General features: G+C 39.8%; 9 protein-coding genes across 12 annotated transcripts; 5 read left to right on the top strand and 4 right to left on the bottom strand.

Moving 5' to 3' along the window:
* The first annotated feature begins 376 nt into the window (after nt 1–376).
* On the top strand, nt 377–6,276 carry gnl3 (G protein nucleolar 3). Its single transcript, XM_083939223.1, has 15 exons — nt 377–404; nt 600–658; nt 1,198–1,338; nt 1,478–1,594; nt 1,683–1,763; nt 1,862–1,997; nt 2,270–2,373; nt 2,906–3,059; nt 3,252–3,339; nt 3,540–3,717; nt 3,834–3,976; nt 4,201–4,337; nt 5,218–5,363; nt 5,585–5,651; nt 5,738–6,276. The coding sequence occupies exons 1-15, from the start codon at nt 392–394 to the stop codon at nt 5,836–5,838; spliced, it is 1,665 nt and encodes a 554-aa protein (XP_083795349.1). The 5' UTR covers nt 377–391; the 3' UTR covers nt 5,839–6,276.
* A 335-nt stretch (nt 6,277–6,611) lies between these two features.
* glt8d1 (glycosyltransferase 8 domain containing 1) lies at nt 6,612–13,280 on the bottom strand. Its single transcript, XM_083938405.1, has 9 exons — nt 12,957–13,280; nt 10,096–10,194; nt 9,744–9,954; nt 9,338–9,455; nt 9,160–9,244; nt 8,908–9,020; nt 8,628–8,794; nt 8,372–8,484; nt 6,612–7,709 (listed from the first exon to the last, which is right to left on the bottom strand). The coding sequence occupies exons 1-9, from the start codon at nt 12,970–12,972 to the stop codon at nt 7,525–7,527; spliced, it is 1,107 nt and encodes a 368-aa protein (XP_083794531.1). The 5' UTR covers nt 12,973–13,280; the 3' UTR covers nt 6,612–7,524.
* A 1,701-nt stretch (nt 13,281–14,981) lies between these two features.
* spcs1 (signal peptidase complex subunit 1) lies at nt 14,982–16,718 on the top strand. Its single transcript, XM_083939028.1, has 4 exons — nt 14,982–15,089; nt 15,919–15,978; nt 16,090–16,176; nt 16,433–16,718. Exons 1-4 carry the CDS (start codon nt 15,054–15,056, stop codon nt 16,556–16,558), a joined length of 309 nt encoding a protein of 102 aa, XP_083795154.1. The 5' UTR covers nt 14,982–15,053; the 3' UTR covers nt 16,559–16,718.
* Nucleotides 16,719–16,896: 178 nt separating this feature from the next.
* Nucleotides 16,897–25,034, bottom strand: nek4 (NIMA-related kinase 4). The gene is made up of 16 exons (XM_083938948.1): nt 24,935–25,034; nt 23,698–23,964; nt 23,400–23,597; nt 23,203–23,310; nt 22,955–23,109; nt 22,578–22,713; nt 21,025–21,711; nt 20,883–20,933; nt 20,618–20,755; nt 20,124–20,288; nt 19,810–19,876; nt 19,429–19,541; nt 19,232–19,320; nt 18,283–18,500; nt 18,052–18,185; nt 16,897–17,542 (listed from the first exon to the last, which is right to left on the bottom strand). The coding sequence occupies exons 1-16, from the start codon at nt 25,019–25,021 to the stop codon at nt 17,444–17,446; spliced, it is 2,712 nt and encodes a 903-aa protein (XP_083795074.1). The 5' UTR covers nt 25,022–25,034; the 3' UTR covers nt 16,897–17,443.
* Nucleotides 25,035–30,344: 5,310 nt separating this feature from the next.
* On the top strand, nt 30,345–69,169 carry camk1b (calcium/calmodulin-dependent protein kinase Ib). 2 transcript variants are annotated; one of them, XM_083938849.1, is made up of 13 exons: nt 30,363–30,432; nt 32,332–32,344; nt 36,346–36,459; nt 54,650–54,781; nt 61,319–61,393; nt 62,636–62,774; nt 62,919–63,045; nt 63,197–63,272; nt 63,405–63,517; nt 64,894–64,972; nt 65,175–65,262; nt 65,811–65,925; nt 66,138–69,169. In XM_083938849.1, exons 2-13 carry the CDS (start codon nt 32,334–32,336, stop codon nt 66,233–66,235), a joined length of 1,167 nt encoding a protein of 388 aa, XP_083794975.1. In that variant the 5' UTR covers nt 30,363–30,432; nt 32,332–32,333; the 3' UTR covers nt 66,236–69,169. The 2 variants fall into 2 exon arrangements, with proteins under 2 accessions (XP_083794976.1, XP_083794975.1); XM_083938850.1 differs by lacking the exon at nt 32,332–32,344 and having other exon boundaries at nt 30,345–30,432.
* A 10,135-nt stretch (nt 69,170–79,304) lies between these two features.
* Nucleotides 79,305–91,199, bottom strand: ccdc3b (coiled-coil domain containing 3b). The gene is made up of 3 exons (XM_083939116.1): nt 90,569–91,199; nt 86,766–86,940; nt 79,305–80,809 (listed from the first exon to the last, which is right to left on the bottom strand). Exons 1-3 carry the CDS (start codon nt 90,919–90,921, stop codon nt 80,513–80,515), a joined length of 825 nt encoding a protein of 274 aa, XP_083795242.1. The 5' UTR covers nt 90,922–91,199; the 3' UTR covers nt 79,305–80,512.
* Nucleotides 91,200–93,447: 2,248 nt separating this feature from the next.
* LOC310966051 (intraflagellar transport protein 52 homolog) lies at nt 93,448–97,421 on the bottom strand. 2 transcript variants are annotated; one of them, XM_083939848.1, is made up of 13 exons: nt 97,035–97,421; nt 96,829–96,916; nt 96,094–96,223; nt 95,903–95,978; nt 95,683–95,754; nt 95,467–95,593; nt 95,279–95,362; nt 95,078–95,146; nt 94,837–94,991; nt 94,660–94,747; nt 93,889–93,997; nt 93,648–93,793; nt 93,448–93,568 (listed from the first exon to the last, which is right to left on the bottom strand). In XM_083939848.1, the coding sequence occupies exons 1-13, from the start codon at nt 97,151–97,153 to the stop codon at nt 93,527–93,529; spliced, it is 1,305 nt and encodes a 434-aa protein (XP_083795974.1). In that variant the 5' UTR covers nt 97,154–97,421; the 3' UTR covers nt 93,448–93,526. The 2 variants fall into 2 exon arrangements, with proteins under 2 accessions (XP_083795974.1, XP_083795975.1); XM_083939849.1 differs by lacking the exons at nt 96,829–96,916; nt 97,035–97,421 and having other exon boundaries at nt 96,104–96,220.
* Nucleotides 97,422–106,969: 9,548 nt separating this feature from the next.
* Nucleotides 106,970–124,623, top strand: vamp3 (vesicle-associated membrane protein 3 (cellubrevin)). The gene is made up of 5 exons (XM_083939117.1): nt 106,970–107,067; nt 119,176–119,254; nt 120,503–120,661; nt 120,856–120,907; nt 122,061–124,623. Coding segments are annotated over exons 1-5 (309 nt in total). The 5' UTR covers nt 106,970–107,065; the 3' UTR covers nt 122,078–124,623.
* A 2,353-nt stretch (nt 124,624–126,976) lies between these two features.
* per3 (period circadian clock 3) lies at nt 126,977–142,933 on the top strand. 2 transcript variants are annotated; one of them, XM_083938629.1, is made up of 22 exons: nt 126,977–127,115; nt 130,992–131,422; nt 132,236–132,393; nt 132,489–132,607; nt 133,392–133,590; nt 134,072–134,123; nt 134,574–134,722; nt 134,927–135,005; nt 135,092–135,198; nt 135,377–135,533; nt 135,756–135,864; nt 136,117–136,245; nt 136,330–136,438; nt 136,541–136,652; nt 136,758–136,897; nt 136,993–137,154; nt 137,523–137,774; nt 137,857–138,731; nt 139,568–139,754; nt 139,985–140,171; nt 141,242–141,392; nt 141,477–142,933. In XM_083938629.1, the coding sequence occupies exons 2-22, from the start codon at nt 131,136–131,138 to the stop codon at nt 141,597–141,599; spliced, it is 3,843 nt and encodes a 1,280-aa protein (XP_083794755.1). In that variant the 5' UTR covers nt 126,977–127,115; nt 130,992–131,135; the 3' UTR covers nt 141,600–142,933. The 2 variants fall into 2 exon arrangements, with proteins under 2 accessions (XP_083794755.1, XP_083794754.1); XM_083938628.1 differs by having other exon boundaries at nt 132,233–132,393.
* The last annotated feature ends 430 nt before the right edge of the window (nt 142,934–143,363 follow it).

The raw sequence follows: 143,363 nt of genomic DNA, 5'->3' as shown, positions 1-143,363 counted from the left end.
ATGTAGTCTTTCTCCTTCCGCTTTTTCCAGAGCCTTTCACTTTTCTTTACATGGAAAAGTATCATTTAATTCCACAAACATCATATGTGTAATCCAAGACGTATAATGACTAGGACCAGAAAACAATTGCTCCATTTCCATAGACATCAATGTATTTTTTTTCGGAGTTGAAGTCCCATGTGCTCTGCTGGAAGGGGCGGGACTTAGTACATACTATAGTACTCTTTTTTTCCTTTTCAGTCTACACTACCTTTTACTATAGTACTCCAGCTCGACAGGCGGCGAAACGTGCGCTGACAAAAGCGGAAATGACGGAACATCCAACCTCTCCAACACTTCTCCACCACGTGCAGGAGCAGCGCAGTCACATTGGCAGCTCCGCAGCTCCACGATGAAGCGACCAAGTAAGTGTGCGCAGTTTGCGATGTAACATTTATATGTCAACTCTGAAAAACGACTTTTAAGGCTTTATTGTTCGGGTACATAATAAACTAACTGTATTCTTCATCTTTAACTGCCACAGATGGTTAGTCTGCTTTAGTTTCGTGTTTAACGAACACACGAGGTTAAACTGTGTTACTGTTATCTTCTGTCTTCAGAGCTTAAGAAAGCCAGCAAGCGAGTGTCGTGCTCCAAACGCTATAAAATACAGAAAAAGGTAAGTGTCTGACTTCATCACCCATTACTTTAAAGATGCAACCAAAGAGGTTATGATCAAAGTCTACGGCTTTTCTGATGAGGCCTGTGTCTGTGACGAGGCTGCTAACGTTACAGCGACTTTAGACCTTTTTTTCATTGAAAAGGAATTAATTTACTATAACGTGGCATAGAAAACATGCCAACACCTCAATAAACATACACGGCACAATGGATAAAAAGGATGATTTAAATTGTATGACAAATAAATAATAATAATTATTATAGTGAAATTAAATTATGTTGTGTTGCTACACCTTCATCTGCTATTTTAGACTTATTCAATGAATGTAGATATTAGAAATATAGTTACATTTTTGTATTGTGTGTGTAGGTCCGGGAGCAAATTTAATTGTATGAAATAAAATAAATAATTATTATAGTGCATTTAAATTATTTTGTGTTGCTAGGGGCCCTCAAACACCTTCATCTGCTATTTTAGACTTAGTAAATGATTGTAGTTATTAGAAATATAGTTACATTTTGGTTTTGTGTGTGCAGGTCCGGGAGCATGGCAGAAAGCTAAAAAAAGAGGCAAAGAAGAAAGGAGTGAGCAAACGAGTGAAAAAAGATCTCGGCGTGCCCAGCAGTGCTCCCTTCAAAGAGGAGGTCCTCAGAGAGGCCGAGCAGAGAAGGCTAAAGGTTGGCTACATCAACAACTACCGTCAATAAATATTGTAGTATTTTTCAGATGGACTGAGATCATCGTCTTAAGATGTATTTAGTTGGAAACTGGGTTGGTCTGCTGTTAAACTCATTGAACATTTTTTTTTCGTCTTAGATTGAAGAAGAAAAGGAGAGAAAAAGACAAGCTAAAATACAGGAGCGAGCCCAGAAGCGGAAAAAGGAGAGTGCTGAAAGTAAAGAAAAAGAGCCCAAGGCCAAGAAAGCTCGGCAGGTAAAAGGAAAACATTAGAATAATCAATCAATTCAGAATTTTATCACCCTACTGTTGGCTTAGTTTTATTGTTTCTTTGTTTCCATAGGAGGAGGTTCGAATACAGCCAGAGAGACAGTCTGCCACAGACAAGAACTCAAAACAGTACCTTTGCTCTGAATTAAATAAGGTAAAACTTCCTGATCAGTCAGTGTTTTACTGTAATAATGTAAAATAAATGGCGTTCACTTGATAAACTGCAGCCTGATATCCCTTTTATTTACCCAGGTAATCGATGCCTCTGATGTAGTAATAGAAGTCCTTGATGCTCGTGATCCACTGGGGTGCAGGTGTCCACAGCTGGAGCAGGCAGTGCTGCAGAGGGAAGGCAACAAGAAACTACTCTTTGTTTTAAGCAAAATAGGTAAATCGGCATGAGATGCTGCCATGTTAATTCATAGTCAAATATACACACCTTTAGTCAAACAATACAGCTGTTTCAAGTCTGGTCTCCTGGAAATGAGGACAAAAATTCAAGTCTTGATCTGATTATGAAGACTTCTAATCCAACTCTGATCCTACTGGCTGGACCTTTTCTCACTGAAATAACTGTATCATTAGGGTTGTTATGAGGAACAGGTTTGTGTGAAAAGTGGCCTGTGTGGACTCTAATTGTTGTGATATTCTGTGTTGTAGATTTGGTACCGAAGGAAAATGTGGAGAAGTGGATACAGTGCTTACAACGGGAGTTTCCTGTTGTGGCGTTCAAAGCATCGACGCAGATCAAGGACAAAACAGTGGTAGGAGGTGCATTTTACAGGCATGTTTAGACTTGCAGTGTATGTTTCATATGAACACTTGGACTCAGATTTCTTTTGGACTCTCTTTTTGGAAATTTGTCAGCTTTTGGATACATTTACCAACCTTTGTGCCAACGACAAGCCTTTGAGTTAAGGGCCTGTATTCTATTTTGACTAATGTTCAGCCCCATTCGGCTAGGTTAAAGGTACAGTCTCACAACTTCAACTTGGAGCAGGAAGTGAGTGGGTCTATTACTAAGAACAAGCTGCTGCTAATTTTCTGCTTATACAATGTTATGTGGAGGACTGAGAAGGTTGAGCAGCTTGTGCAGTGCTGTTATAACTGGTTATAACCTCCAAGAGTAACACGCAAACCATTCAGTTAAGTGGCTCTGTCATAAGCAGATCTGATGTGTAATGTGTTTGTGAACAAAACTAATTATTTTTTCTTTTTTAAATCCAATGCATTAACGCTGTGTTTATTTGTGGAAGATACCTAAAAGTAACTTTACTCCTCCGCTTGTGTATTCAGCAACAAGCAAGGAAGAGCAGGATAGTGGCCTCCAATGAAGTCCTGGACAGATCCCGAGCAGCGGCCTGCTTTGGAAACAGTTCTCTCACCGAGCTCCTAGCACGCTTTGCTGCTGACACAAAGGATGAAGCTACACTCAGAGTGGGCATAGTTGGTATGTACAGAGTCTTCCCTACATTAAAATTGGATTTTATTTGACATTGCATTACGTCAGTTGTGAATTTAGTTCAAGGTTTGGTGTTCTACAAGGATTTCAACTTTACAGTCTTCGTTCATTTCTTTGAGTTTGCTTTAAGTACATCATTTGAATACTTAGCTTTGGTGCAATCTCCTTTTTTACCCTCAGGTTTTCCTAATGTGGGGAAAAGCAGTCTTATCAACAGCATAAAGGGAGTGCTTGCATGTAATACCGGCATCAAAAGAGGCATCACAAAGTGAGTGACGAATGAGCACAAACTGTGATTCAACCCAATTATAACATTTTCTGTGGAATCTGTGCATATTAACAAAGTGGATTCATTGTGCGCATTGCTTTGGGATTGTGTTCAAATTGTAATTAACATGACATATTTCATAGACCCCCTTTTTTATATAGCATATCCTAATAGTCATATGTTTTATGTTACCACATTAGATCCATGCAGGAGGTTCACATCTTAAAGAATGTAAAGTTAATAGACAGCCCAGGAGTCATGGCATCCCCGTCCAACCCACCTGCCTCCATGGCTCTGAGGAGCCTGCAGGTGGAGGAGGGCCAGGAGAGTGTGCTGGAGGCTGTCAGGACTTTGCTCAAACAGTGTGACCACAGCCAGGTAGGACGAGTTCTCATCACAGGAGAGATGTTGAGTAACGTCTGGTTAGATGGATTCAGGTGTTTGTTCTTCTAAGTCAGTTAATAATTTCAGGTCATGTGTTCTCATGGTTTCAGATCATGCTTCAGTATAACATCCCCGACTTCAGGAACTCTCTGGAGTTTTTAACCTTGTTCGCCAAAAAGCGTGGATATCTGCAGAAGGCTGGAGTCCCTAACACAGAGCAGGCAGCCACAGCTTTCCTTGCTGACTGGACAGGGTGAGTGTTTCTGCTAAAGGGCTGGGAATGGTGGGCAGCTGTAGTGCATCAGTGTGGAAATGAGGACAAAATGCAAGTCTGGATTTCAATATGAAGACTTCTAATCCAACTCTGATCCCAAAACTGTGCCAGGATGACTGCTGATATGTAAATTCAATAAGTAGAGAAGGAAGTGCTGTGTCTTACTGGATCTCACAGAAGTGTCTGGTTTGGTCTTTCCTCAGAGCCAAGTTGAGCTACCACTCCAAGGCACCGGAGAACCACAGCCTCCCTCCCTATATGTCCGATGCTGTTGTTGCTGAGATGCAAAATGTCTGGGACCTAAACTCTATAAAACTGGGCAATGAGGAAACTCTGAAAGGTACTTCTGTTTCAATTTGATTATTTGAACAGCAATTTGGTGTCATGTTTGCAGCTTGAGTTTTGCAAGTGTTGGGGAGAGTGCACAGCTCCAAAACACAATAGCAATGAAGGTCAGATAAGATATTCCTTTATTAGTCCTACAGAGGGAAATTTCTTGCTCACAGCAGCAAAGGGGTTAGCACACATATAGGAAGCATCAATACGTTATTTTGTTTTCCCCGCATTGATCTAACTCATCCATCTTATTGGGGAGAGATCGCACATTCCCCATGAGTATGGACAGGAGGACAGGTCTGTATCTCCTCCTCCTGGTGCGAAACAAAAGCCCCGGCACAGCGGCTCTTCGGTTCACGGGGTACATTGACTATCTCGTGGGGCAGCCCGCTGTGTTGCGGAGCGTCAACAGCTGAGCCCTACTGTAAACAATAGGGCCATGGCTGTGGCCACAGTCCCCAGACACGGACGTGAAAATGCAGAAAACAAGAGAGGCCAAAGTAAATACGGCGACTTTCGTATCCATGATGCACCGGCAAACTCAACGCCTAAAAAAAATAAATATATATATATATATATATATATATATATATATATATATATATATATATATATATATATATATTAAAAGTAGGGGAAAAGACAGAAGTAGAAGGGAAAGAGCTAAACTGTGAGCATGGGCTGCTGTAACAGGCTGCCACTAGTGTGGAGCCATTTTCTAGGTGAGTTACAGTTCACTGTATCATCTGATTTACTTTAGAGGATGTAAAGAGCCACATGGCCTCTAATTGGCTTTAAGACTAGATTTGTCAATGGACTGTAGCTACTAAAAGAATATCATCACTTTTGTCTGTGTTGCTGAAAACAACTTTTGTTTTTTTTAGGCATTAAATTCCCAAGCCAGTCCAGCAGTATAGGCTTCGTCTCTAAAGGTCCGACTGCTGGCCTGCTGAGTGTCAGCGACATCCCTGAAGAGGAAACAGTTGCTGTCGTTGCAGAGAGAGAGGCAGAGCAAAATGAGAATAATGAGGTAACTATTGATCGATCTATTGTCAGACAATACAGCTGCTTCAAATAATGCTAGAAGTCTGGTCTCTTGGAAATGAGGACAAAAATTCAAGTCTTGATTTGTTTATGAAGACTTCTAATCCAACTCTGATCCTGCTGGCTGGACCTATTCTCTTTGAAATCACTCTGTGTATCATGAGGATTGTTGGACTTTAAATAGTTGAAACATTGATTTTCTTTTAGCCTGAAAAAACTGCTGAGGCAAATAAAACAGAAGCACCAGAGAAACAACATGAGGAAGCAGTCAAAAGTAAGTTCTGTTTCTTAAATGTCCTTTATTTTCTTTATTCCTATAATCTCCACGATTTTAATTTTAAATGTGGCCTTGTTTTCCAGAACAACCAGGACACGTGACGTTCCAGTCTGTCCCTGTTGACATCAGCCTCTCTGCAGCTCCAACAGACGACGCCTATGACTTCAACACAGATTTCAAATGATCATGTGTTGGGGACATGCACAAACGTGCTGATGTAAAGAATCGCTGTGAAAGTGCCTTTGACAACCTCATGACAGGCAAAGGTGATTCAGAATCAATTTGAAAGGCACTGTCTAGTTGAATGGATTCAGGCTAGTTGTGGAGTTGGTGTCCTTCCCTAAAACTTTGAATCTGAAGGACATGGGGCAAGTTTCCAGACACGGATTGACCTTTATCCTAGACACCATTTTTCAGTCTGTAACTGAATTATATTGTATTTGTCTAGGACTAAAACTCTGCTCAGAAAATGGATTTCATTTATCAAGTGATCATGTGTATATATCCACTGCCTTCTCCCAAATGTCAGTGAAACATGGCCCATTTTAAATGTCCAGAGGTCATTTGTAATATTTTGTCCGTGCAGGAGAATACTGTACATAGTCTATGTAATAAACCTTTTACAAAACCTACATCTGTTCTTACTGTATTTTTACAAAACCATCAAGTTACAATACAATTTTACAGTTAATGCTGTAGCAAACTTTTTAACTGCATTTTCTTTGCTTGTTTTACACCACTTTCAGGATGTAATAGAGCTGGACACAATCTGGGAAATGTCAAATCTTCAATCTGGTTCATACAGATAATTGGAAAGTAAAATGACATTAAACTGATAAAAATGTTTTATTTCATGTACTATACAAATGACAAATATTTACATCAGCAAGGCAAATGTTTCTCAAAGAGTATAAAAATCCTGACGGAAGAGATATAAAGCATGAGAATATTGTGCAAATGTTCTTGAGATGTGCAGTTTGCTTAGTGGTCTGCATATAAAGTCATTTAAAAAGACACACTTAACAGTTCAGCATGAAATTAAAGTTCATTTATAGAACAATTATGATAGGTGGGACAAAGCAAAACAGCAGCACACCATTGACTAGTCGTACTGAATTAACAATTATTTGTAAAAAGTATAGCCAGAATAATGGAATTACAGAGTAATAATGTTAAAACTGTTTTTTTCTTTTTGTGATGGAAATGCACTAGGCATAGATCACTGTTAAAAGGATCTGCTAATTAAGTAGGTGCAATCTAGTATAAAACTCACTTTTCCACAGGAAGTATTGAATTGAGGTAATAACATGAGGCATCTGCATGGCTAATATCACAATTTAGTGTTTGTACCGGTTAAACTGTGGGACTGCTATACCAATATAGCTGAGGTAACTATAAAGTCCTCTAGTATGCAAATAAAATAAATAAGTCGGTATTAAGCTGCATGTAAACACATGTACATTGTACATGGTTGTCTTGGCACGTTGTCACAAGGTATCTCATTGCTGCTGACAGGGACTGATGCACACATGTCATGAAACACTGCTCTTATCATCGGTAGGAAAATGGCCTGTTCCTCTCCTTAAAATCCTCTCTTCTTAAAATCTGCTAGCAACTGTATATTAGAACATTTTGAAAAATGGGTCAAAGCAATCTCAATGTGATAGATTTGTGAGCTCTAAGCAAAAATAATGCACTGGGTAAAAAAAAAGAAAAGTACACAGGTCTACATGTTCGGTTGATGACAGAACTCAAGTACAGGGCTGGCAAAAAAAAGGCCTTACTTAGTTCCTGAGATACTGCAAGGCGTGGTTCTGCTGGGACAGGGAGAGTGTGGCTGCTCGATAAGTTCCTGAAACCAATTTTCAGTCTAGTTTTCCCCAGTGTGTTTTCGCACGGGAATGAATTTTCCTGTGGGATCTGGAATGAACCATTTTTCCCACATATCAGAAAAGGAGGATGTTCTCCCCCAGGGCTTGTAGTGTCCATTCCAGTGGAGGAGTTTGGCAGCTTTCACAAATTGTGGGGAGTAGCGGTTTCCAGCACCTGTAGTGCCTGAAAAAGAAGGTTATGTCATTGTATGACTAGGTGATAATGCCATACTGTCCATTGTATTATGTTTCAAAAACCTTAAGATGACTAATAACTTAGCATGAAAACTTGAGTCCTTCAATAAGAGCAGAGCTTCAGGAGAATTAGGCATGAAGGCGGAAGATGGAATTTGCATTTTCAAAACTTCAACTTTATTCTCGTCATTTCGACTTAAATCTCAACATTTGGAACAAATAATCAACATTTTGACTTTTCAAAATCTTCCTCGTCTAATTTTTTTTTAACCTTGTGCCCGGCCCTAATAGTCTTCTGTTACGTATGACTTCTAGTGTATTTAAATTGACTAGATGCTTTTACAACAGAAAACTGTTGTGAGCACTAACACTTGATCGAAACCTCTGCCCTATGTATTCAAAAGCTGAACCATTTTCTAAAAATTTTATAAAGGTTTCCAAAATAATGACGGAGCACTTTCTTTAGCGCAGTTTCCCTATTTACTCGTAAGCCCAGGATTGTGGATACAGACATATGTGGAAATATCACACAACCTTCCCAGGGAAACAATAATTGTGGTTGTCCGTATGTAAAATCAGTTTGATCTGCAACAAATGATTCATTGAGAAAACCTCTTAATGTATTCCAATCAGCAACTAACCAGAACTTACCAAGGTGCCTGACATGCCACATTGGGTCCATCGTGGAGTGACGTTTGTAGAAAACAATGAGGAGAGGGGGGGTGGTGATGCTCTCTGCCAATGTCTTACTGTACAGATCCTCCCTGAGGAAACCAAGAAATTTGGTTTATCGCAAACAGAAATAGGACACTAGATTTTAATTTTGTTCAATGAATGGAAAATAGGGGGATCCAGATGTTTGTCTTCAGTTTATGTTTAGTAACAGTAATAAGTGTGAGTAACCTACTGTGAGTTAAGTTCCATCCAGTGCTCCAGCTGCTGGGTGATGTTCTGGTTCCTCCACTCAGTCAGGTTGGCGATGATGACCCCAGGGTTGAAGGAGCATGTGTTGGCCCTCATCCCCAGCTTCTTGATAGCATCCTTCTTGAAGTCCAGGAAACCTATATAGTTATTCTACAGGAGAACATTCATTACTTAATCAAAATTCACCATAAATCACGGAGCAATATTCCACATTATGATACTTATTTACATCTCTGAAATCACTCAGGCAAGAGATGGCTCACCTGATTTCCAGCCCCTCGAATGAAGCCCTTAGCAGATGCTGAATCACAGTCATCAGAAAAGGCAGCTGCGTGACCTGGTTTGAGGTGGGTTTCATAAAGCTCCTGAATGTCCCCTGAGATCCAACAGAACAGGCAAAATACATTAATTTATCCCCTCTATGAGAACATTTTCTCTTATACTTAAAACACTTGTAGTTTTGATATTTTTTAAGTGCATTAGGTGCATAAAAAACTAAACTGGTGGTGTCTTACCTTGTACAATGACATCGTCATCCAAATAGATAGCTTTCTCTGCCTCTGGTATGTATAGAGGTAGATAAAATCTGGCAAAAGTCAACTGAAAAATGGTAATTAAAACAAAGTTCACAAGAGACAAACATTTGTAAACAGTAACGTGAATATTTAGTTACAAAACATTCAGTTGTCTCACTGGTTTGGCAGCTTCCAGCGTCTGAGCATCTTTAGATATCTTCCCAGTGACGAGCTCAGGCTTGAAAATAACGATCTTATATTTGACATTTTTTAGGCGTGTCTCACTAAGCCACACCCTGTTAGTAAAACAAGGAGAAGAGGTAATGTCAGACAATCAGCATTTCACAAATCCCACTTAGCTGCATAAACTATGCTAATTTGAAAATCACACAGACACGCTCTCATTGTTATGTTGAGGCCTTTTCATTTTTGTTTCGGTTAATGCACCTTTTTTTTTTTCTAATTTTGAAAGCCGTTTGGATTTACAGTTAGCTCAACACGTCTCTGCCACCGTAAAAATGGCATGCATTCAACATGTATATATATATATATATATCAAAGACAGACACGCTCCATTGTCTTACTTTAGGTGATCCACCGTGTCGTTCAGGGTCACAATGGTGAAGACGACATTGGCTTTACTGTTCTGGTAGACACTGTTCATGGCAGTCACCACAGCTCCGAGTCTTTCCTCAGCAGCAGTGATGAAGACAGGGATCTCCTCTCCTGTCCTCTCCGACTCCAGTCTGAGCTCTGGAGACAACTCGGACTCAAAGGGAAGAACCATCCCTGCATCTGGACAAAGAAATTTGCCAAATTGCTTCTATAGTTTTATTTTAATTCACCGAATGTGTCTGATGAGATGTTCACAGCAACATTTATATTCAGAGGCGTACCCCACATGTACACTACCCAAGAACCAAGGTAGACAAATACCTGGGTTTTCCTTGCGTAAAATGTCACTGAGGTTGAGGAGATTTCGTTGAACTATGATCAGGAAGGCCACAGCCAGCAGCAAAAGGATGACAACGTTTACTGAAAGACAATGATATAGCTGAGATTCACAAGCCAACAGTGTCAGTGTGTGAACTGTGAAAGACACAAATCTGTTTGGAAGAAATGTTTAATGTAAATGGAAGTCAGTTTTCCTCCGTCTACTAGTTTATCAGAATTAGAATCAGAAAACCTTTATTGTCCCCTGCAACAAGCAGTGGATTTTTTTCTTGGATGTGTGCAATAAAAGAAACATAAGTTAAGAAAAACACAATTTAACAGAACTAAAACAAACAACAGATAGATATAGAATCTCATCATCTCATCTCATCTTCAACCGCTTATCCAGGGTCGGGTCGCGGGGGCAGCAGCTTTGGCAGGGGACCCCAAACTTCCCTTTCCCGGGCCACATTAACCAGCTCTAACTGGGGGATCCCGAGGTATTCCCATGCCAGTGTGGAGATATAATCTCTCCACCTAGTCCTGGGTCTTTCCCGAGGCCTCCTCCCAGCTGGACGTGCCTGGAACACCCCCCTAGGAAGGCACCCAGGGGACATCCTTACCAGATGCCCGAACCACTTCAACTGGCTCCTTTCAACGCAAAGGAGCAGCGGCTCTACTCCAAGTTGCTCACGGATGGCTGAACTTCTCACCCTATCTCTAAGGGAGACTCCAGCCACACTCCTGAGAAAACCCATTTCGGCCACTTGTACCCGCAACCTCGTTTTTTCGGTCATGACCCAGCTTTCATGACCATAGGTGAGGGTAGGAAAGAAGATTGACTAGTAGATTGAGAGCTTTGCCTTCAGGCTCCTTTCTTGAACTCCTTCACTTGGGGGAAGGACTCATTCCCTACCTGGAGAAGGCAATCCACAGGTTTCCTGCACAGAGCCATGGCCTCAGATTTAGAGGTGCTGATCCTCATCCCAGTTGTTTCACACTCGGCTGCGAACCGATCCAGTGAGTGCTGAAGGTCATAGACCGACGATGCCATCAGGACCACATCATCTACAAATAGCAGAGACGAGATCCTCAGCCCACCGAAACTGCAACCCCTCCCCACCATGACTACGCCTCGATATCCTGTCCATGAAAATCACAAACAGGATTGGTGACAAAGTGCACCCCTGGTGGAGGCCAGCCCCCACTGGGAATGAATCCGACTTACTGCTGAGGATCCGGACACAGCTCTCGCTTTGGGTGTACAGAAATTGGATGACCCACAGAAGTGACCCCCTCACCCCATACTCCTACAGCACCTCTCACAGTATCTCCCGAGGGACCCGGTCATATGCCTTCACCAGATCCACAAAGCACATGTAGAGGATGGGCATACTCCCAGGCCCCCTCCAGGATCCTTGCGAGAGTGAAGAGCTGGTCCGTTGTTCCACGTCCAGGACGGAATCCTCATTGTTCCTCTTCAATCTGAGGTTCGACTACAGGACGAATGCTCCTTTCCAGCACCTTTGAGTAGACTTTACCAGGGAGTCTGAGTAGTGTGATACCCCTGTAATTGGCACACACCCTCTGGTCCCCCTTTTTAAATAGGGGAACCACCACCCCGGTCTGCCACTCCCTTGGCACTGTCCCAGACTTCCACGCAATGTTGAAAAGACGTGTCAACTAAGACAGCCCCTCCAAACCCAAAGCTTTCAGCATTTCTGGACGAATCTCATCAATCCCTGGGGCTTTGCCACTGTGGAGTTCCACCGCCCGATTACCTTATCGGCTGAGGTCACCAGCGTCCCGTCCTTACTGTAAACAGCTTGGACGTTTTCCCGTTTCCCCCTCCTGAGATGTCAAATGGTTTTCCAGAAGCACCTTGGTGCCGCCCGAAAGTCCTTCTCCATGGCTTCTCCGAACTCCTCCCACACCCGCTGCTTGGCCTCTGACACAGCAGAGGCTACAGCCCTTCCGGCCTGTCGGTACCTTGCAACTGCTTCCGGAGTCTTCTGGTATACCATATCCCAGAAGGCGTCCTTCTTCAGTCGGACAGCTTCCCTGACCACCGGTGTCCACCACGGTGTTCGAGGGTTAACGCCCCTTGAGGCACCTAAGACCTTGAGGCCACGGCTAGCCGCTGCAGCGTCAGCAATGGAGGCTTTGAACATTGCCCACTCCGGTTCAATGCCCCCAACCTCCACAGGGATGCCAGAGAAGCTCCGTTGGGGGTGTGAGTAGAAAACCTCTCGGATAGGGGCCGGCTCCAGACGTTCCCAGTCGACCCGCACTACTCGTTTGGGCTTACCTGGTCTGTCCAGAATCTTCCCCCATTCTCTGACCCAACTCATCAGTGTTCAAAAAATACGGCCTCAGATCAGATGATGCGATACAAAATCGATGAATAATTATTTCACAAAGTTTGTCCTGGCTAAAAAGAATTGTGGAGTGGGTGTGAGAGGTTGTGCAAGATGGTGGTGGCTTTACATCTGTGTAAAGGTCTGAGAGGGAGGACTGTGTGGTGCCTGTTATTTTACCTGCATATTTGATGATAAGTGACAATTTGGTTTTGTTCTTGACAGAAAGAAAAGTGTACCAGGATGAGATGTTGTAAGTTAGGACTGACTCAATAAATGATCTTTAAACAACTGTTAAAATGTCTTTTCTCACATTAAAACCTATCCTCAAATAATAATAAAATAATAATTATACTTATATTTTTCATTCCAGCTGTACTATCTACTATCTAACTTTTTTCTATCCACTTTGCTGCTGCAACAATGTACATTTGTACTTGTTGTGAGACAATAAAGGGCTATAATCGTATCTAGACCTGATGACATGCTTCCTCCAGGTTCACTCACCTCTCCTCAGTGTCATGACATCGGCCTCATCCGTTCTTCCAACACTGATAAAAAATAAAATAAAAACAGGTAAAAAAAATAATCTCAGTGCAGACCAGCTACTGTAGATGAGGACTGAGGTGAACGCGAACTGCTGCTGCACCGCTGCGTGGCAACCGCATAAACACACAGTGAGACCGTGAGCAAACTAGTGGCTTTTAACTGTGTGTTAATGTGCTTAAATTTAATTAATGCATATATAAAAAAACGCTCTGAAGTTTGCTCATAAAAGAAATCAGATATAACAGCAAGGGCTAAAGCCAAACTGCCAACTCAACATCCACTAGTTTTTCCGCTATCACAAATGCACGTAGTAATAAATGCCCATGCGTTTGCCCGATTAGAAATGGTATTAGTTGCCTGTTTCCACCAATTAAAAAATAATTATGCGTTTAAGTTTGTATACATACATCATGAAATGACTGGAGATACAAAGTGAAAGTTAATGCTTTGATTGTAATAGTTAAAAGTCGGCAGACATATTGACGGGCAGTGATTTAGGCAGGCAATGCTTTTCATTAATACCAAACCAAATTCGTCAACAACGTCGGCACTTTACCCAGTCCCTATGGTTTATAGATCTGTGAGCCTGCGCACCCTCTATGAATAACACTTTATTAATCACAAATAAAGTTAAGGAGGTTTCTTACAAAATCATACACAAATATTATCCAGCTAATCATTATATTCACAGAATTAAAAAGGAAATTAATATGAAATGCTTTTTCTGTAATTTACATCCAGAAACAGTTGTTCATTTGTTCTGGCTATGCTCTTACACCAAAAAACTATGGGCAGACTGTAGTAAATGTATTATTGACTCTTTCACTATAGATTTTATTTTACTTTGGGAAAATGTTGTTTTTGGTTTCCATAATTACCCTAGGAAAGAAGGCAAATGTTATTTTATTAAACATTCTTTATTTAAAGTTATGCATATGAAAAACACAACAAGACAATACATTTATGACAAAAGAGAACTACAACAAAAAAACACAGAACAACTCGTCTCTCTGAAAACATACAAACCCTAGTCAAGAACGACTACCCAAAGCCCACAAAACGAAACCCAGAATAAACTACATTGAACGGGTGTACCCCACAAAATGACAAGAATAGCTTCTCACAACCCGCTCTTACCAGTTCATCTGTCTAGCCATCCAAAGTGGGAGGTGACAGGGGCCCACAAAACCAAAAACAAGTCCATTTTCACATGAAGTTTTGCAGTTATCTTCTCCATTACATACACTTTCTTTAGTCTCTCCTGCCATTGTTGGAGGGTGGGAGGTAGAGACTTGAGCCAGGACAGGGTTATCATTTTCCTTGCCCCAAGTAGGGGAATCTGTAATATCTGGGTTTTCCTTTTCCCTATGTCTTCCTCTGGGGTTATACCCAATATATAATGTAAAGGGTTCAACGGTTATTTAATTTTCAAATGTTTTGAATTTCTGCCAAAATGGAATCAGTATCGGGCAATCGCAGAACATGTGGGTGTTTACATTTCCTCCAGCATAAATTAGTATTACTCTTGTTATATTTTGCTGTAACAAAAGGTGTTTTGGAAGTATCTCATTTTAAATGTCCACTTTAATTCCTTCCACACTGGACTATGAGGGACTTTATGGCCCAGCTCACACGCCACCTCCCACTCTTCCTCTTCAAAATGTTACTTTTTAATACATCTGTTTTTATTTCTTGCAAAATTTCTTATTCATTAAAGTACAATTTAAAAAAAAAACATGTTTTTCAAAAGGAAATGGAACTTTACTTTAATCTAATCACCAAATCAGCAAATGAAAAGGCTGTTAAAACCACAGACTTTTGTAATTTTATAACCTTGTTGTATAATGAACTGCCCCTGTATAGTATTTATACTTTTTGTATCTGTATCAACTCATTTTAAATAAAGCTGTTAAAAAAAAAAAAACACTCAGGAGCAGCCGGGTGGGTCCTTCACAACACGACGTATCTTTTTTGAAACCGGAACTCAAACGGCGTCGTTTTGTTTCACCCGTTTGTAGCAAACCCCGTCTGTGCTCGTTCACCTCGGGAGTAAAGATGCTGTCTATATTCAAGTCCATTCCGTCGCACATGGTAAGAGATGATTATTGTTGTTGTTATTTGGCGTGGAGCTGCGCAGTCATGCTAGCTGTTCATTCATGCTTTTCTACCAACTGACGGTTATTCCGAGCTAACAGCTGCTAGCTAACGTTATGAGCCGTTAGAGCTGCGCGTTCACCAACCACCCAGTGTTTCCGACCAGTGCAGCTTTTCAAAGAGTTACGAATCAAACACAAAGTTATCAAGTTGTCTGCTGATATTTTGGCACGTCTGTGTCTGAAGTCCAGTCTAAAGTTCAGTACCGTTAGCTCGTTGTAACCTTAGTAAATTAATTTGCATTACTCGAGCGTTATTGGACCTGTTCCTAGGGTTACTTTTCTTTTATAATCAATCTTTATTTAAATTTGTAATCAGTGAGGACGTGTTGGGAAAAATACAGGCTACAGAACTTGTTTTAATTGAAAGGTTCAATCTAAACATTACTTTCTGTTCCAGGGTTATACACAATACCAAAAATGTCTTTCTGAATATAGAAATAATAAGATGAATTAAAATGTACAAAGACAGTAAAACATAGAAAAGGGAATGAAGAATAACACAAACAAAAACCTATGTCATCTGCTAAACTAAGGGAGTCAATTTGAAATGCCAAAAATAATCTAATAGTTGGATTAAATGTTATTATTTTTTTAGTTTTAAGTTTTCCGTAGTAGCTTTTCAAATAGGTCTTAAAATTTGAATCTTTCAAAATCAAATTGCACAAGTTATTAATTTTGCACGCACAGGTGGACCCATCACCCTCCTAGACTCTCTGTTCTGAGTTTAATTATGTTGCCTAATGTCACCCCGTTCCTTGTTACAGGATTATAAAGGCCAGAAACTGGCTGAGCAGATCTTCCAAGGAATCATACTCATCTCAGCGGTAACTATCCCATGACACATGCAAACAAACCATATAAAACCTCCCACTAGAACACCATTGAGTCTTTACCTGCTGTCAGGTCACAGATATCATGTTATTGTTTTTTTCCAGGTGATTGGATTTGTGTATGGTCTGATCATTGAACAGTTCGGGTGGACAGTGTACATCGTCTTGGCTGGTTTTGCTGTGTCGTGTGTGGTAAGTTGTTTTTTTTTTTTTTTTGTGGGCAAGGAACAACATATTGATCTATATTTGTCCTGATGCATGGCATAAGTCTTGTTAAAAATGTTTTAGTTTTTTTTCTGTTTACACAAGACAACGCCATAGATGAAGTCAATTAGACAAAATTATTGCACAGTGTCTGCTGTCTGCTGGTTGTTTTCCATGTAAATACTTTCTTCTTTCTGGTGAGGCGTTAAACACATTTTTTTCTCTTTCTTTTCCTTGACTGTAGTTGACACTGCCTCCATGGCCTATGTACAGAAAGAGTCCTCTGCCCTGGCAGCCAGTTATACCAGAGACCAGCGGAGAGTCCAGCCAAAAACCTCAGGAAACTCTCAAGAAGAAGAAGCACAAATAACTGAAGACTGTCCCTGCCCAGCATACTTCCTCTATATTGGGAGCTATTTTGATTTTTGTCTTACAGTTCACATTTGAAGCATTTAAGAAAAAAAACATTGTTGCAGTGTTTGTCAGTCAATAACGAAATACTTGTCCACATAATAAAAACCTGATACTCTGTTTTATAAATGGGATGTTAAGTTTGTATTTAGAGTTGGGGCTTTTCCGCAGGACTTATTGAATAGTTCTTGTGCATAGAGATGCATTTCTCATTCTCGTGTCGCTTTCAATGAAACCTCTGTTTTATTGTCGTTCTCAACACTGTAGAAAATCGATGCAAACAAAAAATGCATTTAGGATTTATTAGGAAAAAAAATCAAATGTTAATATCTACAATGCATCTACATTACATTATTTTGTGTTTAAGAAAATACAATACAGCAGCAGTGAGATCTAGTGTTGCAGCATAGGTAAAACAAGTACTGAAATTCTAGCTTGTATTATAAATAAACAAGTATCCACTACAGATACAGTCGAGTGCTTTAACATGACTCAAAATCTTTGCATAGACATCCTGAAAATTACAGGAATAATTACAGATTCTGTATGAAGAATGAGGTCATTTACATAAGACTTCTCGCAGAAGAGCAGCTACATTGCGACAATTCCATAACAAAACCTGCAAGCATCAATGATTTGCATACAAGCAGGGGGGTACGGGCAAACTAATTTTCGTGAACAATATTGACTGATTGTCACCTTATAAAAGACTCTACCTGAAAGCTAAAACATTTATCCCACAGAAAGTTTCCTGTAAGAGATCTCTCAATGATGCTTGCCTCATCTCAAAAGTTGAGTCATGGAAATGCAAATGTGTATGCTCCCTTTATGTACAGCATTTTCTCTAAACCTTGATGGCCATATCTTCAAAGAATTTCAGCTGCCTCACCATCACAGCATAAGCTTGGTACTTCTCATCCCCCATCTGGTCACGAAGGCACAGCTGCAGTGAGAAAAAGGATGCCAACTGTGATCATTTTAGAAACAAAAGAGAGCTGAAGTAACTGCTCGAGTTCTATACAAACTGGGTTTTGCACTTTGATACGGACAACATATACAATTTGATCATATCATTTTGAACTGAAGTCAGTCTTATTGAACTTGTAGTCCCCTTTAGTTATGGATGACACAACTTCACATAAAGAAAGCAATCAATGCATTAGAAAAGCATTAAGATGTTTCTGTATGCAACTTCACCGGGCTTACATCTTTATGACTCCTGTTACCCTTCCTGGCATAGAAGTGCACAATGTATTTCACTTGAGGAAACTATAATAACTGAGCATTTGCAAAGCATTGTGCACAAATGGACAAACCAACAAAGACATTATCCAGGCTCCTACCAAGGTGCTCCTTCTTAACAGTTAACATTACTGAACATTTATCAGTTAAACAATAGGTAAATATATATACAGTATATATCGAGTGTGATGCACTTCTTTAAAATCATACTTCTCGTTTGGTGTCATCCTCCACCTCCATAATTTCCAGGACCCTGTCCAGCAGCTTGACCCCCAGGCCTTTCACTACATCTGTCCTCAGGTGTTGTATGGCTCTCCTTATCTTAGCTGGTCCAGAAGTGGAGCCTTTTTGTGGAGAGAAGCTGGTTAAACAACTAACTAACTAAGGAGGCTCCAGAATGGCCGACTGATGACAATTAAGAGTTCCATTAAAGTCTAATACCTATTGGTATTTCACCGAGTGACAGGTTCTCCGCTTCCTCTTGAGCCTTCCCATGAAGCACCAGGGTGTCTCTGTACTTTCTGTTCAGTTTAAATTCCGGCAACGCAGTAGAGCCAAATCTGCTTTTGTCCACCTCACTCATACCATCTCCAATATCCATTCTCAAAGTTTGGGTCATCATGTGGACTAAATCCTGCATGTCGTTGGATTCAGTCTTCCTGCAGATGACCCATGAATCATGGATTAAACAACAAATTTACTTAAGTGAGAGCAAATATGTTAAAGGTATAGTTCCGACTTTTTGAAGTGTGGTTGTATGAGGTCAGTGTTTTACCTACATGTAGATAGTGGTCAGCACGCCCCCCAGTTCGGAGAAACCGGCATGGAAGCTAAGTAATGTACTTTTTTGGACGGCAGCAGTAGCTAAATGTATTTAGCCACCTAAAAATATTCCATGTCTGTATAAGTGTATGCTATCTTTAGAATATTTTCAAAGCTTTACCTTGTCATTAGATATTTACACATGGGCAACTGAAGCCATTTTAACAGCTGCTTTTATTGGTTAGTTTGTGTTTATTATTTTTAGTGTTGTCACGACTTAGGATGTGGGACCACATCGGACGTTTAAACAGTATCGGTTTACCATGCAACACTAATTATTTTGTGACTTTGGTGAGTCTGAAAGAGTCTGAACATCAGCACAAACTCGAAGATCGAGGCAGCAGTAGCCCAGCAACTCCTGTGTTCTACATTTTATCTGCTGCCACCATCTACTGTGGGAATTACACTGACTGTGGATAAGGACCTCATACAACCCCACCCAAAATCAGAACTTTCCCTTTCACACAGATTTCCAGAGATGATAATATTATTGCAAAGAATTATAGAGACTACATCTGAGTAAAGGTGAGCTGGACTTTTCATTTCCTCCTGTTATGTATGCTCTTACCTTTCCCTGCAGTCTCCCTCTGAACGTTCTGTGGAACTTGTGGATGAGCTGCACTCGTTTTCATCTGACATTTGCTCCGGCAACTTATCCTGCAGTAATGAAACATATCCTACTGTTGTGACAGACATTTCACTGTAAAATGATCAAATTGGACTCTCTCATTCCTTTTGTATGAAGTACAATTGGGGTGATGGTACCTTACAGTTGGTCTCAATGATAGAGACTGAAGCAGATCTGGTATCTGGAGCATTGTAGTGCTCGTCCTTGGTGGGAGTGACATCATACGATGCTCGTCTTACAACACTAACACCTGTGGAAAGAGCTGGGAAAGTAATCAAGAAAAAAAAAAACTACCAAAGGTTATTTTTTTATTTATAGAGCTGTTATAATGCACAAAATATTTAACCTAAAATGTACAAATGCTTCCCAATGTGTGTACCTAAGTGAGTTTATTTTCTAGGATTTGTTTTTTAATTGCTTTATTCAAACCTACTCTAATTTTTCTTTTACTTTTTTTGTGCTGTGAATCCAACTGTAAAGTCCTGGGTTCAGATAGGAATAAACGTAGGAGTAAGCACCTGGTTGGCTGGCACTCTCCTGGGACTGCCTCAGTCTTCTTCTCTCTCTGGCAGACAGAGGACGATCCTGAAAATAAAATTGACCCACATTTTCTATTATTGAAAGCTATTTTTAATATAGTTTTGTAGTATATTCAACCTTCAATATAACATTTCCAAACTATGGCCTCAAAGGAAGACTACATATATGTTGATACAGTTTATTATTTTACCTACATATAAAATGTGTCTTTGGCAGAATGGATATTCAGAAATATACATGCCTTTGCAGTAATGTGGCTGTATGCAGTGCTCAAATTGAGGAGCGCTCTCACCTGTAGCAGTGGTAAGAATCCGTCCTTGGAGGAATTAACTGATGTGGAGGTTGCAGCTACATCGGCTTTCTGGCTCTCTATGCTCCTCCTTTTCCTCTTCCTTACCTCCACAGCTATGCTCTCAACAGGAGGTGGAGGTAAAGGTCTAGGAGCAGCCACCTTGGACTAACAGGAGGCAAAACATTTGGTTGGACAGAAATGCTAAAAATGTATTTATTAAAAAAGATATTTCCAACAACGACATTTTGATATGAATGCATAAATTGTGAGAGACCATTCACAAATGCAATGTGATGGTCAGCTTGAGAAGAACAGCTGACTTGACAGCAGTTAAGTAAAAAGCAGGGGGTAAAACTTTCTCTGGTGTTTCTGTGTCCCATGATGCACTTATCTTTAGGATAAATTGAATGCTAGAACTAAACTGCTTTAAGATTTTTTACATTTTAGATCCTATGTCTCAAAAGCTTTACATCAGCTCCTGTATATATCCTTACCTTGTTCTGATCCCCATGTGTCCGCCTTATGTCTCTCCCTCTATGCCGCTGTGATATAGACGGTTCTGATGAGATATACAGGGGAGTCGTCAGACCCGGCTCACTGGCTGGTAAGGGAGATTCCTCCTGAACAGGCTCCTAAACAGACACAATTACAATTTAAACAATAAAAGAAAAAAACTTTCTGCACTTTGTGCCATTGGATATAAGCAGTGTTACACAGTCAGCTTATGGGCTTTATTCTGGCAAGAATTTTAATACTCACCAGTGTTGGAGGTAAGGGCTCTAACAGCTTTTCAGTAGATTCTAGGCTTTCCTACAAAGACAAGTGAACACATTAATATTAGACACAAGAATACTTAATTAGAAAACAACAGAAACACTGCTCCATTACTAGGACATCTTACTTGGATATCTGAGGTATGATGTTGTGTCAGAGCTCCCTTGAGAAGGGTAACGGTGTCACTTTTATCGTCCATGTTCACTTCCACAACCACTCCAATACTTTCTATATTGGATTTGTGTGCAGATTTCCTCTCACCGATAGAAAAAGTACCCTCTCTCTCCAACTCCAGCTTTCGGTTCTGCATGTCCGCCTCTTTAAGTAACTCCGTGGTATCATCCTTATCATCCACATCTGACATCTGTTTCTCCCCACAGACAGAAAAGGTATCCCCAGGGTGTGGCGTGGCGTGTGGATGAATGTCTGACAATCCACTGGATGCCCTCCCCTCGTCTGCTCCCTGACTGCCAACACCTGATACAGACTTCAGAGAGGGCTTAACAGGGGAAGGAGGGGGAGATGGATCTGGTTTCCCTCTCCCCTTGCTGTCTTTGAACACACTGTGAGTCACAGGTTCATTACCTGCATTGTGGTGTGCCACAACTAACTGGGGCCCCTGCACCTGCCTCTCCGTCAGGGCCTCGTCCTCCTGCAGTGAGACATCAATATTAATTCTGCTGATGGTTGCTAGGGATGCAATGTCGGCTTTGAGAGCCTCAGGTGAGGAGGGTCTGGGCGGCCGAGGTGTTTGGATGGGAGTGCAGTCTAGAATGCCGTTGCAAACTTTAGGTTGTTGCGATTTCTCTTCTTTCTGAGGATGAAGAGAAAAGACAAAAACTGTAGTAAACAGGCTCAATGGTATAGTAATTGGAGCAATCCATGGGACTTTTTTTGGCATCACCCTACTTTGATGATCAAATTTACACACACACACACACACACACACACACACACACACACACACACACACACACACACACACACACACACACACACACACACACACACACACACACACACACACACACACACACACACACACACACACACACACACACACACACACACACACACACACACACACACACACACACACACACACACACACAGATAATAAATAAACAACTAAACTAATTCAGGACTGAATTGGTTGATTTTGGAAAACCTTGATGCAATGTCATATATGTTATAAACCTAAAGATAATGCAATTACATTTCCTATTGCTTTTGTATAAATGTCCCAATCAGATTCATTCAGCTTACAAATATAAAAATACCAGTTGTCCTTATTGCTGGCTATTTGCCAAGCACAGCAGCCCACTGTTAGCATTAATTATAACCGACATTGTTCAAGTTAGGCCAATGCATTACCCTCCATGACTGCCATATTCAAATGTCTCGGACATGATGAAAGGTCATTATTCAAATCAAAAAATGTTCCTCCTCATACTGAAGCGTCTTTGTTGAGCATAACAAAAAAGACCTGCATGTTAGTAAGTCTTTTGTAAGATATACAAAATATAAGAAAATCATGGGATGTATTTGACATATGTTACACAGTACATACACAGTATCTCAATACTGGGAAACTGAAAACTGGCAATTTTCTAAAATATTATAGCAATATTATAGAGTTGACTGTGTTAAAAGCAGCCTTTCTATTCTCCAGTCTCTCACCTGTTTGACTCTGGCTAGAGGTTCAGGCTGGGGACTTCTCTCAGGTTTTGGCTGAGGTGACACCGCAGACAGTCTACTGTTGGCCTTACAGTCACCACTGCCACCCACAGCTCTCTTTCTTGACTTGGCAGTTTTTCTGGTAAGAACCAAAACAAACATAAACAGGTGAGAAAGGATTTATCATTCTACTTAATGCTAGCAGCTCACTGTTGCAGAGGAACAACAAAAGAGGAGGGATAGAAATAAATATCTGACTATAGAAAATTATTCCAATTGAAGCATAAAGAGACAATCGAAAAGGAACCAAGCAGGGTTTTTGCTTAAAACAAATAAGTTTAGAAATAACAGCAAGGCAGTCTGCTGTAAGTGCCACCTACTCTTTAGTGGCCTCCAAGAACATCGCAATTTGTCGTTTGATGTAGGGCTGCCTGAGGATAAGCTTGACATCAGGCCTGTCTTCAGGTCTCTTACACAGCAGGCTCTTGATCAGTTCTCCCAGCTGGGGATCATACCTACTGGGCATCTGTGGAAGCTGATGAGATAACCAAATATTTTTTATCAATCAATGTGAAACTCTGTGACCTGAACAGAAATACCAAAATATATGTAAACATTTGAAACCCACCTTTCCTTCTACAATGCGGTAAACCAGTGAGTTCATGTCCTTGGCATTGAAGGCATGTTTCAGTGTGGACATTTCATACACACAGCAGCCCAGGGCCCACACATCTGACTAGAAAAAAAAGAACATCCATTTGTAAAGCGGTTTCTTTAATTATTCACAAATAAACGACAAAGAAAAAGAGCAGACAACTATATTACCTTGTGATTATAGGGTTTATTAGAGAAGAGCTCTGGACTCATATAATAAGGGGTCCCTATGAGTGTGCTGGCCATATCATTCTGGTTCTCCAGTACTCGTGCGATGCCAAGGTCCCCAACTTTGATGATGTTGGTCTTGGTTAGAAAGATGTTCTGTGTTTTAAGGTCCCGGTGAAGAATGTTCCTCTCATGCAGGTACTGCAAAGCAAAATCACAACATCAATTGCATATGTCCTGTGCTCACATAAAGAAAATAAATTAAGTCTGACCTTGCATTGCCTTCACTTTCATTCAATACCTGGAGTGCCATGGCTATCTGGACAAACCACTCCACCACCTGCCTCTCAGGTAAGAGTTCGCCCTTTTGCTGTTTGAGACGATGATAAAGGTCACCGCCTTCACAGAAACCCATCACAATGTACAGCTGGCGATCATCACCTTCCCAAGACTCCCTGTATGTCACAATGTTAGGATGTCGCAGCTCGGACAGAAGCTGTGCCTCCTGCTCTGCGGCACGCCGTTCTCGCTTGGTGGAGGTGGTTAAATTCAGCTTCTTAATAACATACTGGGGGAAAAAAGAAAAATGCACAATCACATTTCAAGTAAAGTAAAACACAGAGCTTGTCATTCTATGCTTTTTGAACATGAAATAATTCAGGAAATAAATCATGCCATGTCACTATAAGATGGAGAAACTGAAGCATTTGCAACCAGATTCCAATGAACTGAACTAGTTCACATTTACATAATTGTTTTAGCAAAAGTTAGTCACTGACCAGGTATTCACAAACCCTGTCAATGCAGATATAAAGTCTCATATGAAACTGACACAGGAGCTCTGCACCTAAAGTATTTTTTGTTGTTTTTTGTTCAAAATGGGGTTAATTATCCAGCTTCACTTGAATGGGTTCAAATAATTGTCCCTATTGTCTCAAACCCTTAAGGGACCACTGCAGATTAGCTGTCAAACTGAGTGTAAATAACAACAACATGCTTGAGGCTATCTTTACTTACATTTGATTTTTTTAATTTTGCATTATTTAGCACAACATGTTGAAGATTACAGTTAAGATATTTAGTAGAAAAAAGAACATGCAAAGGAAACCCAGAAAACCCACAAGAGGCTTGGCATGTTCCCTATATTTATCTATTTAAGATGGAAGAATATACATATACAGTATACAATACATATATATAAAAATATACAGACACACATACATAAAAAATAAAAGAAATCAGAACATAATGAATGAAAATAAGAATAAAAACTTGATTACATTAAAATAAATAAATAAAATAAGAATCAGAACATGAATCTATATGGCTATATAACAACAACAACACAGTGGGATTTATAAAGAGTAACACAGTAGTGCAAATGGTATTAACTCTATTGTATTTAAAGTATTAGTTAGTAGAAGCTTAGCAGGGTCTTTTGTAGCATCAAGTCTGGTGATTATAACATTACAATAGTTAAAGCTACGTTGCTCCGTTGAGGGCTGTATTGAATTGCATAAATACTTTTTGTTTCTCACCTGTTTTCGATCTGTTTTGTGTCTCACCAAGTTCACCTCCCCGTAGCTCCCTTTCCCGACGACCCTGATGAAGATGTAATTATTCATCGTTCCTCAAAACGCTTCAGAATAACACTACCTGAAACGCTGAAAAAACGTTACGCGACATTCACTGAACGATAAACGGTTTTATTTAGCCCCATAGCCCAGCTGCAGCGACGAGATAAACATGTGAAACCCGTCTGGGAAAACTTCGCACTGTTAGCTTCACAGTGCCAGCGATGAGATTTTGAAAACGCAGGAAATCAGTAGTCCATAGTTTTTCGTCACTAGGCAACTGGAGGTTCACTACCGACGACGGCGAGAGAGAGGGTCCACCCGGGGCAGAAACGGCTCTGTGTGCACCACAGCGCCCCCCAGCGGCTGCATGCCGACCACCAGAAAGGCCCTGCGTTGATTTACCTGCTTACAGAAAACATTTACTGTAGCTTTCTGGGATTGTGGATTGTAGGCTGCAATGCCAAATTGTTGTATGTTAACAAAGGAGGGAAGGCACGGAAGCCCTAAATGATCATACATTACATTTCCTCTGTTTTTCCGTGAAAACAAGATAATTCATTTGTGATCTGGATAAAACAAAACGATAGTTTTGTCTATTAAATCACTGCAGGAAACATCATTCAGTGTATCAATGTCAGAGGCGCAGGAGAATATCGATCAACATCACATATCTCGTCAATCAAGGCCTGACACAGGCAGAGGTGGATTAATGCACATGCTGGCATAGGCTAGGCCTCAGGTGTGCAGGGGCCCCGGATTGGCCAGAGTATTTTTATTTACCTCAAACATGTCTTCTATTGGGGCCCTTAGAAACATTTATTTTAAATTAAGTCACTGATGGGATAGATATGGGAAAGAAATAGAAATTTAAGGGAAAGGATAGAAATTTACCCAATCAGCTGCCATCATGTGGCTGAGTTCGGTCAGTTATGTAGTCAAATGTCACTCACTGTCACTAAACAGTACAGCAGTGAAATATCAGAAAGTAAATGAAATAGTGGAGCACGAAAAAGAAAAGCACAAGGACTGAAAGAACAACAGGACCAAGATCTACTAAAGAAAATTCCTAAATTGACAGGACTTTCAAGCTTACGGACTCTTCTTCTGTTCTAGTGTTTTTTTTCTGATAAAGCTGAATAATAATGTGGGGGGCCAAACAAACAGTAGCCTAGAGGCCCATGACCGGCTTAATTCACCACTGGACACAGACTGAAACAGCTTTATGCCTTTTTATTACAGATAATGTTCATATTCGTGTGTGTCATCTAAGAAGACGGTAAGCAAGGCTTCAGCTTAATTAAGCTTAAATAAAGTTATCATTATTATCGGAGGCGTGAGTGAGCCTGATGTCCTCATTAACTACATAGTGTTTTTTTTTTTGTTTTTTTTACAAACTTATTGTCAACAATATTTTATTACAACAACATAAATACCATTACAGGGAGTTTTACAATGTGAACATACATTTACAGATATATATATATACAGACAGTTTAATTTCAGTGTCAGTGTTGTCTATAATGTTTCATGTCAGGTGATAGAAATCTCAGGTCTATCACGTTTCATTCATTATCTATCAAATTAAATATCTTGTTATCTCGGGAAAACAGAGGAAATAAAATGTATGTAATGTACGACCCTTTAGTGCTTCCAGAGGGGTGTTACTGTAATTGTTTAAAGTAGACCGGGGTTACAGTGTATCTCCCTCTTGCAAATATAACTTTTGACAAAAGAAAGAAAGATAAATAAATACATTAATAGTAATAATAATAATACAAAAAAAGTACGAATATAATAATAATAATAATAATAATAATAATAATAATGATAATACGACCTGACCCCGGATAAGCGGTTGAAGATGAGATGAGATGAATAATAACAATTATAATAATAATAATAATAAAATATAATTATAATAATAACATTAATAATAATAATATAACAATAATAATAAAATAAAAATAATAATAATAATAATAATAATAGTAATAATACAAAATATAATAATAATAATAATAATAATAATAATAATAGTAATAATAATAATAGTAATAATAATAATAATAATAATAATAATATCCAAAGGAACCAAACAAAACATTTTCATTTGATCTCTTGATTTTGTTATAATTTATTTTAGGCTTTAAAGCCTCATGATGGTATTTGTCATGTCATGGTTGTGTGATCATATGTTAAGCCTTTTTGTTATTTATTGTGACTTAGGCCTGTTGGTATGTTTCTGTCTTAATGTTATGTTGTTGTTTTTGTTTTTCTTTGTCTAAAAAAGGGTGGCGTAACAAATTATCAGAATCATGCTCCGTTATATATAGCCAGCACAGCAAGGCAAGTTTAATGATATAGGCTTAGCACATGTAACAAGTGCTTCAAAGTGCTTTACATAAAATATTAAAGAGCAATTGAAGTAATTAAAAACATGACTGAAATAGAATAGAACATTTAAAAACAATCTGAATAGAATAAGGGAAGTTACAGTGCAGTGTAATCATTTAGTTCAACCTTACGGAGAAAGTATTCAGCCTCAATAGAGTTGCAGTGAACCCACAGTTTTCTGAAAGTTTGTTCCACAAAAACGAAACGCTGCTTCTCCATTTAGTTTAGTTCTGACTCTGGGGAAAGATGCAGATGTGGCGCTGAGATTTTTAGGCATAAATGAGATGCAACTTTCATTAAATTAAAGTTATATAAATCCCTTCTATTTTAAAATGCTTTAAGTTAATAACACAAAACCAATTTTTTTTTTCCAATAAAAATGACCAAAACTTGACTTTATCTCTCCTGTTTGGAGCCATGCAATGCTCTAGATGGAGCACTAGACCACCACGTGAAGCATGCTATGATAAAAACACGAAAATTAAACGAATGGTTGCACCAAAGCACTTTATGGAAGACTAAACGTGACTTAAGTCTCAACAAACAAATAAATAAATAAATCATAAACAAATAAATGTATGAATAAATAAATGCATTAATAAATTATTACACAAATACATGCATACATAAATGTATACATAAATAAAAGAATAATTAATTAATGTATAAATAAATAAATACATCCGTTACATTTAATTCTATATATTTATTCACCTACATTTATTTATTTATGTATTTCTGTGTCCATATGTTAATGAGGTAGGAGGTCCCGTTTATTCATGCGTTTATTTGCTTGTTCAAATATTTTAGCATTTATTTATTCATTTGTTTATTTATTGAGACTTAAAGTGAAATTCCAGCGTAAAATCATCCCAGGGTCTTTTTCAGCAAATAAACTAATCTAATAAGCCAGCGAGACACTTTTTCATGCAGCAACTATTTATGGAGAAATCAGGTTGATTCGCAAACACGGATCAGAGCACGGTGAAGGCATTAAAACGGCTTTTTTAACCACTAATACTGCTCAAAATAACAACAAACCTCTGCAGTAGCATGAGAAGAGTCCTTACACATTGACTGAAGCATCAATGGGCTGCTTCCTTTTGGATTGCGTTTGGTAATCAACTTAAATGGATTTTACTACGAGAGGAGCTGGTACCGGGGCCAGTTGGTATGTTTTTCAAACACTTTTTTGATTTGATTTATTAGTCCCGCAAGGGGAAAATCACTTTTCACTCTTTTTTTTGTTGTTGTTTTTAAACTAATACACACAGGCCTCAAATATGCACACATGCACAAACAGGTCTTATACACATGCATTAATGGAGAGATGTCAGATTGAGAGGGCTGCCCCATGACAAGCTCCCAGAGCAGTTTTGGGGTTCAGTGCTTTGCTCAAGGGCACCTCGGCAGTGCCTCCCTCCACTCTTGTTCCATATGGGTACTTGAACAGGTGACCCTTCGGTTTCCAAGCCAACTGAGCAGTGAACTCCGGGTTCACTAACTATTGTTGGTGCTTCGGTTCACGTGTCAGGACTCTTCTCATGCTACTGCAGAGGTTTGGTGTTATTTTAAGCAGTATTAGTGGTTAAAAAAGACATTTTGATGCCTTTACTACTGTCCCGAGCTAATCAGTGCTAGCCGCAGTACATTACATTAATTACTGTTAGTGATTGTTAGCGACTGTTTGGGATTTCTCTGTTAATAGTTGTTACACAGAAAAAAAACGTGTATGAGTGTATTTGCCGTAAAAAAAAAATGGGATGACTTTAAGCCGGAATTTCAGTTTAAGTCATGTTTACTCCTCCATACTACTTGCTGACCACTGCATCATGAAGGGTTAAGCAGCAAGTTATCACCACCTCCAGAGGCGGATTAATGCACAGGCTGGCCTAGGCTGCAGGCTAGGTGCCCAAGGATTTGCCAGACTATTAAAAATTGTTTTAATTTACCTCACTGGGAAATAAAACGTGCCTCCTATTGGGGCCCTTAGAAAAAAATAAGTCACTGATTGGACAGATATGGGACACATTTACCCAATCAAATGCCATCATGTGGATGGGTTCATAAGGTCAGTTTTGTTGTCAAATGATACTCACTCACTGTCACTAAACAGTACTGAACTTCTGAACTCAACTTACTGGCAGTAAATTTGTAAAAAAAAAAAAAGGATAGCGGAGCATGAAAAAGAAAAGCACAATGACTGAAAGAACAACAGGACCAAGGTCTACTAAAGAAAATTCCTAAATTGACAGGATTTTTCAAGGCTGCAGACTGTTCTTCTGTTCTGTTCCTTTTCTTCCTCCCCAACCAGTGCAGACAGATGTCCGTCCTCCACAGAGCTGGGTCTGTCCCACGTTCCTGCCTGTTATAGGGAAGGTGTTCGTTGCCACCGTACTCTACGGGGAATTGTTGGGTCTATGTAAATCTTAAATAAGTCATAGAGTGTGTGTTACCTACTCTGTAAAGTGTCCTGAGATAACTTTTGTTATGATTTGGCACTATAAGTAAAATTGAATTGAATTGAATTCTAGCAGGGTTTTTTTCAGATGATTAATAATGTGGGGGGCCCAAACTAACACTAGCCTAGAGGCCCATGACCACTTTAATCCACCACTGACCATGCAGTCTGCATGCCATTACTACTACAATCACAACTAATTTCTGCATCAGCTAATTTGCATCACCACCATGTAGCGTGAGTGTATTAGTTTTCAGCAGAGGTCAATTGTTATAACCATTACCGAGGCTGCTGCTCACCGACACCAATTCACCTCCAAGTCTTTTTAATCAGAAGTTAAGTACGGGTGTCATGCAAGGTGTCACGGGGGGGATGGAGAGAGCTGACCAATAGTATCGCAGAAGTGTTTACCTGTGCGCCACAGCTCGAACGGTGATTGGTCACATGGCCCCGCCCCGCCTGAGATGACGTCAGGATGAGCGCTGCTGGTGAAGGTTTCCAAGTCCAGACACCGAGTGAGAGCAGCAGAGCGCTCCCGAGTTGTAGAGACGAACGGGCGGACACTGGGCACTGCTGTTGGACATTACTGACCGCTACATTTCAGGTAAGAGCGACCGCTGCTACGCCGTCACAACACAAACTTTAATTCTGACTCCTTTCTCAAAGACTGTAGCGTTACTACGGGGGTGAGGCTGCTGGAGTTAACCGCCAGTCTCGTTATGCAGATGCACGTTACTGTCATTTAACACGAAGATGACCTGTAAATGTAACTGAAGCTGCAGATACTGACATGGAATATGCAAAGGACTGAAGTGATGGCTTGCTTTTCTTCCTCCATACAAACCAGTAAAACTAACACTGTTCTCTGAATTAACGTGATATAATAAAGTCAAGTTATGACTATGGTCTGACCAAATTTTAAATAACTCAAGGCTATGACTTGAGAGAGCATTTGTGGTGTTATTATTTAAATTTACAGCAGAAATGGCGTTTCGTTTTTTCTTTTAGTAAACATGGGATGACGGTTATTTTTAGTTTGTACCCCTTCCCTCATCTCTCATATTTTCCTTCCCTTTTTCTGTTTCTCTTTCCCTTTCCCTCTCAACTCTCTCCCTCTTACACACACACACACACACACACACACACACACACACACACACACACACACGCACACACACAAACACACACTTCCTCCCCTCTGCTGTCAATGGGATATTGTGAGGAGAAGTCTACATGTGAATTAATAAGCTCTTTTTGAAAGGATATTTGTTGTGCGTCACTGACACCAGCTGCCCAATCAGACTGCTGTCAGTAAATCTTTCTGTTTTGCCAGTCAGCCAGTGGGATGGAGGGGTGGATGGAGTGAGGGACATTAGCAGTGTTGGATGTAGACAACATGGCAAGCCCCTCTGGTGAGGGAGTGATGATGGTGTAGATTAGTTGAATAGTTTCCTCTATTCCAGTGATTGTTAATGTTGATAGACTTCACAAGTTATTCAACTTCAAGGGAATCACAAACTGCCTCTTCACTGCTCTCACTGTGCTCAGGCTTTTAAACATGTTGGTCTTGGCTCACAGGGAAAAAAACAAAAAACTCACGCCTACCACCGCAGAAACATAGGATCTTTGTCAGTTCAACCGTTTGACCCAATGATTCATTTTGTTTGTTTGTACTAAATGTTTCAATGGAGTTTTGTTGTGCTGGCTTTAGCCTCTGTGAGCTGCTGCATGAATTTCACTGTGGTTGATGTGTTTATCGCTGATACTCCAGATTTACAGTGATACAATAAAGCCATTAAGGTAAAAAAAAAAAAAACAAGTTTGGGGTGTCCAAAATGCATTATACTGTATAAAATGTGATCCCATATCTGGGCAGCTGGATGTGTAAAAGACTGCTCAGCTTTAGTCCTCCAAATTTTACGCTGATTACGAGGGTCCCATCTTTTGAAGCTCTGAAATCTCTAAAAGATCTTAGATGCATTCATGTGCACGACCTGAAAAGACAGTAAATTTCTATTATATTGAATTTGCTTTAACACGAATGCACATAAGTTGAGTCTTTGTTTCGTAACATGCCAGCAGATGCCTCACAGGTTTGAGCCGTGCAGTAGATTACCTGCTGAGCTGTGAAATAAAAGTAATTAAAGCGGACCAAAATCTACATTTGACCATGTTAAAGACAAAAGAGAACCAACGTGTGTGTCAGATTGTTATCTGCACCTTTGTAGAGACATGAGCCATCCAGTTAAGAGATAAGAAGTGGAATTCACTCGATGTGCGTTCAACAGCTCAATTTTAATTTAACTTTTTTGACTTATTAGCTCCATAAGTTTGTCTGTTTGTATGTTTGATTCTGTTTGTGTGTATGCAACTGTTTCCGAAAGGTTTAACACCATGCAAACAAAATTTCACGCTCTAACACCTTAAACACATGTTGGTTCGTCACATTTAACTGTGGTCATGTGTATGTGTGTGTGTTTCTTCTGTCCACTGCACATCACAGGAATGGGAAACCAGTGAGTACAGCGACTCTCTTTTGTGTTAACCTTAAACGAGGATGAATGCTGCATGTCCCATACCAGTCAGGGAATGTGGTTATGGTAATCGTGCATCTCCCTACCTCCAGCCTCCTCGATCCTTTTGCTTCATGGGTTTTGATCAGCTTATCGTCACCTGTTTTACAAAAATTCATAATATCAGTGGACAAGGAGGGGCTGTTTTTGGCCTTCTACATATGATACCTGCATGTGTCTCTCTCCTCCACTCTCCTATATGTTTAAACTGGCCCCTATCTGCCCCTTGTGTCTTAAACTTTAACCCTTATTCTGCTGTTTATAGCATTTGCTGTTTGAATGATATATAATATATATAACATATATAATGTATAATAGACAAATATATAAATTGCTTGAAATGTGATTTTTGAAATGTCATATGAAGTGGTCTAATGTAAAACACATCCAGATGTTTGTGGCATCGAAGTGAAATCTAAGAGTTATGAAGGAGATTAAGGAGCATGTTGGTATTTCCTGTAGATTTTAAAAAATGAACGCAACCAGTGACAAGCAAGGGTTGATGCATCCATAGATTTAAAATTACTTTGATGTTCACTATCACTCATTCTCAGTGCATGAATTAACATGAATCTCCATGAATCTCCATAAAAGCGAGGTGAGATGCTACAAACAAGCTGTGTGTGTGAGTGTTTCACAGTTTCTCTGGCTTCAGTATTTTCCTCCAAATAGTCTTGTGCCGTTGCAGTTATTTTTAGCCTGAAGGTTGCTACTCTGTAAACAGGTGTGCTGTGATGCCCTGTCTAAAAAATGATGGTCAGGATAAGGTCAGCTGCAACTATCATTTTCATTTCCAATTAATTCTTCTTCCAAAGCCTTTAGTGGGCTAATGTCTTTAAATAGGGGCGGGGATAATCAAAAAGTGCTGGTGACATCAATTTTTAAATAGAGAAAAGCAAGCAAATTCTACATTTCACAAGAGGCTGTAATGCAAATGAGTGATATTTGTACATAATGAAATATTATTTATTACTATTTGCATAATTATCACAATATAGTTTTTCGTTGACCAGCCTGGAAGTCTGGATGATATGACGATGTTGTCAAAACTGTATCAAAATGTATATTTTTATATATCGTTTCAATCACGATGTAGAAAAAGCAGCGGCCGAACTGTGTTACAGCATTATTTACGTCATTCGGACTATGCTTTACTTTCTGATATTTGCGCGTTATGTTTATTTTGCGCTAAAGTTCTTAAGAAAACGAGAAAATACGAGAAAAAGTATCTTATTCACACAGGAGTGTACAAAAATATTTGTATATTTTATTTTTATTGAATGACCTAAAACATGCTGTATCGAGATATAAGTTCTATATATGCGATAGAAGATGTTGACCATATCGCCCAGCCCTATAACCAGCCATTGATCATTTTTCAATGAAAGCATTGGGAAAAAAAATCTCGCTCAGTAGTGGATCCTCAATTCTTAGAGAGAGAGGCCGGTGTCGAATTAAAGATGCACTGAGGAATAGAGTTACAGTACACTTTGCATTGTTGGTTTGTCCCCAACAGTAGACTGCATGAACATCGGACCATATGGCAGATTTACCGACACAGCTTTCACACATCAGAGTGGACTTCCTCTAACTGCTTCCCCTATACACACATTACTTTGCATGCTGCTTCATCATGCCAAGTTTAGAAATGTGGTGCTTCCTGTTACTTCAGTTGCTTTAAATGACCTGCAAAATGTAGAGGAGGAGATTATGAATCATAACAATTTAAATGTTAAACTATATGTTTTGTTCCTAGTACTTTTGGTAACATTGTTCAGTGTATTTATATCAGATGCGGTATGTACTGCTTCTTGTGTGTAATTTATAATTCTCTAATCCGTATCCAATAACCAAACACCAGGTCCTTCTTGAGTTTTTTATTAAAACTTATAAACACACTACAGCCAGCCATTGAAGTGACCAGAATGATTTCCACCTTAAAGTCGACTCTCAGATACCATAGCAGCTTCTCTGGGTTTCCATGACAACCTGCATGAAGCCGACTCCTGACATTAGTGAAGGTGGCGAGGTGACCACTGTGTGTGTGTGTGTGTGTGTGTGTGTGTGTGTGTGTGTGTGTGTGTGTGTGTGTGTGTGTGTGTGTGTGTGTGTGTGTGTGTGTGTGTGTGTGTGTGTGTGTGTGTGTGTGTGTGTGTGTGTGTGTGTGTGTGTGTGTGCGTCTGCGTGTGTGCGTGTGTGTGTTAGTGTGTGTGTGTGTGTATGTATGTGTGTGCAGCACTCAGTAACTGCACCTCACTGCAGCTAGAAGAGGCCTATGAACATATATTTTGAGATAACCGAAGTGCTGAGCTCCCCACTCTCTATCCCTTAATGCCTCTCATACACACCATTCAGCATTTAAATGAGTTGACTTGAACTAATAATAGGAAATTTCTAAGTCTTTGAAAAAACGACTCTTGTACAATCCAACAATATGTTACATCATCTCCTATAGACAGACTGTGAAGTTGCCAGGCAGGCAGCAGGAGCAGAGGAGAAGTGAGGCATGCTGATATGAACACGGCTATTTTAGTCTTCCAGGTCTTGTGTTATAGGCACTTTCTGAGTTTAGAAGGTGATAGCTGTGACAGCAGTGTCCTTTGTGATCACTCCTGCTCTTAAAAGTGTGGTGACGACAAAGAGTATTAACTTCTTCTGACAAATACATTGTTTGTGTGTATTTTCTACCTTAAAGCTAGGAGGGTTTTTCATACTTTACAGTTCAGGAAGCTAATTTGTATCACCTCACTTAAGCTTCACTATTACACAAGCTCAGTAAAGTCACACAGTCATTACAGATAAGCTGACATATAGACAGATAAGCTTCTTTTGGAGTTTTGGCTCTTTAACCGTGTGACTCTTGAGGCAGAGGCTCATCTTCCAGTCACACCATTGTTAGTTTGACAATAGAATTGTTACACGAAAATAAACACCAGGGTTTTATGCAGCTCTTACACGGCTGTGCCATAAAAACACAAACGGCTGTATACTTGAACTCATTCTAATATGGCAAGTCGGGTTACTAGAGTGAAACTAGGTTATAGTTTACTTATTAGTAGATACAGAACACGACTTTTAGTCCTCTCTACCATAAATCCCGCTCTTGTAGATTATAAAGATACTTGAACACGACTGCAGGACTTAACCCTTCATAACATGCCAGAATAAAGAAAATAAATCTCATAGATTAAGACCAGATCCTCTGCACTATCTGCCAACCTAAAGTTGCAGGACTCACATAAACAACTTTTACCCTGTGTTAACCTGTGATAAGCATTTCATTATGATGGATGAAATGCAGCCTGACGCCTGTGTTCAATATCCTGTTTCCTACGATGTGTTTTGTGCCTGAAAATTGTTTAAAAGAGGAAGCAGGATTTGCTGCATTCTTAAGTCACCTGAGACACATGCAATTGTCTGTGTAACAGACAGACCACATTTTGCAACGGTTTGTTTGTCAAGCTGCTTGTAATAATGTAACTGTTAAGTGTAGGCCAGTTCCTTGCCTGAACCTGTAAAGTAGAAGTTATCCTTTTGGCATCATAACATTTGATGGTGTTTACCAATTAATCATTTGCTTCATTTCACTGTGTGTGATTTTTAGCTGCGGGAAATTCTCTTCTCCAACCCACAAACACTCGGGGCTAATGCAAATTACAGCCGTCAACCCCCAAAAATGTAATATTTGCTACACAACAACATAGCTCAAACAGAAGCACTGGGACCTGCCTCTAATTCTGGGTTTTTGCTAACATGGTTAATATAAAGTACTTTGAATTGCCTCTGTGTTTGTAAGATCACAGATCACATGTCTGTTTCTCCCTACATAACATCATGTATTGCATACTACGGGTGTCGTTAGTGAGCCGCACTGCAGGTGGTGGATGAAAGCAGTTGTACTGTATTAATGAGTTTCCCTTCTTTGTCCTCTTTTTCTTCGATAGTATTGTTTCTGACCGTAACAACAAGAAGATGCCGCTTGGTGACGATTGCCATGCCTGGAAAAAGAAGACCACAGATGTGAAGGATCAGTATGACTTCAAAGAGATCCTGGGAACGTAAGTGTGTCAGCGCCAGTGGCAAAAAACCCTTGTGTTTCAGCTTTGTCTAATGGCTTTTTCACACTCTAGGAAACATTGCCACGCTTTGGAATAAAGCAGGGTGCGTGGTTTTACATCTTTACTGATGCATTTTATTTGTACGTGTTAACTGTTCTCTCAGACAGCCTGACGCATTTGTGTGGCTTGGATTTTATAAATTATCATTCAACTATTCGGGCAAGTAATTGTTGTTGTGTAATTAATAGATAGACCATATTAGGTAAGGATTGACTGTACATGAATTTATTACAGTGCAATGAGCATCCTGACAAGGTTTTGCTGTATTTTGTTAATGTGTCAAGTGTATTTGGGCTGGGTTGCCCCTGTTAGTGTCCTCAGATAAACAGCTTAATGCTTAATCGGATACACAGTAACAGGCTCTAATGGGAACCTGATGTGGTGCAAGCAGCACACATGTAACTGTGTCAAAGCCAGCGGTAGTAACAACACTGTTTTTCTCCGGCCATGTTTTGCACCTTTTACCAGTTTGGTAATTCCATGGCTCCTGACTAATTTGCTTACACCAAAGTAGGTGGTATGGCACAGATGAGTCTCTATTAAAGCATATAAGGTGGTGCAGTGCAATTTGGTACTGTTTTGGCATGAAATTGCACCTACATTTTCATCTGCTCAGATCATCGTTTGCACAATGTTATCACAAACAGCTATTTTTGTGCTTTTTATTGAAACATTCAAAGACTTAAAAATCTTGTAAACCTCTTACACATTTTAAATCACATTAAAACACAATATTCAGAGCACCATTACAGATCTTGTGACATCTTCCGCAGAGTAAACAGGATTATTTGGGTGTGATCAGTGTATGCGGTCTAATGCAAATTAATACAGTAATCCTGCTGTGGATTTTCAGCAGTAGAACAGCTGCGATAGGTCTTTGCGAAGCTTCTAATGTTTACTTTTGTTTACACTGTGTCATCAGATGAACCCTGTTGATAAACCTCTCCGATACAGTGTCATCAAACCGGCGGCCACAAAACATTTCATTGAGAGGCTGATATTCTGCTCCCTGCATGTAAATTACTGTAGACAGAACATTAGAAACACCTCTTAAGGAGAGGCAGTTCACACTGAAACAGCACCTCTAGATATAAAACCTCATAAATTACCATGGAGTTGAGTCAACATGTCTGACACAGTGTCAACAAAAACTAAACTTGATACAATTTACAAACATAGGAGTTATTGGGTTGCTGCTGTATTAGATGACATTTGATTGTACAGGTGTGCTTAATAAAGTGCCAACTCTCGAGGATCCGTCAACGGACGTTACAAAGACACAATAAAGCTGGTAGCTAGAGTGGCCAACACAATGCAAAGTAAACACATATAAAATATATCGACAATAACTTACAGTAATGAGTTTTACTTAGATTTTAGCTTCTCTGGCTTTTCACCATGAGTTTATGTCCGCGTCTGAGACATTTGGGGAGGGGAAGGACTGATTTTTTTTTTTTTTTTACCGTGAAGCATGAGTTTAATTTTTATTTTGAGGCAAGCTTTTTTTGCTGTGACAATCTCAATGCTCACCTGTACATTACATTAAGATTACAGTCCCAAGTGTCAGCTGGGATCAATCCTGCTGCAGGCCCCACTTTATTCTACCTTAAAGATACAAACAATGTCTTTATGTAGGTGAATGTTGGTTTTTGGAATTGAACAGGCATAATTACATTTTTATGTTCTGGAAGTTATTGAATAATCAGATTGAAAAAAAAAGTTAAGTGTAACTTACTACTACTTTCTGTTTTAAGATCCTTAATCATGGGTGCTGAGTGTCATAAGACAGGATGTTGATCCAAGGTGTTTCACTCGATGCACCTTTTACATACACCCACATCCTTGTTAGTCAAGGATTAAGTTGTGTGAACACAGACTGAATCTAAGATGAAACCTAAGCATGTTCTTTGTGTTCATAAAGTCTTACTTAGCTTCATAAGTCACTGATGCACAGAGCATAGAGAAAATGTTGCAAGCACCTAATGAAAATGACCATAGATAGATATATATGTACATGTGTACGTTCATACATACATGCTTAACCCCAAATACTTGGGGACATTTATGTCATACAAACATAAAGAAAGAGATAAAAATATGTCAATAAAAAGTACAAAGAGAAAAAATGTGCCATGAAGATTAAGTATCTTTCAGAGTAACAAATGTTGCAACAAAAGTCTGTCATAGCTCCACCGTCTTACCTAAAGCCCAAATCCCACTCAACAGAAAACACTACAAAGGCCAAATAATCAGCCATCATTGGTAATTAAATAATAATAATTTAATATATATGGAAATCAGACTCATTTATAACGACATAACACAGACACACTGCATTAGAAAGTGTAACAGTGGACTCAAGTTCAAAGAACTTAGAAATGGATGACTGAAATGTAGACTGACAACGGCTCAATAGTACTCAACCTAATGTAATTCTGTCAGTTTCTTCCAACCTAAAGCCGGATTCATGAAAGGCTTAGATTATTTTGCTATGTACATAGACAAAGTTGGATATTGTATACAGGTAAATATAGCAAATCAAGTCAACTTGAAGCCGTACAAGTATGTATTGATGAGTGCATACATAAAAAGGTTTTTCCATTCCCTCAACCCTCTCATTGTCATCCCTCCAGTCCTCCACCTGTTTGGTGCTAAGCTTGTTTATGGAGAGATCACCGGCTCAGCTGTGAGCCACATTCATTTGCCATTGCTGGATTGTTGTCATGGTAACAACAGGAGACACTTTCAATAATGGACTCAAACAGTCACTATGGAAACAAAGTTTTTGATTTGCTATTAATAATCCTCCAACGGGTGCATATATGTGCATTGTGCATAAGAGATGAACTCGCTCTCTCTTTTAACAGGAAAACACAGAAAAAACAACTCTCTCACACACACACACACACACACACACACACATACACACACACACACACACACACACACACATACACACACACACACACACACACACACACACACACACACACACACACACACACACACACACACACACACACACACACACACACACACACACACACACACACACACACACATAGACATTTCTCTATACCAGTGTTCCTATCTCTGGAGCCTTCTATACTGATACTTTACTGACCAAGTAGGAGATATACTGTAGGTGTTACAAATCACCACATGGCTGAAACAAAAACAAATAGTTGTTACAAATGATTACTTTAACATGTCGGTCTTTAGTGATGCAAAGAGTAATGATACAGCAACATGCTCGAGTTTGTACTGTGAATCCCCAGCTGTTGCCACGTGTTTTTGTAATCAAAACAGATGGGAATTAATAATGCACACACAGGCAACAGCACTGTCACCGCAATCAACTCAAATCCTCTTTTGCCTTCCTTCTTTTCTCATTTCGGTTACTTATGTTAATCTAGTCTGTCTCTGTCTGTCTCTGTCTGTCTTTCTGTCACTCTCTCTCTCTTTCTCTGTCTTTCTGTTTGTGTCTTTCTCTATTCAACTCCGCGCAAAACCCCATCCCTGCTGTGACAAATCTAGCTCCATTTTGGCTCCCCATCCCTGTCACCTGCTCCCTGTTTCCTGGTTTTCACACTGTGTTCGCCGTGGAACAGGGATCCCAGTGTGTCTTGTCACCCTTTGATTTTGAGCTGAAATAAAAGCTTTCACTACTGAGCTCACCAGTGACCGCCTGGTTTTCATCACATCCAGTTCCATAAGTGAATTTCCCATGCATTCACTCACAGAAAATAGAATAGAAATACTTTATCCATCCCAAGCTGGGAAATTGCAGTAATCCTTATTTAGAGATTTTAAATGATATACAAGATGAATCATGACCATAAATATCGAAAGAAGCAAAGGTAAAAGACTGTGTACGTAACGATATTAGAGTTCAGTGGTAGCTGAAACTCACTAGCCCTTAACGACTGCGGTACAAATTTCCATGGTAACAGCGAGCTTCACCAATCAGAAATGTTGCTGTTACACTTTAGGATTGTGAGCAGTGTAGAACTTCTCCATGACATGTGAATAAAATATGTTTTTTTTTCTTAAAACAAAGGTTGATATAGGAATTTGTGGCTAAACCCTCATTTCACAATCTCATAGCTCATGTTAAATCTCTGTTGGGTGGTTACAACATCATGGCTAGTAATAAAAGTCACTGTTGAGCTCTGTAAGTGAATCAGGACACATAACTAAGAATAAGGCTGAACTTTTGATCCACTTCAGAGTTATTGTCAATAAGACATAGTATACAGCCAAATCACGATCTTCTCTTACAGTTAAAATGTTGGGAACATACATCCCTATATGTCACAATTATCTGCTTGCTTTTGCTCACAAAAAAAATAAATAAATAAATAAAACCCCTTTTATACCATGTCATACATACACACACATGCCCAACCATCCAACCTCCCTGCTTGGAGAGTTTGGATTCCCTTGGCTTCCCCCCTTGTCTTTATTTCAAATATTAACTTACCCTGCACTCTCCAGCATGCAATACGTTGTTCAGTATGTCACTGTTCAAACGTGTCTGCCTATACATTCACAGGTCACGTATTTGGAAAATGTTTATTGATATTCTCTGTATTTTACTGTAACTCTAAATGACAGCAGAAACTATTTTTTAGCAGTGCACTGATTCTACTTTCTTTTCCATCTCGAACAACTATACCAGCTCACAGGTCTAAGACAGATGCATGAATCTGTAATATACTGTAGAATAAATTTTTATAAAGAGTCTTAAATTTAATTTTTGCAAATAGTGACTCTGTGTTTTGTTTTTATTTCAATGTTCCCACACTCGACTGCCGGCGGTGAGGTTTCTCTACTGATGACAAACTGCACAAAAGGGCCATGTTGCCTTTTCTGACAGTTGAATGAATGCCAAGAGCAGAGAGGGGAAATTCTCTGCATTTTCAGCCCAGAATACATTGCAAAACACAGAGGGGATGGACGGATGGAGTATGGGAGGAAGTGGAGGGTAAGGGAGCGTGGTGTAATCATCTAAAATCGTTAGGGCTGATGGATTGGTCCCTGTCACTCATGTCAGACAGTGACCTAGTAGTCCCTGCCCGTATGATCAGCTTATTGACCACAATCGATTTATGAAGCAGTGTGTGTGTGTGTGTGTGTGTGTGTGTGTGTGTGTGTGTGTGTGTGTGTGTGTGTGTGTGTGTGTGTGTGTGTGTGTGTGTGTGTGTGTGTGTGTGTGTGTGTGTGTGTGTGTGTGTGTGTGTGTGTGTGTGTGTGTGTGTGTGTGTGTGTGTGTGTGTGTGTGTGTGTGTGTGTGTGTGTGTGTGTGTGTGTGTGTGTGTGTGTGTGTGTGTGAGAGTGAGAGAAAGAGAGAGGGAAGGCAATAGTTGTTTTGCTTATAGTTTATAGCTTCTTCTGCACTGTTGTATACGTCCACCACCGCATATGTTTGTAATAAATTTTTCATAGTTGTTCTGTTTGTCTTTCCTGTCTGGGTTTTCTTCTTGATGAACTTTGCCTTCAGTGTTCCCAACTCCCCCTCTCCACCCATCACAAATTTCTCTTTTTACAAAGCAGGGAGCCAGCCCGCCCACAGGCTTTTATTTTTTATTTGACAGACTTAAGATCTCTCAAAATCTTTCTCAAGCATTTTTTGTGCATTACGTCAGAGTGAGCTTATCTTCCTCATTGACCACACAGATGAAATACACACTGTTTGAGTGCTGGATATTTTCTAAGGCTGCCCCTGACTAAAACATTTTCCTGGTTGACCGGCAGTCGTCATTCAGGTACATTAGTCGACAAATTGTTCCATGTAAGGCCTACATTTTTATTTCCAAGTGCACGTCACACGCTGAGCAAGACGTATGTTACCAACGCTGTCATCATTCCATCACCGGCACAGCCCTATTGAGTATCTATTATTAGTGTAGGCTGCTATATATGAAAAATACACTCTCAAATAATCAATAAATAGATAAATAAATGTATCCAAAAAATTCAAAACCGACCGGTAGTAGCACATTTCCCGGGAATCCCGGGTCCCGCTGAGTAATGAATGTGTCAAACAACCAGCAAGGGAAAGAAATAACATTTTGTTGATTTTCAAAACAATATAATGGCATCTTATTAACTTGTAATACCAACACAATAACTTTAAATCAGCGTTCATGCTTAACACACACACACGAAGCATGTCGCCTTAAGAACACAGCAAAACTTAACTTGCTTAATGTGTAACACTAACACAATAATAAACATGATAAATAAAAGAGCAGCCTGTAAAACTGAGTTAAAAAATATTTTCCTTTTGTTTAAAATGAATGAATAAGTTGGCACACAGCAAACTTAATCAGATATCAGAAAATATTTTAGTGCAAAAGCAAAATGAACAGACCAACGTATGCGCGGCCGCTGCCTAGCCGTATTTTCTTAAAATAAACTAAGAACTGTTTCTGTGGTCAGAAGTCCGAAGCAAATGGAAATAGCGTACATGTTTATCAACAACTAACAGTAGCCTACTGGACTCTACTGTCCCCCCCCCCCCCTCTGTTCTGAGAATTCTCATTATTAGAAAGAGACACAAGTTTGTCCACGTTGTCGGGGAGAAGTGAGCTCCTTGTCTCGCTCACAATGAAGCCCGCTTCTGAAAAGATGCGTTCCAATTGCATGGACGTGGAAAGGGATGGAGTGCACACATTTAGCTGCTCTTGCAATATTTTGGATAGTGTTCCTCATTTTTTTGCCACCATGCCGATGGACCAATCTTTGTTCGGTTGTCCAAGTACTGTATGTCGTGCATATAGCCTATTGGCTACGAGACAACGGCAGGAGGGCTACAAGTAAACTAACGTGGACTGCTGCTGAGTGTGCCCAGCCACTTTGTCTGTCTGTCCTTTCAAATTGAATACCCCCATGGTCTAACTGTAGAGGTTTTTTATTTATTTTAAAAAGGCGCATTTCCTAATAAATCTTTTTGTTTTGTTTTTGACCAAGCGACGGATGAAATCTGGTCCGACCAATGATGTTTCTGGTAGACTAACGTTTGGTCGACTATAAGGGGGCCGCCCTAATATTTTCATTAGATAAGTATGCTAAAGATATAATACTTTCTTGTTGATGCTTTAAATGTTTTGAATCTTATACCCAGAATCCACACAGATTGTTGTTGTTTCGTGATTCGCAAACTCTAATCTGAGCTGGGACACAATCTGTTAGTCAAAAGAGGAACCTTTTGCTCCAGTTTTGCCCTCACACTCTCTCGCTCTCAGCTACATTACACAGGTTTTAAAGCTGATTTACCACTCAGGCTGAGGGCTCTCTGCTCGAGTGGAAAGGTTCAATAACTCGACTCTCGTTGTGGTGTTTGTGTGTGTGCACTTGTGCTTGCAGAGGCTTTTGTGAAAGACCATAAATTGTGAGATAAGAGGGGAGGATTTGACTCTGGCCTAATGTCAAATGCACTTGAATTAAAATATGACATGAGAAAAATAATGCAGATTCTGTACGTAATTACCAAAGGTTGATTTTCCTCCCAGAATGTTCTTTATGTTGGAACTATTCAACAAACAAAATAGCTCTTTAACACGGATAGGTCTGAGTATTCATCTCTATGAAGCGTTTGTGCTCAAGATTCCTGAAATACCTAACAAACGGCCATGTGACAGATGTTACCAATTATTATTAGTGTCTTGGAGCTTCCAAGATGTCAGTCTCCAAATGTAAGTTAGATATTTAAAGTGGAGATGTAATATATTACTACTATACTATACTAGTATTTCTGACTTTTCTCATTTAACTTTATTTACTGTATTAATCCCTGTGCACTGCAGGTCATAAGAACAAGTTACAGTGACACTTCAAGTCAGATTAAATTTAAACTTAATTTGCTTCGTTGCTGTGAGGTCTATCTTCCTGATGTCAATTTGTGAGTAGGCTAGGCAGCCTGCGACCACCCATCCATCTGTCTACGTCATTTTAGTTAAGGTGCAGACACTATGAGGAGCCCAGAAATTATGTTTGAGTGAATTTTAGCCCAGGCTGACTTGTGTACTATTTTTGTTGCTCTTTCATTATTCAGTGTTTGTGTGCTGAGTCAGAATCAAATGAATTCAAAATGACGACTAACAAAGTGGATCCAACAAAAGGAAACAGCCACCTTTATAGAGCAGATGAGTCTCCCAGCATGAGAGCTGTCCCACTTCATCTATTTTTCATCTCTGTCTCTCTCCGTGCTTCTCTTTTTATGTCTCAGTCTTTTTCATACTCTCACCATAATTTATATGTATATATCAGAATTAGAGAACAAAGTATTCATTCTTGATTTATTCTGAAATACTGTAATTTTTTATTGTTCAGATTTTGATAGAATGTCCACTTTGGCCATACTACTAGCTGTACTAGCATGTTTCAGTGATCAGACCTCAATTGTGCTCAAAAAGTGTGCAGGTACCCTCCCGGTCATCTTTAAGCCAAGTTGTCAACCAGAGTAAGATACATTACAGGAATATAAAATCATACATAAATACAAAAGTCAGCTACTGATTAATTCTGGAACAATTCCAAACCCAATCCTGAAGATCCATCCCTGCTTATGGCGCCCTCAGCCCTTTAGCCCATCCCTGACCTAATTCCAACAGAAGCCTGTGTCTCAGCACAGCACAGCTCAGCTTGGCATAGCATGCAGTTCCTGGAATACACACACGCACACGCACGCAAACACAAACACACACACACACACACACACACACACACACACACACATATGCCTACTGCTTGGCCCACTTATGCATCTCCATCTGCTCACAGCAATATATCCCCCCTAACAATTTTAAATACACTTGCAGGCTTGTCATGTACATCTTCCCACAGTCTTTTGCAATTATTATAATCCTTTTTGCCCATATTCTCTACATTACAAGCTGCTCACATATCAGCAAACTGGCTTGAGAAGACTTTCCTTGTGCCTTTTATCTCTTGTCCTAGAAATCCTTAGGGAGGCAAGTTCTTTGCTCTTCAGCTTAATTGCAATCAACTATACCATTTGGATAGAGATATTGTTTTTTCATGTGTGTCTCAAAGCAATTCCTTTGACTAAGCGACTTGAAATGGGAAAGTTGGATCTATTCTTCTCTTACATGGAGAATAAATCACTTAAAGTGGTATTAATTGAGCCACTAAATGGCTAATGGGTTAGCATACAATTGCCTGTATCCACCAAAGAGCAACATTATCCTTCCATCTGGGTCATATTTCTGGCCGCCTGACATTTTTAAATCTGATATTTGCTCTGAGCAAATTATCTGTATTTAGCTTGCTAGATGTTCAACATTCTTTAGCAGATACTGGCTAAGTTAGTCTGTCTTTGGCTGTTTAACAAAGGGGTTATCAGAGCTTTTGGCTGAAACGAGTGGCCTATACTGTAAACTTTGTTGGGAGCATTTTTTAGATTGAACTAGTAAATGCACAAATCATGAAACCAAAAACAAAGAGCTAAATGTGGCGAAGAGTCTGTGTAGAGATGCAGAGTGGATTATAATTATCTGTGTACTAGAAAGAATACTGAATGACCAGGGCACTTCAAACATAGTTTTGCAATGTTCAACATCCTGTAACACAACCACAATGAACATCACAAACTGGCTATTAGCAAAGTCAAAATATTGTTATGTATACCTAGATTTACGGTTGTTAGCATTTTGTTAAGCACTATCTGAAAATGTGAAAATGTGTGTTTTCAATGGTTCATGGTATCAGAACACCAGATTTCGACACCAGATGTTCAAATGTTGTCATCAGCATAATCCCTACTGGAACTGATATCAATACATAATATTTATGTTTTATATTTCTTAATGTGGTTCTGACATTGACTCTCTGTGAGCTCGGTGTCGAGTGCGCTGAGGTCTTCGGCCAAAGGACGAAGTTACTGGCAGTGAGTCAATCATACCAGCACCATGGCAATACTCATATTAGGGGATTATTAAAATGAGACTGAGCAATACATGATGGTACCAGCAGATTTCTTATCAGTTCAAAGGTGACCAAATATACCCCTTTTGTTATAATTGCGATATTTGGGATGTATTCATCCAGAATTAACCAAAGCAATAATCAACAACATAGGAATGTTGTTTATTATTGTCAAGTGTGACTTTGCTCAGAGGAAAACTCATGATTTGTACATAAGAATTATGGCCCACTCGGCACTGTTAAGTGTTATATTTTTTTTAAATAGAATAGAATAGAATAGACTTTATTGATCCCACAGCGGGGAAATTCACGTGAGCAGTAGCTTACAACATAGACACAGACAACACAGACCCTTAGTTTATCTAAGGTAAACAAAGATAATTAAAAATAAAATAGAAGATAAAAATAAAAAATAAGAATAGAAAATATACTATATACAATATACAACAATAACAAATAAATTATTGTTTCTTATTACTGTCATTTTTATTACATGATTGTTATAAAAATATTGATTGAAGCAGCTTTAAGGATTCTCCTTTTCACTAAGGCATCCAAACTGAATTATTATGCTCTTAAAATCTCCCTTCAATATTTTAGAGAGATGTAGAATTCAAATTTCTCATTTCCCCAATGTTGCATTGGAGCATAATATCGTTGCTCAAAATGCTTGTTTGCATCATGTTGTTTTACATTGTGTTAATTCTCAGATACGGAGGTTTGGTTTTGCAGACCTTGTGTTTGGAGGGCCCACAGAGCAAAGATGGTCTTTTTTGTTTCAGGGCCAGGATCACAGTTGGGTATCTCTCAGCTCTGATTGGACCAGATGGTCGATCCCTATGTCTCTCTGAACTTTCCACAGTTACCATTTTGTCATCTGCTTACATACCTTCTTGACCAACTTCTCAGCAGGACAGATGGCACACTTGTTTGGAGTTTGAAAAATGTGGGATTTATAGAGAAAAAAAGATGTGGCAGATAGTCAAGGAAGCTCTGTATTCTCAAAACAACAAAGCATACAAGAAAAGCGTGTGTGTGTGTGTGTGTGTGTGTGTGTGTGTGTGTGTGCGTGTGCGTGTGCGTGTGTGTGTGTGTGTTAGCACAGAGACCTAACATAGCCGATTGCTACAAAGGACAAAAATTGTTTTCTTAAAGAGATATCTTGCTGATTTGAATCCAGCTCTTTGTAATGACAGTGAGCGTGTGTGCAGATCAGCAGCATTTGGCTTCTCTCTGTGGTGGAAAACCCCATGAAGCAGAGCAGCAGAGGTCTGCCAACATCAGCTGGATGACAGGAAATGGATTGCTGGCAAAGTATCCGTTTAAAAAGAAAAGAGACTGAGACTGAACGGCTAAATCCAAGAACAAGATACAGCTGTCATGACAAAAAATGGCAGTGACGCACCTTGCTTGGCTCTGCAAAAAGACAATGCAAATTATTTTGTATTGTGATGATTGCATTCAAAAGTATGTGCCATTGATGGTTTGCAATATTTTGACCATCTTTTTTTGTTGTCATTGGAAATCATCAGAGCCCGGCTCGTTTTATCTATAACTACTCACAGCTTCTTATAATGGTCTGCTAGTACATAGTTGCATATATGTTATCTGTTAATCTTTGTTGTATGTGAGTGAGCACAAGTGCATGCAGGCTGGCATGTGTGATCCTAATCCCTTGGTTTTAAATTACTTTCATGCACTGAGAGAGATCTTGTTGGATAAACAAATGAAAAAGTTGCTTCTAGCGACCAAATCTAAGCAATGCCAAGTCTGTATTAAACTATTAACTTATTCAGAGGCAAATAAAGAGTGATGTTATAAAGAGATTACTGACCTATGCTAATATTTGAACTTTTTGAACAGTGAAAGTAAAAAGAATGCTTCTTGCTCAATGTTTGTGTAGGACACGGAATTTGTACACAATAGCTCAATGTCCATATGTTGTTAAATTGGCATGTAAACATTTACTCGGTTTGAGGCTTCAGGCATTTACATTTTGTTGCTGTGTGTCTATATTTAAACTCTTGTGTAATGTATTTGCACAGTGAATGTCTGCGAACACGCCCTACTGTTTAGATAGTGACAGTAAGTGTGTCCTTATTGAGGTTTTGTGGCTAATAGCTGTGCAGTGGTACTGTGTGTGTGTGTGTGTGTGTGTGTGTGTGTGTGTGTGTGTGTGTGTGTGTGTGTGTGTGTGTGTGTGTGTGTGTGTGTGTGTGTGTGTGTGTGTGTGTGTGTGTGTGTGTGTGTGTGTGTGTGTGTGTGTGTGTGTGTGTGTGTGTTTGTGTGTGTGTGCATCCTCTTCCTGGACACAGGACCCATGAGTGTGATATGAATGTCCTGTTAGGAACAGGAACAGCTCAGCAAACACATTTGTTCACTTTATAATCCAGTTGAAACCTTCGCTAGGATTAAGCTTTCAGCAAACTTACCACACTACTCAGCACCCATCAAAAATTCATCACAATTTTGCTCTTCATATTTTCCGGTCCGACACTGTTTCAATGGCATGGTAAAAATGTACTTGTGTTTGGGTTTAGAAGGTATTTTTTGCCCCAATCAGGTTAGTGCAACATCTTTCCCACAGCTGGACACGGGCATCTTTTACCTTTACACCCTTATAGTGTAAATATTGTGGCTCTCCAATGTAGGCTGTAGAAAGACACTTGAATGAGTGAGCCAATGAGAGGCGGGACAGGGCTTCAGTGTTCATTTTCTCCCCACCTACATTTTTCAACAGTGCCTTTGTTGTAAAATGTCAGCATTTTTTAACAAACATAAAATGTGAACATGATTCAAAGTCTCCTCCTGCTAATCTCCTCTCCTCACCAGTGGTAATGAAAACTCTTAATATCTCTAATCTCAGCATTTATCATTTGGAGGATACAACAGTGAGTTGTTATTGTAAGAAAGTGGCACTGGACAGAACTATGTAGACCACTGCCAGCCAATAGCTTAATATAAGTCTTGCTATCATGCCACACTATGCAGTATCCACCTGTTTTAAATAGTGTTGTTTTAGACCTACATGGACACAGGTTTTTTTTTTTTAAACAAAGTGTTTTCTGTACGTTTTGGTCTTTCATTCACACGCAACCTGTGTTTAGGTCACTGAACACAGATATTTTTGAATGGAATTGCAGATTTTTAAAACCCCATTTTCCTGGTTCTAACCTTGTCAACAGGACTTTTTTTAACATGTTTACACATAAATGTACTGCTACTCTTCAAACTTATTGAGGAACAGAGGCTTCAGAATGCGCTAAGGAGCGATCAATGCACTATTGCATCCAGGGAGCCTTCTGGTAATCTGCTTGTTGGTTTGGCATGTGCTTGACAGCCCTACAGACTGTGTTTTTTTCATTTTCATTGGGACAGATGTTTTTAAAACAGTGCTTGTATGGATGGCATTTGTTTTGGAGAATGAAGGAGGGAAAACCCCATTAATAAAAATGCCTGTGTACATGTGACGAGGCTTTAATGATCCTTGCCCAACACAATGAAAATGCTAAGCTGCAGTTCACTTACATTCAGAAAGAAGGAAGTATTTTGCATTTTACATGAAAACAATGCTCAGCACCATTTGGGGACAGGAAGTCAGAGGTAAAAGACATCTGTTTCTGACAAAGAGGCTTTGTCTGCAGTCCAACTAAAATAGAGTTTTTGTTTCTCTTAATTAGGGGATTAATTGAAAAAGGGGAAACATGCTGCAGTGTGTCATTACTTCACAAAACAACTATGTGTCACTAGAAGCGGGTTATCTTGCAAACAACCAGGCAATGTTGGGACTATCCATGGACACATTAGTGTTCTCAGATCTTCCCAATGTTTGTGTGAAACACTGTTTGACACTTCCCCAGAGCCCCTCAGTGGGAGCATGGAGATTGTCAACTAAATCCTCCAGATGCTACAGAGGAATTTGCAGCACTGACAGCCTCCTCCACACAGCTGGATTTCTGCCAAAGCTAATGGGCCTTCCGTGACAGTTTTACTTTTGTGACCACAAGGCCTCACTCCCAGGATGATTGTTACTTTCATCAGGAAATGGGTTCCCTCAGTGTTCTGTTAGCGTTTAGCTTTTAAGGTAAATAACATCAGAGAAGTTGTATGTAGATCACTCTGGATAAAGTATGTTAAGGAATCAGAGATTTGAATACTGTAAGTAAGATGCACTTAACTATTAATTAATTAATTACATGCTAGATGACTACTATTACTACTCGTTTAAGTGTACTTTTTTCCTATATTCATTGTAGCCTGGGTATACGCATGCTGGGTTGCTCGGTAGCCTTGATTTCATGGTTCCGATTTTTGACTCAGGGAGGTAACCACGGAACAGGGAGGGACGACAAGAGATGACGACATCTATTCGACACACCAAAGCTTGTAGTTTGTTTACATCTACGGATTGCATCTCTGTGTTTTTTTTTCCGATAAAAAAACATGTCTGTAGAGTGTCCTTATATAGCGCTTCCCGCATGTTTGTCTTGCACAGTTGGCAATAGTCCCTCAACGCCATCGTGCACACATATATCTCTGACCCATCGTATTCTTCCTCATCAAATTTCTGTTGCTCTACATTCGACATCTGGTATAATTGATAAGATTGGCTGAGCTACGCACAGACGCATTTGATTGACATTCGAGGCACCCAATAACAACTGTGCAATTGTAAACCAGGCCTCAAATATGAGAAAATGGGTGGTTCACAGACAAAATCTTCTTGAGATTTGGTTGCGTTTGGCAGGCTATACTCATTGGTGTTTGTTCTTTATTGTTGTTGCTCTTCCAAATGAAATAAAGAATTCTGAAGTACCAGAAGACTTTGAGAATCCCACAATGTGGAGCAAAAATGTACAAAATTAAAATGCAGCTGTATGCACTTTGTAAATCTCCAAATCCACCTCAGTTGTTTGGGTTAGACAATGTAAATACAGCAGCACCATTTGCAATTATTGCAAGTCAGAAAGTGCATGTTGTGTGCTTGATGCACTTTCAGAAAGTGCACACTTATTTTCCTATTAAAGCACCCATCAATAATGTTGCAGTATACAGTTTCACATATTATATGAAGCACCTTTTAGGTTGAGTTATGAGGGGAAAAAAACATCCACTGCAATATTTCTTCAACATTTTTGACTAAGAGAAGGTTCTTTTTAGTTAATTTAGAAAATGTCATTTTAAGCATGATTTTAGTTGCTCTACACTTAAGAAGGCGTTGTTGTCATAGAGGAGTTGTGTTCTGTAGGTCATGCACTTTCCTTTCCTGTCACAGTGCCATAGAACCATGGAGTCCTTCCTTGTTTGTAGAGCTGATAAAGTATCTGCAAACCTAGTGACTGGATGATTATGGTTCCTCTCTGGCTACACATACAGCTATATGTGGCTGACGAGATATTGTAAGACAGCTGACATTCACCCGGCACAAACACACAGTTTGCAAAAGTGCACCAGCAGGTATTTTCAGGACATCTTAACGACTTTTCACTTTCCTTCAATCTTCCTGCAACATTTGAGGAGACAGAGACGTGTTTGAAGACGCTGATGCTGCCAACATTTATTGGCAGCACTGTTAGTGTACGGATTAGATAGGGCTGTAGCAGTGTGTGTATTCGTGTCACTAAAACTAAAGGTCAGTACAACAAGCAGATTGGCGTGCAAGTCAGTTGCACGGTTGCAAGTGCAAATTAAATGCTGGAGCTGGGTAACCGGTCAGCTACAAAAGCAATATAGAGAGAGGGAGGTGTGTATAAATCGAACTAAAACATTCCCCAACTTTACTTTTGAAGTAATACCCCCAAGCAGAGACTTTTGGGGGATCAAATAAAGTCCCCAGAAATGAATTTAGTCAATGGTCCTCAATAAGATCCTCAAAAGGTTCCTAATTCCTGGGGAAAGTTCTTAGGAAAGAGGCATTAAGACAAGGACATGGTTGGCGTTGCTCCAGCGTTGTAGGGTGCGTGAATTGAAACACATCCAGCATGCAAACACACATTCAATGGTATTTGTTTGTTTTTTCCACTGTACTGAACTTAACAGTGACACCTAAACCAGGATGTGAACCAAACCCTAACTTCTGTGTACTGTTGATGCCCCAATGATTAGATAATAGCCTGTTCCAAAACAAACACATTTATTCACCATGAGTTGATGTAGCGTGAATGGTAGCGAAACATAAGAGGAAGAATGAGAACTATCTGATGTGCAAACTTCCTTATAAAACTGCCTCCACTCTCATGCAGAGATGTTGCTCTCCTCAGATGAGGTTTAAATGGTCTTTGTTACCACGTGACACTCCTGCCATCTTCTAAGCAGTTAAATAGAGACAAAGAGTGTTTACCTCCTGCAGTTACTGTAAGTGCATTTCATGACAGCCAGGAATGTAACAACACCTCAGTTCTATAAATGTATTTATACAATGCAGCACATTCACATCACATGGTTTATCGTAAGTAATAAACTCAGAAAGATTTGGCCAAACTCTGCAATCACAAAATTGTCTTGAGTAGTGTAGTGAAGTGACATTTGCAAGTCGTAAAGATGAGAATCTTTTCGTCTCTACAGTTCTTCCCATAAGCCATGAATGTAACTTAAGAGCATAAGGTTGTGTTTGTAGGATAAACAGATGTTTTACATCAGGGCTAATTACTGGAATGCCTATATACACGTGTGTTTTTTCATTCTCTGTTTTCCCCATCTGAAATAGGTCTATGGCAAGTGTATGTAATACAATAGAGTACACAGATAATAGTGTGTGAAAGCTCTTTCTCTCATTAATGTAGCAAGATTTAAATATATTGCCAAATGTACAATAGTATAATGGTCATACAAATCAAAATGTTATCGTGTCATGGTAAAGCCTACAGTTTAGTCCTTAAGAGCATGATATTAAGAATCATGAATGCACTATATGCACATTAATAATTGACACCAATGTGATCAAAACAAAATCGACATTTTCAACTCGTTTAGTAATTGCGATAAAGTTTAAATTAAAAGTTATCACAAGGCATGGCAATTTAAAGCGACTGTGTGTTATTTCAACCATTATACTGTGTATATAATGTATACATTATACACTATATTACCTGATCCTCCAGAGACTTCACACATGTAATACATCTAAGAGTTTGTTTACCATTAAATCAACTGCATGGAGAAATATGTCTGCCACACAAAAACACAATATAGAACTTACAGTGGCGTGGAGTAATGTGCGTACTACTAATTGTATTGGTGGGATGTTCGGTTGAAACCTGTAATTGTGGGGTATTCCACAGTTATTGTCATGCACTTATTGTACAGCTTTGGATCTGAGTCAAAGAAAACAATCTCTGGACCCCAGCCAAAACGCCAGAGGTTTTTTAGAAATGTCTGAATCTGCTGTTAAATGGGTCGTGGGAAAATGCAAAAAAAGACACTTGTTTTAGCCTTATTGCTTTTAGTTGGCAGGGAGACACGTGTAGAAAAAAGAGAAAGAAATGTAGTTGTTTATTGGTGTTGGGGCACAGCACAGTTAGTTTAGCTGTGCATACTTCAGCGTGTCTTAACTGTAAAGCATTAGACACAAAATACATACAACATTATATAGTTGTATATGGTTAAAAATACCTGGTAAGTCATAATGTTACTACTAGTCCACCTCTATCCTGAAACTCAATAATGCATGGAATTATCTGCTCGGTTATGTTAATATACATACGTATACACATATACCATCATATAAAGTACTGAACTAAGATGATATTTTTTCTGTATTATTATTTTTTTTTATCAGAGAATAGTGTTTTCCATCCATTTGGTTGATGAGTGAAGTTTTAAACACTTTTGGGCAAGTATCAAAAATTGTCACCAAGATAAACTAAGCATTTGATATCGGTGCTTCCAATTTATCCCACCAAGTTGTCCACTCTCCAAAACGTGACTCAGCAGCAACCCAAAGACTTAAGGAGGAGGCTGAAGTTAAAAATAAACACAATCTGGCATCAGCAGCCTAGAATTTATACCAGTACTTTGATGTAAGTAAGTCAGGTTATCACGAAAGTTTGCCTGAGTAACATCAAAGCTGGAGTTTCTTTTTTTCCCACATTGTCAAAGATGCGTGTGAAGGGCTCAGCCTAAACACCAGAAGATAAATGTGCTGAGGTCTGACAAGCTGACCTGCATGTTTGTGTTTCAGGGGAGCTTTCTCTGAGGTGGTCCTGGCTGAGGAGAAGAGGACCCAGAAATTGGTGGCTATCAAGTGTATCCCCAAGAAGGCCTTAGAGGGCAAGGAAAACAGCATTGAGAATGAGATAGCAGTCCTGCACAAGTAAGTACAATTCTATGATTTGAGAAATTAGAAGAATGGACACACTTTTGCTGAACGAAGGCTCTAATGTATCAGAGATTGATAAAACTGTAAAGAAATAAATGGAGATGGGCTTGGATGTCTGAAACCGGGGAGGATGACAAACCATCAATAATGTACCCAATAATTAATCAATATAACACAAGCTATCATCAGCTGTTTAATGATATATAAAGTAAGGTTTCTTGATACAGTCAGTGTTGTACCATAAACCTTTGGGATGCTTGGTGATGTGCAGCATTAGCCTGCATTTGAAATACTAGCTACAAGGTTCAAGATGGTAAATTTTTCATCACTGTATCTCCATTACTGCATTAAGTGAGTTCTATCACATTACTAGATATCATATATGTTGTATATCACATATGTGATATCTCTAACTGACATATATATATCGTAGTAATGTTATAAGCTTGTAATCCTTGGATCCATATCCAAGTACAGAAAGGGCCAGTACTCAAATTACTGAAAAAAACCCAACTCTAACCTATATTGGTATTTAGCCATTTAGGTAGAAAATTCAACACCAGCTCATACTCCAGCAAACAATGTCCTGGTTAATCTGGAAAAGCCACAGACCACACCGTGAAGTGGTTTCTGTGGAACTAGTTTCTTCTTAAGAAACTTTTCCTGTGAAACCTGTTGACCGCAAGTCATGTGGATTAACCAGCAACTTCTGGGGAAAAAAAATAATGCAGTGTGTGCAGTGTTTTTTTATACATGTAAATGATCAAATAATTCAATTGAGAATTAATTCTCATTTACAGTGACAATCTGGCCGAGAGGCAGCAACATCAGGCAAGCTGATACAAGACACTGAATATAGTTACAGCTAGTGCAGTAAAACAGAATTAAAACATCACAGTATATTCAAATTCAAAAAAGCAGCACTACAGTACAATGCTGTCACTATAGTTATGCTAAAGACAATAGTAATTACCCTCATTGAATTGACGTAATAAATTATTGTTATTTTGATGTAATTTAGGTGAAACGACCCTGTAACTTAAGAGCACACAACAATAAAAGCAAGAAAAAAAATATATATATATATTTACTGATCTATATATCAACTGATTTAGCATAATCAGGTTGAAGATCACAGTGGTGTGCAATTGTTCTTTGATCTGCCCTAAACACTTAAAAATACTTTAACCTTTGTTCATAGACTCATCATGTCGCAAATATAAGTTGTTTTGCTTGCTATGCAAAGTCATGTGCCCAGGTGCGTCACAGCTACGAAAACTACCTCAAATGATTCCTCTTCACCCAGCTCATGCACATGTTTTCTCTCTACCTCTGCAAGAGTTATACTGTTTTATTAAACAAAGACAAACGCATGTGACAATAATAACACTCAGATGTGAGAAATTACAGGCCATGTTGAAAATGGCTGATCTACATTGGGTCCCAAGTTATTTTTAGAGCTCTTGTTGCCTGGGTTACAGGAGACACAACTCAGCCAATATACAGCTACAGTATGATCCGTCCTGAGGTGAGGCTGGTGGAATGAGAGTGGTGGGGCTTAGTTGGCAGGTACAAATTTTGACAAATGTAGTGAACTGAGTTCAACTTGGCCTGAGAATCATGGTTCGCTTGCTTCGTCTGGAGTTTGTTTAGACTCGCACAAAGGTTTTATTACTCATTTTAACACGTCATCCCCAACTCCCCCTCGGTACACAGAGCATCGGGACGAGGTCTGACTGAGGATATTTCATTAATTGCATTAATCAACATTTTATCATATACATGTTATCAATGGGTCAAATGACTAAGTGTAGTTATTGCCTGATGTTGCAGTCACCCTCAGCTCTGTTTATCAGATCATTGTTTTGGTTTAACAGTGTGCAACGTTACTGTTTAGATTCACCGCTCTTATCTGTCTCATCTCCAGCAGCATTTAGGAGTTGAGAACCAGATACTTTCTGATGCTTTAAATAGGTGTAATTTCAAACATAGATAGTGTTGTATCTTAATATTTCCTTTGGTAAGCAAGGTCATGAAATCATTAGATTGAAAATATTATTATAAAATTATTCAGTCCAGTTGAAGGTATAATCACAGCCAATTGTTTAAACACAGCAGCCAAACACAACCAACGCTCTGTCTGAAGTGATAACACTAAATTAATAATGTACATGTGTAATTGTTTTACAGAAAATCTCTCTTGTGACAATCTACTACTTATCCCATCTAACTAAAATGGAAGGAGTCTGTCTGTCTGTCCTTCAATTTTCTCGACAAACACAGATCGATTTGCTTCACATTTGTCATGTGTGAGCTCTTGAAATCTATGAGACATATTTATTAGTAGTGTATTATATACACACTGTAGTGTATTGAGAGGGTACCCTGGTTAACTTTTACACCACCGAATGGTATGCTGAGTACAGCTTACTACAATGCATCCCAAAATCAGATGAGGAAAGAGAGACTGGAGCAGCTTTTGTTCCCAAATAGCTAGCTGTTAGCAATAGACACGGATACTTCATCACTGGGGGACACAACTATGTCAGCGGCAGGTTTATTGTTCAGGATCCAAGGAAGCGCAGTGTCGAGTGTGAAGTTGTTTGGATGTGCAGGCACTGCACTAATCTAATGAAACTTACTGTCTACTTTTTTTTCTATCCCTCCCCACAAGACTCAAGCTCACTGTTAAGTAAAGCTGCTTTCTTGTTTTTGGCACATAAAATTGTTATTCTGTGATAAACATGCTGAGACTGAAGGGTGGCAGGACATTTTACGGCCCACGCTTCCTCCTTTTCTCGTTCCTGTGACGAGCCAAACCTGTCATCTTGATATTCTTTTATAATTCTTGTCATGTCTCCCTCTGCAATTTATTGGTGTTTATTTATTGTTTCCAAACTGCATAATAGGAAAGAAGTAAATATATTATCAATTTAGCGTCTAATGGCCCAGTGTGTGTTGGAGCAGATATAGAACCAAATGATCCTCTTTTGAAATGTCAAGTGGGTCGATGCTCCAACTCCAAATATTTGTGTTTCTAAATAAATAAATAAAAACTGTGTCACAGCTGTGAGAAAACCAAATAAAATAAAAAAGCAAATGTGCAAAAAAACTACAGGAAGAATAAGTTTAATGCCCGAGGACCTGAAACTGGGTATGTTAAAAAGTTAGAGTTTTAGCAAAAGTTCCCAACAGTATAATTTTTTGTTTGAAGTATTAACGGAGAAATCCAGCAGACTCGCTTACAGCCGGAAGTGGCTAACAGTGATTAGCTCGGGGCATCACAGTGAAGGCATTAAAACGGCTTTTTTAACCACTAATATTGCTCAAAATAACACCAAACCTCTGCAGTAGCATGAGAAGAGTCACTGACACATAAAACGAAGCTTTAATGGGCTCCTTCCTTTTGGATTGCATTTGGTAATCGACTTGAATGGACTTTACTACGAGAGCAGGTACCGGGGCCAGTAAGTTAGTCTTTCAAACACTGTTTTTATAAACTCCGGGTCCGCTAACTAAGTTTTACGTGTAGGGTCTCTTATCATGCTACTGTAATCAGTGTTAACCACATCTGGCTGTTAGATTTCTCCGTTAATAGTTCATACACGAAAGAAACTGTCTCAATGGCTTATTCGAAAAAGACCATGGGATGATTTTGTGTCGGAATTACACTTTAAGTAAATCAATAACTTTCGGAATTACTTGAGAAACTCAACAGAATATGGATTAAGAATCAGTGGATCTGCCAATTTCACCCAGGGGTCAGTTGTAGTTTGAGCTAGCAACTCTTTACTCTAATTTGCTGACTTCTATGTATGTTCAGATGAATCATCAGCACTCAGTAGGCATTTCAGCTGACAATCACCATGACCAGTGTCCACCATAACCTAATTGCAATCACACAACCACAGGAACTCAAATTAAATGCACCTTTACTGCATGTGTTTGACCTACTGTAATTGTATGTGAAAGTGCATGTTGGATTTCACACACTTCGCGTGTCTGCCCAGTCTTAATCCATCATTCTTCCTTCACTGGATGTATCTCTCCTTCCACACTGAGCTAAGCAGATGAATGAAGGTGTCCATGTATTGTTACAATCTGGATAAGAGTTATTGCTGTAATCCAGTAAGAGCTCACGCTGACTCATACACAGTTAGCTCCGGTACAGCTCAGACAAGTGTTGTCTTTGTTCTCCTACCCTCAAGCACAGATTCAAAGTCCGGATACTAAATTAAATGAATGGGTTACACGTAAATAAATATTATAACAACATGTTCTAAAAATCGGCTTTGCAAAGGCTTCATGAGAAAGGAAATACATCCAACATGTTTGCTACACCTCAAGGCTGCACATAATGTGCTTTTGTGGTGAGACACGGAATGTAAACATAACCTTTCTTTGTTTACAAAAAAAGTCCACGCATCACTTAACTGAGAGTATTAAAGTTGTCACAAGGTGGTAATGAGATGATAACACACACAGGTAAGCATGTATTTAGGCATCAAAATTGATTTGATACTTAGTTATGGTACAATATAAAAACAATACTTTTTTTAACTGTACCTTACTTTTAGAACCAAAACATGTTTTTAACTAAATAAGCCACACTTCTTAACACAAGCAGCAACCTAATACATTATCTAAATAAATAATAATAAAATTGACAAGAACCAGATGGAACATTACATAAAAAACATTATAACCATATGAGCATTTTTTGGTCAATACCAAAAGAATAGTGAGTTTTAAAGCACAACTGAAAAGTAAACAACCGCTAAATAACTATATTGTTAAAAACAAAAAACAGACGTTACGTCCTCAAATATCCTAAAATTGTCCTGATGTAAAAAGAGACACTTGGGTCATCGTAGTTAACAATAAACAATGCCCCCCAAATGCTTCCAGCAAAATGCAAACAAGCTGCTCATTATGCCCCAAAGGGCCTCTAAAGAACAGTTAAAGGCAAATAAACAAAAATGTTTGCATTGTTGTTCAATATTGAATGTTATACCAAAATCTTTGCAAATAGTCTATTCTGATTGGCTGGAGTACATTCCATAGGTGTGCATTTACCCTTGTTATATGGACACTTAGATGAAACTCCAAGTAAACATTTGAAGCTGTCTGCACAGGTGAAAAAAAAAGAATGCAATCTAATAGTAGACACTTATTTCTATCTACTTTAACAGATATAAAAAGGAAAAATAAGAGAAAAAGACCTTCACATGGTAAGCTTTTTGCGCTGGGCTCACCTTGAGGTTGGGCGCAGAGTCCCAGTAAACAGCTAAACCATTGTTAGTATTATAACAACCGTTAGCTCGTAAACTGCCTATTCACAAACCTGGTGTGATGCTTATAAACCTCCAAGCATTACGTTTTCTTCCAAGATATGACATTAATCCAGGAAACTCAGGCACACAATACGTTTTTCCTCCATCTTTCTACCCGGCTTGATGTCGCTCTCTGATTGCCTAGGAAGCGTAAACGTCACACTCAAAGCTTCTATCTCATTGGTTGCGCTTTTGAAAGGTCAGCGGCAACAAGGTCAAGCGTTTTTACTGCGTATCATGTGTAAGTGTCGCATTACTTTTTGTGCCAGTAGATTAGTTGATGCGAAGGGAAACAAGTTATTGAACATTCTAATTTTAGCGCAAAAAGGCACGAAGATATAAAAAGGCCTAATTATTATATTATTTCTTAACTAACTATGGTGTAAGCGGGAATCCGGTATTAATGGACTGTGCGCTTCGCCTCCACGTCGTCCATTAATACCTGATAATTGGACACCTCGAAGGGCATTAACCCTTACTTAATATTATGTGACCCTTGACCAAGTTTGTTATACATACTTTATTACACAGCTTTGTTAAATAGCCCATTCTTCATTTTGAAACAACATATAATAGTTTATTGCTCTAAAAATGGTCCTCCGATGCATCCAGAGCAGCCATCTTATTACAAAATAACAGAACGCTGCTCTGGATACAGATCTGATCGTAGACTCTGGAGGACCATTTTTAGATCGATAAAATAGTTTTCAAATCAGTATTTTGTGTGGTTTAATTTGCAATAATGACCACATGCTCTATATTATACCTTACGTATAAAAACAGGTAATATTTGACCTTTTTATTATGCTGTTCTTTACCTTTAGTAAAAGTAGAATTTATGGAACAAACGTTGTATTTAATTGCACAAGACTGTACTGGTGTACCTTATAAAATTGCCAGTGAGTTTAATTCAGGTATGGTACACACTGTTACCATACGCATCATGATTGGGTGAGTCATCTTTTCACCCCTGTCACCGCACCCATGGATCTCAACGAGCAGCAGAGCACGGAGTTCAGCCAATTAGGGAGCTGAATGGCAGCACACAGTGTAGCCTCCTCTCTGTTACAGTCGGATTGAGCTCTGCGGTGGATACATACACTGATTGTCTGAACCCTACCTACGAGATCTAAATGGTTAAAAGTCATTATTATCATAGAAATGTCTTGTCTTATTTGTCTTCTCTTCCTCTTCACAGGATTAAACACACCAACATTGTTTCTCTGGAAGAGATATTTGAAAGTAAATCACACCTCTACCTTGTCATGCAACTGTGAGTATTCACATGTGTGTGGGTTTGTGTGATGCATGCTTCAAACTCTCTCCCACACACCGCACGTCACATGCCATTAATTGCACACAAACACACACACACACACACACACACACACACCGGCACACTGTACTACAGTATGCCTACTCATGAACACCAGTGGGGAGTTTGCCCTCACACCTGTCAGCCTCTCACCCACCTCAACTACTGAAATGTCAGAGAGAGAGAGAGATCAGGATCTGAAGCGCTGTTTACTGTGAGGCTCCAGAAAATATAAATGATTTATGCATTGATCACAGTCATCGTCAAATCAGAAACATAGAAGTCAGGCGTTCTCGAGAATAATAGTATGTGTGTCCTTGCAATATATTATGTGTTCCCTCTGATTCATAGTTGCAGACTTTTTCATGTAACACTCGGTGCTTCACCACAGTAATGGATCTACTTATTCAATTCATTTTGTCACCTTGGCCTTACAATGTCAAAAACATGCAGAATGCTCCAGACCAGACTCCCACAGCTCTGACCTTCTTTTAAAATCTCTAATCTTATTTAAAAATCCTCCTCCTTTAATTCTTACGTTTCGATCTTGCCTTCTCAAGGTGTGTGTGTGTGTGTGTGTGTGTGTGTGTGTGTGTGTGTGTGTGTGTGTGTGTGTGTGTGTGTGTGTGTGTGTGTGTGTGTGTGTGTGTGTGTGTGTGTGTGTGTGTGTGTGTGTGTGTGTGTGTGTGTGTGTGTGTGTGTGTGTGTTTAATATTATCTGTAGATAGAGTGAAGTCTCCATCTTGTGGCTTCTAAGTCTAATATCAAGCAGACATCATCAACCTGTCTGCGGTTTCATCCACAACAATGGACCTTTTTGACTCCCACAATAAAATACTTTTATAGATAAATAAAATACTGTCCTTCTGTCTTCATGCATTTGTTTATTAGATACATATTACTGTAGTACATTTCATAAGGAATATTGTAGCAGTTATTTCCAACTTTTTTGTTCAGATTAGTAGGAGCTTTATTTAAGTCCTTTTTTTATATTTTCACTCATGCCCATTCTCTGGTAGTTTGTCTTGTTCAAATGTACACATATTTTCAAAATAATAGGATTACATCAAGCTTTTTCATATTGTCAGACTTTATATCTTGCAACCATCAACAAGTAAAATACTTTGCTGTCTCTGTCCCCAATCAGTGGGCTCCGTCCGTTATTTCCAGTCCAGTCTGATTATCTCTCTCCTTGTTCAGGGTGTCTGGCGGAGAACTCTTCGATCGCATCATAGAGAAGGGCTTCTACACGGAGAAAGATGCCAGTAAGCTCATTAAGCAGATTCTGGATGCCGTCAAATACCTCCATGACATGGGCATTGTACATCGTGATCTCAAGGTTAGTGAGAGGATATGAATGTCGCTTAAATCTTCTAACCCCAGTCAAAAATGTATGTGCGTTTGTGTGTTCAGGAAAAACGTTGAACAATTTGTGTGATGGATCAACATTTGTGGTTTTTCGTTTTGTGACCTCTCTACGCAGCCGGAGAATCTGCTGTACTACAGCATGGACGAAGACTCCAAGATCATGATCAGTGACTTTGGTTTGTCTAAGATTGAGGGCTCTGGCAGTGTGATGTCGACAGCATGTGGAACACCTGGATATGTCGGTAAAGAACGGAAAAATCTTTCAGTAAAAGCCATCTACAGCTCATTCAAGTTCATGTATCGTTTTAGCCACGTAAAAGATCCCAAGCTAATTTGTAAGTTACTTTTGCAACCACAGTCCCACTCAACTGTTACCTTGTTTTGTTCTTTCAGCCCCTGAAGTGTTGGCTCAGAAACCCTACAGTAAAGCAGTGGACTGCTGGTCTATTGGTGTCATAGCCTACATTCTGTGAGTACACTTTGTAAGATGTGGACCTTTGCTTTTGCATCCTGCTTTTATAACTTCAGCGATTTTAATTTTTACCTGTTGAGATGCTCCTTGTAGAAACCCATGACACGTGTGCTCTCCTGTGTGTCTCAGGCTGTGTGGTTACCCTCCGTTCTACGACGAGAATGATGCCAAACTGTTTGAACAGATCCTGAAGGCAGAATATGAGTTTGATTCTCCTTACTGGGATGATATCTCAGATTCAGGTAGGAGTACTGAATCATCCGTCCTCTCTCGTTTTTTTGCTGTGAAACCAAATTACATCTGTTGCTTTCCCGCTCACTCTCATTAGAAACAGTTACAAAAACCTTACTAGGTCAGGTTTATGGGATGAATTGTATTCTTTTCTATCTTTTTTTTAATATATACAATATTGTAGTTTAGATTGAGAATAAAAGAAACAGCAATAACAGCAAATCATCAGCCTCATATACATCTGCAATACTGGACATGAATCATTTAACATAAATATACAAATGTGCTGCTCTTGTTTATCCACATATACATACTAGGACATTAATCAGCTGCCAAACAAAGGTCTTCTTTTCCCCTCCAGTCTTTAAAAAATCCCCCTTCACTCTTTGCCCACCAGATGGCACAGCCCTAAAACAACAAAATTGAAAAATAGGAAAGTAAAATATATTTATAAATACTGGTTTATAAAGTAAGAAAGGCTACTGTAATAAAATAAAATACATATTTAATACTACTTATAATTAATAAATAAAACACAATTTAAATATAATTTTGGTTGCCTTACTTTACATCCCACATGTTTTGGAAAAAGTCAACAACCTTGGATTCTTTATTGTCGCTTCCAGTCATGAAAACATCCCTGACAGTGACATTGAATATCAAAGTACATTAACTTTAGCTGAGATTACATCCTCGTTCAGGGATGAGGTTGAGCTAAAATATACAATTACCGTTGCCAAAGTTATTTCAGTAGACAATATTGCCTTGATATATACTGGAATAAGATGAAATTATTCACAGTAAAAACCATTAATCTAAATCATTTTTAAACAACGTCCTCTCCAACACCTTCGCCATTTACAAGTCTAAATACTCTGAACAGCTGAACACACAGACCCTCTCATCAAGCAATAAAAGGAAGTAGGCAGCCAGGACGTGTTAATTTCCACTCACCCACCTGACACTTCTCACCTCCTCAAGTCCAAGTACAAGACAGAGACCACCTCTTATCCAAGTGTGTGTTTCCAGAGCCAATCAAGCTCTTTCCCATACAAAAGAGTGATGTCTTAAGTTTTTCTAAGATATTAAATATGTTATCCCACCCCTACCTTTCACCTCACAGGTGGTGAGCCCACAAGCCAAGGCAATGATCCCATGTTGATTTTTCCCCCTAGTCCTGGTTCTTGGACTTGAACCCTGTTTCCCTGCTCCCGGCGAAGATCTGTCCAATATTTAGAACAAATATACGATTGATGCAGCGGCCGCTTCTCTGGCATATGGAGTTTACCTCAAGATTATTTTTTGTAAAGTAATGAAATGTTATAACACACATGCAACTGGTGACTTTTGTAATATTTACTTTTTTTAACCTTTCTTTTTATTATAGCTAAAGACTTTATAGTCCACCTGATGGAGAAAGACCCCAACGTACGTTACACCTGTGATCAGGCTCTGCAGCACCCCTGGTACTGGCCTTATACTTCTCTATCATAATGCACTAATTCTATCATCTGATTAAAACCTAAATATTCAATTTAAGTGATTTACTTGGTAGCTAATCCAGGTTGAGAGTATTATGCTATCTGATCATGACTGTGGCTGTCCATGCGACTTCTAACCATGTCGCGCACACAGCACAGACACACTCTTACACACTCTGTTTGTCAGGATTGCTGGGGACACTGCTCTGGAAAAGAACATCCATGAGTCTGTCAGTGCTCAGATCAAGAAGAATTTCGCTAAGAGCAAATGGAAAGTAAGTAAGACTTCCAGTTTATCTTGGATCCATTGTGAATTTCTTATATGCATGATTTATGCTGTGTGATTTTTCGGCTTTTCACGATAAAAAAAAGTCTGGTCTTGGTTTGAACTTCAGGGAACAACTTTTTTTTTTGCTTTACCTTTTGGGAATGGATTGTGTTTGAATTGCTAGAAATGTTAAATAGGCACTGCACACTTACAGTAAATGTGTTATTTAGAGCTGTAAACTAAATGATATGACTGTTCTGTGATGAACACTTCAATGCTGGTTTTAAATCAGCCCTAACCTTGTCCAATGCTGAGGTAAAGTCGACCTGTTGGACTTCTCTTTGATGACTTTTGTCGTCCAAATGTAAAACTGTTTACGCCCTCTTATATGAGGTGGGCAGCCCCACTCCCCTTGCCCCCTTTTTGCTCGGTTTGTAATATTGTGACAAATATATTGATTGATCTCATGTCTCAGTTGGTTAACTTTCATTTTCAGATTAAGGAAATTCTATACATTTTTTTGTTTATATTGCATTTGTGTCTTTTCATCCATAGCAAGCATTCAATGCCACAGCAGTGGTCCGCCACATGAGGCGCCTCCAGCTGGGCACCAGTCACGAGGGACCCAACCCCAACCTGCCCAGTCATCTGCTACCAGAGGAAGATGCAGGTACCAGCAGTGCTTTAGCTTCTAGTGTCGCTAGAGTTTTGTTTATCTCACACACACACACACACACACACACACACACACACACACACACACACACACACACACACACACACACACACACACAGACTGTAAATACAGCAGTAAATAAGCACCTGCAGCTTAATGTTTAGCTTTAATGTCGATACTGACAGTATGTCCTCTTTTTCTGTAAGAGGCTTGTTGCGAGGGAGGGTGCTCCCAGAACGTCGACGGCGGAGCTGACCCCCTGTCCAACTGCACCTACCGATGCCACCCAACCAGCAGGGTGTGATCCCTGCGCCTGCTCCACTTACTTGCCTAATCAATCCCAGTGACTTTCCAATTTTAACCCCCTCGGTGGAACCGGAGGCACCATCTCCCCCCTTATCTGGTTAGGAATACAGCGTCATTCCAACCTCTCGCCTGCAGGGGGAGCAAGCCTGTCCAGCCTGAGAAGGAAGACCTTAAATGGGATGAAAGGAGGAGTAGGGAGACTTGATAATGATGATGATGTATGGAGGATTATTTTTTACAGACTGGGCTGGTAGTTTGGGATGAGTTGAAATAGGGGAGTGGATACAAAGGAAGGAGGGGAAGATAACCTCCTCCACCAGCATGTCAGGGGGGGGGGGTGTTTTTGCAGAAGCAGGACAGAGCTTGTTGGACACTGTTTTTACTCATGATTTTTGGTTCAACCTGTCTCTTTGTTTGTTTTATTGTTTTATATATTTTTGTGTTGTCTTCTCAACCTCCTGCTATGGAGTGTAAATCCAGAGACAATATCTGCATGAACAGGAGAGAGTTTCCCCCATGCTGCATGTTTTATCTTTGAAATTTACCCTGTTGAGGAAATGCAGTATCACAGTACGATGCAAGTGATGGAGTGTTGTTAAAGGTGGAAAGGCATAGAGCATTTTGATATGTTGCAGAATTTGAAATTTGAGTAACATCTTGGAAACTTACAGATCTGCATTCTTTGTCTTTAAGTCATGCTTTTAGACAATCAGTAACAGAATAGTTTATGCAATGAAAACTCCACCTCTCTACTATGTAGCCTTTCGTGTGGCAATATAGTGTTTCCATTAAGCGGTTAGGCTTTTTGAGAGGAAAAGGCGTCTCCATCCTCTTTTTTTTCAACCCCAAACCTCTTTAACCACTCGAGAACAGGGATATAACTTTGTCTAAGGTGCCTTTAGGATATACAGTGTGATGACTTTATTTTTGGGTAGCTTCTGAAATGTTTTTTCTGTTTCTTGCAGCAAGGACTCTTTCAGTAACTCCATATTTTTTATGTATCACGTTTTAAGCTTTAAAATGCAGGTTTATGCTATTTGTCTCAGAGTTAAATGCTGTAATCTAAGAAGGGAGGCCTGCGTACATATTGCACACTGCCATTATAGTCAAATACATTACAAATAATGATATTAGTAAAACCTTTCTAGAGAGCTTCACCAGGAGCCTCATTTGTTTTTCAAAAACCCTTTAAATAAATCTTAAATGTAATTATTAGTATTTTGCCGGCTCCTTCAATGACGCATATTAAAGGAGTGTGTTCTTGTATTTCAATAAAAAATCCTACGGTACATGTTGTGCAAAAAAAACAGCATTTGCAAATCTAAAAAAAAAAACATTGATTAGGGTGCTTAACCATACTCCAGACCAGGCTTGGTAGGATTAAGTAGGTTGTGTGAATGCCAAAAAAAAAAAAACTGCCAACAAAATTTGATATGCATCTGTCACCATGTGTGTAATCGTACCGTCATTACAATTCTTCTGACATTTTTTTTACAGGCACATTCCCTCCACATGCAGCCTGTTTAAATAGGAAACCTGGATTAATGAATATAAATATGCATCAGACTGACTCACTGCATCTTTACTGTACATCCATCAGTGCTTTTTATGTTTGTGTGTGCATGAATAGCACATACTCTGTATTCATTTTTCATTAATCCAACTCTCTTTTAAAACATGCATAGACAAACTCATAGCAGTGTTGGCGCTTTTACAGTGTACTTTTTTCAGAGGAGAATGATGTTGAGTATCAGATGTAGAGGAGCTTGAATGCATATTTTTTTAATCCTCTGTTCTTCATTTTGGTTATAGTCAGGAAGGGAGGGCTCAGTTCTCCACGAAGGCAGTGAAAGTGATGCTGAGATCTTAGCTTCAATCATCCTCGATCGCTCCGTCCTGTTCTTGATGGGATGACAGTTTCTTTTTAACAGTTTCATTCTCTCTCTGATACAACAGTATAGACATATGGTACTGTTGTGATTTGCATGATGTGGCTTGAAATGTGTAATTCCCATGATCAGCAGTGACTAGTGTGTGCACTACTTGTGATGTAACAGTTGAAAATTATTTTCGAAAGTTTACCATGCAGATAAATAAAGAGAGCAAGAAAAGCTGTTTTTAACGTTTCAACAGGTCAAAGCAAGTTCAATGTGCTGCTTCAAGATTTTAAGCTTTAATCTGCATTCCTATTGGATAGGCGTTGTAGTGTATTAGGACGGTAATGTAACTGGTGACTCCTTGTAAAATGTAGTTTAAAGAATGATTTATGTTTCTGGGATTTTCTGTGTGAATTATTCGTACTTCATGAATTACTGTGACAGAGGAAGACCCAAACAAGCACAGGAAAGCTGAGGCATGGAGGCAGCTGTTGTCTGCAGTCTTATGAATGTTGGCAGTCTGGCAACAGTATCACTATTAATCTCCTGATGATTGAAAAAACAACATTGCTGATTTGACATATAGCCACAGACACTGTCATTAATCTCTTGCAGCTCCTGTAATTTCCCTGCTGATGATGATTCATTTCATTGTATTAACTCCCACTCACTCCAGCATTTGGTTCAGCACACTCAATCCCAAAAGTGCTCAAATTAAGAGGTTTTCCACAAACCCTAAATGAAAAAATATTTCAAGGAAAAATCTAGATATATATTGTAAGAAAATAGTTATAATTGGTTGTGAATTTTCTGTGAAGTTTTCTCCTTTAATCGCTCATTGACTGCTTGTAGAGAATGACCAAAGTGTGATAAGATTTGTTGTATAAAAATGAGTATTTGTGGTACCATAAATATGTTGCCTTTTAAGAAATGCTGTTCTGGGCTACAGTATCTACTGTAGACACAGATGTAATGCATCATTGGTTGTTGAAAAGTGATTATTCTGCTCAGTGTGAAAGCCAGTGACTTTTGCTTGAAACGGATTTGTAAGTGAAACCTACATTAAAATCCCTGTCTATGCATTAGGAATCTGTCTGAGTCCATTATTTGTGAAAGAAAAAAATACATTTTCTAAGCTTACATTTCATGTCACATACATGTTTAACAATATAGTCTATGTCAATACATGTAGGGTATTGGTTTCTAGCAATCAAATCTAATGATTGAACAATTAATACATGTGTAATTTAAAACATTATTTATTTAAAAGTAGTTTAAACACACTTAATTGTGAATTAAATTGGAGTCAAAAGCTGAGATAGTAACTTTACTGCTGCTCTGCTAAGAAAGACTAGCCACAATCAGTGCCGAATTCCCCGGCAAACAGGCTTATGCAGACCCTAACCCTACCCCCTAACGCTGACCCTAACCCAGCAAAGGCATAGGCTTATGCGACCGGGAAATAGAGGACCCTGGGAACATAGGGATGACCCCCATTATTTTGCTAAGCTGTGCTGACTTGTAACTGAATATTTAACATGCTTTTTTTCTTTGAAATTATAAATTCATATCGCATGAAAACATATGATAACATAAATGTCCACATCATAAAGTTAGCCATCTTCATCCTGCCAGAAAAGTTTGGATATTAGGAGTGATACTTTTCTCAATGGTGTAATTCTGCAATGTTGATCTCACGAAATAGTTTTGTGGCTTGAGAGGTTTGTCATGAATGTTAATTTTACATTCTACATGAGGCCTCTCTCTTGCTCTCCAAGGAATGCTGGGTAATTGAGGCTTGTGGTTTGGCTCTCTGGAGCGTTTGCGCCAGAGGAGACAAGAGAGCGGAGCGGGAGTCTGGTGGTCGACCTCATTCAGGAGACAGTAGACGGAGTGAAAATGATGTGGTCAAACCAGGAACAAGGGACTGATTCAAAATAATGGGAGAGAAATTGCATGGATCACAAGGTGGAGAGTGCTGAAAGATGCAGGCGGTGTAGATGTGGAAGTGGAAAAAATGAAGTGAAACATGGCCAAGGGGTGAAACTTGGTACCATGTAGAGGCTATTTTTAAAGCTAAGACAAAACCTTATGCCTGCCTTTAATTTCCTCTATAAGAGCAGCAGCACACTGATGTAAATTGTGCTTACTCCACATCTTCCTCCCATCATGAATCTGGAGCGCTGTTGCCCATGCTTGCATGGAATGTGAAATAGAGACTTGATACAGAAACAAGCCAAAAGTGAACAACACTGGTATGACTGACTCACAATTTCATTTGCATAGTTGATTTATTTAAGCAGTTTCAGTAATTCAAACCTTCTTCTAATGAGCATTGTAAGCAAATTCCTAGTATGACAAGAATCATGAGTTGGCGGCTATCAGATGAACGGGACAACACCATCCTGGTTGGGCGTGTTAGCATTCTAGCATTTTTAAATGCTAGAATAATAAAATAAAGTATTTCTTCTTCTTCTTGATAAGCTCTGTCTTTCTCTGTGTCTGTCTTTGTCTCTCTCTGTCCTTCTGTTCATCTTTTCTCTCTTCCTCTCTTCTTTTCTTCCTCTTCCTCTTCCTTTAATTGAATTTCTACCAAAAACAATGGCAATCTATCCAACAGTTATCGAAACATTTTACGTAAACCATAATGTCACCTTCATGGTGGAGCTTGTGGAAAAATCAGACGCAGTAGCATTTCCAGGCTTTTTTGACTGACCACTTCAAAACACCAAAATTCATGGTTTTTACCCCAAACTGCATAAGATAGCTTTATATGATATCATATCATATAATGAATATCTTCATCAGAGGGCGCAGAGGGCATGGTCTCTGTGCATACAGACCACAGGTAGTATATAAAATGCATGTAGCCTCTACGTCAATGTCAATTATTTCAAAGTTGATCCAATCATGCCTATGGGAGTCACCATCTTGTCAGATTTTGACTCTGCCTCATTTCCTCTTACCAAAAAAGGGCATTGATGTGGCGCTGTGAGGAGGGAGATACGCCCATCTAGCTGACGTACCCTCTCATCCACTCAATAGGGAGTGTGAACTTCTTCCCTCTGGTAGACGATACAAAGTGCCTAGGGCAAATCGTAATATTTTTTAAATTCCTTCATCCCTAATGCCATTGGAGCACTGTACACAATGTCCCGTTAATGCGCTATTAGTGTAACTGCCACTGCTGTCCTGATTTTTGCCCTGAAGATGTTTGCGTGTAAGTGTTGCTGTTGTTGTTGCTGTCCTGCTTGTTGCGTTTATGAGACCAAAGACAAATTTCCACATTGTGGGCAATAAATGAAACCAAACCAATTAGAAACATCAGCACAACTGCCTGGAGCTATGGGAGCGAGGCAATGTTGAGATTTTTTAATTTCGGCAGGGAACAGGAGTAATTTTTTTATTTTGCAACGGGAACAGTCTGGAGCAGGAATGTTTTTTTTGGGAGCGGGACAGGACGGAAGTGAAAATCCACTCCTGTGTCAGTCTCTAGAAGAGAATACATTGGCGAGTCAAGTGTAGACAGCCATCATTTATGATCTATGATTTAAACAGATATTCAACACAGTACTATTCCCATATACTGTAAAACACCGACCCTTACGGCCCGAATCCTGAGCGGGGAACAAAAGTCCTGGTGCAAGTGCGGCTATTTAATAAGATGGCAAAACAGAGCTAACAAGTTGTGCCACTTGCGACACCAACACCTTTTAATTTGTTCAATAATATACAGTTTACGGTTGTAACATACAAATTAGTTGTAAATACAGGAAACTTATAGTAACACCACCACACGGATGACAGCAGTCAAGGTCAAGATGACGGAGTTACCAGCTAATCCTGACAACTAGCATCTAAGGAGAAGTGAGGGCCAGTGGCTAGCTAAATACAAATCACCCAGTACAGTTGTCATGAAATGTGAAATTAGCTACAACATAACTAAAACAGAACTGTTTTTTGTAGCAGGCTGTAAACCTTTTTATTTCTGCTGTAAATTTGGGGTCTATGGGAGAATACTCTGTTTTCGAGCCAGCCTCAAGGGGCCACTTGATGAGCTGCAATTTTTGGCACTTCTGCGTTGGCTTCATTTATGAGACCCAGAGGTTGGTTGTTGTTGGCCCCTGTGGTGGCCAATCAGAGCTGTCTAACAAGTCCACAAACTTGAGTTACTCCCATCCAAGGTGACCTACTCTACCTGGCATAATACGCCATTAATTATGAAGATAAATGATAAGATACTGTTGGTCATTTGAGTTTAATGGCATCTTTTGGGAAATAAGTACCTCTCAAATCAAACATATCTTTCTAACCCTTCAAGGTTACCTGTTTGCCCTTATGTCAAAGTGTTGAGTTAGGGTTTGAAATGTGTTGTGTTCACAGTGAAAGAGCGAACACACGCTCTGCCCTCCTGTCTGTCAGCAGGAACATATTGTGCTTCAGTCTGTCAGTTCTCTCAGAGGGTTTATGTGCATATATCCATGTTGTCCTTCAACATGTGTGCTGCCGTAAGTATGAATAGATTTCACAAGTTGTTTGTGCTTTTCACTCTTTTCCCAATCTATTCAGCCTGCCCTTCTCTAGGAGTCCTTTTGGGGAATTTTTTTTGATCGAATAGAAGACTCCATTCAAACAATTGTTTTACATATTTATTCATGAAGCATCAAAATCAAAACAATTATTCTTCAGCCTATGAGTGAACTCAATGCAAACTTCATCAACCTCAGAGTAGAAAGAGACAAACAAATGAAAACCTCCCTGGTGGAAGGAACAACAAATTCAATGACATGCCACGTCTTGTTTGATATGCTGTTTTTTTTTATTATGACTCAGTTTGATCTCATCGTACACACAAACGGACACACACACACACACACACACACACACACACACACACACACACACACACACACTGCAGCATGCAGCCAGAGAGCTTAACTAACAAACAGTTGTGTGGATGGATGTAACATGTGTTTATGAATAAAATACCAAATAACTACTCATACACTTATATTTCCTCTACACCTAATCACAGAGATTGTTTCCTTATATCTCAGTTGTGCATATATTTTGATGCAGTGTCAGATGTCTCAAGGCATCTTGGCTAAATATTTTCCCTGGACCAAAACATGGAAAAACAGACAAAAGTCATTAATGTAAAAAAGATTTTCCAGTTCCATTTCTCCTTGGCCCTTTGGCCTCACATTGTTTTGGGAGGTTGTTTGAGTTTGAGCAAGTCAAAAGTCCCTGAAGTGCTGGAGAGAGACTTAACTACACAGTGAAATCACCCTCCTCTCCGTGCCCTGGAGATGAGTGACGTGCAGTTTGTGAGCAATTCACTCGGTCTGAATGACTCAGTTTATCTGAATAGGAAAGACGATGTGAAAGTGCTTTTGCTTTTTCGTTTAGGTTAACGTTTCAAAGGCTGGTTCTTCAAAGGTTGACTGCAGCAGCTCCTGATGCCAAAGCACCGCAGTTTATGAAAAGTTGCAGACCCTCAAAGTCCTGCATGACTGTGCAGACCACAGTTGGTAATAATAAACAGGATGAAGAGCAGAGTATCTGGCAGTATGAGGAGAGCCACTAATTTTCCACTTTTGGGAAAATTCAGTCTGCAATTAGGGTCAAACATCACCAGAAACTTGACATCCATGTTACTTGCATTAGCAATACATCTGATGTTGGTCTGTGCTGGGAGTTTACCCCGACTCTATACATCATACGACGCAGTCCCCAACTGGGGCGGATGAAAAGCAAACACTGTCAGAAAAACATCAAAAGAGCAGGATAGATGGAGAGGAAAATCATGAAAGACTGTTGTTTCCACACCTTTGCACATCTAGAATGGGATCTGACTGATGGAGACAATGGGTCAAAGCAGACATCAGACAGGATGCAGAGTGGAATTCTGGGTTGTCTCAGGTCACATTCGGGGGGAAAAGTCGCTTGGGATGCTGACGATGAAATTTGGGAAATGTGTATATCCACGTTAATGACTTCCTGATAACTCAGTTTCATTAATTTGTTAACCCTGATCACCAGCCCAACACAACAGCTACTTTCAGCAGTACTGGTTTAGTTTTGTTTATACAGTTTCAGCCACTAAACCCTTTATTCACACTGGGATATAGAAAAAACAGCTATTCTTTCAATTTGACCACTGAACTTATTCTGCTCCAGGTTTGTCCTTCAAATTCTCAAGAAGAACATTTTTGATTTACTGAAGGACAATCCACCAATCTTGTACATGCAGAAACACACATCATACACTGTGCGCGTGCAGACTGCAGGGCTGTGCTTTTTGAAACCTTTTCTCAGGCAGTAATTTATGTCCAAATGATATGCTCATGGCTTATTTTACAGGATCAGTTTGTGCAAAGAGTGCTGTTGATCAACAGAGCTGCAAGTGAAATCTGCTGTAACATGCCCAATGACTCATGCTCAAATGGATTCAATTAATATCCAAATACCATTTGATAATAGCAACAACAATAACGTTAGTTAAATAATTTCCTCTGGCTGCTCTAGTTTTCTTGCACAGTCCAAAGACGTGCAGGTGAGGTTAATTAATGACTCTACATTGACCATTTTTTGTGTGTTATCAAGATCTGTTAGATTTACATTTGAGAGATATTCTGCAACCCTTTTACTCTATAAGTCCACCACCACGTCACACACAGACATTCTCTCTTTCCATCTGATGCTCAAACTCTTCTCGTTGCCCAATCAGCTTCATCACCATCAGCTTTGACTCAGCTAATGATACTAATGATCAGATATGCACTGACCAATTCATGCATCATATCTGAGAGGCATCACCCCAGTGTTTATCAAATTTACAAGATCATTCATCAGTATACATACAGCTGGTGGATTCACAAGGAACAACATCTGAAAACTAAGCAAATTCTTCAAAAGCAGTCTAGAATTTAACACAAAAAGCCTCAAATCCTGAACAATCATTTAGAAATGCTGTAAACATTTAGGGTGGAAAATACAGCTAACCATCAGATATAAAAACAGCTTGGCAGCGCTAACAACAAACACATGAAGTCAAATTCCTCCTCTGCTTGTGGACTTCGTCAGTAACACAGACGAAAAAAGGAGAAATTATAAGTGAAGGATGGAGGGGGGAAGACAGGGGGAGGGGAAGAGGAAGAGGAAAGGGGAAAGAAGTGGGTTGTTTTTTTTAAGGTAAAAACAGCAGAATTCCTTTATGACCAAAGAACTCTTGAAATTAAGTTTGTGTCTTTCGTCAGGATCTGTGGACACGACAGTTGTTTCCCAGACTGATAAAAACAACAGTGAAATCCAAGTACTCAAGTGTGAACCATGGCCCTTTTGCATGCCATACGGCTGGGGAAATGAATATGGTCCTCTGGAGTCTCAAGATTGAGCTTACAGTACGAGGTTGAGGCTAAAAAGCACAGTATTGTGATTTTAGTTTGACTGCAACAGCCGAGGTCTCTGAGGGAAACACACACGCACATCAGTCATCTTTATTGAAACAGACGTGGACAGGCAACAATGAAAATCCCCTCCCCCTTTTGCCAGAGTACGGCTGCTCAAGTGTGAAGACATGATGAGGAAGCATTTCCACTCAAATCAAAGCCATGCTTATGGTGGTGCTGCTTAATGTTCACTTTGTGAAGCAGAAGGTTGAATAACTGAAGTTGTGAGTGAAAAGTTGTCGTTGACTTGCAATTGGGTGCAACAGAATATTATAATGTTTGAAGTGGATTGCTGATTCTGGTGTTATTACATGCTTGCTCCCTTGTTATGTCCATCACTTTGGTCTAGAGTAAAATAAGCATTACATGGCTTTAAAATCTGTACAAACATTTATGATCCCCAGAGGATGAATCCTCACCATCACCAGGTTGACATTTGTGTTAGCGAAACTGTCTGATATATCACCATGAAAGAATCTAGCATGATCTTGGGTTATTACGACAATTCAGCTGCTGTGCAAGGAGGCATGTCACCATCAAGTCAAAGTATCTTTTTCATTACCAGTTGCAACAGTGACGCTGGTATTGTTTTCACCTTGTGAATCTGTGTTTGTGTGTGTCATCATGGCAAAATGTGCTCCTGGAGACAGCGTAGCGGCAACAGACATAGAGGCAGTTTTGAGTATTTTTGCAGATGTTATATTATTATATATATTATATGTCTGTCTGTGGACAGATTTTGACACCGTAATAGCGTTACAACCGTACAAGATACAGTCATGAAACTTTACAGGCATGTAGTTGAAATCAAAATGAAGGCCAAGTTCAAAGATGTGTGTGGTCCGGGGGCGGCCGGTGGCTGAGTGGTTAGAGCAGTCGCCACATGTGAAGAGGCTGAAGGTCCTCGAGGCAGCAGCCATGGATTCGACTCCGGCCTGCGGCCCTCTCTCGCTCACCCCATTTCCTGTCTATCCTATATAATAAAAGGCTTAGAAACTGCCACAAATTTAAAAAAAGATGTGTGTGGTCCAGGCAAGGGTGGCTGAAATAGGGGAGTAGAAGGTAGGGAAGGGGGCATTTTCTCATCACTTTATGCCCCAGGCCTGATGTTTGCATTGTCATTGGAGTGGAGCAGTGGTACACAGTAGACACAGGTAAGCTTGAGAAGCCAAAATACTAATACTAAACAAAAATACTTAAAATAAAAAAAGGAATAATTTCCCTAACTGCTGGCTAGCAAGTTACACCGTAAAGATTTCTAATGAAGCTTCTGGTTAGCAGTCCCCAATATGTTGGTGTGCTTAACAAGTACTAATAAACAGCATAATAAAAGAATTTGGCAACTGAAAGCCCTCTTTTAACAAATAATATACATAAACCACATTTCAACCCAAAACTGTCACTGAAGAATTAACAGAGCATATTACAGGGACGACATGCAGCAGACAGTAAATCAGCGTTCAGCACACATAACAAACATCAAACCAATTCCAGTGGGAAAATTCCCATTATCAGAATCAGATTTATTCACCATGTATGTGCAAACATACAAGGAATTCAACTCCGGATTTTTTTCTCTCCTCTGTGTACGCAATACACAAAAATACAAAAAACACAGAAAAATACAAAATAAAAATAAAGTATTTACCAAAGATGATAAGATGAAAAATAGAAATATATATATATATATATATATATATATATATATATATATATATATATATATATGTACATGTTTAGTGCAAATGGGCATGCAATAGCAGGGGGATTATGGGGAGATCAGGGAACTGTTTTTGTGTCTAGTTTCTTCTTTCTTCTTTATATTATAAACAAGATGAACAACAATACAATTGTATAATAGTAAAATATCAGAGTGACATAAAACATTATTGGATGAAAGAAACGAAGCAGAATAATTAACTCTACGCTACGTTATATTAGCATTTAGCTCAAAGCACCACTGTGCAGCCTCATAGAGCCACTTGCATGGCAGTCTTTGTTTTATTCAACAGGGGTGACTAATTGAAAACACAAAGGTAAGTCACAAAATCTGGCCTTTTTTTCTTAAAAGGAAACACCGGCTCTCCAAATGCAGACCCAAGTAATTAGCTACAGAAATAATGGAGCCCATGGCAGGTTAGAGAGCTTAAAGTTAGAAACCTCTGCGGTGGATTTCTTTGTACGGAGCGATAAATGACAGACAGATTGAAAGACTTTATTGGAGCTGCTTCAAAAAACATGGACAGAAAGGGGGGGTTAAAAAAAGGAAAAAGATATACTGTATCAACCAATCAGATGCTCTGTGATTATTATTATTATTAAGAATACAAAAAAAATGAAATCGGACTAGCCAGTGAAAGAAACATCATTTGAAAACATTAAACAAGGCAAGATAAATAAACCATGTCCACAGATAGCCAGGTCCTCTGGAAGGGACCACCACTGTGTCGTCGTGTTGCCTAACATCTGTTTTGCAGCTTGGCTGTGCACGGTGGTTTATGTTGAGAAAGCAGTCTGTGTATATCATCTTTGGCCCGGGTCCACAGGATTTTGACATTTGGCTGCAGGCAAGGTTCACTAATGCAAAGGTTTCATGCGGAGTAGAAAGGGCTAACAAGAAGACAAGATGAGAAGCTGCTCGGCGCAACACTTCGCTCAACAGGTCAAACGATGCGCAAGAGGAAAGCTTGTAAATTTTCGCTTCATATCGACCTTTGCAGAACAATGCTGCGAGAGAGTTCCTGACATAAAACCTGTTTGAAATGTGTCCATTTTTTCAGTTTCTCTTCTTGCCATGCCTCTCTTTCCCTTCGGTTTTATGCGACACCACCATATGGAAGAAATTTGGTTCTGCTCTCCTGGAAATTGTGTTGAAAATTTCATCTGCCAAGATGATTTTGCGTCTCAAATGGTCCTGTGTTCTCTCTGAAAGTGCGCCGGACGTAAAACTGGACAAAGCTTGAGATGAGGTCAAAGTAGGGCCAATTCATCTTTAGGATTTATGTTTCTTTTGAATATGCAACAGTTCTTTGAAAACCTTTGATGTATTCGCACTGAATCACTCAAAACATGTTGTGCATGCCAAAAAGCATTCATCATTTCTAACTTGAATGCTGAAAGCCGGAAACATTACAAGCGAGGTTAAAAACTTTCACTTGGATTCATTACTTTGTTCTGGTGTTTGGGTAGATACATTTTTGTTTTAAATATGTTGCAGATGAGAGAAAATAATGCTGCACCTAAACCAGGAAACTGGTTCAAATTGTTACATGAAACTGTCGCTGATTGGACAGGTCTGGAAAAGTCAAAAAGGCAAAAGTTACAAGCATAAAACCAGAAGTCTCTAAGACACCCAGACTACAATCTGCCTTTCTAGATTGCAATTTCAGAGGAGTTTCCCTTTCCCCACTGTAGTGACTGTGTTTGTGCACAACTTTGTGTACAACTTTAAGGGATTTATAGGTTGAACGCTTTGTATATTCACATGAGGCTATAATTTGTGGATGCATTGTTTTTTATGTTCACATAGTTGAATTCTTTTAAATTTCATCCAAAAAGTAACATACAGTAGCCTACATATGCATTTTATGAAAACGACATGGACTGTGAAAACTAAAAACAAGATAATAAGAAGTTAGGTAAAAGTTCATTTATTTATATATATATATATATATATATATATATATATGTATATATATACATATATATATACATATATATATATACTACAATACCTGTTACACAAATAGCCTAAGTATGCTATTGGCAAAGCAAACCATGTGTTTATTGTTTAGAGAGAGCATAGTAATAAGCAAATACAGAAAGTATAATAAATGCAAAACTTTCATTTCTGACACAGAAAAGGCCAATCCTGTACCACGCCAGGCTCACTGGCTGGACTTAATGAGTGCGCAGCACTCTGTTTTCAAATACAAACACTTTCATTCAGTTTGGAGACTTGCATAAAGGAAGAGCTTGGGGGGAAAGCCACTCTTGGGGAACAATTCACTGAATTTAAAAAAGCACACACTTTGGGATACTTTCTTGGGTATAAATACATACAAGTAAATGAAAAGCAGGCAAAGTAGAACGAAGTGACATAATGTTAAAAGACTTTGGCACAGCTGCTCCGCTGTAACTATTCACTTAAACACACAGTCAGAGCATTATGAGAAAGACATGTTCATAACACCTTGTCTAAGAGTGGACCCTCAAAAGGCAAGGGATTGATTTTCGAGCATTTTGATGGCCATATTTCTGAAGTAAGAAACTAATTCTAATATCTATACAATGCATAATGTGTCCAGCACAGAAAGAAAAAAAAAATTACATTTTCAATGCTTTAACGTCGAGCACACATGTTCAGCAGTGTGTTTGCCAGCTGAGAGCTCTGTCCAATATTTGGAAAATGTTTGTGCTGCCACTGAATTCAACAAATAAAAAGGACAGTGGGTTAAAAGCAACAGTTATTTAGACAGAGCATTATATTGAACTAATGGGGAGAAATAAGAGTCGAGAAGATTTAGATGTAGATCTCTTACTCCTGTGAAACTATTTAAATCCTTTATCTCAGAGACAGTTAATCCTTCACTTTAGTTCATCTGGGGACACAAAAAAGGTCAAGTCAAGGCCTGCCCCCTCCCCCCCAACACACACACATACACGCACGCACACACACACACACACACACACACACACACACACACACACACACACATGGTATACGGCTAAGGATAAGGATGTAGGCATGAATCGCTCTTTGTAGGTGACTCAATAGCAAAGGAAGTGTTGGACCAACAAATGGACAAATTCGTTTGTGAAGGTGAAGTTTGTTGAATTTTCATATGTTCTTTTTGAAATAAGCATATTAATTAGGTTGGAGACATGGAGAATGTAATGAAATTATAATAAAAGTCCATTGTGGGACTCTAAATTCAATCATCCAAGTCAATTGTTCTTTAGTGTCCTGGAGAGGACCTTTTTCAGTGGCTGGTTCCTCTGGTCCTGGGTGGTGTCCTGATCCGGGTGAGTTTGGGGCGTCTTTGACTCGTAGAGCTGTTTGAGGCTGAGGTTCTGCTGCTCCTTGGTTATTTCTCGTTGGGCCTGGCGTAGCAGACGTTTCATGGTCTTCACCTTTTCCCTCAGGTGGTCGTTGGCTTTCTCCAAGGAGCGCACCTTCTGAGAGAGAGTCAAGACCCTCTCCTCCTCCTCAAACAGAGCCTTCTGCACTGCGGAGCACAACAACTGTGAAGAGAAGGGACAAGGCCTGTTTATTACAATGTTAACAGTAAATACGTTGGAAATATTAGGAGCATGGGGAGCATTTGTTTACGGGCACTGCAAGCAAACTAACTGTGACCCATTTGAACGCTGAACTGTCAAATTACTGATCAGTTACTTTCAGGTTATTGCACAAAGAAGGCCATTATCAGTACACACTGTGAGATTTAAGACAGATTTTCCTCTTGCTCTGCCTTTTGGATGAAATCATATACCATAACTGCTCATACTAAATACTATTGTCAGATTTAGTATGTTTTTGAAACATTTATGACGTAGCACCTGTTTTTGATGCAGAATTTTCTGTTGGATAAGTCATACGAGAGAACAATTCTGGCATGCTCTTTGGGATGACAACAAGTGCCAACAGCTCGTAAGTCTTTCAGCATATTCCACTATTTGTGTATGAGTGAATCAAAGAAAGTCAAAGACAGGTCTTTGGCTGCGTGTAGCTTTAAAATAAAGAAAAGGGAAGGGGGAAAAGTCAAGGAATTGATTGTTATGTATGTTTGAGATTGTACCTTTTTTTAATGTGGGATAATTCATGGAATCATGTCTCAACACTTTATAGGTTTCATATTATATTTTTTTTAATTATTAAGCAGGGTGAGGTGCTATATAAATAATGTGAAAGTATCAAAACTCTCAATACAAGGAGAAATGCACACACCACAAATTCAGAAACTGTGTCTTTAAACGAGCCGTCAGGACTTCTGTACAGCTGTGATATCACAACTTTACTATATATAGGTAAACAGTGCTGCTACAGTGACGTTATAGTCAGTTTGCTTGCAAAAACCCATTTTAATAGATTTGCCGCTGTTGTCTTTCTCTCATTTTACCATTTGATTTACTTGTTTAAAAAAATGTATTGCTTTTATTCATATTTTACTCACTGATATTTATTCGTCATGCTTATCTTTTTTTTTTTTATTGCTTTTAATTGTCCTCTCTCTACTGCGTTTGCATCTTTTATATTCCTGTTTTTATTTACCCCAATGTTGTGTTGCTTTTGTCTGGCTCTACTGTATAACTCTTTGTTATATTGACCTCTGGATACCCTGCTTTTGCTTTACTTTGTGTGTCAAGCAAGCCCCACCACAGTGACTTCCTGGTTGATCCAATAAGGAAGTGCAAAAAATCGTGTCCAGTAGGAGCAGTTTGCACAATAGAATAGTTTCTCATTGACCCCCATGTTAAACAGGCCGTTTTCACACGATAAATAAACCTATTTCAGGTACAAAAAAACATTCTGGTCTGTATGTTTAGGTCATATCTCCATGACAACACTGAGGGGGGGGGGGGGATTTTTTTTGTACCAGGCTAGTTTTTATTTTATTGGAGGTTAAAGTTCATTAATATTTGGTTGCGCTGCCTCTTGAGTGACAGCTAGCCACTGGCCCTCACTTCTATTCAGATGATTCCTAACGTCTCATCGATGCCCTTTTCTGGTAAGAGGAAATAAGGCGAGTCAAAGTCTGACAAGATGGTGACTCCTGTAGGCGAGTACGATTGGATCAAGTTGAGAGAACGGACTTCGACGGAGATGCTACATCCATTTTTAATATAGTCTATGGTGTCAAAGCACTTTGTAAACCCCACACTATATAAATAACAGTTATTATTATTACTCCACCAGCTGCAATGAGAGCACAGACCCAGAAAGAGACAGCCGCTAAGCTGGAGTGACAGACTGAATGAGAAAAATAATGTGTTTTTTAACATTAAAGCATGTTAACATATCCTAGGAGAAACCTAAACTAGTACAATTATGAACCTGTACATTCTCATAATATGGGACCTTAGGAGTTACAGTATAAGCCAAATAAAACTCACATTGTTGCTCCAGGTAGGGACCAAGATAACTCTGAGATAAAACAGTTACATAACATACTCCCTCTGTACCAGCGAGACACTACCACAAGATCAAACCCAACATGTCTGCAAACCTGCAACAGACAATCCAAAGGCCCAGACCTTTTCAGGTGAAAAAATTAGCTCCAGCTGCTTATGACTGCATGCCTATCTGCCTGAGTGTGGATTTCCTCCACAGATCCTAATGCTTCCACATGGGGCCGGCGTGAAACACTGATGTATACTCCCTGCCATCAGATAACAACCGCTGAGGGTTTTGAGGAAATGTTAAAAATGTGCTGCTGGCTGCTGGCCCACATCACTGGTTAATGCATTACTGGCTGTAATATTAGCTGTGGATTTTCCCCATGTGCTCTTACTTGTGTCCCAGGAGGGATCTGAAAGGGGTATGAAACTTTATAATGCAAAGGATGAAGTTCAGGAGCAGAACACTCAAGATATGTAAAGCAGTGGACGTAAACTGGAACATCACTGCTGAGCTACGATTTTTTACGATTTGAGGCTACGCTGTAGTGTGGACAAAGGGTAATTTCCCTTGAAAAACTCTGGATTCAAGATTGAGACATAGATGTACAATATAAACCTGCCCCTGGGTGGAAGACATATTTTGCTCATGATTAGCCTTTGTGTTTTATCAATGTGTCCTGAAAGGCCAGAAAGGTACAGTTGTATTATACTGCTATATATATATATATATATATATATATATATGTGTGTGTGTGTGTGTGTGTGTGTTTGTGTGTATGTATATATATGTGTGTGTATGTATATATATGAACAGGACAGAACAAAAGATACATATATATATATATATGTGTGTGTGTGTGTGTGTGTGTGTATATATGTGTGTGTATGTATATATATATAAACAGGACAGAACAAAAGATATATATATATATATATATATATATATATATATATATGACTGCTCTAACAGGAAAAGCAGTCTTACCTACATTAGTTCTGATATATTGTTTCATAAGCATGAATCAATCATCGGGGCAGGTTGAGTCTGGGCCAAAGTTCCACAGCAGCAAAGATGAGATATGACATGGCGATTTTCCAACAAGGGTTTTGTAGATGAATACAGAGCAGTGGTTATTATATCTCTCAATCAGGGAAGGCACATTGATCTCATTTATCATATAAAATGCAGCAGTGAGTCTTTGAATTACCTCCAGTGAGAGTTTTAAAAGAGTTTAAGGGCTGTTTAATGGACACAGTGGCATATCCATGAATCATATCTCGATTACAAGTCCAACAATTCTTCCACTCCATGACACAATGGTCGTTTGTTCCAACCCTCTAATATGACATATTTTGTCGTCATCGTGGCCCTCATACCTAAATGTAATGGTTGCATTTTCTAAATGTGTGGTTACTGTTGTGAATCAGTTTCAGTTTTGTTTGGTTTAGGCAACATAACTACTTGGTTAGCCTTAGGAAAATATCAAAGTTTGGGTTAAAATGAATATGTTTGTTACATAACTTTACCACCTTACGTTAGTATGTGACAACGTTACGTATGTCACAAAGTATGGCAAGTGATGCAGAATGTGAGGTAACTACATTACGTACATAACTTTACTTACAAGTAAACTTAAGTACACAGATTAAAACAAGTTAATGTTGACTTTTTTCAATATGGATAAGAACAGCAGCCTCCTGGGCAGGGGTGTAGCCCCAAATTCTGATCCCTGTACATAAGCAGACTCTGTTGTTTTGTTTTGTTTTTCTTCTCTTTTCTCTTCTGGGACTCAGACTTTATTTTCTTGAGGGAAGACATTAAGAAGTCACTGGTCAGTAGATAAGCTGACAGATTCTCATGCTTTGTGATGGGCGGACCTTTTGTAAGGGGTGAGAGGGCTATTTTTTTTAAATATAGTTCAGTCTCTCAACCGATGTATTCAGCCAATGTAATTACCAAAAAGCATACATCTTGTTTTATTTGCAGTTCTAACCCAAAATCATTGAGGGCAGTATGTAAATAGAGAATTGTTATTTCCTAATAGCTGATTGGACAAAATCACAAATCAAGTATATTATAAAAGCGTACCATTGGAAGATGATGGATGAATTTAAAACACAGGCGAGTATGGTTCAAGCGGCCATAACGCTGATTTCTCACATTGCACCTTTGTTATATAGTGTCATCAGACCTTCCCCTCCTGGTAAATGCCAACATCTTTCAAACTCAAGATCCCCAAAATGGATCCATGTGGCACACCCTGGGTGCATAGCAGGAGTTCATCCAGTCTGATGTCATCCAAACTAACATGGACAAAACAAAACAGACCAAGCCTTCTCTAAGTGACTTTTGACTAGTAGTGAATAGCAGTTAATCTTGTGAGCAGGTATCAGTTTTGCCTTTGTATCGAACATTAAGTCAGGACCGTGTTAAACCCTTTAGAGCTAATAATTCTGCATGTGCTGAGTGTTGGGACCATACAACTGTGGGAACATGCTTAAAATAATGTTTTTATTGCTGATACTGCTTGATGTTAAATCTCAAAATGACTATGTCATCTGATGGATTATGTGATGCGTTTGGCATGATCTGTTCTGATGTGAGTTTAGGTCAGTTCTCCAAACAATGGTTGCGCAGTACCAGTAAAAACAAAGTCTGTTTTTTATTTTGCTAGGAGGAAATGTAATCATGAGAATGATGTAAGAAAGCAGAATTGATATTCAAATGTTGCTCTGTAATTATAATCACAGGCCTGACCCAAAAGCTTGCTGTTAATGGAAATACAAACTATGTTTTCATTCTCTTTACCCATGGCGGGGTTTGGCTTTTATGAGTAGTCAGCAAATGATTGGAAACAGACAGAAGAAGACTGACCTAATCAGGGGGATTAGGTTAAAGGTTTAGATTCATTAAAGGGGATAAAGAGTGATTGTATATACTGACACATTGACTCTGGGATGGGATGCAGGAAACTTACAGTGTCAAGGAGCACCATGTGTTAGTGTACGCCATGGGTAGTTAGGTAAGAGTGAGCTTTCGTCAATTAAACAGTGGAGCTGAAGCTTATTGATTCAAGTCATTCTGCATAAGCATTAATAGAAGTGGCCTTTAGATACTTCCAAACTATCATCAAGGAGCTATTTTGTGACATATTTACTTTTACATTACATTACATTTTATTTCATTTAGTTGGCTCTTTTGTTCAAAGCGACTTCCAATAAGTGCATTCAACAATTAGGGTACAAACCAGAAGAGCAAGTTATTAAGAAAGTGTGGTAGCTTCACTATAGAGTGCTACATATAAGTGCTTTTAAAAAAAAATCATCTTCTTAGCCAAGGTGCAGTCGAAAGAGATGATTTTCTTTTATGATGTATCCACTTTCCCTGGTTTTACTTTAGGTAGTGATTTTCTGTTTCCATAAATTCTTTTCAATCTCCCCCATATGACGGACATTAAACTGTTGCACTTGTTATTTAAAAAGCCGGATGGTTCTTTTTTCCAGTCCAAAATATTCAATATTCGTCATATCTTGTGGCTATACGTGTGTTCGAGTCTACAAATGTTTCTGTTTTCCAGCACTTGGTATATGATTCTGAGGGACTGACCCCCAAACCTGACTGTAGTGTCTTGTGAGCTAATCAAAGACCATTGTAGTTGCACTGGGCATGCGTCGACATGAGGCCACTTACTTCTACATTAGAGCTGTCGTCTTTGGGCATGAGAAAACACAACAAAATGGTTTGCCAAAGAGCTTGCAAAAACAATGTTGTTTAGAGTAGATTTTTCCTTTAAACATAGTGAGTTCTTTGTGTAGCCAAACCTCAGGAAATGTGTGTTTGGTTTCGCATGCGTTAACTTTCCAGCTTCTTTATAGTATTCTTTTGAAAACAACAGGATGTAATATTGATTTTTTTTTTTATGTGTGCACCACAGTACTTTGGGCTATTGTGGCTCACTCCACTCTTTTTCCCAAACCATTTGTGTACCCACCATAAATATGCAACAGCTGAATCAAAATAGATTCTTTATCACTAACTGGGTGTGAGAAAGGTACTTCAAAAGAGGCATCGACATACCCGGCTGTCCTCCTGAGCCTCCCACTCCGGGGTGTAGGTGTGGACCTGAGTTCCAGACGTGCAGTTGGCAAACTGGAAAAGGCTGGCGAACATGCGATGGTTATCTGCAGTGTCGGGGAAGATGGGGTCCTGGAAGTTCACTCCATGAGGGATAATGTTGTAGTTCTCATCCATCCTGCATGGCAGAAAAAAGAAAAAGATTGCACTTATAGATATAGTTTTGAACAAAGGTAGAAATAAACGTATAGTAAAAAGTTGTGCAAACAGAAGCAGATGACGATGCACACAAACAGAAGTTGTAAGCGGCAAATGTGTAATAACCATCATGTCAGCAAGATTCCAAATTGAAGCGAATAGAGTGTTCAGTCTATTCATCCTATAAAACTTGACAGACAATAGTAAAAAACATTTAACAGAATTGTCTGCAGACCCTGATCTATTGTCTATGCAAATTCAAGCATTATGTGGATAAGTCAAGCCAGAAAACTACAAGCCAAAAAGATTTACTGAGCATGTTTTATATCTTCTCCTACAATGTGTACAAAGTTAGAAAGAGAGAAAGAGAGGAAGTCTTGAAGAAACGTGTTTCCATACATCTGGATTCCATCTCTTATCCCTTGAGGGACATCAAAAGTTTAGTTGTCCCTATCAGAGACCGTGTGTGTTAGTGTGTGTGTGTGTGTGTGTGTGTGTGTGTGTGTGTGTGTGTGTGTGTGTGTGTGTGTGTGTGTGTGTGTGTGTGTGTGTGTGTGTGTGTGTGTGTGTGTGTGTGTGTGTGTGTGTGTGTGTGTGTGTGTGTGTGTGTGTGTGTGTGTGTGCATGTTGAAAGAGCACAAAGAAAGCTCATGTTTTGCTTCAACCATAGAGCTCAAAGGTCAGGTGTAAGCTCAGTGACCGGGATGTCAGAAGCATCCAGAAGAACTTGTCTGAACTCTATAATGATGGAAACACAACTAAACAGAACAAAAAAAATAAACTAAGCACAACAATGGTGACTTTCTTCCATGTATGATAAAAAATGTAATACATTTTTGGTTCATGTTACACAACACACAGATGCAGCACATACACACACCTCAACATATTACACAACTTGTAGTAGAAGAACTGAGTTATAGGTGTAACTTTCTACAGTCAGTCTGTCTCATTTGAAGGTCCTGAGGGACATCTCCAGTTCTCCCTACTAGATTGGTCCTGTCCTGGGAGCTTACTTGTGATTGATTGGAAAGACTATTTTGGTCTGAGATAAGTGTTGTTGGCTTTTATAACAGGAAATAGATGTCCACTGGAGACTGCCATGAGAACTTCTCAGATTTGGCTCGCTCATGCAGTTTCTGGGACTCAGTGTTGTGGAGCTGCCACAACAACACTCCTTTAGAAACTCTACACTGATCTGTTTTGGGTTTATGACGGGGGTGTCTCACATTAGCCAGAAAATCACAGAACCGGACATGTGAAGACTATTTGTTTAGCCATATCTCATTTCTTTCAGTCTCATGAAAGTTGATATTTAATCTGAATAGTGATACATCTTTACGCGGCTTAATACCAGTAGCTCAATGAAAGATTAAAGGAAAAGTTCCTACATTTTGGGAAATACTTACCTTCTCAGATCTTCTCCCATATTTGTGTGCACGGTAAATATAAAGCTAAAACCAGCAGACAGTTAGCTTAGCTTTGCATAAAGACTGGAAACAGGGGAAACAGCTAACCTGGTTCTTTTCGAAAGTAACAAATTCCACCTGCCAGAACTTTTAAAGCTCACTAATTAGCATATTATAGCGTGTCTGTTTTATCTGTAGAAAAACTGAAATGTCAAAAGTTTGATAAAAACATTATTTTACACCCATCTGAACCATGTTTTTTTGCCGTAGGTCTTCATGCTTTGTGGGCTTAAGTCTTTAGCAGAGAAAAATGTACATGAGCATTTTTGGGAAGTTGTTCTCTATCCATTGTATCCCTGGTACACACTGGCAAAAAGATAACTGCTTTGGTTTACTGGAGCAATCATTGCTTCTTAATCATCATCAGGTCTGCACTTAAATGCACCTCTGTTCTGACATTAGCTTCAGGAAGTTTCCCATGGTGGGTGCCTGTCTAATTACAGGGATAACGTCCGGATGTTTTCACCGTCGCAACAGGGGGCAGCAAAGTAATGAACTTAAACCAGTGAAATCATCTTAAAAGTCTTTAGCTGTCATCAGACACAGCAATACACAATAGCACAGTGTGATTGTGTGCATATGATGTGTAACGTGTGCTATAAAGAGTGCTATTGTAGTTGGCCCCTGCTGCAGACCCTCATGTGGGACAGCCAAACAATAAACTCCAGGAATGCCTTTCAATGCCCCCCTCTGAAAATCTAACTTTTCATCTGTTTGAGAGAAAAAAGCAGAGTATGAGAGAAATATCGGTAAGGCCTGTCAGCACACGTCCGATTCTCCATACAGCGGCAAACTGGTGTGTTTCAGCGGGACAAAAGGTGGTCCTATACCGACTGGGTTTACCTTCAAGCTGTTGGGAAATGTCTGGCTCTGTAATTACACTGGCTGGAATGCAATAGACGTTTCCTGAGTAACGGTGTTGTTTCTGTCCAACACACATTTAAGCATTAACCTGCCACATACTTTTATTGAAATCTGAGTGAAACGTCTGGCAGGTTATTAAATATATTATTAACCTGAAATCAATATGGTATCAAACGGACTGATGCTGATTAAAAGAGAATAAGTGAGGATGGTGCCAATTCTCTGCTTTTGACTGCTGAATATTTCCTTACTGATTGATTGAATCCTTAGAGAGTCCTGACTTCCTTTTGTGACAGATCTCTGAACAGGTCTGAAGAGTTGCTGGCTTTCATTGGAAGCCAGGAGGAGGTGAGGTTCAATCCATGGATTTCCTATCATGCTCATAGAAAATGTATTACTGAGGTGTCCCGGTGAATTAGCGGTTAAGACACATAGGATAAAATATACTGTTATGGTTCAATTCAGTGTCATTCACCTTCTCTCTCTCCCGATTTCCTGTCTCCTTTAAATCGTTCACTATTAAAAAGCAGCAACAATGCCCTAAAAATATCTTGTGCTATAATTTCTAAAAAGACATTATGAATATGATTGAATGCATAAATTGAATGAGCAATGCTCACTGGACATATCAAATGTGCCAGAGGGACATTTCTATGTGAACTCATCATTTAGTTTTGCCAGCGACAACTTAACGCCAAGATTACGTTCCTCGTGTTTCCCACGTATATAGAGATCGAAATAGTTGGTTATTATCGAATATACATTGCCCAAAAAATGGTGGCAGTCCTCTCATCTTTATAAGATGTCTTCACAAAACTTAACAAAGCTGATGCCTGATTCTCAAGCACCCAGAGACATTTGTGCAACATTTTCTAAGTTTTATCTTTTTTCTTAAACAGAACATCTGGAAAATAAGGGGGGAAGTTGGTCATCCGTGGCACGTCTCTGGGCAACAGTCAAAGACAAACTTGTATTTGTTTTTTCTTTGTTAATTTAAAAAAAAAATCTTGTACAGGTTTAAACCTATAACAGTGACAGTATATTCAAATTCTTGAAACCTTACCCTGACAAGGTAAACATCTATAACAGGGCATAAATCTATGGGACAATGTGCAACTCAGTCTAAGTGGGCTGTTTCTTTTGTTGGAAATTAATCTTAAATGTTTATAGTCTGAAAAAGTATGTCCGCTCATTCTAAAATAAACGTAATGCATCTGTGAGAAGAAATCATTTACATGATTGATTAGATCAATAAGGAAAACTCGGGTTTCTCACCTTAGAAAGAAGTAGTAGTTGTTGTTTTTGGTAACACTGTATGAGAAGCAGGGGAAGTACCCCAGGCCGGTGACATTGAACCTGGAGCCGGAGGGGACCTCCAGCATGCTGCCCCATGCCTGGTCGCACAGCAGCTCAATCTCGGCAGAGAAAAGCAGCTCGGTGTCAGACGGCAGGTAGTTATACACATTGTAAGACTCCTTGTGCAGTGCCAACACCTTGGCAAAGACAATGATCTCCGCCAGCTCGGCACGGCACGCTTCTGTCTGAGGTCTCCAGTCACGGGGCAACTGACACCCCCAGCTCCCATCAGGACCAGCCGCCGCCAGAATAAACGCCAAAATAATCCACATGTTCCGACACAGATGAGACGTCTGTGGCTCAGTGAGGCGCACCGATCAAATCACGAAAAACAAAACAAAAACAAAACTGCAGGACTTTCACTCCATGCACATATTTCCAGCAATGCTGACTCAACTGGTTGTCACAGTAAGTCAATTCAAACAAAGGTTATACACAACAAAATAGTCCCGGACAGTTGGTAACTTTTCTGCTCTCTGCTCCCTCCTCCAGCCACAATACCTGCGATCAGTGGATCAGCCCATTCACACCAGCATCCCCTGCAAAAGATTCGCTTACGGCCTTTAAAATGAATCAGGAGGAGCAAATGAAGAGTGGGCATTCATTCTGCAACGGACATTTCCAAAGTGAAACTTTCTGAAAATGTATGCTACAACATATTGTCCAGGGTTGTGAGATTAGGGGGCATTAAATGCAATAAAGAACTGTATTAAAAGTCTTTGGAGCAAACAATATATCACTGGCGCCCTCTAGTGAAAATATGGACATGGGGTCGGTTGTGAAGATTTTTCTTGGATATTTCACTAGGCTATTTAAATGTTTTCAGGTGGCACATTCCAGGCTCTGTAAGGAAATGTGTGGGTTTTTTTTTTTAAATATATAAAAGAGTGCTGTCCAATTATGTGCAGCTGGTGCTCGGGCAGTAGAAACCAGACATGCAAGAAGAGAAAAACTAACAGGCACCTTAGAGAAATGTGATAAGGAAGACCAGCTCTGTGCTGGGATGCCCCCCTGACTCTGTGGAGGTGGTGGGAGAGAGGAGGCGGATGACAAAGCTGTCATCCATGACGGAGAATGACTCTTACTCCCTGCAGGAAACTCTGACAACACTAGAGAGCTCCTTTCGTGACAGGCTGCTTCACCCGAAGTGTCTGAAGGAGCGTTATCGCAGGTTTCCTCTCTGCAGCTGTCAGCATGGCGCCACCAGGGGTTGGCCATGGCCACCCCTATAAATTTGCTGGCCACCCCACTGGGTATGGAATTTTACAATATATAGCTTTACAGGTGTTTTTCTTTCAAACTGTGTTTTTTCTCTGACATAAATCTGTACTTTAGTAGCACTTACACTCACCAAACTTTCCAGTTTCATTCATATCCATATTCATACACCATGCATAGCCTGACTTATAGAACATTTTATTCCTGAAACATGGCAATAATTTATTTTTTAAAGACTGTATTTTCAGATTTATGGAGTGAATGAAAGGTATCCAAAATCTCCTCTGTAAAAACCTTTGACTCAAATATGTCAACAAGATGAAAGAAGAATTTTTAATCTGTTTTTATCCGATGTTCAGATCTGTCCTGGAAATGTATGCAAATATATTTAAGTATAAAATTAAATTATTCTTATCTGAAGCCGAAATAGGGCTGTATTTGTATGTATTTGTCCACAAGAAAGTGCTCAGGAACTAAAATGAAAAGTTTTGTAAATTAACGTGTTTCTGCTTTAGAACAAACCACACAATACAAAATCAAAATAAACAAAAGTGATCATAACTAAAAAAGGGTATACACCTCTATAAGGCTGATTACCTTACCTGCTGCTCAGTAGGCACTCACAGGCCGAAGAAACAATGGAGAAAGCTTTTCTCAGCAAAGGTAAGAAAACTGGTTTTAGTCTGAATGTAATTATGTTCATTTATGCCAGATCAGGTGATGTGATTCTAAGTGGGATCTAACATTTTGCCTCCTAGATATGGAAAGCTTTGAGTGTTCATCTCCATCGGAGCTTGACAGGAACACTTTGGGGGAAGAGAGTTTGCTGTCTGCTTAGTCGCTGGAACTGCCCTCATCAAGAATCAAGAGTGACACAATGGATGATGGATTTGAAAACAGGCTGTCCTTTGCTTCTCTTTGCCTGGCATTAGACCCTATTTCTCCCTCTAAGGCTTTTTCAATGAACACTCAACAGACTGACAAGTGTCACCTGGCTGTGCCTTTTCAAGTAATAGCCTCCACTTCACTAATGTTCCTTAAACGAAACAAGGCAGCTGGTTTTGACCAGTCAAACATTGATCTCGCTACCACTCAAATGGCATGGGATGTTTACATGATTAAATCAGAAAACAGTCCCCAACCCTGCATCGAAGCCAGTACTCTGGGGGCAACGTGGAGTCCAAAAAACCCCAGTCTGCACAAGATTCACTAGCTGTATTTTCTCCGTGATGTGGCTGTGTTGAAGTCTTAAAACGATTGATGTGAAGGATTATTTCCTCATTTGTTTAAAAAATCCTCACCGTATGCGCTGGCAAAAACTACAAAAATGTTCTAGCTCTCCAATCTTTGGACATCTATATGTTTTTGTTTGTTTGTTTGTTTTACAGGATCCATGTAAGAGTTCATGCAGAGAGCTCTCTAAGACTTTTTTCTTTTGACAATGATTTTGAAATATTTGAATATCTAAATAAATATCAGTATCAATGCATTCATTTTCTCAAGTGTGTTTTATTTTTATTCCCCAAAATGAGTTTCAAAAGAAATATTTAGTTTAAAAAAAACAAACATTTTTAAAAACAGTGCCAAGAATATACTCATGTCATGTAACAGTATGTTGAAAATGCAGAAATGACAATCTAACATTCATATTGAATCCAATCACAACAGAGCGAATGGTGCCTCTGTATCAGCATCTGGCTCCTGCAGGGGGAAGAGTTGTTATTAGACTAGGCCTTCATTGCATAATTTTTCTTGCAAAAGTGTTTTTTATGATTCTCACCTGATTTAGTTTCTTGAACTCTACAACCTGAAAGAAAATGTGTTCCAAGATGTGCTTGGCATCCCTCTGATCTTTATCCAACTTTGGAGTAACCCCCAGAATTTCACCACATTTCCGCACATAGAATTCAAGATCATCATCTGTACCTGTAAACAAAAACGGTTAAGTTTAAATAAAAATTACATAGTAGCACCATTCAACAATTCTTAACCTAACCAGCCAATCACTGTTGTAAACTTACATTTATTGGTTAGCTGTGCGAGACGCACTTTTTCCGACGAGAATGTTTCATCCAGATCAAACAGGTCCAGACTGGGAGGAGGCATATCACTTAAGGCAGGTGGGAAAACCTAAAAGACACAGGTGAAGACTCACTGCTGGGTTTAAACTGATGGGTCCTGAAGCAAAGCGGTCATATGCTTATTTTCAGGATCATACTTGCATTTTTAGTTTCTACTAGAACATGTTTACATGTTTCATGTTCAAAAAACACTTTATATCATGCATGACTGCTGCACCTGCAGTCTGCTGATTGGTCAGCATCTCCCAATCTCCCACATCTGTTCTCACTGTTCCATCCATTGCAGCCAGGGAGTGACTGTAATGACCCTTTGTACTGTATGTAATCACCAATTAAAGTGTAACTTCGGTGCAAAATCAACTATTAACAGAAAAATCCGGGAGAGTTGCTAACACTGATTATCTTGGGGCAATACAGTGACAGCATTAAAACAGCTTTTTTAACCACTAATTGTGCTCAAAATAACACCAAACCTCTTCCGTAGCATGAGAAGAGTCCCTACACATAAAATAAATGGGCTCTTGGATTTGGTAATCGACTTGAATGGACTTTACTACGAGAGCAGCTGGTACCGGGGCGTGTAGATTATTCTTTCAAAACTCTCTTTTAATAAACTCTGGGTTCGCTAACTACGTTGTTGGTGCTCTAGAGATTAATTGTATGTATGAAAAAAAACATTGGCTGGAAAAGAAATGCAGGACTGACACTTACAGCAGGTTGGAGCTGAGGCAGAGGCGTCTCAAACTGTGGTGTGATCAGCTGAAGTGGCTCTTCTTTGACATTTAGCTGCTTGTAAGCACTGCAGAAAACAATTGGAAATGTTTTGGCTATGAAAAAAAACAGAACAGTGATTCAGGGATAGCCTTCTCAGGTATTTTGCATTCTCACCTGATGACTTGGGGTAAAGTGTCAGTTGACAAATTAAACAAAGACATGTCAAAGAGAGAGGTGAAGTCCCTGGGGTTTTCATCACCCTCTTGTAAGCACACTCTGAGCTGTTCTGACAAGCACCCTGTGTCTGGCAACATGGTGTAATCTGTGATCTAGTGGATTAAAGAACAAGATGGATGTTATCTTATTTAAAAGACAATATAGTTATGTAATTCTCCTGTCAAGTATACCTCCTCACCTCTGGGTCTTCTGCATCAATCTGATTCAGCTGAATATTGTCAGCCATGAGCCACTGGAGCACAACATCCTGGAATGAAAAAGTACCACAGACACATTGTTCAAATATTGACACTTCACGAATTCCACAGTAGAGCATAATATCAACTACCCTTCTGATGTCTTATTGACAAAACAATCTTTATATGTCAACTGCACTCACCATGATTTTACTGTTCTCCTCTTTATCTATGTATTGGTCACTGAACATGTGGCAGGAGCCCAACACTGCCAGTTTGCCAGCCTCCTTCATGAGACACAAGACATCTTTCAACATCATCTCATAAGTATCGTCATATACAGTGTTATATGGTCTGAGAATGAGCATGAAAACTACATTGTGCCTCTGACCTTTCCTTGATGGAAGGCCAGGACAGGCCGGTTGAGGGGGAAGCAGACAGAGCCAGTTGAAAGAACAGCCACAGCGGGCTTAATCACACTCAATGTGGCACCATATGGGTACACAAACGTGAGAGCCCTACACAAATAAAGACAGAAAAGCGTATGTTTCACAAAACACTAAATGCAGTATGTACAAAGATAGGAATATTAAAGTTAATAATTTACTGTGCATTGTTTCCGGCATTTTCCTCTTCAGTGATGCTTGTAACCATTTTTCCAGCAGCCCGACTAATCTCTCTTAACAAAAAGAAAAAAGACAGAAAATTGTGACTCTGATGTGCATCAGGTTACAACCTCATCCATCTAAAAGTAGTCCGTGAGTTATTATATTATACAGTATAACGTTTGTGTTTGTGTGAGAAAAATGTATGCTGTAACAACAAACCTGTTCAATACACCATTGGACACAAGCGCCTCCTTAGGATGGAAGTATTTGTAATACACATTCCTCACAACAGCATCTACAGCAGTGATGGAGAGAAAGAAAGCAGACACCCCATAATTCAATACAATTGTAACTTTATACCTATAACTGAATAGATGTCAACTGTCATTTCAACAAATCTAAATATGCACCATTATTGACCATTATTCCAAATTCCTCCAGGAGAAAGTTGATATTGGTGTCATATTTATTTTCTCCTCCTTCACCCAGCATGACCAGGACATTTCCTCCTCTGTCCAGGTAGTGCTTCAGTACCTCCAGCTGAAACCAAACGGGACAAAATTGTAAAAACAATTGTGTTTGTGTGCAGAATTTAAAGTTACATAGTAACTGGTCATTTTGAAGTGGCTGGTAAGCTTACCATTTCTACCATATCCCATACCAAGAGCTATTATATGTATATTATATGTATATTAACTAGAGATGCACCGATCTAATACCTGGATCAGATATCGGCTCCAATGTTGACTAATTCATTTCTTTTTTATTAATATCATACACAGCAATACAGTTACAGTGATCTAGTCACTTTAATTATGTTTGCCACACCGGTTAGGGTTTTAATTTACATTTTAAAATATCTAAATTATCTGTTTGCAGTGCACTTTACATGGAAGTGTTATTTTTGCTGCTAATGTACACTTTTTTATATGTTAATAAATATTAAGTACATCTATATCTGTGTTAATTTGTTCCCTTTTTTAAACTTGGCTAAATGTTTATGCCTTTACTCTCATGGAAAGATATAAGGTTCATTCATTCAACATTAGTATCGGATCAGTATTGTATATCGGCCGAAACGCTCAGTCCAGGTATTTGTATAGGATTGGGAAAACTTTGCTTTGACTCCTCTTTTGATACATCACCTCTGATGCTGTGAACTTCTCCCTTGGGCCTGAAGTGATCCACAGCTTGACACCCCTCAGCCTATCCAAAGACAGCTCTTCCTTCATACTGGGGGAGACAGGGTTTATTTTGCAAGATAAACTGCTACGGAACATGATTTAGTTCAAACCAGAGCAAGTAGCCATTGACAGCTGAAATGATTGGTGTTACAAAACAAATCCCTTACCTTTGGATTTTCCATTGAGCTCTCAGTCTTTTCTGCATAGATTTGTATCCATTATTCGTAGTAAACAACTCTCTTTTCGAAACATTGAACACGACAGTGTTGTGCTGTTCCTTCTCCATTCTTTATCAGATGAACTCACCTAGAAACTGTAACGCCGTCCTTTCAACATCAGGGTTACCATCTTAGCTAACAATTAATTGAGATAGCCCGCTTATCCGCTGCCAATGATTCACTACTTTGCCAGTATTATCTTGCAAAAGTTGTTTTTCCGTTAGCTGTTAGCTGGTCACTGAAGCAACAGCATCGTTGTACGCTAGCTTCTGTTGGCAAACAAAGCTAACATAGCTAGCTACGTTAGTTATATGTTACGTTAGCCACGTAACTACGTAGTTTAGCTGGACGTTATTACCTTGCGTTAACGTTGGGTGTGTGCTACTAATGTGTTGTTTTTATATCCATTAGATAAAAGCGAAATCTGTCGCTAGGTTATCTTTAGGCCGGCGTGGCCCAAGTTACCTCTCAAGCTCTCTTAGCAGTGATGCATGATGGGAAAAAAGTGGTAACCAAGGGCGCTAACCCCATAACAACCAAGTAGTGCACTGGCATAACGTTACAGCAGTGGGCGACAGAGAGAGAGAGAGAAAGAGAGAGACAGAGAGAAAGAGAGAGAGACAGAGGGAGAAAGAGGCAGTCGGTCTAGAGTCTGTTGGGGACTTGGCAGAAAAAGCCTAGAGGTTTGTTTAAAGGTTGAATATGTAAAATCTTTTTTAAAAGCTAAATTAAAAAAAACACACCCACAGGGCGTTTTGAGGGGTGCAGAATGAGTATTGCTCTTCCATAAAAAAACATATTTAGTCTAAATTAATATTTTCAATTTGTTTTGACGTGTTTGACAATGACTTTCTTTCACGCATTGTACCAGCCAATAGCGAGGGTTATCTAGTGTTAAGGGGCCTTCACATGTTAAGCGTTTAGTGCTGGGCTCACCGCAAGGTTGGGTGCAGATACCCAGTTAACAGCTAAATCAACGTTCGTATTAAAACAACCGTAAACTGTCTAGTCACAAACCTGGTGTGACTGCTTATAAACCTCCAAGCATTACATTTCTTCCGAGATCATTATACAACTTTAATGTAACGTTAAATAGTTTGGGAAACTCGGACACGCAATACGTTTTTCCTCCATCTTTCTAACCGGATTGATGTCGCTCTCTGGTTCCCTAAGAAACATAAACGTCACACTCGAAGCTTCTATCTCATTGGTTGCACAGAGAGTCAATTCTTAGCGCTGCCACTACACTGGGCGCTACCGCCTCTTACATAGGAAATGAATGGAACGGCCGGCGAAAGGCGTTTTTACCGCGTATCATATGTAGAGGCCTTTAGGCTACAGAAACAAGGAATTATTTTGAGTTTGAGAGCTAGCTAGCTAATCGAGTACACACCACTCGAAGAAAGAATTCCAGTTGAAGACTGGCTATCTGGTTACCTCTGTATTTAATGCACTATATAAATAAAGGTGCTTTGCCTTGCCTTACATGTTAACACCATAGGTTGACACTGGCGCTACTGTAGTTAGTACAGTACTAACATCAATCAAGATGGCCCTGTCATAGTCACAGTTTACCAACATAACATTTGCTTTAAGTCTTTATTTGAATTCCTAGATATGTATAGATAAGTCAATATATTTTGATTGTTTGATGCTAATATGTTAATTTATTCTATTCTGTAGTAAAGTATACAAAAAGCTTATAATTTAATTATGACATTAAAAAATGAAGATAAAAAGCATATTAAACAAATACATACAGAATCAATACATAATATAGAATACAATACAATACAATGTTAAAATTGGAATAATTTTGTGTATAGACAAATTGATATTTTAATTTTATATACGTGTATGTGCTTTAATTTTCACTGTGATATGGTTGGAACTTTGGAAGAGATTGATCATAAAGTTTTGAGAATATATACATGTCATTTATTCAGAATAAATCACATTGTCACAATAATTTCATGAGAAGAGGTAAAAATATTTTATTCCAACTTTATGGGCAACAGTGTACACAAACATACATTCATGTCTCCACACGTGCATATACGCATACTTCTACTTCCACTTATATACATACCTCCACGCATGCATCCACCCTTTCATACCTACCTACCTACCTACTGCTCACCCACCTCATTAATGTAATCCATACATTACTGCGGTAGGCTATGAGTGAGAATTCTACCAAAACAAGATAAAAGTTTTTGCAGCAAGAGATCAGACCAAGTATATTTTGATTGTTTTTCAACCATGCAGAATGGATCCTAAATTTAGGAAGAGGGGGAATGGTCTTGTCAACCTCTTTGATTCTGAGGATGCTAAGAGGGTTAAGAGGGAGCAGAAGTCATATGCCCGACCTTTGTCCCCAAATCGAGTTAAGGAGTCAGCAAGGATGAGCCAACATCAGCTACAATTTGGAATTTTCAGGGATCAAACATTTCAGTGGTTGGCTGAGAATGTGCTGGGGTATGCTAGATTTGTGGTGGCATTCAGGTAAAGATGGAGGTGAGATCGTCCAAAAGTCAGAGCAAACCAGCCACCTCCACATAGCCCTCCACCTCATCACAACCTTCCACCTCGATTCGACCACACTCAGTGCCTATAGGCTCCCTGCGGCCATTGTTGATAGGGAAACACCAGCTTCATGGCGGGGTGTGGGGTGACAGTGACCCGCAGCGACTCAGGGCAGTCAAGCGGGCAGAGCTGGAGGCAAGTCACATGCGTCCCACAGAAGGAGATGTGACATGTCACATATCCAAGGCAGAGATGCAGCTTCATTGCAGAAGGACCGTCTGTGAAAGCAGGGAGATGGAAGCCATGCTTAAAGAGCTGATCGAGGGATATGATGGAGAGAGAGGCTGCAACACTCTCGGTATGCCTCTGATCAACTCTGCAAGGATGGTTGAAATCTGGAAGTCCCAGCGTAAACACATCCCCTGCCTCCAAAACACTCCAGGTTTCCAGCTGCAAACACAGACTGGGACACTGAAGAAGGGAGGTCATGTGCTTCCAACGCACGGGGGTGCTAGAGTGTCAACCTAATTGGAGAGTTTTCACATTTGCACATGAACCAATAAATCCCAGGTAAACAGTGCATATTGTTAGGTTTCCATGTAAGGTGTAAATTATTTTTATTAAATTGTTTAATGTGCTTGCTTGCATGGAATCACAATGTAAATATTTCAATTTTTTTAAAGAAACCCTGAACACTTTTTCCAGGCCGATCTGGTTAAAGGTCTTGTCAGGTAGAACGACAGGACAGGACAATGACAGCAGAGGGGATCGGAGGGCCACACTCGTACAGTGGCCTTCTTAGGCATGCAGCCAACCAGCTGTCAGAGGAGGTGCTTGGGCAAAAACTGGTGGAGTACAAAGCCCCACGGAAATACACCGGTATGCATGTGATTCATTAATTAAGGCAGGTACATATCTTTGTCAGTATGTAATGAGGCTTATATTATTGATTCAGAAGAGCTTATAGGTATTGAATACCCATACAGCCAAAACAATGTTGTCATGGAGGACTACAAGTTGACCCTGACAACTCTTGAAACAGAGGACATCACTGTGGCAGAGAGAGACTCTCTTTTGGAGCCATTTAGTATGGAGGATCCAACTGTTCCCACCCTGGACACAACTGGACCCCCACAACAATGCACTCCATCAGCCCCTTCTCCATCAAATAGACCAGCTGTTCGCAGCAGCACTACACAACCCGCATCTACTTCAACTGTGACTGCACTGTTGCCACTAGTGTTAAGTTTTTATTGAATGTTTAAAGGTTCCAATAATAATGATTTATGTAAAACATTTTATATTGGTGGCTGTCTCAATATAGAAGCAACAACACTATTCATTTAATTTTCTGACCAGCTGTTTACCTGGTGTCCTTCCCATAGAAACTGTTCCTGTGTGGAGGAGGCTGTTCAAATAATTGCCCTATGGGAGTATTTGTCAGAATATGACAAAAGACGGACAGTGTATCCTCCACGCAATCAAGATACAATCCTTAAAGGGAGATTCAGGGCCACAAAAAAAATGTTGCACCTGGTGTGGAGAGTACAAAGCGGTATGCATGCTTTTTTTTTTTAGCAAGTATGACAATTCTTCATTCATTCATCTTCAACCGCTTGTCCCTGTGGTCGCGGGGGGCTGGAGCCGATCCCAGCTGACATCGGGCGTGAGGCGGGGTACACCCTGGACAGGACGCCACTCTATCGCAGGGCACATACTATAATATAATGTCTTTTATGAACACTAATTCTGCCAATACCTTTGCAGATGCCTTGCAAGAGGGAGAAGCTCAACTCTGCGAGGAGTATAGTAAACCCAGGCGCGTTGATGGAGTCAGACACGAGTGTTGGAGCCTTGTCATCAGAGCATACCTTCACATCCGCCAAGTCATATTGAACAATGCCATGGTGATGGAGAAGACCACCATCCTGCTCCCGGTGATGAATACTGCAACCATTGCTAGTTGGTGAGTAACCTAGCATCTGTGATATGTTCTGTGTAGATATATTGCATTCTTATAATACACTATGGTATACAAACAAAAGTATACTTGGAATATTTTTAGGTACTGTAAATGCGGAAAAAAAAAGCAGGAGAATAGTATTCTGGAGTAAGGAATCTCTACTCTACTTTCCTTGCAGCTCTTGAGCCACCTCTTCAGCCATCTCCACGACATCCCCAACCTGTGCCACAGCCAATCTGGCCTCTGTGCCACTGTGCCTGTGTCACAACCTCTTCTGCATGCACTTCAACCTCTCCACAACCTCTGCTCCCTGTGGTTCTTTCCAAACCGGCAGCTGATGTGCCTTACACCACACAGCAATACCGGTACACTAAGAAGAGTGGCACCATCACATGCAAGCAGTGTCAGAAGGAGCATGACCCCTGCTGCCCACCATCAGTACTTTGGCAATTGGTACTGCCAAGCCAAAGCCACTATGACTCTGGCAGAGTGGAGAGCTTCACTTGAATCGCAGGGTGCGTTTGTGTGTTTGTGTGTGTGTGTATGCGCTGTTCTGTTTTACATGTATATATTAATGTATGTTGCTGAGTTCTTCTGTTCTATATAGACCGTTCACTGGAATTGCAAATTGACAGTTGAATTATTGTTTGCATGTGTATATATTTATTACATTGAACACTCACTGTTTGCACAGATTTTATTACTGCACTGGTTGTTTTTATTTGTTTGTTATCAATTTGTATTAGCATGACTTAGTACAAAAAGTGTTATTTTCATTCAAATACAGTTTACATCATAGTATAAAATAGTCCTTTATTAGTCCCATGCACAGGAGGAAAGACCTTTGGTGTATACCAAGCAGCCTGTCACTGTAGGAGATGCCCACTGCTGTCAGGGGTCTTTAATGAGGACATCAAAAAACAAGTTAAATAACATTCATCATTTAATAACTAGATGATTTGCAATACCTTAATCAAAATGGTAAGCTTATATATTTTTATTTTACAATCAAAATGGTAACCTTCTACCTTTTATATTACCAGTAATAGTCAATTATTGTGCTAAACAAAATATTTGAATGATAACGTACAGCACACAACGTTGGTAAGCTTATATATGTTATATTATAACGTTAACAGTCCTTTATTGTGATTGACTAAATACTGAAATGTACAAACTGGACACACTGCAAAATTAATACCATTAATTAAGCCCAACTGACAATACTGACATATTGCTTGGACTGCATTATTTAATGATAAGGTTAAAGTTAGATCAACTTCAGGCTGATCAGGCTATTTCCTCCTAATGCTTGTAGAACAGTTGGTCCCCACTATTAAGATACATTGTTGCCAGTTCTTCAAATGCACTTAACTTTCAATGATGTCTGCTTCTCTTCTCTTGGCTGGATAATCAGATAAAAAAAAAACATGATTTGCTTTCAGCACAATTAACAGGACAGGCACTGCGTACAGATTTCACTTGAGGATATTCTGATTCTAATAATTGTTTTATTGTTAAAAAAGCTACATTACTTGAACTCTGGAATAACCTATTGCATTTGAATGCTACAGTGGCAGTTACAGGTTTTCTTTATTATTCAGACACCCTATTGATGATTCATATTGAATCGTAGTTCACCATACTGCAAGAAAAGTTATTCAATAGACCTTCAAAATTATTTCGAAACCAAAGCTATTCTTAGGACTTTGCACTCTCCAAACACAGACAAACAATCACTCTTACAAGGCCTTCAAAACACCGTACAGATAGTTATGACATGTTATGACACACACACACACACACACACACACACACACACACACATAACCACTTCCTCACTGCTCAGTACAAATCCATGTTGTTCCCTTGGGATTGAAGCTGGGTGGGTGGTGGGCGTGAGGAATTCTCAGGTGACAAACACAAAGTGCCAGGAGCTGCAAGGGGCTAAACATTCAAGTGTGTGACAGATGAAGAGGCTGCATGAGGACATGGCTGTAACACTGCTTCTGACTGTGATGCTCATGATTCCCTACATCTGCGAGGGAGGTGAGTTTTTTTTTTTTATGATAGTTCAAGAAAAAATGCAACATCTCTGCCATTATCTGGGAAATTAATGCATTTGTGTCACCTTTTTTAATGTGACAGCGCTACTGAGAAAATCCACAGCAACAGACTTCCTTCAAAAAAACAGAGAAAAGCGTGATTCTGAGTGTTTTCCTGGAGGCTGCAGCACAGAGGTCAGCGAGGCTGGAGAACTGATGGAAGCAGAAGATGTAGGATATGTAAGTTCTCTGTCATTTGTACGTGCTTTCACATTTGATGGTAATAGGAGGGTTTTATATAGAAAGCATATCCATTAAAATACATTGATTTGAAGTTCGTCTTGGTTTGTTTTTATTTTTGGGAGAAACGTAGACAAACTCCATCTTTATAATGTAAGTCATTAGATGTTTTCTATTATTTCTGTTAATTCATTATTTCTCAGTGCCCTCCCCCTTAAACTATTTCAGGTCAAGCTTTTAACTTTTAGAATGAATTCAGACTGAAAATCTTCACTCAGAATGACTTTCTGCAGGTTCTCATTTTTCAAAATGAGTGCAAATGTCGGTAACTATAGACAATGTCAACAGAAAGGTTTCAGTTAAAAGTGGGCCATCACTCTGTTTGGGTAGCTGGTTTTCTGGGCAGAGGGAGATTATATCCACATTAAATGAATAAAGACCATGTCCAGAACCTGGACTCAAGGGTTGAGAGGCACTCCTCTGTTCAACAGGGATAAGGTGTAACTCAATCAAGCAAGTCACTGAAGCGTTTACCATTACTGTGTACATACATGCCAGGCTCGCAATGAGAGGACAGAGTAAAGGCAGGCTATTATCGACTTTGTTACTTAGTGCACCTGCTCCAAATATCAGATGACCAGCTTGAAAGCCAGCAGAGAGGTGGAATGTGAACGACTAGGATTTCTGTCATGTTGTAGGACATTTGGGTACATGTTGTTTATTTGTTTCACAAAGAGTCCTACCATAAGACACATTTTAAAGAGAGGCCTCATTGATTCTATTAGCAATCACAGCCTAGCATTGCTGTATATTATGTATGTCTTGGAATAAATATAATATTTTTTATAGGAGGAGAGTTCCAGCCTGCTGTACAATGGAGGGGCTGCTCAGAAAGAAACAAACGATGTAAGTTGTAGTATTGGTTTGGAGACTCAATACAAGTCATATTACACGATTTGTTTTTGTGTTTTTTTGGTCAATAAAGCCATTTAAACAAAGCCTTAAAACTATTTTTGTCTTGTAGCAGAGCCATGGAGGGGAACTTGTGGTGGATGAAGGATCTGGGATGTAACCAAGAGGGAGAGTTTGTTGTTGTTGGGTCGAGGGAAGCTCAGCTTTCCCAAAAACTTCCTGGTACCAAGGGCAACTTTGATCGATTGTATCAAAACACTAAAAATATATGGTATAATGACTAATATGAACCGTTGAATAAAGAATTTACACAAGTATGATGATTTATTTCAAGGATTATTATGCATGTTTAATTTCCTTTCATTTGAGTTAAAATATTAAGAACAGTGATAAAGAACATTTTTATTTGTTAACTCCAGTTGTTTCATATGATATTATTACTTGTTACAGGTCAGTTACTGAGTTGCTAAAAGAACAAAATAGGTATTCAATCTATTATAAAATAGAATTGAGGATGTCTTGTTAACAATGCTTCAATAACAGCTACATACAGTTTCAGCTTTCAGTTTTAAAAAATACATCAGTGTTAGATAAATGTTGCAGTATATTATAACTAACATTTTTTGAAATATGATTTACTTATGATGCTAATGTGCATGTTGAGTGCAAACCATTTTCAACAGAAGGTTTTATATAAACATTTTAATAAACTTATATGTATGTTTGCTAATTTCTTCTTATTTTGTAGTAAATGGCAGGCACTGACGGGATAATTAGAGGACTGAAACATTAATGTATTTATTTTGAAATTTAGAGTTTCTTCTAGTCAGACAAGTTAGTTACTGTATATGGTAAGGGTCTCCGCTTACCTTTTCTTAGCTGACAGTTTACTAATTTGTCTGACTAGAAGAAACTCTAAATTTCCAAATGGATAAAGAAGACATTAGGAATACAATCGATCTATTAATGTACTTAGTAAAATGTTGGACCACCATGAGCCACTTCAATGTACATTGATGCCTTTCATATGCTGTCACAGTGTGTGTACAAAATGAATCATTTAGCTCTTGGGAGTTTTAAGATTTTTTTCACAGGGTTGTAAACAAGCCGCGTACAGTCCTCTCTTGTGCTATTTGGACCTGTGTCTTGTCTTCTTTGTTATTGGTGTGTTGATATTATTAGTCCATCTACTGTTTAAAACCTCCAGGAAATTAGCACTTATCCACTGGTTAATCACTTCCAGGAAAAGTAGCACAGTTCATGTCCTGATCTGTAACTTGTAGCATTATATTAATTTGTGAACTCTGGATGTTCTCTGAAACAAAGAATATCATTGTCTTCAGTGTTTCTACGTATAAGTCAGGGGAATGCACTCAATCAACATGGTAGTTTTGTTCCTTGCTTGAGTATTTAACATTGGAAGAACTAAATCTAGAGAGATAATTTGTGTCCATGTTAAGAACTTCAAATAACAGTTCAATTGCAGTTGTGAAATGCGTGTCGAGTGGCGCTCCTAACTTTAAACATACACGATGTAAAGTTTTAGATCCCACATGTCACATGCTGATCACGGGCTTTGATGGACGGTTTGCCCTCTCATATCTCGCGGACAGTTGACCAGTAACTTGAATGCAATGTGAAAATAGACAGATTTAAGTCGTTACTATACTATATTTAATGATTTATCTTCTATTTTGCCTTATTTTCAAGTACAACCTCCCTTTAATGTTAGAATGTAATGGTATGCGTTGATAATTGTAGCTATGCGCAGAGGGCGACAGGTTACTGCCTCTTTAATGCTGCCTTCAAGTTATCATTGTAAAATCACACTTTAACACTCAAAGTAGTAAATACTAATACTGTATCATCTAATAACATGTACCAGGTAATATCACTCGGTATTTGGAGGGGAAATAAAGTAAGTAACTTTGTGCTAACACGGTGAATAAGGAATAATACAAATAGAGAAGTTGGCTTTACAAATTAGGTTTTATACATTAACTAATTTAACTTAATTTATAAATTAACTGTGCTAAGAGTTATTTTATAAACTATAATATCTTGATATTAACTGACATTAAATATTGGTACAGTAAATTAAAAAACAGACAATTCGCTAAATGTTTTTTTAGTACTTTAATTATCTGTCGTTGGTAACGTTTGACTTTCCCCATTTCCGATAGCACATGAAGGCATCACAACAACCGACGACAGTAACAGTTACGGCTTGATACTTTAGCGTTAGCTCACAGACAAGAAACAACGTCGCAGTCGATCAAAGAAATCTTTTCACAATGTAAGTCAATCATATTTCTAACAAAAGGTTTTGAAAAATGAAATGTTACTCGGGCAAATCTAGCCTAGCCTACCGGCCTTCCGGGTAGTTAAGTGAAACAGGATCACAGGGGGAAAAAGCAACGCCCAAAACTTTGCAACTAACGTTAGCGCGCAACAAGTGCTAGTTGTGGCTAAGCTACATTAAAGCTAGGTAACTTTGCGCAACACAAACTGTGCCAACGTTCATTTGCCAACTGTAGTTAAGTAGACAATAAAGGAAAACAGATGATATGCTTGTATAACGTCAACAGCTGCGTAAATATAAATGTTAGGACAATGTGCTTCATGCTATCTTAGCCTTTCGTCTCAGTTTGGTTGACTTCGCTACCAACTACGTGTACACACTCATCCTGCTAAAGCTACTATCCGTCATTACTTTACAACTATATATATTTATTTATATATGTGTGTGTTGTGATTGTAAGGGGGAGACTATTGAACATGTAGATTGTTTTCATGTTACTTAATTTCGGTTTGATTTACAGAAGTACCTTTTAAACATATTTTGTTCATAATAAAAATAAATTAAAATGTAATACTAACAAATATGGATTTGTTACTAATACAATCCTCAATATTCGTCAGATGGAATTAACATGATTAATTTGATCCTTATGTCAGCAAAATACTATATCCATGCAATGATTTGGCTTAACAAACTACCCCCCTTTTTATTTTTTTTTAAAGATTCAGATTTTAAATCTCATTCAAAACTATATAAATTAAAAATCAACAAAAACTATATGATTATTTAGGAATTTCAAATGTACTCCCTTAGTTTAGCAGACCCCCTACATTTTTGTTTTTGTTGTTCTTTGTTCCTTTTTATTTTACTTTATTAGTTCTTCATTAATAGATTATTTCTTCATTATAGAAATACACATGAGGTTAAACTCCGTAAGAAAAGTAATGTTTTTATTGAATCCTTTCAATTAAAAAAAAAAAAACATTTGTGTACACATACTGTTGAAAACAAGCTGAAACAGCTCTTAGATTAGTTGGGCTTTTTAAATATGGCAACTGTAATTGGGAATCTCTAAAATTTGAGAACAAGGAGTGGTGACATGTCATCTAAAGCAGGAAATTTGTTGATCGACTAACGTCCCTTTTATTAGTAACACAATTGTATAATGTTAGATAAGAGGGTAATTAAAGTGATGTAACTAGCAATGAGTGATGCTTTATTTTTATCATTCACCATTTGGTCATGTGACAACAGAAATGCAGTGCAAGCCAAATCAGATTCTCTTTTTTTTCTATTTACATTAACCTCCCCCACCCCTTCATCCATCCCCACCCTACATACCACCCCACACACGTGAGGCTGGTTAAATATGAATGTAGTTCAAAATGTACAAGTGCAAACCAATTACTTCAATGTCCCAAAGATATTTTGCAGCCCAGATCAAATCTGTCCATATTGTCCGTCCATGGGGTGATGTTAATCCAGTTGAAGATAGGTCCTGAAACTCAAGGGCCAATTGTACCAAATGTTTTAGTGAAGGTCTTTCAAACTTGCCACCCAGATTTTGCATGTTGACCTAGTGGTGTTTTATGGACAGTGTCACAAACGTGATTTTATGATGTCAGGATTGCATGAATCATTTAGTTGAAATTGTCGCTCATTTTTTTTCTTTATTAAGTTCAAGTGTTTGACACCTTAGGTGATGCAGTCAGCCAACGGTTCAGTATGATGCACAATACAGTCACAATACAAAGATACATGACACATGGTCTTAACCACCTAATTTGTATGCTTTACTGTATTTTTTCACTTCTACAATGAAGTAGAGAAACCACAACTATCGCTAAATTATTATCTCAATACTTTTTTTCTGTTTGGAGTATATGATATAATCTAGAAGATAAGTGTGAGTGTGTTTATTTTTTTTAAAGTCATCACTTTCTATAAATGGGCTTTTGCTTCAGGAAAACCTAGGTTGTTTAGTCACAGTTTGGATGTCATGACGTAGAGAATAAATGTATTACATGAGGTACTGTAAGCATAAAGCCATTTGAACCTATCCACATTAGACTTAGACTTCTCTTTATCGATCCTTTGGGATGACTCCCGCAAGGAAATTGAATTTCCAGCAACTTACAAAAACACAAGGGAGATATAAAAAAAATAATACAGTAAAAGATAGCCAATAAACTCTTAGCTAAATAAATACAGATATATATGAAGTAGATGTAAGAACACGGGTAAAATAAAATTCACGAAATCAGATAAGTCAAATGTAGAGGAAATGTATAAGATATGTATGACTGTATATGACAGAAATGAGCAGTAATATTAAATTTTTGCACTTAAGTGGTGGATAAAGTTATTGCACAAAAAAAAGAATATAAGTGTCCAGGTATGTGAGAGTAGATCATTAATTGTACAGTGAGTGGCTCCCACTCCTTCCCTTCTGTCCTCTTTAGTTCCTCCTCCCCCCGAGTGAGGAGTTGTAGAGGGTGATGTCCTCAGGGACAAAGGAGTTCTTGCGCCTGTTGGTCCTGGACTTGGGCAGGAGCAGCCTTCCACTGAACAGGCTCCTCTGGGTGCTGATGACGGTGTGCAGGGGGTGGCTGCCATTGTCCATAATGTCCAGCAGTTTGTCCATTGTCCTCCTCTGCCACCGTCACCAGTGAGTCCAGTTTCATGCCGACCACAGAGCCGGCCGGGCTGATCAGTTTATCCAGTTGGAGGTGTCCTGGTGACCACAGACTGGTAAAACATCCACAGCAGTTTGCTGCAGGTGCTGAAGGACCCCAGTCTCCTCAGGAAGTAAAACCTGCTTTGTATCTTCCTGTACAGGTGGCTGGTGTCTGGTGTCCAGTTCAGTTTATTGTCCAGCCACAGCCCGAGGTATTTGTATGAGTCCACAGCCTCCACCTCAGCCCCCTCTAACAGGACTGGTTGCGGTCTTGGTCTGGACCTCCCGAAATCAATGACCAGCTTCTTCGTCTTGGAGGTGTTGAGCTGTAGGTGGTTAGTGTGGCACCAAAGAGCAAAGCCCCCCACCAGACTCCGATACTCCTCTCTGTCACCCCTGATACATCCCACGATGGCTGTGTCATCGGCGTACTTATGTATGTGACACAGCTCCGAGTTGTAGCAGAAGTCTGAGGTGTACAGGGTGAAGAGAGGAGGCGCCCTGAGGGGCTCCAGTGCTGCTGACCACAGTGTCAGACGTGGTGTCCTTCAGCCTGACTTACTGTGGCCTGTCAGTGAGGTATCTCTGACCCAGTCCACCAGATAGGGGTCCACCCCCATCCTGTTCAGTTTGTCTTGAAGGATGATGTTAAAGACACTGAAGAAGTTAAAGAAGAGAATCCTCGCTGTGCCGCTTCCCTTATCCAGATGGGTGTAGACTCGTTGCAGAATGTAGAGGATGGCATCCTCTACACCTACATCTGGCTGGTACGCAAACTGCAGACGGTCCTGGGTGTGTTGTACCTGAAGGCTGAGGAAGAGCCGCTCCAACGTCTTCATCAGGTGTGAAGTTAGTGCCACTGGTCGAAAGTCATTCAGCTCGCTGGGCCTGTTCTTCTTGGGAACCAGAATGATACGGGACTCCTTCCAGAGGGTAGGCACTCCCCCTAGCTGGAGGCTAAGGTTGAAGATCCTTCGTAGTGTTTCCCCCAGTTCTGCAGCGCAGGTCTTCAGTACTCTCGGGCACACCGGGCCTGCTGCTTTCCTGGGTCCTAAAGGCAGCCTTCTTCTAGTTGAGGACAGCCTTAACTTCCCGCGTTACCCATTGCTTGTTATTAGGGTAACAGCGCAGTCTTGACAGGGGAGACCACGTCTGCACAGACGTTCAGGTACTCCGTCAGTCAATGTCATCCCCTCTATGTCCTCACAGTCTAACAGTCTCTCAGGGCGCTTTCCATCTCAGGGGACCACCTCCAAGGGGGGTATACAGTGGCTGTAGGTGAACCAGGTTGTGATCAGACTTCCCCAGTGGGGGGAGGGGGAGTTGCTCTGTTTGCATCTCTTACATTAGCATACAGGAGATCAATTGTCCTGTTGTTTCTGGGGGGACAGTATACAACAAGAAGAAAAACAGCCTAAGTAGAGTCCAAAGTTGCATGATTAAAAATCCCCAGAGATGATTTATGTCTCTGTCGACTCTCATGGCAGTGAATCCCGGCAGGTCCACGTTAGCATCCCGTACGAAGTGGTTTAGCCATGTCTCCATATGCGATATCCGCTCTCCGCTGGTGTTCAGCACGGACAGCTTGTAACACCTCCAATTCATCGCTCGCTCTGTCTTTAGCTTCACCGCAGTCTTGCAGCCCCGAGGTCTCCTCCTCAGCTCCACCAGGATGGGGTGTCGTATCCCAGCTCGTCCCTTTGTGCGTAGAGCCAGCACTTTCTCTTTTGAGGTTGCATTTTAGAATTAGAAATATCGATAGGATATACATATGTATGTATGTATATATATATATATATATATATGTATGTATGTATGTGTGTGTATATATGTGTGTGTGTGTGTGTGTGTATATATATATATATATATATATATATATATATATATATATATATATATATATAAATAAAACAGTCTCTTCACAAGAAGAGTAAAAAAGTAGAAAGAAAGAGGTTAAAATAGGGTAAAAGAGCTAAAAACCGGAGAGCTACTGGAGAGGCAGCCTTCTCCTACAGCGCCAGAGTATATAACCATGCTCATGCATTTTCATGAATACAGGAAAAAAATAATCAACATCAACGCATCTTACACCTCTCATGAGAGATGGGAGAGAGTCGAAGAATCAGCTAAAAGCCAAGTGGCAGTCAGTGGGCCTTTTGCATGGCAGACATGTTGACATATCAACAGATGAAAAGCATGTGTAATTATTAATAACATTAATTATTGCTGTACCGTTTATGCCAGACAGTTTCAGGACCCTGTTATTTTTCAGGCTGGCTCACCTGGCGTGACTTACTGAGGCACTTTCAAGGAATGGCATCATCATTAATATTAATTACACCTTTTTGTTTTATGGCAAGTTGGAATATCTGCTGTGTAAAAGATCAGAGATGATATGCTTATTCACAAAGAATATAAATTCCTACAGAGAGAGATTTTGTTCAAAATTAGGGCTGGGCGATAAAGCCACATTTCTTTTAACCCTTATCATTTCATATCTTGATGTTGTATAACACGATATAGCATAGCATGTTCTCTGGTAATTCAATCAACAAACAGTCTATATGAAATGTATATTTATGTTTGAATTTAATACGTAACAAATGAAAAATACTCAGTATTTTATCATTTTATGGAGAATTTATAATATTTCAAATCAGATTTTATAAACTATGAAGCTCCTCTGTCAATCATCATCTTACACTTGCCGCAAATGAGATAAACAGTTGTGATTGGCTTGTCCTAGATCTGGCTGGCTAGAAAATATGTCTAAATGGGATAGGGGCCAGACATACCTTCCATCGCACATGAGACTGACAGATTTGTCTGGTTTTCAGGGTAGTGTCATGGAGGAGCATTATTCATTTAGACTCAACCCACCTAGCCGCCATTGTTGGGATTATTTTCCTTTAGGAAGAAGTTACGTCATGGGCTTTTTTTCTTCAGGAAATGAAGTAGGTTAGACCTAGCATACATCATCACTGTGAAGTGGACTGTGACGTGTTCCTGTGTTGGTAAAACCTAGACAGTTGAAATGTGGCTGAGCTGTTGTGTCTCACTCTGACACTTGCTGCTATATTCAAAGGGGGATGCTGACGGATGTTTTTGCTCCCTAACTGGTCTGTGACGTTTCCACTGTCTCTTATGCACACAGCTACGTGGCAAGTAACAGCCATGTTGTAGGGTCAACCGGCTGTTGGATAAATAGGTTTATTTTCTGACTTTGTTACATCAGGATTTTTCACATATTGATGCAAAGCCAAAGTGATGATAGTGTTCTTGCTCTAGCCGAAGTACAGCAAGATAAGATCAGATGCTTTATTGCCATTGCATGTAAAACACAACAAAAATTAGTTTTGGCAGCAATCCACACAGTTTGGAAGCATATATAATAAGTATGAATAGTAATATTTAATTTGGTGTTTATTTGATAGGGACAGCTACATTATACATAGAGGACTGTATAACAATTAGCTAATGCGATGTATCGCAGCATTAATAGCTACTGCTAATTTTCAATGCCCATCCCTAGAATCAATATATATCTATACATGTAGAGTAATATAAGGATGTGTATACTGTACAGAAACTACACAAAATACATGTATATTGCCGTGACCAATTCAATATTTACAGACAAAACTAAACATCAGATACATATATAAAACTAAAATTGTGTAAAATGTAACTCGAAACACTTTTGGAGGGAGTTGTTATGTGTTCAGCAGTCTTTCCGCAGTTGTGGGGAAAAAGTTGTTTCTCAGCCTGTTAGTATGGTGTGGTTCTGAGGCGTTGTCCGGGATGTGAGGGGTCCACTATGATGTTAGAGGCCCATTTGAAGAGACGGCTGGAGTAGATATCTCTCAGATTTGGGAGTTGGGAGCCAACGATCAACCGCCGTTTAACTATACTGAAGGTCCTTCCTGCCAGCAGGGGTACAGCAGCTGTACGTCAGTCTACTCTTGATGGTACCATAAGGCTTGGGTTTGTAAATTCACTGGGAGTTTGGAGAAAGTATCTGGCTAAATATATACGGAAATGCATCTTTTGTTACAACTGCACTCTGCTTCCTCATAACCATATAAACAGTTTTGTTGGTGTAATCTTGATACTAAGAAGGGCTTTCTGTAAAACCAGGATAAATAAGAGTGAGGCTGTGAGGGTTTGGGTCTGTCACCAGTGTCCTCCTGGTCAGTGGTCACAAGGTCAGTAGGTGGGGAAGAGTTGGCTCAGTAGCCTCATGTGAGACTTGCTGCACAGTAGATTTGATCTGCGGTTAATTTTTAATAAATCAATTTGTGCTGCTCACAACCTGATTGCCTGGCCCCTTTTAGCTCTTTTCATGCTTTGATTTAATATGAATGTGATATTTTAATATAATGAGCCTATGTTTCTCAAAAAGGCACAATGAAGCTAGTGCTTGTCTTACACTAAAGATTGAGATTTCATTTATGGGCATTGTTTGCCACAAGGGACGTTTTGAACATTGTAAATGTTTTATGGATTTTGTTGTTTGTAAAATCCGTTGGGTATGTCTGCTTGCTCTTTGCAGTAACTGTTTTATATGTAAAGGTAAAGGGGTGATCAGCTTTTAATGTGGACTGAGTCTGAGCATGTGGTGTAATATACAATATTGAGTCATTATAAATCCTGTGTAATCCCTGCAGTTTGGTGTAAACGCCTTCAAACCATCCTTCCACTTTCAGTTATTTATTGTCTTAGGAAAAGTGTGGTCATTGAGGAGCAATGCTGTTTCATGTTATGTCAGAGGGTGGCAGTAGCTAACCACTGTAAAAAGGGCTGTAAGGATGCATATTGAATCTAGAAACCATAAAGTAAATACAGTGAATATTATAGTTTCCTCTTCTCAGTTTCCATGGTTTATATATGTGTCATTGTTCAATCTCCCCAAGTTGTTGTGAAAGAACAAGAAATTAGTGAATTCAGAGGCATGCTAGCAGTTTCAGATGGGCTGAATACATGAAATCAGGTTTAAATTGCAAAGCTGTTCATTTTTCCCAATGTATCTCACCCAGCTATCTATTATTTATGTATTTAGCTGTTATAGAGCTGGCACAATACTAGAATTTCAATGCCGATGACCAGGAAAATACTTGATACTCAATACCATTTAGATACCACAGGGAGATAATTTAAAAAAAAATTAGTAATTTTTTTTGGTTAATATTTTAATTAGGAGGTACGGCACAGTAGGATCCAATGTTATAATTACATTGAGTGTCACATCTACATCACAATGGAAAATCTAAACATACTGATACAATGGAAATACTGCCTCCTCGGATGTTTTCTCATTTTATACTTGCGGCCCAATAGGAACATGATCGGGCCACAAACAATATGCACATTAAAAAAAAAAAATCATAATAGAAAAAATAAAATAGATAAGTTAGTAATGGAGGGTTCTTGTAAGTAACAAGTGACAAGTAACAAGTCTTTAAGCTACAGGGTATAAACAGAAATACAAGAAAAGCCAAAAGACAGGAGGTGAGAAAAATAGATAAATAAATAATAATAATAAAGATAAGAAAAAGGAGAGAAAGACAGGGGTCCATCAATCAGGAGGCAGAGACTAAAGAGAATAAAAGAAAGTTGAAACGGTCAGACACTTGTTATGAAATATATCAGTTACCTTTCACTGAATATCTGATCTTCTCCAGCTTTATAAAAGACATGGTGTCATTGAGCCACCGAGTGCTAGAGGGACCTTTAGTTGACTTCCTGTGAAGAAGAAGACTTGCTAATAAGGAAGTAAAAGCTAAAATATCTAATTGGTTAGAGTTAAACCGATTAAGGTCTTCTGGGAACCCGAATATGGCCACATGCGGGGAGACTTTTATGGTTATTGAAATTAGTTTTGACATGGTATCGAAATAATTCTGCCAAAAGCGAGAAAGTAACAAGAGCTGCAATATGAAACATGGCACTTCTCGCAATTGCCAATGATACTGGGATAAATTTGTAATAAATTTGGGACAATCGAGTTTTGGAATAATGGACACTAAACAATACTTTAAACTGTGTAAAAGTGTGAGACGAATGCAGGCTGAACTAGTGCAAATTTTCTTAAGAGCAGTGTCCCACCAGCCATCATCCAGGTGTAGACTCAGTTCTTATTCCCAACTGGGACTCCTGAAGTGGGTCGTGGCTTAGAAGCTCCTCCCACTGTAGACTTGGTGGTAATGAGGGAAAAACCTAGAAAACAAAGTGTTAGTACAGTGTCTAATTTGAAAGTAACGAAAAAAGATGGGAGGGTGGGAGACGTAATTCTCCAGAGAGATCTGTAAAGCTGCGAGAAATACCATCCTTGTAAAGATTATAGATTATAAAAAACAGTTGCCGTCCCTTAACAAATCCAGTTTGCTCAGGTCAAACAATAGTTGGTACAATATTTTCCAGGCGATGGGCTAAAGCCTTCGCAAGGATCTTAGCATCCACATTTATCAATGAGAGAGGTCTGTAGGAGCTGCAGTGAACCGGATCCTTATCTTTTTTTTAAGAGGAGATTTATTGAGGCCTGTCTCAAAGTGGGAAGGAGAGAACCATGTTGTAGCGACTCCTTATATACAGCATGTAGTAATTGGGACAGTCTATCCTGAAACCTTTTAAAAGCTTATTCATAAAATGATCATCAAAATTTGGGGCATATATCTCATCTCATCTTCAACTGCTTATCCGGGGTCGGGTTGCGGGGGCAGCAGCTTTAGCAGGGGACCCCAAACTTCCCTTTCCCGGGCCACATTAACCAACTCTAACTGGGGGATCCCGAGGCGTTCCCAGGCCATTGTGGAGATATAATCTCTCCACCTAGTCCTGGGTCTTCCCTGAGGTCTCCTCCCAGCTGGACGTGCCTGGACCACCCCCCTAGAGAGGCGCCCAGGGGGCATCCTTACTAGATGCCCAAACCACCTCAACTGGCTCCTTACAACGCAATGGAGCAGCGGCTCTACTCCGAGTTCCTCACGGATGGCTGAACTTCTCACCCTATCTCTAAGTGAGACTCCAGCCACCCTCCTGAGAAAACCCATTTCGGCCGCTTGTACCCGCGACCTCGTTCTTTCGGTTATGACCCAGCTTTCATGACAATAGGTGAGGGTAGGAATGAAGATTGACCAGTAGATCGAGAGCTTTACCTTCTGGCTGAGCTCTCTTTTCGTCACAACCGTGAGGTAGAGCGACTGCAACAACGCCCCCGCTGCTCCGATTCTCCGGCCATACCCACGCTCCATCGTCCCCTCACTTGTGAACATGATCCCGAGGTACTTGAACTCCTTCACTTGGGGTAAGGACTCATTCCCTACCTGGAGTAAGCAATCCACCGGTTTCCTGCTGAGAGCCATGGCCTCAGATTTAGAGGTGCTGATCGTCATCCCAGCCGTTTCACACTTGGCTGTGAACCGATCCAGTGAGTGCTGAAGGTCACTGACCGATGCCCAGCGCACCGAACTGCAACCCCTCCCCACCACGACTACGCCTTGATATCCTGTCCTTGAAAATCACGAACAGGATTGGTGACAAAGCGCACCCCTGGCGGAGGCCAACCCCCACCGGGAACGAATCCGACTTACTGCCGAGGATCCGGATACAACTCTCGCTTTGGGTGTACAGAGACCCCCCTCACCCCATACTCCTACAGCACCTCCCACAGTATCTCCTGAGGGACCCGGTCATATGCCTTCTCCAGATCCACAAAGCACATGTAGACTGGATGGGCATACTCCCAGGCCCCCTCCAGGATCCTTGCAAGAGTGAAGAGCTGGTCCGTTGTTCCACGTCAAGGACAGAATCCGCATTGTTCCTCTTCAATCTGAGGTTCGACTATAGGACGAATCCTCCTTTCCAGCACCTTGGAGTAGACTTTACCAGAGAGGCTGAGTAGTGTGATACCCCTGTAATTGGCACACACCCTCTGGTCCCCCTTTTTAAATAGGGGAACCACCACCCCGGTCTGCCACTCCCTTGGCACTGTCCCAGACAGCCCCTCCAAACCCAAAGCTTTCAGCATTTCTGGACGAATCTCATCAATCCCTGGGGCTTTGCCTCTGTGGAGTTGTTTGACTACCTCAGTGACTTCCGCCAGAGATATTGACAATGATTCCCCATCAGCCTCCAGCTCTGCCTCTACAAAAGAGGGCGTGTTAGTCGGATTAAGGAGTTCCTGAAAGTGCTCCTTCGACTCGGCTGAGGTCACCAGCCCGTCCTTACTGTGAACAGCTTGGACGGTTCCCTGTTTCCCCCTCCTTAGATGTCGAATGGTTTTCCAGAAGCACCTTGGTGCCGCCCGAAAGTCCTTCTCCATGACTTCTCCGAACTCCTCCCACACCCGCTGCTTTGCCTCTGACACAGCAGAGGCTGCAGCCCTTCTGGCCTGTCGGAACCTTGCAACTGCCTCCCGAGTCTTCTGGTATACCATATCCCGGAAGGCCTCATTCAGTCGGACAGCTTCCCTGACCACCGGTGTCCACCACGGTGTTCGAGGGTAACCGCCCTGTTTGAGGCACCTAAGACCTTGAGGCCATAGCTCACTGCCCACGTTTACATATATGCCCCAGCGCCTGGGGCGTGTAACTAATAAAATGGGAACATGAAAAAGTGTACCTGTAACAATTAGGTGTCTGCCATTTTTGTCTGATATAACCTTAGAAGCTGAAAACTGAATTGACTTACCGATTAAAATAGAAAAAAAAATTAAATTGTGGCTTTAGAATTTTAATTTTAGTGAAACACCTCAGAGACCCAAGGACATTTAAGTCTGACCTTATCTGTGGTGCGCATGTGGGTCTCCTGTAGAAACACTAGGTCAGCTTTGAGAATTTTCATATGCGCTAATATCTTAGATCTCTTAATTGGACTCCCCATGCCTTTAATATTCCAGCTCAGAATTCTCACAGAAGACCCAATACCCACAATTCTATAAAACCCATGATTCAGTCAGACCTTTGATTTTAAGGTCAAAATGCGATCCAATTTTCGATTTAAACATTTTTATTAGCAGTTAAACTATTGAGTCTCATCTTCTAAATATAAAGAGATCTAATCATTGGTTTTATGTCTCAACTGTTATTCACATTCCACTTTCTTCTTTAAAAAGAGTGACACCCAGTTCTCTTTTCTTTCATACTTCAGCCACCAGGCAGACATGATGAACATTGCATGTTAAGAAAAGTGTGCTGAATAATTGCAGTTTTTGGCGGAGGGACAGAAGAACATTAACAATATTCACATAATAAACATGTCAAGAAGGCTCCACCTATAACCATTTCTGAAATGTAACAGATCATTTCCTGCAGGAATAGATCTTGTCAGTTGTTGTGTGGACCCCAGAAAGACTAGCGGCCACTTGCTAATTGGGATGAGACATTTCACAGAAGGCTAATATCACTTAATTGTCATAATTTCACCAGGTCAGCAACCGGTCCAGAAGGTTCTGGGGCAGCGTCAGGCAACAGGCGCTTGCAGCAGACCCAGGCCCAAGTGGATGAGGTATGTTTATTAAATTTATGTATCCCCTACTATTAGTTATACACAAATGATTGACTTCTGTTTATAGTTTTAATGGAAGCTCCCACAGAAAAGACCATTTAACTCTACCCAGTGCCCAAGTAAATCACATGTTATATAACAAATTCAGAAAAAAAATCTTCCTGGTATACCTTTCCAAGTGTGCGTCATTTCTCTCACCAAGCCCACTCTTATTATTGAACTCCAGCCCCCCCCCCCCCCCCCTCCCCCCTCTGGCACTCTGTGTGACTTCCTTCTGCCTTAATGTTTGGAGCAGAAACTTGCATAACCCATGGCAGCAGTGTCATGAATCATAACAATGTGGAATCAGTATAAGGCACTACTTCCACATGGCCGCTCACATGCCAGAGACAAATAATATTCTAAACCATGTCAGCGAGTTCACCCAGGAAATGGCTGCTAAGTTTTACTCCTCCTGTGGTTCTTAATCTTCTTTACCGTTCTCTTCAGTATTTGTGGCCTCATTGATTCTTAGCCCCTCCTACACAGAACTTTAACCTCAGCATGTCACACAAAGCCTCTGATTGGCTGCCAGAGGTTTATGTAATCACTGCCGCCGTGGTTATGTAAGACCTGCATGGGCCTGCACACTTCTCTCCACCCTGCTGCTCTGTCTAAGAGGAGGGGCAGTTGTGAGGTTTGTGGATCAGTGGAGCATATGGGTTATGTGTAGTCTGTGATACTGAGTGTGCAGTGACCTTGTCATTAAGCAGACATATTTATTACCTTTTTTCCCTTGTAAAGTAAGGTGTGATCTCTCTAGATTGGTGTTTTTTACTCTCTCAACACTTACAACATTGATGACGTCTTTGTGTATAATCCATCACCGTAATGCCAACACGTAACACACCCCCCCCCCCCCACACACACACACACACACACACACCCCACACACCGGTAGCTTCAGCGAGTGTGGGTCGATATATTTAATAAAATGTATCTGTTCTGTGAGATGAGTGAGTGGTGGTCATCACAACGCTTCTAAACAAGCCTAGCGGGGGCTGCATGGTTATACTTTATGAGCTTGGTATAATCTATTATATTTATTATATTTATTCTAAAACAACTATTAAGGCAGTGTTTGGTTGATTTTCAGTTAGGTCTAGTCACGATTTCCCAACATTCAGATCCAGTACACTAAGGGATAATCATAAAAGTAATGACATTAAACCAAGTGTTTTGTTCTTGTTTGTGTGTTTGTGTGAGTAGGTGGTGGATATTATGCGTGTTAATGTGGACAAAGTGCTGGAACGTGACTCAAAGCTCTCTGAACTGGATGACAGAGCAGACGCACTCCAGGCGGGAGCTTCCCAGTTCGAGACCAGTGCTGCTAAACTGAAAAGGAAGTACTGGTGGAAGAACTGCAAGGTACCTAAACACAGTCCAAAAAACACACCCCTTTTCCGACTGTAGATGAAAATAACTGACATTTAAAATAAAAAGAAATTGTTTAAAATTATATTAAAGAGTCCTACAAATGTAAACGTTTCTGTCAAAAAGTAGACATCTTAATTCCAGTTCATGTGTTTGGAACTGAATTGCTGTATCATTACCCCTTGCAGATGTGGGCCATCCTGATAGCTGTCATAGTGATCATCATCATCATCATTATTAGTGAGTATCAAGCCTGCGGTTACAGATACTTGTCATCAACAGAGTTGACAGTATTGTTGCAATTTGTGTTACTTCAGATGATCAAAGAATCTATGATTTTCAATTAGTTACTGCACATAGCCCTTTGCATTTTAGTAGTTTGTAATCTGAATTGTTGAGGTTGATATCATACCTGCAAACTTCAACTTCAACAATTGCCGTTTACTTGGTCAATTGGAATCACAGAGAACCTGAGGTTTTTTTTCGAAGGGGTGGGGGGGGGGGGGTAGAGGCCAAGGTTATGGAAAGAGGCAAGGACACCAATCAAAGATGGTGGTGCTTTGGGGGTACGACACATACGCAGTGGAACTGGAGCTGCGCTTCTTCTAATAGACCAGACCAGATTTTACATATGTCATACCCCCAAAGCTACCACTATCTTTGACTGGTGACTTAGCCTCTTTCTACTCGTCTTCAGACACAAGGCTCCAGATTGCGACCAGATGTCTCACCATATCAATATGTAAGTGGATAAACAGCAACAAAGTGACAGATAAGACCGGAACATTATGTAAGCACAGTAAGAAGATAGTGCCGTCAGCACCGTAACACAAACACGTAACACGTAAGCCCCACAGCTTTTTTAACATCAGGCTACAGGTTATAGTCACAGTGTCGGCAACTGATGGACCCGAAGCCTCCGTATGTGACGGGCTCTGTCTTCAGCTCCCGAGCTTTACCGCTGTGAGTACTGTCGGCTACACTCCTGCTAACACTAGTAGTACTATGCAAAGACACCTGCAGCACTACCACAGCTCTCTGCTAAAATCAACCCCCCTTAAAGAAAATACTGACATTTTAAAATAGTGTTAAAATATCGTCTCATTCTCGTGGACTCAATATCATGTCGTGTCTCGGGAGCTGAGGGTCCTGTCACACCCCTAATTCTGAATGTATGGTATGTTAATATATATAAATATAAGTATATATACTGTCCCTTTTTTTTTACTCTGAGGTGTTTGCAGGTCTGTGATATCTACTGTTTATATTATACAGTATGTTGACATTAGAGATACGTTTGTTAGTTATTACATCTATGGACATTCTCTGATGTAAAGCTAATCAGTTAATTGACATATTTCATCTAAAGAGTTCCTACCTACTTCATTTACAGTTTGGAGTTACTCCTAAAATATCAACGAGAGGAGGAGTGGAGGAAACAATGAAGAAGAGGAGAGGGGCAACGTACATAATTAATATCTCAGAGGAAGACGTCTTGTGATTACTGGCAACTGAGCTCCACATCATTTTTTTCTTCTGGCAGAGGGTCTTCATTCCTTGTCCTGGTTTGCCGTGTGTGTGTGTGTGTTTTGAGTGTGTGTGTGTGTGTGTGTGTTGAGTGTGTAAAGGTTTGTCACAACACCAGTTTCACCCTGCATAACTACACCATACCAGACATCCAAGCTGTATTGGAGTTCCATGCCTCTTGCCAAAGAAAACAGAAACAAACATTTACAAACAGGTTAAAGAATCATCTTCCAATGTATGACAAAGCACACACGCATATTCCAACCTCAGGACTAGAAGTGAAGAATGTTGTTGCAAACTGTCCTCAACTTATATATACTTTTTTTTAATGTTTGATTAATAGCCATTGTTTTTATGTGCCAAGCTAAAAGAAGTGCCTTTGAGGATATGCAGTTCTGTGTTCGTTAAGATTGTAACAGTGCATATCATTGAAGAGATTCCCCTTTACAACAAATACACATTTGTACATTTCAGATGCCAACATTTTTGATTTATCTCCTCAGTTTATTTTATTTTGCTGGTCTCATTTATGAATGGTTACAGTCAACCAGGAATGGTGGTATCTGATGCCTTATTTTATTTATGCACATGGTTTAATGCTTTTTCATGTCTCTGTGTAAGACATTTGATTTTGAATTGAATTAAGAGGAATTTCATTAGTCACCCAACAACAAATAAGCAAACCAGTAACACTTTTGAACCACCTGATCATGTTCGCCTTCATTTCAGGGAGGACTTTGTTACATTTAAACTAGAAGGGCACTAACAGAGTGCAGACTTCCACCAAGATGATGCCTTTAAAATGAAAAATAACTAGTGCATCCAGTATTTAATGTGTTCTTCCTTGGCTCATGCTATACCTTTCCCCCAAATTTCATGAACGTTTCACCTGAAGTTTTTCCATAGTCCTGCTGACAAACAAATAGAAAACTACGACCTCTTTGGCAGAGGTAGATAAGTGCCTATATGTTAAGATCTACAGCCTCACAACTAGGCAAGGCTAGAGAAACTGCCATGAAGTTTAAAAATAAAGTGCTACACTGGTTTAAGATTGACAAATTGTCTCAATGATGTGCCATTTGTGATATATAGGGATGGGAATTGATATGAATTTATTGATACCACCAACTTCATTACCGAGTTAGCTTATTGGTCAGATTCTTAATTGATTCCTGATCGATTTTCTTCTTTACATTGTAACTCAAATGAGAGACTATTTGTATAGCTTGTTTTTGTTGAGGATTTCAGGTTCAAAGAAAAACTCTGCTGAGCCTGCATGCATGGCACTAATGCTATTATATTGCCACGCTTTGGAGTGTTTCTTCCTCTCTCCCATGATGCCTTGTAGCAAGTTCACAGCAGCTTAGACATAGGAGTTTGATGTCATTGTTTCGCAATGCCCAACTGTCAAAAAAAACATGCTGACAAGGATTTTTGAAATATGGATTAAAGCGTAGGCATACCATTCCATTTCCGATTACAATTTGTTATTGGTTCTCAGCTGGAACTTGCTCTCGATTCCCATCCCTAGTGATAAATTCAAGCACGAAAAATTAGGAACATGTAGTGTTAGACAGGTGCCTTAATAGGTTTCTCCAATGGAGAACAGCCAGAATACTGCCACGCTTTGTTGAACATGTATTCCAGCCAGTAGTATAGTGTAAGAGTAGTGCCTTCTGCTTGCTTATTCAGCTAAACCTATTAACCTTTAATGAAATATGTTGTTTAGTCACACTGGCATTTATCCCACCTGATCAATGCAAAGGGCTTCTCACATGTGATATTTTAGTTTTATTATGCCTCTAACAAAAGCTTTTTTCTTTTTTTGCAATCTGTTATGTAGAACTAACTTTAGGGAGACTCCATAGTATGTTTCGTGTAGGGGCTGACTGCTGCTGAGCATCATGTGCTTTTACGTGTAGAGAGAGATTTGGACTGTGTTATATACCAACACTGGATGATTGTATACCCTCTTACCTTCATCCTATTAAACACAAATGTTTTAAAAAAACATAAACAATATGGAATTATGTTGTAGATTAATTTCACTCTTTCATTACTGCAAGTACAACTGTTGATGTTGCATTTTTTAAAAGATATTAGCGGTTATTTGGCTTTCACTCTGTATTCACGATGGTAATTGAAATGAACACTAACACAATTATGGTCTATATAGTTTTTTTTAATTTTAGAGTATATAGATAATACCAGCCATTAAGGAAATTGTGAAATATTTTCAAAGGACTCTGAAAATGGTTTAGCAGACCAGGCTTTTATCATAGCTGTATGGAATTGTCATCATCTACCCCTGTCTAGACCAGATATTTGAGCCCAAGTAACTTCCAAACCTTGCTTATGTCAACCCACTGGGAATGCATTTGGAAAGTGCAATTCTACTCTATGGCCCTAAATGCCTTTTGCTTGAATAAAACAACTTTAACTTAAATCATGAAGCCTCTTTTTTTTTGTTTGGTGTGGTTTGTTTCTGATCTGTGACAGAATAAATGTCAAAGTTTACTCTTTCTTAAAAGCAGCTCAGGGATTTACCTCAGTTGCTTTCTTCCACGACTTCAGCCTAACAACTATTACTCAAAGCATTTTACAATTCCTACAATCATGGTTGGAATGGCCCTCTAGGTGGACATGGGGCAAAAATGAGCTGCAGGCCCCAATTGATCCCTTTTGGCGATGGCAACTTATTTATACAGCACATTTTTACTTTACATTGTAAGACAAAATACAAAGTACACTCAAAATTAACCCTATAGTCTGGCAGAACAGGACATTTTTGAGTTTGCTTTTAAACATGAACACAGTTGTGATGGACCTCAAGTTAGCAGCTTGTTCCAGAGAGCAGGACCGCAGTAACTGAAGGCCCCCTCACCAGACTTGATCAGGTTTTTCAATTGATGTAATTCCTACAAATATCACATGATGAACCTGCAGGCTTTGGGCCTCCTGAGGATCTGGGGCAGCTTCCCGCTTTGTCTGGTTAGTAATCCAGCTTTGCCGGCTCTATCACTATGTATACCAAAGACATATAATAACATAACATAACGCGATACAAAATAGTTCAAATGAAACTACCTGAAATTAAGAAAATAGTGAAAAGGGCGAGTTCCTAAGGTGGCATTTTCAAGTTGTTTCTTGTCTGATCAATCAAACTCCCACTATATTAACTCTCATTGGTCAAGACTAACTAAAGTGGTTTTAAACCTAATATAAAGGGAGAAAGTTTTACATCAGTCTTGGAGATCATGTGTCTGAGAGACATGACATTCATTTTGGGGTCGCACAAGGGAGCTGCCTTGGTCCATTATTATTCTCTATACATGCTGCCATTTGGTGACATCATTAGGGAGCACAATTTCTGTTTCCATAGTTATGCAGATGACACACAAATGTACACCTGCTGAACCAAATGATGCTGCAGCTATAGACTCCATCACTAACTGTCGGTTGGCAATAAATAAATGGATGAGCAATAATGTTTTAAAGCTAAATGAGGACAAAACTGAAATCCTACTTGTCGGCCCTAAAACAAAAAGAGACATGCTTTTTAGTAACCTGGGAAAATTGACTACATGGATTAAATCAGAGGTTACAAGTCTTGTTGTTGTCCTTGACTCTGATCTTAGCTTTCAGTACGTCTACCGAAAAAGAGCATTGAGAAACTTCAGCTCATTCAAAACTCTGCAGCTCGGCTTTTAACCCAAACCAAGAGCAGAGAACACATCACTCCAGTTTAAGCTGCCATGCACGGGCTTCCTGTAACTTTTAGAATTGATTTTAAGGTAATTTTACTCGCATACAAAGCACTTAATGGGCTAGGACCAAGTTACATGGCTAACTCCCTTGTTCCCTACTTACACTCAAGAAATCTGTGATCATCTGCAGCTGGTTTTCTAGAGGTTCCCAAAAACAGACAGAAGAAAATCGGGTACCCAGCATTTGTCAGTTATGCCCCAAACCTGTGGAACAAACTTCCGTTAGACATCAGGGAGGCCAGCTCGATAGATATTTCTAAAAGTAAGCTAAAATCTTATCTCTTCACTTTAGCTTTTAATTAACCCCTAGTTATTTTTTTACCCAATTTTAACTGAATTTTAATTAATTTCTATTATCTGTTTTTAATCCTTACTCTCTTTTTTTATTGTATTTTTAAGTGGGTCTTGTTCTGAAGATGTTGTTGTATGTATTTTATTGTTAGCTTGTTTTACTTATTTATTATCTTCTATCTATTTGGCACATATAAATCCCATATATTCCTATTTTCATGTTCATTCTGTGTCATTTTAATGTGAAGCACTTGTTGCATGTCATTTCTTTGTTGTACAGCACTTTGAGCTGCATTTCATGTATGAAATGTGCTATATCAATTACGCCTATCTTGTGATTCTTGCAATTTGATACAACAAAAAAAACATATTACCGTTAATATGTCAAATAAATGACGACAAATCAAGATCAAAAGTTTCTTGTCAAACGCATCAAGATGTGTGAAGTGCATAATCGGGACCAAAATAGTTCATTCATTCAGTAGTAGAGGGGTGGATGATGCAGCGGGGCTTGTAGTGGGGTCGGTGCTGGCTTGTTGTCCCTCTGTTGCGTAACATGTAGATCCACGTGAACCGCCAGCAAGCCGTGACAGACCGCGGTCTCGGAAACGCCCACTTTGCGGTATTTGTCCAATCACGAGATAGATGCAATATTTATCTGCCCAATCATCGCGGAGTGGGCGGAGCCATGTCGCGATGGCCTCACGTTGCACAAATGTGTCAAGCGCTTCGGAATAGATGACGGTTTTAACGTACGTGACCGAATCACAGATACGTTTAAAGAAATATATACGTTTAATGCAATTTAATTCAAAGTAGTTTATCGGATAATGAAACGGAGACACACGTGGAGTCAAAGAAAGGTAAATATTCCATCAAGGGACCGACGATTTAGAGAGTTAGCTAAACGGGCTAAGCTGGCCACCTCGGTCACAAAGAGAGAGCAGGGTAAAGTAAACAAATTCAGTGTGGCCGTTGTGTTGTATTCTTTAGTCCCAGAGTGTGTATTATGTAGTTTCAGCTGGATACTGGATACACAACTCCCACCAGTTCAGTAGGACGCGGCTGTAAGCAGTGGTCAGTGTTGTTGCTGTTAACATGTCTGCTATAAGTCAGGAGGCTACTGTCTTAAGAGTGTCAGGATTTACTAACGTGCACATTCTTTACTTATATTATAATTTGTCTCAAAATGTAATATGCAGATGTGTGGCAATAATGTTTTTTTAAATTCATGTCATAATGGCGGTTGTGCTGTCTGTGCTCGTGTAAAGCCATAAGCTTTACGTTGTAACTGGTAACGTCAGTGGTGGTTACTGGGTTTGCTGAGGTTCCTGGGTTCATGTGGGCAGGGAGGGTAGTGAACCGTCAAATGAGTGTCAGGTTTGTTTTGAGTGGGATCAGGTCTTGGGGCTGTTGTTGAAGATTTTCTTTTTTCTGCTGGATGGAGGCATGAGAGACAGGTATCAGTGATGACTTTAATTCTTCTTTCATATCAGTTGTATTTGTGTTTGTTTACTTATTAGAGCGATAACATTGTTATTTTTTTGTTTTTTGAGGTGACCTATGTATGACCTTTTTCAAAGATGTAAACATAAATGTTTTAAATGGGCGCAGGTTTGTTTTACCTGTTGCAGTGGATGTGAATGACATTAACTGATAGGAAGTTAACCAGGGCCAAGGTTGTTGCCTAGCAATGGAATTCCGCTGAAAAGATCTTTAAATGCACTTACAAGGGTCACTACTACCTCTGGCTGCATGCACTTCAACTCATAAATACTTAACTGGTTGTCATAAGTCAGTTAGCCCATCTTCACCTAAATCTTATATATTATTTTTCCTTCTGGAATTAATGTCAACATTAAGGTAGATCGTAGAGCTATAACGATTATTAATTGCCAACTATTTTGATTATTTTTCATGCAAGAATGGTAGAAACTGCTGTTTCAGCCTCTGAAATATGGATATTTTGGGCTTTTCTCTGTTTTATGTTATATGGAACTGAATATATGTGGGTTTTGGACTGACAGAAAGACACATTGGACTTTTAGAAACTGGTTTTCACTTTTTAATTTTTTTTTTACTATCTAACGAATTGTATAGACAAAAATATTGATTGATTAATCTAGAAAAAAATTGGCAGATTAATTTATAATGAAAGTAATTGTTAGTTGCATCCCTAGTAGACGGACCACGTTAACATTTTGCCAGTCTGTGAATAATATGTTTTAAAATTATGATTTTCATAGCCATATGATGTTACCCATAGAAATACAATTCTATTTCTACGGTGTTGTTCTGGCAGGCTGGGTTGCTTCCCACCAGAGATGGTTCAAATCATGTCTGAGAAGCTCTATGAGATGCCAACATCAATCATTTTATTGCTTTTTATTTATGTTGTTGCATCCATCTACACATCTATCTTCACATACAGCTGAAGGCATCAAAGCGGACATACTAACTAAGTTATCAAACAAACATTTCAGAAAACAAACGGAGACAGACAGAGGACATTCAGGAGACAATTTGGTTGTTCATTGACCTGGAATTTCAGTCTAGCATATGGCCACAATTATGAATATGACTTCTATAGCCCTATTCGGATGGGTCAAGGTCATGTTTACCGGAGGTTTTAGTCCTGTGCAAACATATTTTTGAAGAAGCACTTTTTCTAGATAATCGAATCTGTCCTTTAGTTTCATGTTTCCTTAATTTTGTGATATCAGGAATAGGGATCGACTGATATGGATTTTCTAAGGCCGATGCCGATACAGATTTTTTTTCATCGTGGATACTACATTTGATCCCTCAATTGACATCATAAAAGTTACATAATGATGATAACAAATGTTACGAGTCTCAATTTTAAAAAAGGAACATTTATTGATCTTAAAAAAGGCGTCTCTAGCAACATGGAACTGCCTGTGGACGCCTGTCTGTAAATAATGCCGGAAAGACGAGTAACGGCGAACCCAGCACCCTGCATCGGCCGATACGATACACCTAAAAAACACAAATATCGGTCTATCACTAATCAGGAAGCTACGTAGCACACACATTGAGACAGGGAGGTGATGTCAGTGCGTAAGTCGAGTAACCCCTCCCACCTCTGGTAGAATTCAGGGATTTCTTAATCCCGTGCAAATTGGCCATTTATATTACAGATGTCCTGAGGTAAGGCTATTTACCCCACGTCCCCACATTAAACTAATCCTGTCCGAATAGGGCTTATGTCTACAAACATTAGTAACGTCTACAGTACAAAATCATGAACAGTGTGAAATATAAATAAACAACTTTAGTTTTCGTTTCTTGATCATTTTCATATTATATGATCGTTCAGTCTGGGAGTGATAGTGTGTTCCAACCACCAATTTTATTGGTGCAACTAAACTTTTGTTTACATTTGGATTGTAATTTACTTTGAACTAGAATTCAAAGTCACACCTTTCCCCACTGAGAAGTGGGGTATAAAAATACTAATTACTAACCTGCCTCAGCACCTTGACCTTGGCTATATCAGGTCTGTTTGTGTGCTGTAAAATTAAGGCAGGGCCAGAGCATTATCCCTACACCATCACATGTTTGCTTCTGTACGTTTTACGCACACAGTACAAATATAATGTCTCAAGTAATAGGATGGCTTGTACACTCTGAATTGAGCAAGCTGGTTATGTAATCCTGCAGTGACGACCTGTTGAACAACACAGGATATTTTCATTGGCTCCTGTGTTTATCTCTGTGTGTCTCCCTCTTTGTTCGCGTCTCGCCTATCTTGTGTCACTGCCATGTGTACAGTAGCAGGTGGTAGCACAGTTTTTATTTTTATTTTTCACAAAGGTATTATGGTTATAAAAACTGCAGTTGGAAACAAAATGCAAAAGAAGGTAGATGTATTACCTCTGTGTTCATTGTAATGTTTCATTATGTTGAGTTTGATTTAAAAAAAAAAAAAAACTATTTTGAATGTGGGGTGGGCTACTCTTTATCTGTAATAAGAATTAAATAAGGTGTGTCTGTGTGTGTCTGTGTGTGTGTGTGTGCTTATTATTGTGTTATATCGGCTGTGTGTAAAGGCTGACATTGGGCAGAGTTGTACCTGCTGTTGGTGGTAGTGATGGATGAATTGTGCCCATATGTGCGTGAATCGTAGATGATGGGAGTGAGTCAGAAAGCAGTGAGCGAGCCAGTTTGATAGTCAGACAGCCCAATTGTGTTACATAACAAGGCAGATTGTGTTGTCGTTTGAGAAATGAAAAACAAAGTCTTGTTGCACGTAACATTTGTTTATATTTGCTATATGGTTTTTTTTGTGCTTTTGCCACATCGAACTTGGTGCAAGTTTTTGGCACTTAAATTTGTGCATTTCCTGCCTCAATAGATATTGTTCCCGGCAGACACACGATAGCAGGCAAAGCACAGGTGTTACTAACTAATTACTTTAACAATGGCTCTGGGTCATTCAATGCTCCGGGAAAAGCCGTGCCTGAAACATACACACCTAAATACTGTAGAATGCAACAACAATCATATTCCTACGCTATCTGATTGACATCTCAAGAGTATTAACTGGAAAAAGTAAGAATATTATAACACACTCATATTTTTTTTCAGTCACAGGTTTCACATAGCAAAGACACTTTCTCAGATATTTGCTATTGCTTCCGTCTTGTGAATTAAATCCTGCAAACTTTGTTCTGACACAGTTTCTTAACATCTTTATTATTTCCTTTACCTTACAGTGCTTAAGGCAGATCCTCACATCCTACATTCAGCGCTGTTTGACTATACATCATCATCATTTATTGTCACCACATGGAACCCATTTGCCTTGTTGAACATATGAAGACCTCTACTGACCACTCTGTCTGGACAAATTACTATTGATGTGTGACCAAAGTGTGGAGATGCTTGGAGGTGACAGCAGTCCAGATGGGGAGGAGCCTACGTTGCTGTCAGCCACGGGAGGAGGTGCAGAGGAGGCAAGGGTGTCGTCAGGGCTGCAGGACGGCGTGGTGCAGTCGGAGCGTCTTGGGAGCGAGGAGAGCGGAGCTTCAGGTGGAGAAGTGGGACAGGAAGACGAGGAGATGACAAGTGGATCGCATGACCTCTCTTCCTCGGCTAATCACAGCCCTGGTAGTGTCACAGGATCTACCTCAGCTTCAACCAAGAGGTATTTGCCTGATTGCATGTATCTCGACTTCTTTTGCGTATATATACACATCATACCACAGTGACTCAGATTACTGCCATGTCTCTCCATTAATCTCAAAATAAGTACAAAATACAGCATTAGGGCTGGGCAATAATTGGTGATCATTTATCATCTTTGGATGCAAACGTATTGTGATAAATCCATATATGGTGATACACAATTATGTATTCTAAACTGTATAACAAGCACATGCTAACTCATCAGAAAATCTTATGTGAAAAAATTTGAGTTTATATTTTAATTTTGTGAAGATGTTGACACCAGTTTACTTGAACTTGGGTTTTATTTTTGTAGCTCTAGCTGTCGGTTGTGTAAATTACCACATTGCACTCACCAAAGTAAAAGCTGAGAACTCCAATGGAGCAAACGACACAACCATTCAGAGGATCATACAGGTGGTAAACAAGACAGTTCAGCCCGATTACTCATATTATAGATTTATTTTGGAGGCAAAAACAAAAGTCAGTGTGGCTATGGCTATGGCTATGGCAAGTATGAAAGGTAGACGTTGTACCAGAACGTTTGAACTGTGATGAGTATTTACAACCATCAGTTTTGGTTGTGATTTTACCATTTTACTAAACTGTATTTAGAATACTATTGTATACTACTATCTTTGGGGACAGGTTTCTTACTGTGAGTCTGGAATCTGAGACAATCTCCCAGTAAATCTTCTGCTCCAACTTTCAGCTCATTTAAATCAGGGTTGAAAACCTTTCTATTTGCTACTGCATTTTTAAGTTAAAATCTCTGAATGTGTGTGTGTAGCAGTGAGAATACAGATGGTAACAGAGGGCAGTCCCACAGAGAGGTAATGGTCACAGTGGCTGAGATGAAGAAGAGGATTCCATCAGACAAACGCAGTCGCAGCAAAGCGAGCACTGTGGAGGCCTTACAATATGCACTCAACTGTGTCAAACAAGTTCAAGGTAAAGTGGAAACCTGCGTTTCCGTTTTTGTTATTTCTTGAAAATCCTTCAGTGTTGTTTAAAAGCAACATGTGTGTTTTTGTTGTCCTTTGTAGCCAACGGCGAATACTACAAACTGCTGATGCGAAATGGCCAGGATGAGAAGAGAGCTGCCACTGTTTGCACCCTAGAAGAGTTGGAGAGGGTCACATCTGAGCACAACCTTAAAAACACGGTATAAACAGACTCACACAGATTTATCCTTGCATACTAAGGTTGGGTACTGAACTTGGTACTTTTAAGGGTACCGGCCGGTTTATGTTGGTAGTACCGATTGGCGTTAATTCATTCTGTGACAAATTTTGGTACCTGAGAGTGCGTAAGGGCGAGCTTCTCTGCCCCTCTTCTCGCACCTGCAGCTTGTTCAAATTATAGTCTGGGAAATGGCAAGCTGAAAGTGGTGGCATGTGTGGTTACACATTTCAAAACTTAGCGCAGACAACGCGAACAACGCCCGCTGCAATATAATATAGTATAAATGTGAGTCAAGCGTGGTCGCAGTGTTGTTAAACGTTCATACACAACAGCGTTCTCTATGCCCTGGTGACAGGTGAAGGTTGTAGGGTTTGGGACAGCCCTCCAGGAAGTGCGCTGGGCTTTGAAGCCAATTTGACATAGTAGCCTTACGGTAGAATTGCAACTACTGTGTCCATCACGCGATGTCCTCTGGCCCAAAAATACCTTTCCCATTGACTTACATGTCGAAAGAGACAGTTTTCAGTGTCACTAAACCGCAAAATGGACTGGTTACCAGTACCAATTTCTAGGTGCCGGTATCGGTTCAAATGTGAATAGTACCCAACCATATTGCATACATACGTGCACATGTTGATTTAACTCATGGCTGGGCGTGTGTGTGAATGTATGTGTGTTTACTGATTCTGCGTGCGTCTGACATGGCTCGCTTGTGTGCGTGTGTTTCTACCTGTGCATGCGTACGTCTCTGTGTCTGTGTGTAGGACTCCTTCGTGGTGGTTTTCTCTCTATCGAGCGGCCGCGTGTTGTATGCGTCGGAGCAGGCTCCCAGCATCCTGTGCTGCAAGAGGAAGTTCCTGGAGTCATCCAAATTTGTGGAGCTGCTTTTCCACCAAGATGTTAATGTCTTCTACTCGCACACGGCTCAGCCACATCTGCCACCCTGGAGCAACTCACATACAGGTGTGTTTGAACCACATTTTGAAAAGATCTTTAATATTTTATGCTTTTCTATTTTTTATTTAGTTTCAATATCATTTCAGCATGTAGTAGATAGTTTTAGCTTTTTGTTTTTATTTATTACAATTTGAAGGGAAAATGAGATTCAGCAGCAATCGAAAATAGTTATGTAAATTCTGAAGGCAACTCTGATTTCATAATTGAATACATACATATTCACAACACAAAACAAATGGATTATAAAAATCTGTTGTTTTACCTACTCTTTTTTAACTTATTTAATTTATTTCTAAACAAAAAGTTAGTAATGTTTTAGGTTATTATTTAAATGAACTGTACATTTGACTTTACAGCAGTCTTTGTAATAGATATTTTCTGTCTTTATTTGTATTTGTTTGTACAGTATTGTGAATTCGTGCAGATAACTGAAAGAATGAAAAGAACTGGCAGATAACTCACTTTTCTCTGTTCTTTGCTTCTGCAGCTGGGGTTCTGTTTGACTGTGCCCAGGTCAAGTCTTTCTTCTGCAGAATCAGGTCAGTATCTTCAATCTGTTAAGGATCTTCCCTCTAGTAGGCCTGCCACAGATATGCAATTTCACAATAAAAGAATCTCTGTGGAAAAAATCTGATGTGTTCAGAAAATATTAATCCCACATCTTATTTCACAACATTATCTCGGACACAATTGCAAATCTTTACCAATAATAATCAGTACACACACAGCTGAAGCTCCCTTTTTAAAGCACTTCATGCATCCTGCCAACCCCATAGAACTATGTGAGTCATACAGCCAAAGTTTGGATTATTGTATGTATTGTTCCACAGTAATTGTGTAACATGTGTGTAGGAGAATGATGAATGTAGGTATAGCCGTAGTCTGCATTTGTTTGATCATCTCAAGTTTGACATGCATTTTTGTTAATATTAGTTTACTGAATTGGACTTCATAAATAACTGTAGAAATGAAAACCATTTATGTTTTAGGGGTGGGAAGGACCGTGAGGGTGAGATGCGTTACAACCCATTTCGGGTAACGCCCTACCTGCTGACAGTGCAGGAAACAGGAAGCAGTGAGGAAGAGGAGGAGCCGTGCTGCCTGGCGCTGGCTGAACGCATCATCTCTGGATACGAGGGTACAATCATTAGCACGACAAACTGCACACAACTCAAACTGCCTTTCCCAAGAAATAGTAAACATCCAGTTGCTTATTTGCTTCCTTTTTTCTCTAATGGATAATATCTGCCCAACTTCCTGCGCATCCATGCCCACCACAGGGATGTTTCTGAGAAAGATCCATTTTATATATCCCTGACATTGATCTTAATTGCTCATGCAGCACCTCGGATCCCCATGGACAAGCGTATCTTCACCACCACGCACTCACCCGGCTGTGTGTTCCTGGAGGTGGATGACAGGTCAGTATACACACGATCAGAGTTTACATTGAGCTTTTTGAATATTGGTTTGTTAATAAAAATAATTTGATGGTCATAACCCACAGGGCTGTGCCGTTGCTAGGATACCTTCCCCAAGATCTGATTGGCACGTCATTGCTGACTTGCATTCACCCAGACGACCGTCCCCTCATGCTGTCTATGCACCGCAAAAGTAAGTGTTCAAGGAGGAAGTTTAAAAATAGAACGTTGTATTTTGAGATGAAAATTTGTCATTGATTTTATCATTGAAGTAAGAAATTGTTAGATTAGCTAATAACACAGATTATAAATTGTTCCTCTAATTTTCTTTTTTCTTTTTTTTTCACTAAAACTCTTCATGCCACATGTAGTCTTGAAGTATGCGGGCCAGTCTCCGTTTGAGCACTCTCCGATGCGTCTGCGCTGTCAGAATGGAGACCACATCACATTGGACACCAGCTGGTCCAGCTTCATCAACCCTTGGAGCCGCAAGGTGGCCTTTATCATTGGACGGCACAAAGTCAGGACGTAAGTAGCAAAAGCACAAAATAAAACATTTTAAATTGTTCAGAGTCTCAGTGCTTCTTATGTGCTCCGGGTTACCGGGGGTTTGTTATTTGCATAGTCTGTCTTGTAATCCAACTGTGTGACTGGAAAGTGTTGTAGCAACGCTATTGTTGCTAAAAGCGTTATGAAATTTAATGACATCATAATAACGATGACATTGTGCTGCTGTTTTTTTGGCGCCAGGAGTCCACTGAATGAGGATGTGTTTGCTGCCCCGACTAATGAGAATGTCCCAGTCACCCATGAGGAAATAAAAGATCTGCAAGCAAAGATTTATAAGCTATTCCTGCAGGTCACTATTTCAATGCAGTTCATTCAAATATATCATTCAATGATAATAACAGTAAGGCATTTGAAGGCCACTGTTGGCTTTTTTGACATTTTTTATTATCTAACTATATAATTGATATATTAATTGATATTGAAAGCAAGTTGCTGTCCTAGACCACACACATGCCCATTTATACAATTTATACAAACACACAAACGCTCTACTCTCTCAGAATTTCTCAATTACCTTCACTTTTTGTGTGTCTCTCCACAGCCGGTTCATAACAATGGATCCAGTGGTTATGGCAGTTTGGGGAGTAACGGCTCTCATGAGCACTACATCAGCGTGGCTTCTTCAAGTGACAGCAATGGTAACCTGTGGGAGGACTCACACCGGGAACCGGTGAGACATCACAGCTCAGGAAGCCAGTGGTAACTCTGCCGTCAAGGTTAACAACATTGATACATTGTCTGTGTGCTATTGCAGATGACTTTGCAGCAGATTTGCGCTGATGTTAATAGAGTCAAGAGTTGGGGCCAGCAGGCTTATCTGGGATCCAACCTCAAAACTCATATTCTTGGCAAACCAGCCACAGGTAAGGCAGCCTCAAGTACAAATGCAAAACTTAAAATATATTGTATTTAAATGGGCAAATACTTTAAAAATAATGGCTAAAAATTACCTTTTATTCCCCTAGCACGGCTGCCCCCTGCAGTGTCCAACCCTGAGGTCAGAGATCATGAAGAAGACAGGAAGCAAACACACCTTCCCTCCTATCAGCAGATCAACTGTGTGGACAACATTATCAGGTATGTGTTGGTTGCTTCATCATGCCACTCTCTGTTTTAGTTTATTATATGCTGAAGCAACTAATTCCTGTCACACCATTAATTGTGTGCGTTTGTGTGTTCCAGATATTTGGAGAGCTGTACAGGCCCAGCCCTCAAGCGGAAGAGTGAATCTCATTCCTTCGCCAGCTCCTCTTCCTCATCTTCTACCTCAGAAGACGACAAGCCCGCTGAAGCAACTGACGCAGCTCAGGCCAGCTCAGATGGTATAAACACACCATATACACCTCAAAAGAGTCCTTTTTTGTGGTCCTTGCAAAAGTAAAATTAACTGTTATAGTTGTTTCTCCTCACTTTCCAGTGGTGTTGGACAGTTCAGCCTCAGTGGCCCCGACGGCAGCAGCTGTTGTTGGAGCCCCTCTGACAGACATCACAATGTCAACTAAGGCCATGAGTGTAGTTTCTGTCACCAGCCAGTGTTCATACAGCAGCACTATTGTTCATGTACCCCAGCCGGAATCAGGTACATAAACATACACTTACATATGCGTATCAAATCATGGGGGTCAGATACATTTTAATAAGCCTCATATGAGAGTTAAATCTTTATTTTGAATTGTTTGTGGAAAAACTGGGGGAATTGATTTTACAGTAGGAAGAGGGGCAGGAAAATCAAAAGGTAGAGCAAGCAGGGGATGCATATTTTATACATGAGCTCTGCTGTGCCCCCTTTATAACCAGCACAATTGATGAGCATGGTCGCCAAAATGAAGCAGGCTGTGTTTCCTGACGCTTCACAGCGATTTAGAGTCCGGTGGGAACCTGTTGTTAGGGAGGAAAGGCCTGTAAACTTTCTGTTGAACATGTTTTTTCCTTGATGTTCTTCCACAGAGGCCACGGCGCTGGAGGATGCCCCGATGGGCAGTGAGCCTGCTGATGCTGCTCCGACCCCTGTCCGTCCTGCCCCAAGCCCCGCCACAGAGGAACGAAGGGTTATAGGTCTCACCAAGGAGGTGCTGTCAGCTCACACCCAGAAGGAGGAGCAAGAGTATGTGGACCGATTCCGTCATCGCATCCTCCAGAGCCCCTACAGCTCCTATCTGCAGCTGGACAACAGCTCTATGGCTCACTCCCATCACCCAGGTATGTATTTACTTTTTAATGTGAGTAACAATTTGTGGATTTAGTGGCTGGTATTCTACAGCCTGTGTCTATCTCATCACAGGCGACTACCTACGTCCTGTGAGCGCTGTTGGGTTGAATCGCTCTCGGAAAGGAAAGCCCAGACACAAGCGCCCCAAACCCCAGGGTTCCTCAGATAGCTACACTTCCCCAGCTGGCCCTCCTCGTTGTGTCCCACACTCCTCCTGGCCCTCCTCAGAATCCTCTCAGCCCCAGATGGAGGCACCATACAGTCAAACATCCCAACTCCATGCGCCATTCTTCCCCATGATGGCAACCCAGCCTTCCCCGGTGCAACCGCCCAGGCCACAGCAGCTCCCTGGAGCAAATCCCATGGTCCTGCAGCCTGCCGACCAAACCCAGCTCAACTACAACTTCAACATCATGCGGCCTGCTCAGAGCCTGCCAGGCATGCAACAAATCCAGATGGACCCCTTTCAAAATCTGCAGAATATCCAGAACTTTCAGAACCTGCAGCCCATGGCTCCTGTCCAGGGAATCAACCCTTACGCGACTCAGTTCATGGCTGTTATGCTGCCCAGCTACCCACCATTCACTGCAAGCTACCCGTCCATTTACCCAACGCCCAGTCCTTCCATGTTGCCCCAGGTACCCATCACCATGGCAGGCTTTGTTCCTGACGGTGTCCCCTTCCCTCAATCCCAGCCCCAGTTCCAAGCCCAGCCTGTCCCCCTCACTCAAACCTGCCTGGGCCCTCTGCTCTGCCCGCCCAGGCCCAGCTCCTCTGTCGGGGAAGAGGAGGAGGCAGCTGGTCCCCGGGCTTTATTCTCCAGCTCTCGCTCAAGTTCTCCACTGCAGCTGAACTTGCTGCAGGAGGAGTTGCCAAAGCAGAGTGAAGGGCAGAGCAGCACCGGGCACAACCACGCAGAAAGTCTCAACGAACAGCATGCCCACCAGGTCAGTCTGTCATACATACCCATTATATGTTGATAAACAGTACTTAGTAGGGCTGCCGCGATTAGTCGTTATAATCAATGACGTTGACGCTGAAAAGGCGTCGACATCAATATTTTGAATCTATGCATAATTCTTACTTTTTCTAAAAGGATTCAATACATTCCTGTCATCAGTGTTTCTCTTATATTCATGGTGCACTGGCGGTGCTGATGAGCGCCGCTTCACACGGTCTGCTCTTGTGTTTTACCGAGTGGTGAAATACAAGGGCACAGACCATGGCACATATGTATGCCGCTACATGGTCGCTACAGAGCAGCAGAGCTCAGCCATTATAACTAACAGCTGCTTACCGATCACGGAAGCTGCGGCAAATCTAATTTAATCTGATGTGGTTCATGGGGAAAAGTAACTGATAAATAACTAAGATATTTAAAGAAACTTTAAATTGTTGGATCTGAGAAGAGGGATGTGTGGTGGTAGAATGGGTTAGTTTTGTTCACCAAAACTGAAATAATAAGTTCTCTTTTTGTTATTTTAGCCTAATACTTTTTTAAATGTTGTTGTTGCCAGTTAGTTTGTTGTTTTGATCTACAGTTTAACATGTAAACTTTTGCTTTGTGCTGCATTATACAATGGTCAGAATAAAATGAATGAATAACATAAATGAAACAGTCAATTTGATTTTTTTTGGAAGAAAATGATTTACGATAAAATAGTCTATAGATCAATTGTTAAAAATAGTCGTTAGTGGCATCCCTAGTACATAGCTCTTCCAACTATAATCACAGCAAAAGTAGTTGGCTTAGTTCTGACTGTTAAACATTTCTCTGGATCAGGGTGATAACCCCAGTGACTCTGGGAACCACGATGCCCAGTCTACATCCAGTGAGCTGCTCGAGCTGCTTCTGCAGGAGGATGCCAGGTCTGGGACCGGCTCCAATGCCTCAGGCTCTGGGTCAGGGGATTCTGGAGGCTCCCTGGGATCTGGATCTGGCTCCAATGGAACCGCCACCTCACACACTGGTAAGAGGGACAAAACCAATGCATACAATACACACATAAACAAATAAAAAAATAATTAACTTGAAACAATCTGCACACATTTAATTTAAATACATTTTACTAATGAGCATGCAAATGAGTAAAACAATCAAATCAAGCAATGCAGTTGAGGATACTTTAAGACAGAAGAACAACAGTTCCACTTATTAGTAGGGTGAAATGATTGATGCAGAGTATTCCCTGGCTTACAGGCAGCAGTAACAGCAGCAAATACTTTGCTAGTAATGATTCATCGGACACATCACGCAAAGCCCGTAAGAGCCAGGAGCCATCGGCAGACCGCCAACACAGCTTTGACACTCGGGCAGAGAACTCACTGTGGACCATGGTCCAGCACACGCCTGATCATGTCATGATGACGTACCAGATCCACACCAGGTACAAACACAACACCACACTTACCTTGACCACTTCACTAATGATAAACAATAAAACGGATTTGCCTTAGACATCACACTTTGAAACATTTCAACCTGAGCAGAGCATCAATGTGAGTTGAATTTTTACTTTAAAAGCAGTACTCACTAAATAAAATTATATTTAGATTCTACTTATCAAACAATGCCATTGCCCTTTTTACAATGTTTTGTTGCTATGTTTTTAGATCAAGACTTCTTGAATATAAATTCTTTGAATCACACTTGGCAAATATACCCTTTTTAAAGCATCTCTTACATGTATCGTCAAATTTATATATTTAATTTAATTTTACAATCTCAAAGAGATTCTTCATTAATTTATTAGCATCATAGCTACTTCTCAAACCTGGATTTAACAGACACTTAACTTTTCTGGACAATCACTGTGCATCCTCTGAGTTCTCCTCTTCTGAGGGTAGCTGTTTAGGCGGGTATTCAGACCAGATCAGGTAGTCTAACGAAAATCCAGTAGTCCGTTTAGGCTGCAGCAGTGGAAGTTGCAGGGTGTTGGTGGTTGAAACAGACTCAACTTTTGGAGAAACACATCCAGACGTCATGCGATCAGACTTGTCAAAGTCATTAAGGTGGTGTGAGTCCTTTACAGTAAATGGTTAACATCCTGCCTCTCTAACTGCCACAAGAAACAACTAAAAAAACTAAGAGGGTAAAAAAAACAAAAACACAAGCACTAAACTGTTTGTGTAACAGCTGATTGTTTCCCTCTGTCTCTTCTTTCTCTCTTTTCCGTGAAATGAAGCTGCCTTCGAGTGCAGTCGGAAATGTTGAGATCATAACAACGATGTGATGGAAAACAAAACCCAAGGGGGACTTCAAGTGTGCTAAAGCCCTCACCCCCACCCCGCTTGTATAACCTTTATAGTATAAAATAAAATATTTTAAATGATCCCCAAAAAAACAATTACGTCAGGGAGGGATATCAAAAGAATCCCCGTCCGAGAAATCGTTCCCTGGTTTGATGTAATTTAACACTTTCTCTTTGCCTTGTATCTTGTCTTTTCTCTCTTCCAGGGACCAGAATGAGGTGTTGTCAGAAGACAGGGAGAAGCTTCAGGTACTTCAGCCCCTCCAGCCTTGGTTCAGCCAGGAACAGAGAGAGGAGTTGGCTGAGGTCCATCCCTGGATCCAACAGCACACCCTCCCAGAAGAGATAGACACACAGGTTGGGCATCTGATCACACTCACAAAAAATCTCTTCAACTTTCTGCTCACCTGAACTAACATTTAATATCTTTGTGTCTTACAGGGTTGTGTGGGTTGCAATTTGGGCAAAGGGGTCTCCCACTCCCCTCACCCTACTGCCCCAGACAGTTCTTCCCCTCTGGAGATCCCCCAGCAGGACTCCGTTGGATCTTTGCTGGACACTTGAGAGACCTGGACTCCAACTACCCAGTTCACAACAAACCAGCCCTGCCAGAACCTCAACTCCCACCATGTATCTCTTCTGACTAATTGGGAGAAGTGGATTCCTATGCTTTAGTTTGATGTTTAACATGTTTTGTAAAGGTATCAGGAGCTGGACCAGACTCTGAGTAATGGATGAGGCTAAAGAGACAGGCATTTTCTCTCAGCCAGCCTAATGTGACTGCCTTCATCGGACCATTAAATGTTATACCTCTCTTATTGTTGTGTTCATAGACACCTTTAGGGGTTAAGTTTGTATTTAAAAATTACCAGTAACTGGCGCCATGAACCACTTGACACTAAATATGGGAAGATGGTCCTATGGTTGTTGCCCCCTGAACATGAGCACTGTGTACACAGACACACACAGTCTGTCGGACCTGTGTGACTGGGTGAAAACAGACAAAGATGGTGCTGGCACAGTTTAAGTATCTTAACACACACCAAACTCTTCTCCAGAGATGCAGGTTGTACAGTACGTGTACCACATGGACTCCTTCAACTGCATAGTACTTGCCATGGTCAACACATGGTGGATTTTTTTGATGGACATGAAGACAAAGACACATTTTCTGCGGTCTGTTTATAATGTTCAGATTCTAGTCTTGTACGTTAAATTGTTATTGGAGTGTATTCTCTTATTCCTCTTGTCTAGAACATCAGTTTTTATGTTATTCTGACTCACGAACAGCAGCAAACATAATGATCAATTCAAATTGAATTTAGTGCTACAACACAAGTCCAACCCAATGTCCAAAATGTCTTGTAGTGAGTCCATTCTCAACTCAGTATCCCAGTCATTACACTACAGTACCTGTAGCTTACCCTTTTAAATGTAAACACACAGCATAGCCCCAAATGTTATCTGATCCTGGGTTTACTGACTGAATTAATTTTCTCTTGGACTCTGTCTGGCTGAATGGCTGTGTATGTATGTGTGTAAGAAGGAGACGGACATGTTAATTAACTAACCTGTTGCAGTTTGGTGAATGTTGTTACGCTTTTTCCTCATATTGGCTTCAGATTGCAAATGTCTGTGTGTGTGTCAGTTCGAGAGCTGCTTCCTTCGATACAGTTGTCCAAAAGTGCAAGACAGACCAGGGTTTTCTACCATTTTTAGATTGAAATACAGTATTGTGTATTTTATAGCTAAGGACACAAAACAAACTTCACAAAGTGTATAAAAAGCCATTTGTCTTGAATTCAGGGACTGTTTGTTTGTGACACAAAAGAATGAATAAATGAACTATGTACCTAACGTGTACTTACGTGAATGTCTGTTAAGCACAATAAATAAATAAGCACAAAAATAAGTATACCTACTATCATGGATAAAGTTGTACAGCTTATACACTCATCAGTGCTACCAGTAGATGGCAGACATCAGGGGCAAAGCGTGTACATACTGTACAAGTGTGCACTTTACACCACAATCGGGGCCATAACTACCAATGAAGACAGAAGTCATGCCCTTGGTATTTTTTAATGTTTGGGGCCTGGAGGATTTTACTTGCCACAAAATCAAATGTCTTTTTAAAGCTAATTCTCACATGTCATGTAAATTTGGGTGGTCAAAACATGAAGATACAATTTAAAAGGATTTTGTATTTTCTACCAGAATCATTTCCAAGCTTTTAAATCATAGAAAATCAGAAATGCATTGCATCAGTTGAAAAAGTACAGTCTGAACACACAAGCAGGTAATAACATTATAGACTGGTTTAATTGC

This window comes from Echiichthys vipera, assembly GCF_963691815.1.
Source record: "Echiichthys vipera genome assembly, chromosome: X".
Classification (NCBI taxonomy): Eukaryota; Metazoa; Chordata; class Actinopteri; order Perciformes; family Trachinidae; genus Echiichthys; species Echiichthys vipera.
Note: the sequence above shows the minus strand (reverse complement) of the source record. Positions and strands in the feature narration are given on the sequence as shown.

Excerpts from the sequence above, each read along its gene's own strand:
- gnl3 (XM_083939223.1), top strand. Across the intron at positions 3,340-3,539 it reads ATCAAAAGAGGCATCACAAA|ATCCATGCAGGAGGTTCACA; the intron begins GTGAGTGACGAA and ends TTACCACATTAG. Across the intron at positions 3,977-4,200 it reads TTCCTTGCTGACTGGACAGG|AGCCAAGTTGAGCTACCACT; the intron begins GTGAGTGTTTCT and ends GTCTTTCCTCAG.
- glt8d1 (XM_083938405.1), bottom strand. Across the intron at positions 9,245-9,337 it reads CGCTGGAAGCTGCCAAACCA|TTGACTTTTGCCAGATTTTA; the intron begins GTGAGACAACTG and ends ACCATTTTTCAG. Across the intron at positions 8,485-8,627 it reads TGGATGGAACTTAACTCACA|GGAGGATCTGTACAGTAAGA; the intron begins GTAGGTTACTCA and ends TGGTTTCCTCAG.
- spcs1 (XM_083939028.1), top strand. The coding sequence starts at position 15,054 with ATGCTGTCTATATTCAAGTCCATTCCGTCGCACATG. Across the intron at positions 15,090-15,918 it reads AGTCCATTCCGTCGCACATG|GATTATAAAGGCCAGAAACT; the intron begins GTAAGAGATGAT and ends TCCTTGTTACAG. Across the intron at positions 16,177-16,432 it reads GTTTTGCTGTGTCGTGTGTG|TTGACACTGCCTCCATGGCC; the intron begins GTAAGTTGTTTT and ends CCTTGACTGTAG.
- nek4 (XM_083938948.1), bottom strand. The coding sequence starts at position 25,021 with ATGAATAATTACATCTTCATCAGGGTCGTCGGGAAAGGGAGCTACGGG. Across the intron at positions 21,712-22,577 it reads CTCTAGCCAGAGTCAAACAG|AAAGAAGAGAAATCGCAACA; the intron begins GTGAGAGACTGG and ends CTTCATCCTCAG. Across the intron at positions 19,321-19,428 it reads TCATTGAGACCAACTGTAAG|GATAAGTTGCCGGAGCAAAT; the intron begins GTACCATCACCC and ends TCATTACTGCAG.
- camk1b (XM_083938849.1), top strand. Across the intron at positions 36,460-54,649 it reads TTCAAAGAGATCCTGGGAAC|GGGAGCTTTCTCTGAGGTGG; the intron begins GTAAGTGTGTCA and ends TTTGTGTTTCAG. Across the intron at positions 62,775-62,918 it reads TTGTACATCGTGATCTCAAG|CCGGAGAATCTGCTGTACTA; the intron begins GTTAGTGAGAGG and ends CTCTCTACGCAG.
- ccdc3b (XM_083939116.1), bottom strand. The coding sequence starts at position 90,921 with ATGTGGATTATTTTGGCGTTTATTCTGGCGGCGGCTGGTCCTGATGGG. Across the intron at positions 86,941-90,568 it reads AACTACTACTTCTTTCTAAG|GATGGATGAGAACTACAACA; the intron begins GTGAGAAACCCG and ends TCTGCCATGCAG. Across the intron at positions 80,810-86,765 it reads AGGCTCAGGAGGACAGCCGG|TTGTTGTGCTCCGCAGTGCA; the intron begins GTATGTCGATGC and ends TTCTCTTCACAG.
- LOC310966051 (XM_083939848.1), bottom strand. The coding sequence starts at position 97,153 with ATGGAGAAGGAACAGCACAACACTGTCGTGTTCAATGTTTCGAAAAGA. Across the intron at positions 95,755-95,902 it reads TCCAATGGTGTATTGAACAG|AGAGATTAGTCGGGCTGCTG; the intron begins GTTTGTTGTTAC and ends CTTTTTGTTAAG. Across the intron at positions 94,992-95,077 it reads TTGATGCAGAAGACCCAGAG|ATCACAGATTACACCATGTT; the intron begins GTGAGGAGGTAT and ends TTAATCCACTAG.
- vamp3 (XM_083939117.1), top strand. Across the intron at positions 119,255-120,502 it reads CCCAGGCCCAAGTGGATGAG|GTGGTGGATATTATGCGTGT; the intron begins GTATGTTTATTA and ends TTGTGTGAGTAG. Across the intron at positions 120,662-120,855 it reads ACTGGTGGAAGAACTGCAAG|ATGTGGGCCATCCTGATAGC; the intron begins GTACCTAAACAC and ends TACCCCTTGCAG.
- per3 (XM_083938628.1), top strand. The coding sequence starts at position 131,136 with ATGTGTGACCAAAGTGTGGAGATGCTTGGAGGTGACAGCAGTCCAGAT. Across the intron at positions 132,394-132,488 it reads CTGTGTCAAACAAGTTCAAG|CCAACGGCGAATACTACAAA; the intron begins GTAAAGTGGAAA and ends TGTCCTTTGTAG. Across the intron at positions 135,199-135,376 it reads GCTGTCTATGCACCGCAAAA|TCTTGAAGTATGCGGGCCAG; the intron begins GTAAGTGTTCAA and ends TGCCACATGTAG.